Source organism: Scyliorhinus torazame, chromosome 5, assembly GCF_047496885.1.
Source record: "Scyliorhinus torazame isolate Kashiwa2021f chromosome 5, sScyTor2.1, whole genome shotgun sequence".
Classification (NCBI taxonomy): Eukaryota; Metazoa; Chordata; class Chondrichthyes; order Carcharhiniformes; family Scyliorhinidae; genus Scyliorhinus; species Scyliorhinus torazame.
In genome coordinates this window covers 160,669,383-160,800,119 of record NC_092711.1, presented here as the reverse complement: position 1 = coordinate 160,800,119, position 130,737 = coordinate 160,669,383, and the positions used below count along the sequence as shown (strand labels likewise).

General features: G+C 46.8%; 4 protein-coding genes, 2 long non-coding RNA genes and 1 pseudogene across 10 annotated transcripts; 4 read left to right on the top strand and 3 right to left on the bottom strand.

The window, feature by feature from the left end:
* Positions 1 to 14,785: 14,785 nt before the first annotated feature.
* On the bottom strand, positions 14,786 to 32,856 carry LOC140420320 (uncharacterized). Of its 2 annotated transcripts, none has more exons than XM_072504342.1 (2): positions 32,576 to 32,856; positions 14,786 to 16,333 (listed from the first exon to the last, which is right to left on the bottom strand). In XM_072504342.1, the coding sequence occupies exon 2, from the start codon at positions 15,973 to 15,975 to the stop codon at positions 15,025 to 15,027; it is 951 nt and encodes a 316-aa protein (XP_072360443.1). In that variant the 5' UTR covers positions 15,976 to 16,333; positions 32,576 to 32,856; the 3' UTR covers positions 14,786 to 15,024. The 2 variants fall into 2 exon arrangements, with proteins under 2 accessions (XP_072360443.1, XP_072360442.1); XM_072504341.1 differs by lacking the exon at positions 32,576 to 32,856 and adding an exon at positions 22,192 to 22,289.
* Positions 32,688 to 35,400, top strand: LOC140420321 (uncharacterized). Of its 2 annotated transcripts, none has more exons than XM_072504343.1 (2): positions 32,688 to 32,792; positions 33,390 to 35,400. In XM_072504343.1, exon 2 carries the CDS (start codon positions 33,745 to 33,747, stop codon positions 34,660 to 34,662), a length of 918 nt encoding a protein of 305 aa, XP_072360444.1. In that variant the 5' UTR covers positions 32,688 to 32,792; positions 33,390 to 33,744; the 3' UTR covers positions 34,663 to 35,400. The 2 variants fall into 2 exon arrangements, with proteins under 2 accessions (XP_072360444.1, XP_072360446.1); XM_072504345.1 differs by lacking the exon at positions 32,688 to 32,792 and adding an exon at positions 32,932 to 33,239.
* An 8,434-nt stretch (positions 35,401 to 43,834) lies between these two features.
* On the bottom strand, positions 43,835 to 103,606 carry LOC140418010 (uncharacterized). The gene is given in 4 exon segments (XM_072501441.1): positions 43,835 to 44,782; positions 55,430 to 56,319; positions 101,893 to 103,193; positions 103,537 to 103,606. Coding segments are annotated over 3 exon segments (2,562 nt in total). The 5' UTR covers positions 102,707 to 103,193; positions 103,537 to 103,606; the 3' UTR covers positions 43,835 to 43,924.
* LOC140420333 (uncharacterized) lies at positions 70,236 to 76,149 on the top strand. Its single transcript, XR_011946299.1, has 2 exons — positions 70,236 to 70,356; positions 70,903 to 76,149. It is a non-coding gene; the product is annotated as an uncharacterized lncRNA (long non-coding RNA).
* Positions 81,247 to 96,679, bottom strand: LOC140420317 (putative nuclease HARBI1). 3 transcript variants are annotated; one of them, XM_072504337.1, is made up of 2 exons: positions 96,459 to 96,679; positions 81,247 to 82,832 (listed from the first exon to the last, which is right to left on the bottom strand). In XM_072504337.1, exon 2 carries the CDS (start codon positions 82,824 to 82,826, stop codon positions 81,372 to 81,374), a length of 1,455 nt encoding a protein of 484 aa, XP_072360438.1. In that variant the 5' UTR covers positions 82,827 to 82,832; positions 96,459 to 96,679; the 3' UTR covers positions 81,247 to 81,371. The 3 variants fall into 3 exon arrangements, with proteins under 3 accessions (XP_072360438.1, XP_072360439.1, XP_072360437.1); XM_072504338.1 differs by having other exon boundaries at positions 96,539 to 96,679; XM_072504336.1 differs by lacking the exon at positions 96,459 to 96,679 and adding an exon at positions 84,155 to 84,414.
* LOC140420327 (josephin-2 pseudogene) lies at positions 84,532 to 91,039 on the top strand (annotated as a pseudogene).
* Positions 103,607 to 103,704: 98 nt separating the features above from the next.
* Positions 103,705 to 109,545, top strand: LOC140420329 (uncharacterized). Its single transcript, XR_011946295.1, has 2 exons — positions 103,705 to 104,521; positions 106,791 to 109,545. It is a non-coding gene; the product is annotated as an uncharacterized lncRNA (long non-coding RNA).
* Positions 109,546 to 130,737: the final 21,192 nt, after the last annotated feature.

Sequence of the window (130,737 nt, the reverse complement as noted above, 5' to 3'; positions counted from 1 at the left end):
GGTCCTCTATTTCTCTACTCTGCTCCCCTGGATGCACCACAAACAACTCACTTTTCCCCATGTTCAATTTATACCCTGAAAAATCCCCAAACTCCCCAAGTATCCGCATTATTTCTGGCATCCCCTCCGCCGGGTCCGCCACGTATAGTAGCAAATCGTCCGCATACAAAGATACCCGGTGCTCTTCTCCTCCCCTAAGTACTCCCCTCCACTTCTTGGAACCCCTCAACGCTATCGCCAGGGGCTCAATCGCCAGTGCAAACAATAATGGGGACAGAGGGCATCCCTGCCTTGTCCCTCTATGGAGCCGAAAATATGCAGATCCCCGTCCATTCGTGACCACGCTCGCCACTGGGGCCCTATACAACAGCTGCACCCATCTAACATACCCCTCTCCAAAACCAAATCTCCTCAACACCTCCCACAAATAATCCCACTCCACTTTATCAAATGCTTTCTCGGCATCCATCGCCACTACTATCTCCGTTTCTCCCTCTGGTGGGGCTATCATCATTACCCCTAACAACCTCCGTATATTCGTGTTCAGCTGTCTCCCCTTCACAAACCCAGTTTGGTCCTCGTGGACCACCCCCAGGACACATTCCTCTATTCTCATTGCCATTACCTTGGCCAGGACCTTGGCATCTACATTTAGGAGGGAAATAGGTCTATAGGACCCGCATTGTAGCGGGTCCTTTTCCTTCTTTAAGAGAAGCGATATCGTTGCTTCAGACATAGTCGGGGGCAGTTGTCCCCTTTCCTTTGCCTCATTAAAGGTCCTTGTCAGTACCGGGGCGAGCAAGTCCACATATTTTCTATAGAATTCGACTGGGAATCCATCCGGTCCCGGGGCCTTTCCCGCCTGCATGCTCCTAATTCATTTCACCACTTCTTCTACCTCGATCTGTGCTCCCAGTCCCACCCTTTCCTGCTCTTCCACCTTGGGAAATTCCAGCCGATCCAAGAAGCCCATCATTCTCTCCCTCCCATCCGGGGGTTGAGCTTCATATAATTTTTTATAAAATGTCTTGAACACTCCATTCACTCTCTCCGCTCCCCGCTCCATCTCTCCTTCCTCATCCCTCACTCCCCCTATTTCCCTCGCTGCTCCCCTTTTCCTCAATTGGTGTGCCAGCAACCTGCTCGCCTTCTCCCCATATTCGTACTGTACACCCTGTGCCTTCCTCCATTGTGCCTCTGCAGTGCCTGTAGTCAGCAAGTCAAATTCTACATGTAGCCTTTGCCTTTCCCTGTACCGTCCCTCCTCCGGTGCTTCCGCATATTGTCTGTCCACCCTCAAAAGTTCTTGCAGCAACCGCTCCCGTTCCTTACTCTCCTGCTTCCCTTTATGTGCCCTTATTGATATCAGCTCCCCTCTAACCACCGCCTTCAACGCCTCCCAGACCACTCCCACCTGGACCTCCCATTATCATTGAGTTCCAAGTACTTTTCAATGCACCCCCTCACCCTTAGACACACCCCCTCATCTGCCATTAGTCCCATGTCCATTCTCCAGGGTGGGCGCCCTCCTGTTTCCTCCCCTATCTCCAAGTCCACCCAGTGTGGAGCGTGATCCGAAATGGCTATAGCCGTATACTCCGTTCCCTTCACCTTCGGGATCAATGCCCTACCTAGCACAAAAAAGTCTATTCGCGAGTAGACTTTATGGACATAGGAGAAAAACGAGAACTCCTTACTCCTAGGTCTGCTAAATCTCCACGGGTCTACACCTCCCATCTGCTCCATAAAATCTTTAAGTACCTTGGCTGCTGCCGGCCTCCTTCCAGTCCTGGACTTTGACCTATCCAGCCCTGGTTCCAACACCGTATTAAAATCTCCCCCCATTATCAGCTTTCCCATCTCTAGGTCCGGAATGCGTCCTAGCATCCGCCTCATAAAATTGGCATCATCCCAGTTCGGGGCATATACGTTTACCAAAACCACCGTCTCCCCCTGTAGTTTGCCACTCACCATCACGTATCTGCCCCCGTTATCCGCCACTATAGTCTTTGCCTCGAACATTACCCGCTTCCCCACTAATATAGCCACCCCCCTGTTTTTCGCATCTAGCCCCGAATGGAACACCTGCCCCACCCATCCTTTGCGTAGCCTAACCTGGTCTATCAGTTTCAGGTGCGTTTCCTGTAACATAACCACATCTGCCTTAAGTTTCTTAAGGTGTGCGAGTACCCGTGCCCTCTTTATCGGCCCGTTCAGCCCTCTCACGTTCCACGTGATCAGCCGAGTTGGGGGGCTTCCTTCCCCCCCCCCCTCCCTTGTCGATTAGCCATCACCTTTTTCCAGCTCCTCACCCGGTTCCCACGCAGCTGTATCTCCCCCAGGCGGTGCCCCCCCGCCCATCCTCTCCCATACCAGCTCCCCCCTCTCCCCAGCAGCAGCAACCCAGTAATTCCCCCCTCCCACCCCCCCCCCCCCCCGCTAGATCCCCCGCTAGCGTAATTACTCCCCCCATGTTGCTCCCAGAAGTCAGCAAACTCTGGCTGACCTCGGCTTCCCCCCGTGACCTCGGCTCGCAACGTGCGACGCCCCCTCCTTCCTGCTTCTCTATTCCCGCCATGATTATCATAGCGCGGGAACCAATCCCGCGCTTCTCCCTTGGCCCCGCCCCCAATGGCCAACACCCCATCTCCTCCACCTCCCCTCCTCCCCCCATCACCGCCTGTGGGAGAGAGAAAAGTTACCACATCGCAGGATTAGTACATAAAACCCCTCTTTGCCCCCCACATTCGCCCCACCACTTTGTTCGAACGTTCTTTTTAATAACCCGCTCATTCCAGTTTTTCTTCCACAATAAAAGTCCACGCTTCATCCGCCGTCTCAAAGTAGTGGTGCCTCCCTCGATATGTGACCCACAGTCTTGCCGGTTGCAGCATTCCAAATTTTATCTTCTTTTTATGAAGCACCGCCTTGGCCCGATTAAAGCTCGCCCTCCTTCTCACCACCTCCGCACTCCAGTCTTGATAAACGCGGATCACCGCGTTCTCCCATTTACTGCTCCGAGTTTTCTTCGCCCATCTAAGGACCATTTCTCTATCCTTAAAACGGAGGAATCTCACCACTATGGCTCTGGGAATTTCCCCTGCTCTCGGTCCTCGCGCCATCACTCAGTATGCTCCCTCCACCTCCAACAGACCCGCCGGGGCCTCCGCTCCCATTAACGAGTGCAGCATCGTGCTCAACAAACAAAGAACAAAGAACAAAGAAATGTACAGCACAGGAACAGGCCCTTCGGCCCTCCAAGCCCGTGCCGACCATACTGCCCGACTAAACTACAATCTTCTACACTTCCTGGGTCCGTATCCTTCTATTCCCATCCTATTCATATATTTGTCAAGATGCCCCTTAAATGTCCCTATCGTCCCTGCTTCCACTACCTCCTCCGGTAGCGAGTTCCAGGTACCCACTACCCTCTGCGTAAAAAACTTGCCTCGTACATCTACTCTAAACCACATATGCCCCGACGTCCGCTCCCTCTATACCTTCAGGAAGACCAAGAATCCTCAGGTTGTTCCTCCTTGCGTTGTTTTCCAGTGCCTCCAACCTTTCCACACATCGTTTCTGATGTGCCTCCTGCGTCTCCGTCTTCACCACCAGGCCCTGTATGTCGTCCTCATTCTCGGCTGCCTTTGCCTTCACGACCCGAAGCTCCCGCTCCTGGGTCTTTTGTTCCTCCTTTAGCCCTTCGATCGCCTGTAGTATCGGGGCCAACAGCTCTTTCTTCATTTCCTTTTTGATCTCTTCCACACAGCATTTCAAGAACTCTTGTTGTTCAGGGCCCCATGTTAAACTGCCACCTTCCGACGCCATCTTGGTTTTTGCTTGCCTTCCTTGCCGCTGTTCTAAAGGATCCACTGCAATCTGGCCACTTTCTCCTCCTTTTTCCATCCGTATCCAGGGGGGATTCCCTTCTGGTTTACCGCACAGTGTTTTTAGCCGTCAAAATTGCCGTTGGGGCTCCTATCAAGAGCCCAAAAATCCGTTTCACAGGGAGCTGCCGAAACGTGCGACTCAGCTGGTCATCGCCGCACCCGGAAGTCTCACCCAAGACAATTACAACAACACTTCTCTACTTTTATACAACAGTCCTTTTGTAGTAAATGCTAAAATTCCATTTGCCTGTTTAATTGCATGCTGTACCTATATACTGATTTTCTGCGATTCATGAACAAAGACACACAGATCTCTCTGCCCAGAAGCATTTTGAATCTGCTTTCCATTTAGGTAATAAATTGTCATTCTATTTTTTTCGGCCAAAATGGATAACCTCACATTTATCTATATTAAACCCCATCTGCCAATATTTGGCCCAATCTCCTAGCCTATCCATATCCGTCTGTAACATTGTTATCTCCTCTTCACTGCCTGCTTTCCCACCTGCTTTAGTATCATCCACAAATGTTGCAATGTTGCACTCTGTCCCTGCTTGCAGATCATTTATATAGATTGTAAACAGTTGAGGACTGACCCCTGCGGCACCCCACCAGTTACAGTTCTCCGGTCAGAGGAGGACCCATTTATCCCAACCCTCTGCTTTCTGTCAGTCAGTCAATCCTCAATCCAATCTAGTTTTCTACCCCCAACCCCCTGCGATCTAACTTTCTGGATCAATCTTTTATGCAGCACCTTTTCTAACACCTTCTGGAAGTCTAGATATAATAATAATCTTTATTAGTGTCACAAGTAGGCTTACATTAACACTGCAATGAAGTTACTGTGAAAATCCCCGAGTCGTCACACTCCACGCATGTTCGGGTACACTGAGGGAGAATTCAGAATGTCCAATTTACCTAACAAGCACGTCTTCCGGGACTTGTGGGAGGAAACCGGAGCACCCGGGGTAAACTCACTCAGACTCCTCACAGACAGTGACCCAAGCCAGGAATCGAACCCCGGTCCCTGGCGCCGTGACGCGACAGTGCTAACCACTGTGCTACCATGCCAGCCATAACATACCACATCCCCATCATCCACCTCGCTGGTTACGTCCTCAAAGAACTCATGCAAGTTTGTCAGCCATGACTTCCCTTCATAAAACCATGCCGACAATTGAGCTTTGTCTTTCCAAATGTTCAGTCATCTATCCTTAATGATTGATTCCAGCAACTTCCCCACCACAGAGGTCAAGCTAATTGGTAATAGTTTCCTACTTTTTGCCTCTCTCCCTTTTTGAGTTGGGGAGTTACATTAGCGTATTTCCAATCTACAGGACTCTTCCAGCATCCAGGGAATTCTTTAATATCATAACCAATGCATCCATGATCTCTTTAATTCCCTAGGATGCAGCCATCAGGTCCCAGAGACTTATCTGCCTTTAATTCCATCAGTTTATTCAATACCGTCTCCCGAGTGATGTTTATTACACCAAGTTCCCCTGCATTTACTGTAGTTTTTGGAAAATGTTTATTATCTTCTACTGTGAAGACAGAGGCAAAATATTGGTTCACTGCCTCTGCCATCTGTGTTCCCCATTATTACCTCACCAGTTTCATCCTCCAAAGGGCCAATATTTACTTTACCTAGTCTCCTCCTCTTTATATCCCCGCCTACCATCACCGGAAGTCCAATCTCTGATAACACTTAACCTCATGCCCAACTTTCACTCCAACAGTCACCTTACAATTTGATTTTTCATGTTTCCTTTCCCCGCCATCGTCGTCAGACTGGTCCTGTATGCTCATCTTATTAACCTCTATCCTCTCCTCACATGCAGACCTGCTTTGGTTATACTTCTTGTAGTTTTAACCTTCCATCCCCCCCCCCCCCCCCCCATTACATATAGTTTCTTAAATGTAAGGTGTCAGTTCTCATTAAGCAACACTTTACGTGAACATGCAGCTCTCTTTCCCCTGACACAAACAGGCAAAGGCAATACTTCCATTTAACAAAGCAATTTTTCTTCTGTTGGGGATATTCGTTCATAACCGTTTTCGAAAGCCTGCCTCGGTGGCAACTTTCATGACCTCTCTTGGTCAATTTCCAAAGCCTTCTTGTATGTAACTATTCAGAACCGCATTCTTTCTCTCTCTCTCTCTAACCGCTGCCAAGCTCCTTATGCAGAAGAACAGAGCTATGATATTGATGTGCAACTGACCTCTCATTGACGGACAGAGGCCATCAGACTGTGTCGTGGGTGAACAGTTGGTTTGACAGGAATGTCCCAAAGAACAATGAACCTGGGGAATCCTGTGTATTTCCACGAATGAGTTTAAGTCTTACAACACCAGGTTAAAGTCCAACAGGTTTGTTTCAAACACTAGCTTTCGGAGCACTGCTCCTTCTTCAGGTGAATGTTCATTGGGGGAGGGTCAGGCAGAACAAAAGAGAAAGTCAGGGACTGGTTCGAGGGTGGCTGAGATTAAATGACAAAAATGTCCTGGAACAAAAGATAAAGGGAGAGGTAATGGTTGTCGTAAAGAATCAAAGCATTGGTCCAGAGTAAATGTTAATGGCAGAATAAAGGACAGCTCCTTCCGGAAGTGATGCAGACTGGCACCCGGTAAAAAAAACAAATCAAAATGGAGGAGCGAGTTCCGGTCTGAAGTTGTTGAACTCAATGTTGAGTCCAGAAGGCTGTAAAGTGCCTCATCAGAAGATGAGGAGCTGTTCGTCCAGCTTGTGTTGGGCTTCTCCAGAACATTGCAGCAGGCCGAGGACAGAAATGTGAGCCTGAGAGCAAGGTGGCGAATTCTAATGGCAGCAAGCGGAAGGTCAGGGTCATGCTTGTGGACTGAGCGGAGGTGTTCCACAAAGAGGGCAGGGAACAAGCTCCAGATGAATTAAAGAGAAACTATTTGGGTCCAGAATATTGTGAATATCTTTTACTCTGGTTGTCTTTTAACCATGTTTTGTTTCATGAATAAACTTTTATCAGTAAAAATATTAGATTTTTCTGGATTTTTCATTATTAGTTTGATGCGCACTTTAGGGAAAGTGGGTGAGGGGTTGACAGGCTCTTTAACAGAAAGTGAGTCTCTCTGAGGTAATTGGCAAAGGAGCCAGAGGGGAGATGAGATTTTATTTTATTTTTTGACACAGTGAGTTGTTCTGATCTGTCTGAAATCAGATTCAATTGTATATTTCCAAAGAGTAAATACTTGAAAGGGAAGAATTTACAGGGATGTGGGGAAAGGGCAGAGCAGTTGAATAAATCAGAGAGTCCTTTCAAAGAGATAGCAGGAACACAATGGGCTGAATGGACTCCTCCTGCAGTCTGTGAATCTGAGCCTCCTGCTTTTGTGCAGGTTAAAAGGGACAGATTTCATTGCAGCCTCTTCCCTGTATATGTATTTAAAGGGACGGGTTTCTCTTTAGCTCTGAGTGATCAATATAACAAATGTTTAGAGGCCCATTTCCCAGTCAGTCCTCCATTAGTGCGACATCCTTGGCAGTTTCTCAACTGGGGTGCAGGTCTCGTTATTCTCAGCTAAATTCAGTCCTCAGCTCCTGCCTGTCATTGACACGAGCAATAGAGACAGAAAGGTGCCCGAGGCTCAAATGAGAAGTTAAAACTTGTGTCTCTAAATCAACACTTCAACATTTGTCAGTCAAATATGTTATTTATCCTGGGGTTTTTATTATTATATTTGGGCACTGGAGGCAAAGGGTGGGGGTTTAAAGGGTAACTTTCCCTTTCTTACTTTGAATTGTCGATAGTGTCAGCCATGGCTCAGTGGGCAGCTCTAAGTCTGGGTCAGAAGGTTGTGGGATCAAATCCCAGTCCAGGCACCTGAAGACAAAAATCACATCCAACATTTCTCACCCCAGCACTGAGGGAGTGCTGCACTGTCAGAACAGCCTTCTTTCAAATAAGATGTTAAACTGAGACCCGGTCTGCCCCTCTCAGGTGGGTGTAAAAGTTCTCACAGCCACTATTTTGAAGAAGAGCAGGGGAGTTATCCCCGGTGTCCTGGTCAATATTTATCCCTCAGTCAATATCACTAAAAACACATCATCTGCTCATTATCACATTGCTGTGTGTGGGATCTTGCTGTGTGTAAATTGGCTGCTGCTTTTCCTACATTACAGCAGTGACACTTCAAAAATATTTAATTGGCTGGAAAGCATGTTGGGACGTCCTGTGGCTGTGAAAGGCGCTATAGAAATGCAAGTTTTTAAATTGAAGTTTTCTGTTATCTGATCTTGTTATCTGGAAATTAATTGTTTTCAGCCACACCCAACTTACCATTTAATAAATTAACCAATTAAGACAAAGGCAGAATTCGCTGGATAGTAAATTTAAAAATAGGTTTATTAAATAAATAAGGTTTACTGAACAAAAGACATTGACTTTTACAACTTCATGCGGGTGATCAGTCTGTAGAAGCGTAACCCTCTCTGGCTCCTTCTTTGACAGGAATTCTTGTGGAATTCAGCCTCGGGAGTCTGGCTCCTTCTTTGACAGTAATTTCCTTGGAACTCAGCCTCGGGAATCTTCAGTACTTGGCCAGCACGGAAGACCTTCAGAACCTCCACTTTTATCCCCAAAGTGACCATTACCTCATGTTAGAGTTGGGCCTGTTGTAACAGGACAATTGGTCAATTTGGTCACTGGATAAATTTAATTGGTTCCTAATTACTGACTCCACATTCTCTCATTATCTTAGACAGGAATACAATAGAACTGTTTCATACTATCCCTTTATCTGATTCTATACAATCCCTTATTCATACAGTTTCAAATGTTGCGGCTAATCACAACTTGAAGGTCTCTCTTGCCAGTACATTTATCCTCATTGCACATTCTTTACATACACAGCAATTAAGCTTTTACATTTTTACAGCAAATGAGAATCAGGGCACGATCTCATGGCCACGATGCGCATGGCGCGAATCCAAGTGCGCCAGTTAGATCACAGGAGAGTCCGAGTCCCCATCGGTCACATGGACGCCGATTAGTATTGGCCCACACAGACATGGGCCAGGCGTCACGGTACCCGAGGGGTTCCCGGGCCATTGGAGGCCCCCGAGTGGTCAGGGATAGGGCAGGGTGGCTCCCCAGCCCAGCCCCTGGAACGTGTGCACCTTGGCACCGCAAACCTGGGTATTTCACACTCTGCCCATTCATGAAGATCACTCATAAAGACTGAGTCTTTATTTTGTGTAATAACCATGTCTTTCTCTCCATTTCAAATCCCCTGTGAAAATCCAAACAGCATATTGTAAAATTATTTGATTTAAAACAGAACGAGTTGTTGGGATTCACTGCCTGACAAAGGTGCAGGAAGTAAATTCAACTGTAACTTTAACAAGGGAACTGGACAGATTCTGTAGAAAAAGAAACTCGCCGGGCGATGGGACTAATTAGATAACTCATTCAAAGAGCTAGCATGGGAACAATGGACAGAATGGCCTCTTTCTGTGCTCTCTGAGACTCATTTGCATTTGAAGAAAGTGGGAAATACCTGGAAGCCACTTCCTACAATGCGGGTATAAGTAGAGATGTTGGAATGTTTCCAAAGGGAAATTGGATGGGCTTTTGAGGGAAATAAACTGACAGGGATACGGGGATAGAACGAGGCAATGGTTTGATCTACAGAGATCTACAAGTTGTAAATCTTTGGAATTCTCCACCCCAGAGGGCTGTGGGAGCTCAGTCATTGAGTGTGTTTAAAGCAGAGACTGACAGATTTCTAAATACCAATAACACAAATGGATATGGGGACAGTGTGGGGAAAAGACATTGAAGTGGATGATCAGCTATGATCGTATTGAATGATGGAACAGGCTCGACGGGCTGAATGGCCAACTCCTGCTCCTATGTTCCAATGATACAAAGATAGGTTGGAGAGTAAATTGTGAAGAGGACATAAGGAGGTTAAAAAGGTAGATGTTAAATGAGTGGAATAAGATCTGCCAAATGGAGAATAATGTGGGAAAATGTGTGATTGTCCATGTTGGCCAGAAGAATATAAAAGCTTATTATCTAAATGGTGAGAGATTGCAGAGCTCTGAGACTCAGAGGGATCTGGGAGCATGAATCACAAAAGGCGAGTATACAGGTACAGCAAGTAATTAGGAAAGCTAATAGAATGTTATTGTTTATTGTGAGGGGAATTGAATACAAAAGTAGGGAGGTTATGCTTCAGTTATCCAGGACATCAGTGAGACCACATCTGGAGCACTGTGTACAGTATTGCTCTCATTTAAGGAATGATGTAAATGTGTTGGAAGCAGTTCAGAGAAGGTTTACTGGATTCATACCTGTAATTGGAGGCTGGTCTTATGAGGAATGATTGGACAGGCTGGGCTTGAGTCCGATGGAGTTTCGGTGACTTGATTGAACCGTTTAAGATCCTGAGGGGCCTCAACAGGGTGGATGTGGAAAGGATGTTTCCTCTTGTGGGAGAACAAGAAAGTGGAGTCGCTTTAAAAGTAATAACTTGCCCATTTAAGGCAGAGGAGAACTTTTTTCTCTCAGAGGATTGTGAATCTTTAGAACTCTCTTCCTCAAAGGGCAGTGGAAACAGAGTCTGTGAATATTTTTAAGGCAAAGCTGGATAGATTCTTGAAAAGCAAGGGGGTGAAAATTTATCAGGGGTAGGTGGGAATAAGACCACACTAAGACCATAAGGAATAGGAGTAGGCCATTCGGCCCTTCCAGCCTGCTGCACATTTCAATCGGATCATGGCTGAAACCAACATTCCTCACGTTCACTTTCCTGCCCTTTCCCCATAATCCTCGGTTCCCTGACTGATCAAGAATCTTTCTCAGCTGGGCAACACGGTGACACAGTGTTTAGCACTGCTGCCTCACGCCACCGAGGTCCCAGGTTCGATCCCGGCTCTGGGTCACTGTCCGTGTGGAGTTTGCACATTCTCCCCGTGTTTGCGTGGGTTTCGCCCCCACAACCCAAAAGATGTGCAGGGTAGGTGGATTGGCCACGCTAAATTGCCCCTTAATTGGAAAAAATGAATTGGGAACTCTAAATATACATAAAAAAATATATATCTCAGCCTAAATATCTTCAGATTTTCTGAATGTGCTGCTATTACTTCCTCATTCATTCCAACATTTTTTTCAATAATAAATGTTAGGCTAAAAAAAACCCAAATAAATAATAAATGTTCGGCTAATCGTCCTATAGTGTCTCATTTTTTGCTTCCCTCCCATTCTGAATCAGGGGGTTGTCACATTGGCAGTTTTCCAATCCTCTGGTACTTCTCCAGAATCCAAGGATTTTTGGAAAATTACAATCAATGCATCCACTATCTCTGCAGCCATTTCTTTTAGGATCCTAGGATGCAGCCATCCAGGGGACTTATCTTATCCCCATCGGTTTGTCCAATACGACTTCTCCAGTGATGGTATTTAATTGCTCCCTCCGTATTCTTTAGTATTAATGGGATATTCGAAGTATCTTGATGCATAATATCTGTTTAACGCCTCTGCTATTTCCTTGTTCCCCACAACTGACACAGCGGCATGGAGGCACATGGTGGTTAGCACTGTTGCTTCACAGCTCCAGGGACCCGGGTTCAATTCCCGGCTTGGGTCACTGTCTGTGCGGAGTCTGCACATTCTCCCCAAAACTGCGTGGATTTCCTCCCACAAGTCCCAAAAGACGTGCTTGTTAGGTGAATTGGACATTCTGAATTCGCCCTCTGTGTACCCAAACAGGTGCCGGAGTGTGGCGACTAGCGGATTTTCACAGTAACTTCATTGCAGTGATATTGTAAGCTTACTTGTGACAATAATGAAGATTATAATAATAAAGAATATTATTACTATCTCCTCAGATGTATTTTCTTTTTTTTTTTAAATATGTTTTATTGAAATTTTTTTCCCAAACAACAATTTTTCCCCTCTTACAAAGCAAACGCAACAATAACAATACAGAAATTTTTAACAATACACAAGTAACAAAACCCCTTTATCTTTGACCTAAACTAAACTAACCCCCCCCCCCTCCCCCCTGGGTTGCTGCTGCTGGTCATCTGTCTTCCCTCTAACGTTCCCCTAGGTAGTCGAGAAATGGCTGCCACCGCCTGGTGAACCCTTGAGCCGATCCTCTCAGGGCAAACTTTATCTGCTCCAGTTTAATGAACCCCGCCATATCATTTACCCAGGCCTCCAGTCCGGGGGGTTTCGCCTCCTTCCACATGAGTAGGATCCTGCGCCGAGCTACTAGGGACGCAAAGGCCACGACATCGGCCTCTTTCGCCTCATGCACTCCCGGCTCTTCCGCAACTCCAAATAGAGCTAACCCCCAGCCTGGTTTGACCCGGGCCTTCACCACCCGCAAAATCACTCCCGTCACTCCCTTCCAATACCCTTCCAGTGCCGGGCACGCCCAAAACATATGTGCGTGGTTTGCCGGGCTCCCGCCACACCTCCCACATTTGTCCTCCGCTCCAAAGAACCTGCTCAATCTTGCTCCCGTTATGTGTGCTCTATGTAGCACCTTAAATTGAATCAGGCTAAGCCTGGCACATGAGGAAGAGGAATTTACCCTGCTTAGGGCATCAGCCCACATACCCTCCTCTATCTCCTCCCCTAGTTCGTCTTCCCACTTTCCTTTTAGTTCGCCCACTGACTCCTCCCCTTCTTCCCTCATCTCTCGGTAAATCTCTGACACCTTGCCCTCTCCGACCCACACCCCTGAAAGCACTCTGTCCTGTATCCCCTGTGTCGGAAGCAACGGAAATTCCCTCACCTGTTGTCTAGTAAACGCCCTCACCTGCATATATCTCAAGAAATTTCCCCGGGGCAACTTATACTTTTCCTCCAATGCTCCCAAGCTCGCAAAAGTCCCATCTATAAATAAATCTCCCCCCCTCCTAATTCCCAACTGGTACCAGCTCTGAAATCCATCTCAGATGTATTTTCTAAGGGGCCTCTGTGGAGTTGAGGTTACAATCAGATCAGCCAGGAACTTATTGAATGGTGGAGCAGGCTCGAGGGGCCGAGTGGCCTACTCCTGCTCCTAATTTGTATCTTATCACATCCTTTATAATAGATTGTAGTATTTTCCCTCCTACTGATGTCAGGCTAATGGGTCTGTGGTTCCCCATTTTCTCTCTATCTCCTTAAATAGTGGGGTTACATTTACCACCTTCCAATCTGCAGGAACCATTCCAGAATCTACAGAATTTTGAAAGATGATCACCAATGTATCCACTATCTCTACAGTCACCTCTTTCAACACTCTGGGATGGAGAGCATCAGTTTTTGGGGATTTATTAACTTTCAACCACATTAATTTCTCCAGTACTACTTTTTCACTAATACTAATCTCGTTCAGTTCCTCCTGCTCTCTAGTCCCTTGGTTCTCTAGTATTTTTGGGATTATTTTTGTCTCTTCCTAGGTGAAGACAGACACACATTGTTTAGTTTCTCTGCCATTTCCTTATTCCCCATTATAAACTCTCCTGTCTATGCCTGGAATGGGCCCTCATTGGTCTTTGCTAATCTTTTCCTTTTCACATTCCTATAGGAGCTTTTCCAGTTATCCCCAGTTTGCTCTCATATTCTATTTTCTCTTCATCAGTTTCTTGGTCCTTTGCTGAATTCTAAAACAAGTTCCCAATCCTCAGGCTCACTACAAAACTGTCTCCTCCATTGATCTAATGGAATCTTTAACATTTCTTGTTAGCCACGAAAGCTTCGTTTTTGCTGTTTAATTTTTGCTTCTTAAAGGAATCTATATTTTATGTAAATAAAATGCTTGCGGTTCCCTGTCTATTGTCTATCGGCATTCAAAGAACAACAAAGAATAAAGGACAGTACAGCACAGGAACAGGCCCTTCGGCCCACCAAGCCTGCTCGGATCATGATGTCTGACTAAACTAAAACCTTCTGTGCTTCCAGGGTCCGTATCCGTCTATTCCCATCCTATTCATGTATTCGTCAAGATGCCTCTTAAACGTCACTATCGTACCTGCTTCCGCCACCTCCTCCGGCAGTGAGTTCCAGGCACTCACCACCTTCTGTGTCAAAAACGTCCCTCACACGTCTCCTCTAAACTTTGCCCCTCGCACCTTAAACCTATGTCACCAGGTAATTGACTTTGACAAACTGGGAAAAAGCTTCTGACTATCCACTCTGTCCGTGCCACTCAAAGTTTTGTAAACTTTTATCAGGTCGTCCCTCAACTCCGTCGCTCTAGTGAAAACAATCTGACTTTATCGAACCTCTCCTCACAGTTAATACCCTCCAGGCAAGGCAACATCCTGGTAAACCTCCTCTGTACTCTCTCCAAAGTCTCCACATCCTTTTGGTAATGTGGTGACCAGAATTGTAGGCAATATTCCACGTGTGGCCTAACTAAGGTTCTGTACAGCTGCAGCATGACTTGCCAATTTTTATACTCAATGCCCCGACCAATGAAGACAAGCATGCCGTCTGCCTTCTTAGCTCCTTATCCACCTGCGTTGCCACTTTCAGTGATATGTTTATTGTAATTTCCCAATCTACCACAGACAACTTGTCCCTCATACCGTGACAGTTTCCTTCTGCTAGAAACACCCAGATAAATTAGACAAAAGGACTTTGTAACCACCATAGCCCATCTTCATGGCAACATGGCTGCTTTGGGAACTAAATATCTTCCAACGTGCAAACACCTTTTCATTCTGTGCCCCTCGTCAAACTTGGAACCAGGTAATCGCAACTGGCCTCAAAAATGGTCAGCCCACCGGAGGCAGAGGTGTTAGACCGGCCAGTCCAGCAGAAAGAAACCCTCCAATCATCACCATTCACCAGATGTCAGAATGAACAAAATGCAGTCCTGGATGTCAGTGAGAGCAGATACAATAACAACGGAGCCAACATCTGTAATTTATTGTGAACTTGTTGGAGTCACAACAGGTGTGATGAATCACAAAACCCCTCCCCACATTGAGAGCAGATGAATGGTCTCTCCCCAGAATTAACTCGCTAGTGTCGCCGTACTCAGGACGGATCATTGAATGTCTCCCCTGCTCAGAGCAGGTGAATGGCTTCTTCCAGGTGTGAACTCGCTCGTGTTCCTGCAGGGTGTATGGATATCTGAATCCCTTCTGTCACTAAGAGCAGGTTAACACCTTCTCCCCTGTGTGAACTCGCTGGTGCCTCTGCAGGTTGAATAACCGAGTGAATCCCTTCTCACACTGAGAGCAGGTGAATGGCCTCACCCCAGTGTGCACTCGCTGGTGTGTCAGCAGGTTCGATGAAGTAGTGAATCCCTTCTCACACTGAGAGCAGGTGAACGGCCTCTCTCTAGTGTGAACTCGCTGGTGTCTCTGCAGGTGGGATAACTGAGTGAATCCCTTCTCACACTGAGAGCAGGTGAACGGCCTCTCCCTAGTGTGCACTCGCTGGTGTGTCAGCAGGTTGGATGAAGTAGTGAATCCCTTCTCACACTGAGAGCAGGTGAACGGCCTCTCCCCAGTGTGCACTCGCTGGTGTGTCAGCAGGTTCAATGAAGTAGTGAATCCCTTCTCACACTGAGAGCAGGTGAACGGCCTCTCTCTAGTGTGAACTCGCTGGTGTCTCTGCAGGTAGGATAACTGAGTGAATCCCTTCTCACACTGAGAGCAGGTGAACGGCCTCTCCCTAGTGTGCACTCGCTGGTGTGTCAGCAGGTTGGATGAAGTAGTGAATCCCTTCTCACACTGAGAGCAGGTGAACGGCCTCTCCCCAGTGTGAATTCGCTGGTGTATATGCAGGTGGGATAACTGACCGAATCCCTTCCCACACTGAGAGCAGATGAACGGCCTCTCCCTAGTGTGAACTCGCTGATGTTTCCGCAGGTTCGATGAAGTAGTGAATCCCTTCCCACATTGAGAGCAGGTGAACGGCTTCTCCCCGGTGTGAACTCGCTGGTGTGACTTCAGGGCAGATAACTGAGTGAATCCCTTCTCACACACAAAGCAGGTGAACGGCCTCTCCCCAGTGTGACTGTGTCGATGAGCTTCCAGCTGAGATGGAGCACTAAATCCCTTCCCACAGTCCCCACATTTCCACGGTTTCCCCATGTTTTGGGTGTCCTTGTGTCGCTCCAGGTTTGACAATCAGTTGAAGCCTCGTCCACACAAAGAACACGTGTACAGTCTCTCCCCACTGTGAATGGTGTGATGTCTTTTCAGGCTGTGTAACTGGTTAAAGCTCTTTCCACAGTCAGTGCTCTGGAACACTCTCACCCGGGTGTGTGTGTCTCGGTGCTTTTCCAGTCACAATGATGGTTAAAATCTTTTGAAGCCGACAGATTGGGCAAACATTTCTCCTTCTCGATTCAAAGTCCGGTGATATCCAGTTCCAAGGAATTGAGAGACTCAGCCAGATTGAGACGTGACGTTTGAGATTTCTGTCTGTAATTCCTCCTCTTCTAATATCCTGTTAAAAACAATTTACAAAAGACATCACTGTCAGTACAGGATAGAAATTCAGAACAGACAATTCTAGTTCCTAGAGAACATTCTTTCCTCGCTCATTCCCCAAAAGCTGTAAACCTCCATCCCACACACTCTCCCTCCATTCTCACTCTGCTGTATCTAATATTCACCCTCCCAATTCTCCTGAAGGTGCTGATTCAGACTGATTGACAGATCCCTGCTCACTGCTTCCTGTCCTGGGCACAGAGATCATAACAAATAGGAGCTGCAGTTGGCCACTCGGCCCATCGAACCTGCTCATTTATTCTGTGGGATCATTGGTCGATCTATGTCAGCAACATTCTCCGTGTTATTGACCAGAGGCTGTAGCCACCTAAAATGGCTGATTCCAGATTAATTTGGCCAAAACCCGATGTAAAATGGCTAACCGAAAAGGCTGATGGGAAAAGCAGCCAACAGGGCACAAACGGACAGCTGCAGACAGAACAGTGTATTCGGCTCTGGGGAAGTCGGCCCAGATCGATACCTGCAACCATTAACAGCACATCAACCCAGCCATCTGCAGTTTAATCGTCCATCCCCGGGAATAATTGCAACAAATTAGCAATTGAAAGCCGATCTAGACCTCTCGGCGCCAGCAGTGGCCGAGACAAAGAAAGGTGAACGACCACCCCCCGATCAAGGAATCGCCCCATTATTGGAGCATATCGAACCCAGTGATTGGGACCAAGTCCAATCACTTGGGACCAGGGTCAAGGTCCGCCCCGAGAGGCGGGAGGCCCCTGGGAACTATAAAGATAGGGGCCAAGTTCAGATCGACCCTTCTCTCCCTTCTTCTCCTGCTCGCAACCTTCGCAAGAACCATCGACCAGAAACCGTAAGTTTGACTCCAGCGATCGCTACCCGATAGAGACTCCTAGCCATCGACCTGTATCAGCCTTTGAATCCCGCAGGCCAGACCCAATTCGATAAGCCATTCGTTTCCCTGACCTGGTGGGCCATTCCCAAAGTTAAGTATTGGCCAGTAGTGGTAGGTAGTAGTCTAGACAGTAGGATTATTGTGTCAGTATTTATTGCTGTATATAATAAATGACCGTTGATTTTACTCTTACTAAGCGGTGTGCTGGCTTATTAATCATAACTAGAGCTTGAACCACGTGGTGGTATCAGAAAGATACCTGGCGACTCGTGAGCAAAGGTGACAGAATTAGAGCTAATAAAACTAAGGCTAATAAGAGCAACAAGGCTGGGTGTACTGACTCAATATCTGTGAGCTCAGGAGGCCGAGCTGAACAACACCATGAAGAGGCTCGATGATCCGGAGGAGAGAATCCTGAACGTTGAGCGAGATGCCTCCTCGGCGGAGGCAAGAATTAAATCCTTGAGAACCAGCTGAGTGGCGTGGGAGAAGCCTGGAGAACTTGGAGAACCGAGGGTCAGAGAAAGAACATCAGAGTCATTGGCCTGCCAGAAGGTGTGGAGGGTGAGGCTCTCGTCAGGTCCTTCGAGGACCAGCTGCCACGTTTTCTCAAGCTGGATGTGAAGCCTGGGCGTTTCAAATTAGAAAGGGCATCGGATCCTGTCTTTGAGGCCAAGGGATAGTTTTCATCCCAGGCCTGTGATCATTCACTTCCACAACTTGAAAGACAGCAGTAGGTCCTGGAGACGGGTAAGGTGAGGTGGGGCCTGGCTCCATAAGGAATGAGGATTTTCCTTCTTCCAGGATTTTTCAACAGCTATGCAAACGAAGCATCAAGGCTTCGATGAAGTTCGAAGGGAACTGAAGGCTGCGGTAGTGAATTCTGTCGCTTTACCCAGCAACTCTGAAAATTGTATCCGACAACTCCGTCAAGACTTTCGATAATCCGACTACTGCCTTGGCCTTCATTAAATCCATGAAGTGCAAGGATTTGGAGGGATGGTTTGCAGCTCGGACTAACTCAGGCTCTAATCTGGACTCTTTCCCTATCATGGTGTTGTCTGAATTTGTTATCTTTTATCCTGTTGAAGGGAGTTGTTATTCTGTGAGCGCTGATTGAATGTCTTCTTCTCCTCCTCGAGTGTTCCAGGGACTCAGATTATCTCATCCCAGTTATGGTAGATGTGTTGTGTGCTTATTATCCGTTGTCTTCTATTATCCGAGCGTTAATCATGGCAGAACCGAGTGGTGCCATTGCCGAAGGGTGGTTGGTGGTGGATGCAGGTCTTAACGGGTGGGTCTAAAATGCGGGAGGGACATTCGATCCCCATTCCCTTGTTGGCCCTTCTTTTCTTCTCCTCATTTTGGAGAAGGTATCCTGAAGATAACGACAGTCTGGCCGTGGGGTTAATCCTCCGGGTCCTCAGTCTTATTGAGGAATGTCCCCTTGGTTCTATTGTGGTCGTGATTCTTTTGTATTTTTGTTATTATGGGAGGGTTTATGTGTTGTTGACTTTATCCAACTCTGGTACAGACGGGGCTTTTAACCGTGAAAGGAGCAGTTTGGGGAAACCTTGGTGCCTCTGGTGTAAAGTGAGTTGGAGGAGGGGGTAATGATGCACGCCCGATTGTGGTGTGAAAATCTGTTCCTGTCTCTCTGTCGCCTAACTAATGGCGGCAGTTAATCTGCAAATTTTCTCAGGGAATGTACGGGGCATCTATCACCCAATCAGAAGGAAAAAGATCCTCTCCTTTCTTAAGGAGAAAGTCGACATAGGTTTAGTACAGGAAACTCATCTGGATTATGAGGAACACTTTAAATTGAGGTGGGATTGGGTGGGGCAGGTTTTTTCAACTCCTTCATCAAGTAGCAGGGGTGTGGCAATCCTTATTAATAAAAATATCCCTTTTAAGGTTGAAACCTGCACCAAGGAAAAAGGAGGTAGATATGTGATCATTAGAGGTTTGGTGCATGGAGATGTTGTTTCAATAATGAATGTTTATGGATCCCCGAATTACTCCCCGGGGTTCATTGCAAAGGCTTTTGTATATTTTGCAAAGTTAGCTTCGACTAACTCTTTTGTGGTTGGCGACTTTAACGGCCACTTCTATCCTCTGGCTGATCAGCTACCGGTTACCAGAACCCCCCAACACTGCAAGCGAGGGCTTGGCATCGGCTTGTGAGGGGGTGGGTTATGTGGATGTTTGAAAGAACTTTGCATCCAAGGGGCGGAGATTTTACCTTCTTTCCAGACCTACATCAACGTCACACCAGAATCAACGACTTTCTTGTGCCGGGAGCATCGTACTCGCAGAGCTCCCCCCCGCTTGTCTGCACTTTTTGCTCGAGGGCTCACCCCAGGTCGAGAATGTGGAGGTTTGATGCTTCCCGGATAAGAGACGCTTCATTCACTGCGCATTTTGAGTTCTTCCTTTTGGTTAACTCGACCCCCGAATTCCCCCCTCCATTTTGTGGGAGACGTGTAAAGTTTATGCTCGGGGCTAATCATTTCTCACACTGCTAATAAAAGGTGCAGAATGCTGGAGAACCAGCGGCTTCTGGAGGTTTGTTTGGCGAAGGTGGAAGAGAATCATATGGAGGGCCTGAGTAAGCTATTGCTGAAGGAGGTTAACATGGCAAGAGGAGCTTTGGACTCCCTGTTGACTCAGCAGGTCGAGTAAAGTTAAGAGTTTGTGAGGCAGAAGTTGTACGAGTTTGGGAAAAGCCGAGCAAATACTTAGCCCGTTTGAAAAAGAAAATGGCCGACTTTCGGGCGATTCCCAAAGAGATCTCAGCCCATCCTGGTGATGAATGGAGGTGTAGAGAGCTCTTCACTTCTTTCTCAAAAAGAGGCCTTAACAATTCCCATCCATCACCACTCTTCTCCGCCAGGCTGAACTTGTTTTATCTCTCAATAACTTCTCCTTCAACTCATCCCACTTTCTCCAAATCAAAAGTGTTGCAATGGGTCCTAGCTACGCTTGCCTTTTTATGGGGTATGTGGACATTCATTGTTCCAGGCCAACCCAGGTCCCCTCCCACAACTCTTTTATTGGTACATCGATGACTATTTTGGTGCCATTTCATGCTCTCGTCTGGACCTGGAAAAATTCATCAACTTCGCTTCCAGTTTCCACCCCTCTTATCACTTTCACCCCATCCATCTTAGACACTTCACTTCCCTTGACCTTTCTGTCTCCATTTCCGGCAATAGACTAACATCCATTACAAGCCCACTGACTCCCATAGCTACCTGGACTACAGCTCTTCACACTCCATCCCTTTCTCTCAACTCCTTCGCCTCCGTCGCATTTGTTCCGACGATGCCACTTTCCAAAGTGGTGCTTCGAAAATGTGTTCCTTCTTCCTCAACCGTGATTTCCCACCTACAGTTTTTGACAGGGACCTCAACAGTGTGCGGCCCATCTTACGTGCCACTTCCCTCGCCCCCTGCCCTCTCTCCCAGAACAAGGATAGAGTTACCTCATTTACACATTTCACCCCACCAGCCTCCGTATGTAAAGCATAATCCTCTGCCATTTTCGCCAACTCCAGCACGATGCCACCACTAAACATATCTTTCCTTCACTCCCGCTGTCAGCATTCTGTAGAGACCGTTCCCTTCGGGATAATCTAGTCCACTCCCCCACCATACCCACCACCTCTCCCATCACCCACAGCAATTGCAGAAGATGTGACATCTGCCCCTTTACCTCTTCCATTCTTAACATCCCAGGCATAAAGCACTCATTCCAGGTTAAGCAGTGTTTCACTTGCACCTCTTTCAATTTGGTCGATTGCATTTACAGTTCCCAATGTGGTCTCCTCTATATCGGAGAGACCAAACGTAGACTGGGTGATCGCTTTGCTGAGCACCTTTGATCTGTGTGCATTCAGGACCCTGACCTTCCCGTAGCTTGCCATTTTAACACAAGACCCTGCTCCCATGCCCACATTTCTGTCCTTGGCCTGCTGCAATGTTCCAGAGAAGCTCATCACATCCTGGAGGAACAGAGTCTCATCTTCCGGTAAGGGATGCTACAGCCTTCCAGTCTCAACATCAAATTCAGCAACTTCAGATGATTAGCTCTACTATGTTTTCATTACATTTCATTTTACCTGTCTTTTAATTTTTCTTTCTTTCTTGATATATATTTTCCTCCCCAACCTTATCCCCACTTTCCTTACCATTTCTCCCCTTTGCTTCCCCCTTCCCCTCATTTTACCTATTTACCACCCATGATCCCCTTCTCCCCACATCTGTATCTGTCCCTCAGATTTTAGTTTCTCTGCTGTTTGACCTTTCACAGCTTTTATTCTCCCTGGGGACTGCTATTTGCACTCTTTTTCCTTTGTTTCTGTGGCTATGACTCATCTTTCATTCCCTCACCCTACAGTATAAATATTTCCCACTTTCTATGCCCTTTATCATTGACAAAGGGTCATCTGGACTCGAAATGTCAGCTCTTTTCTCTCCTTACAGATGCTGCCAGACCTGAGATTTTCCAGCATTTCTCTTCTGGAAATATACAACGTAGCTACAGTCCTATATTACACAACTAGAAATAATAATAAATGTGCTTTATTACAGAACCATTAACAATACATCTAATCTGCACCATATACAGACATATCTCTATCCTACATTCATTTACTGTCCCCTTAAATGTCAACCATCTCCTGGGGAAACCAGCCCTTTAATTGTGAACATTGGGAAAGAGACCATCCTTTTAGCCAGACGAATAAATGTATCAAGCTGAGGGAGCAAAGGATGTCAATGTCTTTAAGAGAGAGAGAGAGAGAGACCTGGGCCAAGCTTTCCAGAGTCTGCACCCTCCCTGGATTCACTTCCTTTCCCTTCAGTTGCTGCAAGTGACCAATTGAAGCAGAGAATGAGAAAAAAAATGGAAAGGGGAAGAAAAGAAAGTGTTTTACTCACAGATGTTGGGCACACTGTCTGAAGCTCAAATTTCATTCACACAAAGCGGGAGGACCAGAGTCCTTCCGGTCCTCCAATCTTTCCATTGGTTGCTGGCCGCCTGAAGACAATGGGCAACGGATGGCACGTGTCATGGATGCCCGTTTGACCTCAATGGGAAGAACCGTTACTGCGCACGCGCATCTTCTCTCCTTTGAACATGCGCAGTCCCTGGCCGCCACCGGAGCGGTGTCTCCGGCGAGGGGGCCTATGGGAGATTCAGCCGCCATCAACCATCTCCAAAGCAGTCTCCAAACCCCTGGGACTGGGATGAAAAGTGGGGGTGGAGTAGCAGTGCCCCCATTCCGGACACAAAGTACATGTGTGTAGTCACTGGATTTTATTGTGACGCCCCTTAGCACATTTTTTTGTTAACTTCAGGAGTAAAGATTTAGACATATTGGGGAGAGCAATAGATGAGTGTGAAACTGAACCCGAGAGTCAGCACCTTCAGGGGAGGAGAATTGGGGGAAAAGCAGGAGGAAGATATTGAGATGAATTCGTGTTGCAATCAATAGGGAGGGAGTGTGTGGAGACAGAGAGAAGTAGCATTTTCTGTCACATGATCATGAGCTTGGACAATTTTTTTCAAATCATTTGTGAAACTTGGATTTACAACGTCCCTGTGAAACACCTTGGAAAATTGAATTACATTAAATGTGCTGTATAAATGCAAATTACTGTGTTGTTGAAGACTGACACTTGAGCTCCTCCACGATCCTGAACACCTGCTAGACGGTCATGAACAGTCTATTTAACCATCTTATTTACACAGATCAGCCCAGCCCACCCATTCTCAGTGAATCTGCTGTTCTCAGGCTCCCTTGCAACTCTATCCCCGCTCTCACTGCACTGAGCTCAAGTGCGAACAAAGCATTTTTGTCTTCAGATTTTTAGTGTGAGAGGTTAAACCTATCAGGAGACGATGAATAGGCTGGGTCACTCCTCTCTTCAAAATACAAGGCTGAGGGACTAATGGAGGCCTGTAAATTGTGAAAGATTTTGATACACAGGGAGAATGTTTTCACTTGTAAGGGTAAGAGCAAAATGAGAGGCTATCAATGTGAGACAATCTAATCAGGAATTCAGGAGAAATTTCTTCCCCAGTGAGTGGTGGGATTGTGGAACTCGCTACCACAGGGATTGGTGGAGGTAAATATCATCGATATATTTATGGGTTGCTGGATGAACATGAGGGAGAAATGAAACAGATGGATATATTGATAGAGTCAGATGGGAAAGCATGAGAGGAAGCTCAAATGAAGTATAAACACTGGCATGGATTGGTTGGGCTGTTTCTATGTTGTATATACAATGTAAATTAGCCTGGTATTGCCTTTAACTCTCACATAGTCGATTCCGGGTTAACAAGAAACAGAGAGTCTCCCAGAAAAACATGTCAGCTTATTATTTCCAGCTATTGTCCAATCAGTGCCTCTTGTCAGTCAGGTGTCCGTGTGAAGAGTCAAGGATTCAATTCAACTACAAAGATCTCCTGTAATTTGTACCAATATATCTTTGAAGAGCAGGTTTTTTTTTCAAATGGGCTGAATCAGTTAAATTTAATATGTTACAATCAATTCTTAAAAGTGCTTAATTATCAGTCTTACTCAAATCGGAGAGTTTGTTTTATACAAGACAAAGCAAACACTGGGATCAGCACCCCATTCGCCATCTACAAGTGGCACGGTTGCACAGTGGTTAGCACCATTGCTTCACAGTGCCAGGGACCCGGGTTTGATTCCCGGCTTGGGTCACTGTCTGTGAGGCGTCTGCACGTTCTCCCAGTGTCTGCGTGGGTTTCCTCCGGGTGCGCTGGTTTCCTCCCACGGTTCCTGAAAGATGTGCTGTTAGGTGAATTGGACATTCTGGATTCTCCCTCAGTATACCCGAACAAGTGCCGGAGTGTGGCGACTAGGGGATTTTCGCTGTAACTTAATTGAAGTGTTAATGTGAGCCTCCTTGTGACATTAATAAAGATTATTATTATAAAGAAGCTCTGCATCGACTTATCAAGCATCCTTTGACGGCAGCATCCAAACAGGGTTACACCCATTTTCCAACGTTAGAGGTCGCTGTGGCTGTTAGACAGATTCACTGTGGGAGCTTTAGTGAACTCGTCTACCCAGGGTCTATTTCTAAAACCTCATCACAACATATTGTCTAGTTAGCCACTAACTGACAGAATTATTGTTACATTTCAGGATGCTCTCGTCCTTCTGGGTGGGTCAGTTTTCGGGGAGGACCTGCCTCCTGCAGAGTTCACGTGTGTTCTCATCTGGCTGTGGTTCCCCTCCCCCAGTCTCACCTCACCAGCTTCTGCCCCTCATCACCCCAACCCTGTGCAAAGAGCAGCAAAGACAGGAGCACGGAGTCGAGGTGTAGATCAGCCAGGAACTGACTGAGTGGAGATTCCCTAACTAATCTTCCCGTTTATTTGTGTTTAATGGGGACTGGGACCCGTTCTCATGTTTGTCTCTCTCTCTCTCAAAGATTTTAACGTGTTTACATAAAGCTTCATCATCTCAGCTATACACCAAACCCATTGAATGTCCCCATTTTATTGACCTGATCCAGGTTCGACTTCTTTATTAACTAAACACCGTATTATCTTCCAGGTCTTAATAATAAACAGCGGATGTGCCAGATTAAACTGGATTTCCTTTGGTTCCTCCCACCTTTCCCAGATATCAAAACGAAATTGGATGGGGACTTGAAGGCAATAAACATACAGGGGTACGGGGATAGAAGGCGCGAATGGGACTGAATGGATGATCTACACAGGGTTAGCATGGGTAGAATGACCTCCTCCACTGCCCTAATGACTCTGTCTCTTGTTACCATCTCTGTAGAGATTGATAACTTATTAAATGAAAGGAATCTCCACTGGAAAGAAAACCAATGGACAAAATTTCACATTTTCAAACTTTCACTGTAACAAACCAACTAAAATCGACACAAACTTTAATTAACAGGGACTGGATATTTCACAGAACAAGAGAAATTTTACTTTACTAGTCAGTACAACAAAGATCCATCTCACGTTGTTCTGAGCTCTCACATTACTTCCTGTCGAAATGTTGTACCATGGACAATCTCACACTCTTCCCAATCTCCCTCTGCAATGTCGGATCCCTCACTTCCCGTCCAATGGACTTGGCCTTCGAGTCACTTCCACCAACAGCCGAATTCTATCCAAGATCCATGAATAGGATGAACATCAACAAAGTGCACGCTTGCAAATACTCTCTCTTTCGGGTTGTGAGGCTCCGATGTCTCCAGAGACTCCATTTTATGACCTCTTTAAACAGTATGGTTGGATTTTGCATAACTGAAATAGAAGCAAGTGGTGTCTTCCGATCCACAACCCCCTGCTCTCCAAGACTTCAGCTAGCTGTCCTTTCCAACTGTGTAACACACGATGTAACACAGTCCCTGCTGTATTCTCAGTGAACTGCTTCAACACCCGGACTTGTTGGAAGCTCCATGCTCTGTTTTGAACTGCAGGTTATCTTCTTAACTCTTCTTACCCCCCAGCAACTGAACCTGCTTTAGTAGGATGGAACGTGTAACTGAATATACAATTATCTGTCTATTTACGCTTAGCTTCTCCAGCTTTTCATTCCCAGAACAACCTCAGGTCACATGGTCATTTCTTGGAACTGATGACCTCAGAACCAGGAAATCAATTCATTTCCTCCAGAAGAATCTCCAGTTTCACTTTGGGTCTTAAAGGGGTCATTGCACAAATGTTCCCAAAGTACCTGGGTCATCACATGCCTGCCCATCCCCAAGGAATAAAGCTTCTGAAGTAAGCATGTTTTCAGAATCCTTTCATGCTACAACACATTTGAACATTATAAACACTGTAACAACGACCTTATTACACATTGTACAGATAATGGTTTCTCTTTTTCCCATTTTACAATGAAACATATCACCTTGGCAAAACTATAAGCTTAAACCTGAACAAAACTAACCCAATGTGACAATGAGGTTTTAAAGTTCAGCTTGCTCGAGAGTCCCAGTGCTCTTGTCAACAAGAGTCCATTTTACTATTGGTTGAACCTTCCCAAGAGATCTTCTTTCCCAAGTCACAGAGTCTATCCAGTTTTCCCATGTCCGTGTCCTTGGTTAAGGGACAGTAAATTAATATAGGATGTCCCGTGTTGTTATATGGTACAGATTAGATATATTATTTATGGCTCTGTAATAAAGTACATTTATTATTAGCTCCAGTGTAATATGTGATGTGTTGGGTATATAGCCTGCACCCGCTCCGCATCGTGGGGGCCTTGCCGTGCCATCTCTGCCGCCTTGATATGGGAGTACTGGTTGTTAGCGTGCTCGTGGAGGACGCAGGTTTTGATGGCGATGGTAAGGGTGAACTGCTTAACTTTAAGGAGCTGCTGGCGAAGGGGATCGGAGTGGACCCCGAAAACGATCTGGTCGCGGACCATGGAGTCGGTAGTGGAGCCGTAGTTGCAGGACTGCGCGAGGATACAGAGGTGGGTTAAGAAGGACTGGAAAGGTTCCTCCTTACCCTGCAGCCTCTGCTGGAACACATAGCGTTCAAAGCTCTCGTTGACTTCGATGTCACAGTGGCTGTCGAACTTCAGCAGGACTGTTTTAAACTTTGTCATGTCCTCGCCTTCAGCAAAGGTGAGGGAGTTGAAGATGTGGATAGTGTGGTCCGCGGCTGTAGAGAGGAAGAGATTGATCTTCCTGGCATCTGATGCGGTTTCCAAGTCGGTGGCGTCAAGATACAGCTGGAACTTCTGCTTGAGAATCTTCCAGTTAGCACTGAGGTTGCCGCCGATGCAGAGCTGCAGGGGAGGGCGGACGCGGTCCATGTTACCGGATGGCTGATCACTGGTCAAAGGATGACTATCTCAAGGTAGGTCCGTCAAACTCGAGCATGACTCACTGGTATCATGATGTGTTGGGTATGCTGGGTCTGCGACCACTGCGTTTGCTGCAGCAGTGAGAGAGAGACAGGCTTCCAACACTTGAAGAAATGCAACTTGATTTTATTGAACTCTTAACTATCATACATACTTTAACTGTGGGTTGACACTATGCTGACTTGACTGGAGACCTGAGGCTAACCTGACCAGACTATCTTACTACCACATGGTGTATGTTCTAGTTGCTGCTCATGGGCTCTGACTGTCTCAGAGACTGGATCCCAAAAGAGTGGGAAAACTAGTGCCTTATAGTGGTCGTGTCCTGTCTGGTGATTGGCTGCTGTGTTCTGTGTGTTCACTGGTCATCCTGTGTGTCAATCACTGCCTGTCTGTGCACAATCATATACTGACTGTGTTATATAGTTCCAGTCATTATGGCACAGAACGAGTGCGGTCAGCAACTGGAGCCCATGCCGACTCTCTGTGGACAATCCAGTCAGTTCCATTCCCCCTTGATATCCCCAATCCACTGCAAGTTTATTTCCTTAAAGGGCAGCACAGTGGTGCAGTTGTTAGAACTGGTGCCTCACGGCACCGAGGTTCCAGGTTCGATCCCAGCTCTGGGTCACTGTCCATGTGGAGTTTGCACATTATCATCATGCTTGCGTGGGGTTCACCCCCACAACTCAAAGATGTACAGGTTAGGTGGATTGGCTATGCTAAATTGCCCCTTAAATGGAAAAAATTAATTGGGTACTCTAAATTTGGAGAAGACCTGAATGCTGAGTGATTCTTTCGGAATCATTCCCGGTAACAGTAGATTTTCAGGTTTGAAAAGAAAGGGATAAGCAGTGATCTGTCAATCAGTCTGAATCAGCACCTTCAGGAGAATTGGGAGGGTGAATATTAGATACAGCAGAGTGAGAATGGAGGGAGAGTGTGTGGGATGGAGATTTACAGCTTTTGGGGAATGAGAGAGGAAAGAATGTTCCATTGTATCTAAAATTGACTGTTCTGAATTTCTATCCTGTACTGACAGTGATGACTTTTGTAAACTCATTTTACAGGATATTAGAAGAGGAGGAATTACAGACAGGAATCTCAAACGGCATGCCTTGAACTCACTTGATTTCTTGGGACCTGAATATTATCGGCCTTTGAATTTAGAAGGAGAAATGTTTGCCCGATCTGTCTGCTTCAAAATATTTTAAATAACTGTGTGACTGGAAAAGGACCGAGACACACATCTGAGTGAGAGTGTTCAAGACACTGTCTGTGGAAAGAGCTTTAACCAGTTTAACAGCCTGATAAAACATTGCACCATTCACAGCGGGGAGAGACCGTACACGTGTTCGGAGTGTCAACGAGTCTTCAACTCATCATCGATCTTCGATGGTAACAAGTACACCTGCACCATGAAGAAACCATGGAAATGTGGTGAATGTGGGCAAGGGTTCCAGTCCCCATCTGCACTTGAAACCCATTGACACAATCATACTGGGGAGAGGCGTTCACCTGCTCTGAGTGTCGGAAGAGATTCAGTGATTCATCCAACCTGCTGTTGCACCAGCGAGTTCACACCAGGGAAAGGCTATTCAACTGCTCTGTGTGGGAAGGCATTCACTCGTTCATTCTCTCTGCTGTAACAACAGCAAGTTCACACTGGGGAGAGGCCGTTCACCTGTTCTCACTGTGGGAAAGAATTTACTCAGTTATCCAGCCTGCAAACACAGCAGCGAGTTCACACTGGGGAGAGGCCATTGATCGGCTCTGTGTGTAGCCAGGAATTGAGTCAGTTATCCCACCTTGTGACACACCAGCGAGTTCACACTGATGAAAGGCCATTCACTTGCTCTGAGTGTGGGGAACGGATTCAGTCGGTTATCCCAACTGCAGGCACACCAGCGAGTTCACTCAATGGAGAGACCATTCATCTGCTCCGAATGTGAGAAGGGATTCAGTGACTCATCCGCACTGCAGAAGCACCGGCGAGTTCACACTGGGGCGAGACCGTTCACCTGCTCTGAGTGTGGGAGGGGATTCACTCAGGTGTCCAACCTGCTGAGGCACCAGTGTGTTCACGAGTGATTAAAGGGGTTGAATTCTGTTGTTATTGCTGCTGTTAATCACATCCATGATTGAATTGTAACATAGAATCTCTGCAGTGCAGAAGGAGGCCATTCGGCCCATCAAGTCTGCACCGACCCTTGGAAAGAGTATCCCACTTAGGCCCACTCCCTGACCCCTATCCCTGTAACCCAGTAACCTCACTTAACTCTCTTGGACACTTGGGGACAATTTTGCACGGCCAATCGACCTAACCTGCACATCTTTGGAGTGTGGGAGGAAACCGGAGCACCCGGAGGAAACCCATGCAGATATGGGGAGAAAGTGCAAACTCCACACAGACAGTCACTGTGAACGGAATTGAACCCCGGTCCCTGGTGCTGTGAGGCAGGAGTGCGAACCACTGTGCCGCCGTGCCGTCCCTGTGCCATAGTGCCACTCCAAACATAAAGGATTAACAGCTGGAATGCGCTAATGTATGACACTGATGATGATGTACCAGTGGCATCAGCCAGTCGTGTATGAGACTCCGAGAAATTGGAATCCTGTCTCTGAGCAGCATGCCTGTTCTGTAACTGTTCCAATATAGTACTAATAATCTATTTTTAAGCAGATATCAGAATACGTCTGCAGTTTGTCTCAGAGCCGAGGCCCTTGCCTATAGTCCAATATAGAAGGACACATCAAAGAACAGGGTGGCAGCACTGATGATGTTGATGTAAAAAAACATTTTGGCCATATCGAAGGAGGAGGTTCACTGGAGGGAGAGGTAATGATGGCCCTCCCTGCTGAGCAGTCCCTGTCCTTGTCCTGGAGGAGGAGGTTCACTGGAGGGAGAGGTAATGATGGCCCTCCCTGCTGGGCAGTCCCTGTCCTTGTCCTGGAGGAGGAGGTTCACTGGAGGGAGAGGTAATGATGCCCCTCCCTGCTGAGCAGTCCCTGTCCTTGTCCTGAAGGAGGAGGTTCACTGGAGGGAGAGGTAATGATGACCCTCCCTGCTGAGCAGTCCCTGCCCTTGCCCCACCCACAGAGAGGCCAGCAGTGCAAGTTGTGGAAATACCATTTTCTCTGGTACCGGCTGCATCAGGTCTTCATGAAATGAAGCAAAAGCTTCGTCAGCACCTTTCTTGTCTGTTACTGGACCGACTGCAGCAACGTTCTCAAAGGGAGGTGTGCAGGCGGCACTGCAGACTTTGTGTAGCTTCTCAAAACTGTTGACATGTATTTTAGACGGCTACAGAACCCCTGGATAGTATATTTGGGAGTGGGGAGGGGGGTGGGAAGAGATGTAGTGTAACAGGTTAAGAGATGGCACATGCTACTGTAAGACGTGGATGCTGATTTATTAACATGTGTTAGACTCACGGAGGGTTGAAATCGCGCCGAGGAGTAACATGCCTACTCTGTAACTTGTTTAGATGTAGAACTAATAAACAAGTGTTAAGCAGACACCGGAGTAAGTCCATAGCCTAAGAACCAAGTCCCAAGTCTAGAGTCCAATCTAAAAGGACACATCTCAGAATAGGGATGTTTGGTTTGTGTTTCCTGTCTGCAAAAACCTCTCTACTCATCACCTGGGAAAGGAGATTACAAAGGTTGGGCTGGATTCTCCGATTCTCAGGCTATGTCCTGTTGCCAGCGTGGTAACGGTGTTCTTTTCCAACCGAATATTTGGGGCAAAACGGCACACCAGAATGACAGGGTGTGGGATAGCTTGATCTTGGTTTCGGACAATGTTCGGTACAACATCGAGGGCCGAAGGGCCTGTTCTGTGCTGTACTGTTCTATGTTCTAATAGTGCCCCCAGCCCCTGACAAAGTCCCCCCTGCCCGCGGATCGGCCCTCCGCCGACTGTGGCGACGCTGGACTGAGTCCGCAGCCGCCACGCCGAGTTCCCGACAGGTAAGACCATGAGAGACCCACGCCGTCGGGAACTTGGCCGGTCGAGGCTGGAGCATTGGGGCTGGCCTCCGGCAACATCCGGAGGGTGTCGATATGGTGAGTGCCGAACTCCTAGAGTACGCTGCTTTGGAGGGGGCAGCGCATCGCGAAAGCAGCGCCGCCTCCGATTTCATTGGAAACAGGGACTGTCCGACCAGTTTCGGCGACCGGTGAATCTCGCCCATTGTTCATTCCCACTCTGATTACAGTTGTCTATCAACGAGGCTGGATGATTAGTGGAAGCCTCAGACTGACAACTGAAGCCTTTACCGCAGACACAACAGACAAAACATTTCACTGTCCACAAAAGCCAATAATATTGAGTGACTCCTTTGAATCGTGACTTGATGTTTGGTTTGTGGTTTCTGTCTGTATTAAATCACCAAGTATAGGATAGAAACCTAAAGCTGTCAGTTCAAGTTGTCATAAAACATTCATCTCCCTCAAACAATAAATCTCTGCCCCCCCCCCCCCAACACACTCTAATTGTAACACTAATTCATCCCAATATCCACCAATTCTCCTCCCCTGAAGGTGCTGACTCTCGGGTTCAGTTTCACTCTCACCTATTGCCCTCCCCAATGTGCCACCCAGGTGTCTAAATCTTTACACCTGAAGTTAACAAACTGTTTTGCTGAGGGGGACGTCACAATCCAATCCAGTGACCACCTAGATGTGCTTTGTACCAGGCTGATGTCCGCCCTCCCCACTTTCCATCCCAGTCCCAAGAGTTTGGTGACAGCTCCAGATGTGTAATGGCAGCCGCGGTTCCCACAGTCCCCCGCGCTGGGCAAACCTCTCGATCCGCAGCGCGGTAGGCCCGGAATTGCGCATGTCCAAGGAAGAGGGGAAGCTGCGCATGTGCGAGAAGAGTCAACAACCTGACCTTCCTGCTGAGGTGCTGACCAATGGGAAGAATTGGAGGACCGGAAGGACCCGTCCCTCAGCCAATCAGCACGCGGGCTTTGTGTGAATGAAGATTGAGCTTCACACAGACTGAAACCTCGTCCTCGCTCCAACATCTGGGAATAAAAAACTTTCTTTTCTCCCCCTTTCCATTTCATTTATCATTCTGACCTTCAATTGGTGACTTGCAGCAACTGAAGGGAAAGGAAGTGAATCCCGGGAGGGTGCAGACTCTGGAAAGCTTGGCCCAGGTCTCTCTCTTAAAGACATTGACATCCTTTGCTCCCTCAGCTTGACACATTTATTTGTCTGGCTAAAGGATGGTCTCTTTCCCAATGTTCAAAATTAAAGGACTGGTTTCCCAGTTGATAGCTGACATTTAAGGCGACAATAAAGGAATATCGGACAGAGATATGTATCGTGTTGTTATATGGTACAGATTATATATTATTATTGGTTCTGTAATAAAGTGCATTTATTATGAGAAAAGAAATGGAAAGGGGGAGAAAATGCATTTTACTCACAGATGTTGGAGACAGGAAGAAGCTTCAGTCTGTGTGAAGCCCAGTTTTCGTTCTCACAAAATCCGCGAAGATTGGCTGGAGGACGAGAGTCCATCCGGTCGCCCAGGCGTTCCATTGGCCAACGCGTCATCCTGACAGTCAGGAGGTGGGAGCTACCCCGCACATGCTCAGCTTCACCTCTCCCTTGGACATGCGCAGTCCCGGACGAGGCGAGAGGGTAAGGTCACCGAGCGGCTTCTCGCTCTGGCCGGAGCCGTCAGATGGTTGCCCGGTAACCTTGTCTCGAGGAGGTGCCAGCGGAGGGAGAACAATGGGTGGAGGCGGGCACCCGTGACCCCGTGACGCCCCTGCGCACTGGAACCCTATGACGTCACCGTGGAACAGACTGATTCCTATTGGTTGATGTAGGCTGGGCTATATTGTGGCGTCACAGCCCGGAAGTTGGACATTGAGCTTCCTCTTCTGTGCGAGGAAATCAATGTTTCCTTCTTTCCTCATTCGGGGGCGGGGACGACATTGGCGACTTGCAACAACTGAAGGGAAAGGAACTGAATCCAATCTGTATATTACACATTTTTTGTGTAGTAACTCATGAAGATTTTCAGTCTGTATCCAGGACAGGAAGCAGTGAGCATGGATCAGCACCTTCAGGAGAATTGGGAGGGTGAATATTAGATACAGCAGAGTGAGAATGGAGGGAGAGTGTGTGGGATGGAGATTTACAGTTTTTGCAGAATGAGAGAACAAGAATGTTCCAGAGAAACTAGATTTCTATTCTGTACTGACAGATAATTCTTGTAAATTGTTTTTACAGGATGTTAGAAGAGGAGGAATTACAGACAGAAATTTCAAACGACACATCTCGATCTGAGAGATTTAGATCTGACAGTCTAAATCTATACAAAATTTAGACTCCTTAAGAAACAAAAATCCAACAAAATTTTACTCAATTCCTTGGGACCTGAATATCATCAGCCTTTGAATCTAGAAGGAGAAAGGTTTCTCTCATCTCTCAGCTTCAAAAGATTTTAAACATCAGTTGGAAAAGCACCGAGACACACATACACACCTGAGTGAGAGTGTGTCAGAGCACTGACTGTGGAGAGAGCTTTAACCAGTTACACAGCCTGAAAAAACATCACACCATTCACAGCGGGGAGAGACCGTACATGTGTTCTGTGTGTGGTCAAGGCTTCAATTGTGCATTCTGTAGAGATACAAGGAGACCAAAAACATGGAGAAGCCTTGGCAATGTTTGGACTGTGGGAAGGGATACAGAGCCCCATGTTTGCTGGAAGCTCATCGACGCATTCACACAGGGGAGAAGCCATTCACCTGCTCTCAGTGTGAGAAGGGATTCACTCAGTTACCCCATCTGCAGAGACACCAGCAAATTCACACTGGGGAGAAGTCATTCACCTGCTCTCAGTGTGAGAAAAGATTCACTCAGTTATTCCATCTACAGAGACACCAGCGTGTTCACACTGGGGAGAGGCCGTTCACCTGCTCTCAGTGTGGGAAGGAATTCATTCAATTATGCAACCTGCAGTTACATCAGCGAGTTCACACTGGGGAGAGGCCATTCACCTGTTCTCAGTGTGAGAAGGGATTCACTCAGTTATCCAACCTGCAGAAACATCAGCGAGTTCACACTGGGAAGAGGCCATTCACCTGCTCTCAGTGTGGGAAGGGATTCACTGAGTTATTCAGCCTGCAGAAACATCAGCAAATTTGCATTGGGGAGAGGCCATTCATCTGCTCTCAGTGTGGGAAGGGATTCACTCGGTTATACAATCTACTGTCACACCAGCGAGTTCACACAGGGGAGAAGCCATTCACCTGCTCTCAATGTGAGAAGGGATTCAGACATTCATCCACCCTGCGGAAACACCAGCGGATTCACACTGGGGAGAAGCCGTTCACCTGCTCTCAGTGTGGGGAGGGATTCAGACATTCATCCACCCTGCAGAGACACCAGCGGATTCACACTGGGACGAAGCCGTTCACCTGCTCTCAATGTGAGAAGTGAATCACTCTATTATCCATCAGAGACACCAGCTGATCCGATTGTAACCAACTTCACATAGGTCATACAGCACAGTAAAGGCCTTTCGGCCCCTCGAGGCTGCGCCAGTCCAAAACAACCACTTGCCTATTCTAATCCCATTTTCCAGTGCTTGGCCCATAGCCTGGACTTCACAAGTGCCTATCTAAATACTTCTTAAATGTCATGAGGGTCTCTGCCTCCACCACCCTTTCAGACAGCGTGTTCCAAACTCCCACCACCTTCTGGGTGAGAAAGGTTTTCCTCACATCCCCTCTAAACCTCCTGCCTCTTACCTTAAATCTATGCCCCCTGGTCACTGATCCCTATACCAAAGGGAGAAGTTTTTTCCTGTCTACTCTATCTATGCCCCTCATAATTTTGCTCATCATGTCCCCCTCAGTCTCCGCTGCTCCAAGGAAAACAATCCAAGTCTATCTCTTCGTAACTAAAACTCTCCAACCAGGAAACATCCTGGTAAATCTCCTCTGCACCCTTTCCAGTGCTATCCCATCCTTTCTATAATGTGGATTCCTGGCTTTGGTTACTTTCTGTACAGAATCTGCACGTTCTCCCCGTGACTGCGTGGGTTTCCTTCGGGTGCTCCGGTATCCACCCACAAGTCCCAAAAGACGTGCTGTTCGGTAATTTGGACATTCTGAATTCTCCCTCCGTGTACCCAAACAAGCCAGAATGTGGCGACTAGGGGCTTTTCACAGTAACTTTATTGCAGTGTTAATGTAAGCCTACTTGTGACAATAAAGATTATTATTATTATAAACTAGAATTGTGTGTTTGAATTTCTATCCTTGACTGACAGTGATGACTTTTGTCATCTCCTTTTACAGGACATTAGATTGGATGTTGAGTCAAGATCTGCCAGTCATCGTTGCATCAGGACCTGAATATCATTGGCCTTTGAATCGAGAAAATGTTTGTGCATTCTAAGCGTTTCAAAATATTTGAAACATCAGTATAACTGGAAAAACACCAAGATGCACATACCCGACATGAGAGTGTCCCAGTGCACTGACTGTAGAACGAGATTTTACCAGTTACACCGCCAGAAAAAACAGCATCCCAATCACAGCAGGGACAGACCGTACACGTGTTCTGTGTGCATGAGGCTTGGTTGTCCAACCTGGAGAGACACAGTCAGAGCCACACCATGGAGAAACCGTGGAAATGTGGTGACTATGGAAAGGGATTCAGATCCCCTTCTGTGCTGGAAATTCATCAAAGCAGTCACACTGGGGAGAGACCGTTCACCTGCTCCGAGTGTGAGAAGGGTTTCATTAATTCATTCAGCTTCCTGAAGCACTTGCAGCTTCACACTAGGATAAGGCCGTTCACCTGTCCTGAGTGTGGGAAGGGATTCAGGCATTCATCAAATTTACTGATACACCAACATGTTCACACTGGGGAGAGGCCAGTCACCTGTCCTGAGTGTGATAAGGGATCCATTAATACATCCGGCTTGCTGACACACCGAAGAGTTCACACTGGGGAGAGGCCGTTCACTTGTTCTGAGTGTGGGAAGGGATTCAGTCATTCATCAAATTTACTGATACACCGACGGGTTCACACTGGGGAGAGGCTGTTCACCTGCACTGAGTGTGGGAAAGCATTCATTAATTCATCTCACCTGCGGAAGCACCAGCGAGTACACACTGCGGAGAGGCCATTCATCTGCTCGGAGTGTGGGAAGGGATTCACTCAGTAAGAAGCCTCAGCCCCTCTTCATATGGCAGGAACGGGCCCGTCCCAACACCACATTCAGGTCTGGAAACGTCTGAGTTGAGACTATCCTGACTGAGCTGAGAAAATTCAGAAAAGACATTAGTGACACCCTTGGGACAATGAAAAATTCAGTCTCAGAACTGGAACAAGCTGTCAGCGGTTTGGGAAAGAGGATAGTGGAGCCTGAGAACAGAATTAGTATGGTTTACGATAGTAACATTCACAGATACAGGCTCCTTTCTTATTTACACCAGAGAGACAGACGGTTAGAGGACAGATGTCAGAACCTCGAACATTTCATGAGATGGAACAACCTGTGAATTTATGAGGTGCCAGAAAACTCAGTAGGTGGGACATTATCCGCTGGGTCGAAAGCTTTCTCAAGAACCTGCTTAAACTCCCGATCGATTTCCCACTGCAACAAGAGTGGGCTCACAGATCACTGCAACAAAAGCCGTCAGATGCTAATTCACCCCAAGATTATTTGTGGTGAAATTTCTCAGCTCCAGATGAAAATGTTAAATTAATTGCATACTCTAAATTTTTTTTTTTTTTAATGTGAAAGGGTGACATAAACCCATTGAGAGAAAAAAGATGCTCTGTCAGTTGAAACATCTGAGCTGCAAAACTGCATTTTTACAAGAAACACATTTGTCAGACATAGACCACAGTAAGCTGGGCAGATCCTGGGCAAACCAGGGATTCTTATCCTCTCGTGCATCAGGCTAAATTGCACCTTAATTGGAAAAAATAATTATGTCCTCTAAATTTATATTTTAAAAAGCAAGCCCTGGCCTTGGTGGCGACATAAACAAATTTTATAAGACCGTTAAAGACATGCATCCACCTTTACTTCAGCAGGCCTATCGTCACTCATTAGAAACTGGATCATTGGCTCCTTCATGGAGAGATGCAATTATAACGGTCATTCATAAGGAGGGGAGAGACCCAACAGAGTGTGGGTCACATCGCCCCATATCATAACTTAATTGTATCCTGAAGGTTCTAACATCAATACTGGCCCATAGAGTAAACAGGATAATAACTGAGGTGTTAACGCCCAGACCAAACTGGGTGTTACACTGGAGACAATCTCCACAGGCTCCTTAACATCATGACTCATGTCCAAGGGAATGGAGTTGAGGCCATGATCTTATCTTTAGATGCTGAAAAGGCATTTGATCGAATATCATGGGTGTACCTATTTCAGACTTTACACCAGCCTGGAGTTTGGACTCAAGATCCTCTATTCAAATCCACGGGCTTCTGTTCGTGTGAACAGTCATATTGCTGAAGTCTTTGGGCTAGAGAGGGGAACAAGACCGGGTTGGTATCTGTCCCCCTCTTCTGTTCACTTATGTATAGAACCCTTAGCCCAAATGGTGAGAGACAAGACAGACAGAAAGGGGTTCTAGCTGGAGAGGAAAAGCACAAGTTGTCATTCTATGCTGATAACGTCCTGCTTTACTTATCAGATCCTGCAACATCCATATTTTCTATGAAAGAGAGTATTTAAAAGGTAGGCTGTGACTCGGGTTATAAAGTTAATGTTAAAAAGATTGAAGCAATGGTGGACAAATCCCAACCATATGGAGAAACAACGTGCCTTTAAATGGCACAGTCGGACACTAAATACCTCAGTATTCTTGTCCCACCAACAATCGATAGAATATATGGAGCAAATTACACTCGCATCGTTAACTGTATGAAGAGTGGGCTGGATGAGTGGCTGAGCTGACCACTCTCTCTGTCAGGACAGATTGAAGGTATTTGGATGAATGTCCTCCCCAGATTGTTGTCCCTGTTCCAGATGTTACCTGTTCAGATTCCTGAATCTGCATTCAATTTGTTACATTGTCTGATCTCCTGTTTTTGGGCAGCTCAACTATAATCTGTGACAGCTTGGTTAACAGACAGCGTAGACACACGGTGGCTGAACCTGGAGAAACCTGCGTCCCAACTTCCATTAACAGCACTGCCATTTCTGGGTAACAGCTTAAGGGATTGCAGAAGGAGTGAATGCCAGATTGACTAACAATATTTGGAAAGAAATTCAGAAATCATTCCATTTAACTGGTTCAATCTCGGCTCTGACCACCATTGGGTCTATAAAACATTTAATACTCTCCACGCACGATAAGGACTTTTTAAGAAATGGTCTGAATATTGCCTCACCTTCACCAGATATTTCAGCAGATACTCCAAAATCTTTTGAGCAGATCAGAGGGGAATTTGGCCGTCCAAATACTAACATTATTAGCATACGTACTGATACAACATTTTCTTTGCAAACATGAAGGGGGCAATTTCATGGATTTCATTTTGGGCATGTTTAACAGGATGGCTTCCAGCGCTTGCAGCGGTTGAACTGCAACAGGAGATAGCAGTGGAAGACTGGGATCAAACTTGTCCTGAGACCAATCTAGTCACCGACCCAAATATCCGGAGGGAATATAAATGGAAGCTCATTCCGTGCTACTTCAGAAGACCACATATTACTGTAAGAATTGGTTCCTCCTCTACAAGTAGTTACTGAAAAGACTGCAGGAAATCATTACTTCCACACATTCTGATTGTGGCCAAATTTGAGAGAGATTGGGATAAGATATTCAAAACATTGGCTGAGGTATTGCACATGGACATCCCACAGACCCTCCTCCAGCTGCTCTGTGAGGTACAATTCCAGAAGAGATGGAACGAAGAAAACAACACAATCTTTTACAGGTTTTGCTGTCATGAAGGGTGTTGTCCTCAAATAGCTGAAACCCATTCTACCAACCTGTGAAACTTGGTGATCCGAAGTCAGAGAGCGATTTGAGATGGACAGAATCCCACATGCATTCCACTCCCAGAGCCAAACATTATTTCAAAGGTGGCTGCCAGTAACGGGAATATTATTCACATGAACTAAACCACAGAGAGCACTCCCGCAACCAACCAAGCCCCACTCATTATATACATTTTATTTGCCTTTTTTTAAAACCGTGTTTTCCCATATATTTCCGTGGTCATTTTTCACTGGTGCTCTATGTAAGGAAACAACTTTTATACGGACCAGTTATTATCATCAAACTCTTGTTTATCTGCTGTATCAACACCTGTCTGTACGTGTAACTTGATTCTCAAAACTAAAAGTGTCTTTGTTATACTGTGTCTTTTATATTTCTGTCAACAATGCCAATGATTGATGTGGACAATTCAAACCATTTTAACCTTTTGTTTCTGTGTGCCGTGAGAAAATAAAAATAAAAGAGTTTTTCAAAAAGCACTCCATTGGTTGCAAAGGGCTTTGGGACGTCCTGTGGTTGTAGAAGGTGCTATAGAAATGAAAGTTTTTAAATTGAAGACTTCTGTCATCTGATCTTGTTATCTGGAACTTAATTGATTTCAGCCACCCCCAACTTACCATTTAATAAATTCACTTTGGGTCAGACAAGACTTTAACCAATTAAGGCAAAGGCAGAATTCTCTGGATGGTAAATTTTAAAAGAAGTTTATTAAATGAAAAAGGTTTACTGAACAACTTTAAGACATTGACTTTTACAACTTCATGTGGGTGATCAGTCTGTAGAAGCGTAACCCTCTCTGGCTCCATCTTTGACAGTAATTCTTGTGGAATTCAGCCTCCGGAGTCTGGCTCTTTCTATGACAGTAATTTCCTTGGAACTCGGCCTCGGGAATCTTCAGTACTTGGCCTGCAAGGAAGACCTTCGTAACCTCTACTTTTATCCCCAAAGTGACCATCTCCTCACGTCAGAGTTGGGCCTGTTGTAACATGACAATTAGTCAATTTGGTCACTGGATAGCCAAAGCATGAGAGGGGGAGATAGAACGGGAGGGGGGGCAACACATTCTAAGAGGAAGGAAAGGCAAACCATGGGGGGGGGGGGGGAAGAGAGAGATAGGGAATAGAGGAGAGCCAGGGAGGTGGAGGTGGGGGGGGGGAGGCTGGGAAACATTAACCAACTTGACATCCACAGGAACAGAGAAAAAGGAGAACACAGGTGGAGGACGGGAGGGCCGGCTGAAGCAGCAGCGTGCACATGAAGACAACGGCGGCAAAATCCGACCGGGAGAGGCAACACCGGCACCAGACCCACTCGAGGATTGCCCTCCGGAAGTGCCTCGCCGGCACCAACGGGTGCCTACTTACATATATATAGATATATCATATCCTGTGTACGTAACGGCAAAATATACTCTGTTCAAAAATACAATAAAAAACATTTTAAAAATAATAATAATTTGGTAACTGGATTATTTTAATTGGATCCCCAATTACAGACACCACCTTCTCTCATTATCTCAGACAAGAATACAATAGAACTGTTTCTTATTATCCCTTTATCTGATTCTATACAATCCCTTATTCAGACAGTTTCAAATGTTGACACTAATCAGAGCTTGGAGGTCTCTCTTGCCCAAACATTTATCCTCATTGCACATCCTTTTTTATAATAAATTTAGAATATCCAATTCATTTTTTCCAATGAAGAGACAATTTAGCGTGGCAAATCCTCCTACCCTGCACATCTTTTGGGTTGTGGGGGTGAGACCCATGCAGACAGTGACCCGGAGCGGGGATTGAACCCGGGTCCTCGGCACCGTGAGGCAGTAGTGCTAACCACTGCACCACCATGCCACTCACTTCATTGCACATTCTTTACATACACAGCACATACACAGCAAATAAGGTTTTCTTTGTTTACAGCAAATAAAACTCAGTCTTTTACTATAATTACTGATTCATTAATTGTAGCTCAATTAAGGTCAGTACTTAATCATCAGTTACTGACAGGTAGCTAATTAGCTAATTAGTACAGTAATCTTTAATTAATACATTTGGTTACTACAAGATCCACTGATTCAAAAAGACAAGTTTGGACGGCAATAGCTTTCTTTCTTACTCATCGTGATCGGATTGAAGTATCAGCCTTATACTTTTACTTGATGCCAGATTGGACAAAACATAATATTGTGTAGCTGATCAAAATGATAAAATAAATTCTTAGTTTAAACAATTTCTGTTGCTATGCAGCTTATTCAAGCATTTAGGTTGATACAGTGTTACCTTTTGAAATAAAGTTCCTGTCACATAGTCGAGTTTAAAATGGCTTCCTTGACCTTGTTATGTATAATGTTCAGAGTCAGCATAGGCATAAGGGGTGGATTGGGCTCCTTCTGTGCTTTCTGAGCCGCATTTGCACTTCAAGAAAAGTGGTAAATACCAGGAATCCACTTCCTACGAGTGGATTTGAAGCAGAGACATTGGAATGTTTCCCAAAGGATGTTGGAGGGGCACCTGAGGGATACAAATGAAAAGGGACAGATCTATAGAGAGAAATTTCATCTGCTCCAGTCTCTCCAATTAACTGACGTTGCTCATCCCAGGTGCCATTCTCGTAAATCTCCTCTGCACCCTCTCTGAGAACTTCACATCTGTCCTAAAGTGTGGGGCCCCAAAATAAGATTCAATTTTTGAGGGTTAGAATTGTTCAATACGTTAAACTTGTTTAGAACCAGGGTTAGATTACACAGGCAGTAAACATTTGTGATCGCCATTTAGAAAAAGGAAATCGAGCCCTTTGAGAAGGTGCAACAAAGATTCACAAAAATACTACGATCAGATGAAATGGGGCAGCAGTAGGCCATTCGAGGGGCCGGGTGGCCTACTGCTGCTCATAATTCGTGTCTTATCACATCCTTTAGAATAGATTGTAGCATTTTCCCTCCTACTGATGTCAGGCTAATGGGTCTGTGGTTCCCCGTTTTCTCTCTCCCTCCTTTAATATTGGGGTTACATTTACCACCTTCCAATCTGCAGGAACCATTCCAGAATCTATAGAATTTTGAATGAATGAAATGAAAAGAAAATCACTTATTGTCACAAGTAGGCTTCAAATGAAGTTACTGTGAAAAGCTCCTAGTCGCCACATTCCGGCACCTGTTCAGGGAGGCTGGTACGGGAATTGAACCGTGCTGCTGACCTGCCTTGGTCTGCTTTAAAAGCCAGCTCTTTAGCCCTGTGCTAAATCAGCCCCATTTGTGATGATCACCAATGTATCCACGGTCTCTCCAGCGACCTCTTTCAACACTCTGGGATGTAGAGCAGCAGCTTTTGGGGATTTATTAACTTTCAGCCACATTAATGTCTCCATTACTATTTTTTCACCAATTCTAACCTCTTTCAGTCCCTTGTGCTCACTAGTCCCTTGGTTCCCTAGTGTTTTTGGGACAATTAATGTGTCTTCCTCCATGACGGCAGACACATTGTTTAGTTTCTCTGCCATTTCCTTATTCCCCATTATAAACTCTCCTCTCTCTGTCTGGAATGAACCCACATTGCTCTTTCCTAATCTTTTTCTTTTCACAGTCCTAGAGGAGCTTTTCCAGTCGGTTTTTATGTTTATCACCAGTTTGCTCTCATATTCTATTTTCTCTTTATCAGTTTCTTGGTCCTCCTTTGCTGAATTCTAAACAAGTTCCGAAATCTCAGACTTTTTATTTTTAAAGTTAGAGTCCCCAATTCACTTTTCCAATTAAGGGGCAATTTAGCTTGGCCAATCCTCCTACCCTGCACATCTTTGGGTTGTGGGGACGAATCCCACGGAAACACGGGAGAATGTGCAAACTCCACACAGATAGTGACCCAGAGCCGGTATCGAACCTGGGACCTCGGCGCCGTGAGGCAGCAGTGCTAACCACTGTGCCGCCGTGCTGCCCCTGAAACTTCAGACTTACTACTATTTTGTCCAGTTTATGGGTCCCTTCCTTTGATCAAAAGGAATCTTTAACTTTCTTGTAGCCACGTTTGCATCACTTTTCCTGTTTGATATTTGTTTCTGAAAGGAATCTATATTTGATCTAAATATTTGAATTTAAAGTCGCTAAAATTCCCAAAAGATCATCGGCTGCTCTCCCCTTTGAGAGAGAGAGATGACTGGTGGTGATTTAAACTGAGGGTCACCACACCTCAGTTGAGGGGCAATGTTGACAAGGCTGGGCCTTCATGGATAACCGAAGCCGCTAGGGGTGGTTGAAGCCACGCTGTTGGCATTGTGCTGCATCACGAACCGGCCGTCCAGCTAGCTGTGCTTACTGACCCCTTGGTAAATATGTAATAATTCCTTAAATATTAGCTACTGCCTATCTCTGAATGTACCATTTAATGTAGTTTCTCAGTGCACCTCAGACAACATGCCTCTCATACCGATAGTTTCCTTCTGTGAGAAACACCCAGATAAATTAGACAAAAGAACCCTGTAAACACCAAAGCCATCTTCATGGCAACATGGCATGCTTTGGGGGTTTCCAAACAGAAATGAGAAATAATTATCTTCGAACTTCCAGACCCCTTTCACTCTGTGATCCATGTGCAATTTGAAGCCAAAATCGCAACAAGGCCCAAAAAGCATCAGCCCACTGGAGGCAAATTAGTCAGACCGGTTAGTCCAGCAAAAAGAAAAGTTCCGACCATCCCCATTGTCCAACTGTTAGATGAACGAAATGCAGTCCTGGATGTAAATGAGAGCAGAAACAAAATCAGCAGAATCCAACCCCTGTAATCACTTGTGAACTTGTTGGTGTCTCCGCAGGTGCGATGAATCACAAAATCCCCTCCCACACTGAGAGCAGGTGAATGGTTTCTCCCCAGTGTGAACTCGTTGGTGTTTCTGCAGGTGGGATAACTGAGTAAATCCCTTCCCACACTGAGAGCAGGTGAATGGCTTTTCCCCAGTGTGAACTCGCTGGTGTCTCTGCAGAGTGGATGAATCACTGAACCCCTTCCCACACTGAGAGCAGGTGAACGGCTTTTCCCCAGTGTGAATTCGCTGATGTCTGTGCAGGTGGGATTGCAGAGTGAATCCGGTCCCACACTGAGAGCAGGTTAATGGATTCTCCCCAGCGTGAACCCGTTGGTGTGTCCACAGGCTGGATAACTGAGCAAATCTCTTCCTACATTGAGAGCAGGTGAATGGCTTCTCCCCAGTGTGAACTCGCTGGTGTTTCTGCAGATGGGATAACTGAGTGAATCGCTTCCCACACTGGGAGCAGGTGAATGGCTTTTCCCCAGTGTGAACTCGCTGGTGTCTCTGCAGAGTGGATGAATCACTGAACCCCTTCCCACACTGAGAGCAGGTGAACGGCTTTTCCCCAGTGTGAATTCGCTGATGTCTGTGCAGGTGGGATTGCAGAATGAATCCCGTCCCACATTGAAAGCAGGTGAATGGCCTCTCCCCGGTGTGACTGCGTCGATGAGCTTCCAGCACTGATGGTGCATTGTATCTCTTCTCACAATCCCCACATTTCCACGGTTTCTCCATGGTGCGCTTGCCCGAGTGTCTCTCCAGATTGGACAAGCAGTTGAAGCCTTTACCACTCACATGTGGATGATTTCTCCCCGCTGTGAATGGTACGATGACTATTCAGGCTGTGAAACCGGTTAAAGCTCTTTCCACACTCTCACTCAGCTGCCTGTGTGTCGCAGTGCTTTCCAGTCACACTGATGTCTGAAATATTTTGAAGCGGACAAACATTTCTCCTTCCAGATTATGAGGCTGTTGATCGTCACAAACCTAATAATCGAGTGACTCGAGTGAGATCTGGACTTTTGGTTTGAGATGTCTGTCTGTAATCCCTCCTTTTCTAATATCCTGCAAGTAGAATTCACAACAGACATCACATTTAGTACAGGGCAGAAATTCAGAACAGACAATTTAATTTCTATGAAACATTCTTTCCTCTCTCATTCCCCAAAAGCTGTAAATCTCCATCCCACACACTCTCCCTCCATTCTCATTCTGCTGTATCTAATATTTACCCTCCCAATTCTTCTTAAGGTGCTGATTCAGGCTGATCAATACATCCACGCTGACCACTTCATCTCTCGGACTGAGAGGTTCATAAGAAATAGGAGCTGCAGCAGGTGAGGGCTTTTGTGAGGTGACAGGTGAAGGAATTCCCATTGCTCCCGGCACAAGAAGTTCAAGATAGGGTGATCTCGGGTGTATGGGTCGGGGAGGGCAAGGTGTCGGAAATACACCAGGAGTTGAAAGAAGAGGGGGAAGCGCTGGCAGAAGAGTTGAAGGGTAAATGGGAGGAGGAGCTCGGGGAGGAGATCGAGGAAGGTCTGTGGGCTGATGCCCTAGGTAGGGTTAATTCCTCCTCCTCATGTGCCAGGCTCAGCCTGATACAATTTAAGGTGGTCCACAGAGCGCACTTGATGGGGGTGAGGTTGAGTAGATTCTTTGGGGTAGAGGACAGATGTGGAAGGTGCTCAGGGAGCCCGGCGAACCATGTCCATATGTTTTGGTCATGCCCGGCACTGGAGGGGTTCTGGAGAGGAGTGGCGGGAGCAATATCTCAGGTGGTGAAAGTCCAGGTCAAGCCAAGCTGGGGGCTAGCAATATTTGGAGTAGTGGACGAACCGGGAGTGCAGGAGGCGAAAGAGGCCGGCATTCTGGCCTTTGCGTCCCTAGTAGCCCGGCGAAGGATCTTGCTAATGTGGAAGGAGGCGAAGCCCCCCCAGCCCGGAGGCCCGGATAAATGATATGGCTGGGTTCATAAAGTTGGAGAGGATTAAGTTTGCCTTGAGAGGGTCTGCGCAGGGATTCTACAGGCGGTGGCAACCGTTCCTAGACTATCTCGCGGAGCGTTAGAGGAAGGTCGGTCAGCAGCAGCAGCAACCTTGGGGTGGGGGGGTGGAGGGGGGGAGGAGGGGAGGGGACGTCTTGGGAGGGGGGTGGGGGGGGGGGGAGAAGGGGGACTGCCAGGGTGGGTGGATGAGCAAGAGATAACATGAAGGGTTGGGGAAACTGGCACGTACGAATGAGGGCCAGTGTACAAAGCTGTGTAAATATATCATCTTGCCATGTATATATCTTGCTCTGCGCGATTTCTCGGGGTTTTTTTGTTACAAGGGAGGGGGGGGGTTTGTTTGTAAGGGAGAAAAATTGTGTTAAAAAACTTTAATAAATATATTTAAAAAAAAAAAAGAAATAGGAGCTGCAATCGGCTATTCATCCCTTCAGACCAGCTCAGCCATTCAATGAGATCATTGGCTGATCTACATAAACACCATTTCCCCACAATGCCCTATATCCCTTGATATCTGTAATATCTAGAAACCCATCAATCTCTATCTTGCAAATCCTTAATGACTGAGGTTCCACACTCTTCTGGGGGAGAGAATTCTTAATTTTCCTGCCTATTCCCCAAAACCCTTGACTCCCTTGTCAATCAGAAATTGGTAGAACTCATCCTTGAAAATATTCAATTCCACTGATCCCAGTGGAAGAGAAATCCAGAGACAAACAACCCTCCGAGGAAAGAGATGACTGGAAATATATAATGTAGCTACAGTACAATATATGTATTTTAAAAAAATTAAATTCAGAGTACCCGATTAATTTTTTTCCAATCAAGGGCTAATTTAGCATGGTCAATTCACCTATCCTGCACATCTTTCTGGGTTTATGGGGGTGAGACCCACGCAGATGCGGGAGAATGTGCAAACTCCACATGGAAAGTGACCCGGGGCTGGGACCGAACCAGGGTCCCCAATGCTAACCACTGCACCACCATGCTGCCCTCTACAGTACAATATTACACAACTAGAAATAATATTAAATGTACTTTATTACAGAACCATCAATATATCGAATCTGTATTATATAACACTAGACATATCTCTGTCCGATATTAATTTACTGACCCTTTAAATGTCAGCCATCTCCTGGGGAAACCAGCCCTTTAATTGTGAACATTGGGAAAGAGACCATCCTTTTAACCAGACAAATAAATGTATCAAGCTGAGGGAGCAAAGGATGTCAATGTCTTTAAGAGAGAGAGAGAGAGAGAGAGACCTGGGCCAAGCTTTCCAGAGTCTGCACCCTCCCTGGATTCACTTCCTTTCCCTTCAGTTGCTGCAAGTTACCAAGTAAAGGTCAGAATGAGAAAAGAAATGAAAAGGGAGAGAAAATAAAGTGTGTTACTCACAGATGTTTGGAGACAGGAGACAGTTTCCGTCTGTGAAGCTCAATTTTCATTCATACAAATCCGGCGCACTGATTGACTGGAGAACCAGAGTCCTTCCGGTCCTCCAATTTTTCCCATTGGTCAACACCTCAGCAGGAAGATCAGGGTGTTGACTCTTCTCCGCACATGCGCAGCTGCCCCTCACTCTTGCACATGCGCAGTCCCGGGCCGTCTACCCACGCGGCGGATAGAGCCTTTCTCCAGTACGGGGAATTGTGGGAGCCGCGGCCGCAATTACTCATGTGGAGCCCAGTCTCCAAACTCTTGGGACTGGGTTCAAGAGTGGGGCAGCGGGAGGGAGCAGTGACCCAACCCTGACACACAGTCACTGGATTTGTTTGTGACGTCTCCCTTTGCAGAACAGTTTGTTAACTTCAGATGTAAAGATTTAGTCACCTGGGTGACATATTGGGGAGGGAATAGGTGTGAATGAAACTGAACCCGAGAGTCAGCACCTTCAGGGGAGGAGAATTGGGGGAAAAGCAGGAGGAGGATAGTGGGATGAAGTAGTGTTACAACCAGTAGGGAGGAGGTAGAGATTGGGGACACAGATTTATTGTTTGAGACAAAGAGTGATTCTGCTGTTGTTGCTGTACCAAATCTTATTGATGCTGAAGGTTGGGGCTTATTTTTGCTGATGTTAGAGACGCCTGTAACTGAGATGGAGTTTAAAATTCTGGATTTAGGACAAATGAACCAAATTTGAATTGCACACCCTGTGTCATGTCCTTCCTGTAGTTCAGTTGGGTCTGCTGATTGCTGGGTGATCAGTGTCTTTTTAAGAACTGCTGTTTGTGATCTCTCCACATTCATTCAGGGACTCTCAGCTGAAATTATTTTACAATAAAACAGTTCACTTTCAGCATCGCCCCCAAACAAATCCATTGGTGTGAAATCAACAATTCCAATCTGATTGAAATGACATAGAATGGACATCAAATAAACATGCCATAAGGTCCACCTGGTCTGTGATGGTTTTGATGCTCCACATATGTTTCCTCCCAGTCTTCTTCACCTTCACCGTCAGTCAGGGCTCAGCGGATAACACTCCTGCCTCTCAGTTCCAAAGGTTCTGGGTTCATTTCTCAATCAGGACTGGAGAACAAAACCACGGCTGTCCTCTAGTGCAGTGCTGAGGGAGTGCTGCTCTTTTGGAGGTGCCATCTTTCAAATGATGTGTGAAACTGTGGTCCCATTTTCCTCCTTTGGTGAATATAAAATATCCCACATCATTCTTTTTGAAGAAGAGCAGGGGAGTTATCCCAGGTGTCCTGGTCAATATATATCCCTCAATAAACATCACTAAAACAGATCATTATTATCCTATTGCTGTTTGTTAACTGTCAATAGGTTGTAGGGAGACTACAAACAGATACAAACAGGTTAAGTGAGTGGGCAACAATTTGCAGGATGGAATATAATGTGGGGAAGCTTGACTGTGTTCACTTTGGCAAGAAGAATAGAGAAACACAATTCTATTTAAATGGAGAGCGATTTCAATACTCAGTGTTACAGAGGGATCTGGGTGTCCTGGTACAGGAATCACAAAATGTTAACATGAAGGTACATTAAGTGATTAGGAAAACAACTGGAATATTAATGTTTCCCACAAGGGGAATGAAAGTTACAGCTGTGCAGGGCCTTGGTGAGACCACATCTGGAATATTGTGCACTAATTCTTCACTTTGTTTGAAACACAAAGATATAATTGTGTTCGCAGCAGTTCAGAGAAGGCTCACTCGACTCATTCTCAGGATGAAGGGCTTCTCTTATGCAGAAAGGTGGAACATGTTAGGTCCTTAGTCACTTATAGAAACTTTTACAATCCTGAGGTGATTTAATAGGGTGGAAATTAGGAAGATGTTTCCAAATATGAGAGAGACTAGAACTAGGGGATACAGTTTATCAATATGAGATCCACCATTCAGATGGAGATTGAGGAAAATGTTTTTCTCACAGAGGGTGTTTAGTCTGGAATTCTCTTCATCAGAGAGCAGTGGGGCTGGGTCATTGAATATAGTCAAGGCAGAGTTTGACAGATTATTGACAGAGGAGACAAGGGTTATGGGGGTGAGACAGGAAAGTCTCAGCCAGAGTAGCAATAATCTTATAGAATTGGGCAGCAGGTTCAAAGAGCTGAAGGGCATTCTCCTGTTCCTGTGTTCTTATCTTGTTTTGCCTAAATTTGCTGCCACGTTTCCTACACAACAGTGACTACACCTCAGAAAGTACATCATTAGCTGGAAAGTGCATTGAGAAATCCAGTGGCCCTGAAAGCTGTTATACAAGTCTAAAGCTACATTAGAGTATCTGACACTTAAAGGGAGATGCTATTGAATATATTTAATCACTGAGCGTATGTACAGTACAAATTATTAATTACAAAAATGTGTTATAATGAGGTGAAGTCTAACAGCCAATTATGATAAAGTGGCTGACTCCAACTATTCTCCATGGAATCACCACTCTTTTTAGTGACTACAATGTACTGACATCACCAAACCTAAACACGTAGAGCTTCCAGACTCATCGACCCCCAAACAGGCTGAATGTGCCCTGGTGCCAAAAGTGGGGAGTCACAGGAACAGCTAACAGAGGAGCCAGAGAGAACCCATTTGGGGAGCCAAAGAGAAACCATTTGGGTCCAGAACATTGTAAATATCCTTTTACTCTGGCTGTCTTTGAGCCTCAACTCATTTTCTGCTTTTTATAACCATGTTCAGTTTCATTAATAAACTTTTATCAGAAAACATATTTGATTTTTGTTGACTTTTCTTGATTAGACTGATGCACATTAAGGATAGCGGGTAAGAGGGAGTGACAGACTCTTTAACAGAAAGTGAGCCACTCTAAGGCAGTGTTTTTCAAACGTTTTTACTGAGTACCCATTTTTGCCAACCGGTCGACCTTCGCGACCCACGTCAGCCAATCTTTGCGAGCCACATCGGCTGACCTATGTGACCCTCACTGGCCAACCTTCGTGACCCACCATTTTCACTGACCTTTAATGTGACAGGTGAGTCTGCTTGCTCCTCACAATCTCACTTGCTTTGTTATTCAATGTTACGTTCCTGACAATGACTTCAGCTGATGATTTAAGATCTCACTGCATCCATTGAAAAAAATAAAGACATTTATCCTCAAACTCGCCATGTTTCGTCGTCAAATGTCTTTGAAGTTTTGAGGGTTTTAAACTTTCATTTCCCAGTGCTTCCCTGCATTTTACACACTTTGAATCCTGATTTCCAGTGGTACAATGAATAACGCATCCCCCAAGTAATCGTCTTTATGCTGCTTTGTTCCTGTTCACAGCTTCTTCTTCATGGGTTGTTCACCAGAGGCCCTGGAACTCAAAATGGAGGAATCACTCTCGCGTGCCCAGAGCACGTGATGTCAGTGTGGCCTGCTGTCTGCCACTACTCCAGGCAGAAGACTCCAGCTATTTTTTTAAAATTCTGCCCCTGGGTCAGCGCACTGACATCAGGAGGCCGTGTTCTACCCCGCTGGGCTCCAGGCCTGCACACTGCTTAGGGGCACGCATGCAGGGAAGAGCCGGCATTCTAAAAGCGGTTGCGCCGTTTAGCACCAATTTCCGTGATCTGGGACGCCCGCGGCACGACCTTCCCAATACCCGCCCAGGACCCACCCTCAAGTCGTGCCGCTCGATTTGAAAGTGACTGCTCCAAGGTAATTGACAAAGGAGCCAGTGGGTAGATGAGATTTTATTTTTTGACACAGCGAGCTGTTCTGATCTGCCTGAACGCTGATTCAGTAGTATCTTTCCAAAGGCTAAATACTTGAAAGATAAGAATTTGCAGGGCTGTGGGGAAAGAGCAGAGCAGTTGGATGAATCAGTCAGTCCTTCCAAAGAGATAGCAGGGGCATGATGGGCCAAATGGTCTCCTCCTGCAGCCTGTGAATCTGAGCCTCCTGCTTTTGTGCAGGTTAAAAGGGACAGATTTCATTGCATCCTCTTCCCCGTATATGTATTTAAAGAGATGGGTTTATCTTTAGCTCCGAGTGACCGATATACCAATTGGTTGGAGGCCCATTTCCCAGTCAGTCCTCCAGCACCTTCCTGTCTCTCTATTAGTGCGACGTCCATGGCAGTTTCCCAACTGGGGCACAGGCCCTGTTATTCTCAGCTAAATTCAGCCCCCAGCTCTGTCTCCTGCCTGTCATTGACACGAGCAATAGACACAGAAAGGTGCCCGAGGCTCAAATGGGAAGTCAAAATTTGTGGCTCTGAACCAAGACTTCAACATTTGTCAATCAAATCCCTGTTATTTATACTGGGGTTTCTATTATTACCGTGCCACCCCTTTTCATGTCACATTGATGTACTTTAGGGAAAGTGGGTGAGAGGGGAGACAAAGGGTGGGAGTTTTAACAGGTAACTTTCCCTTTCTAACTTTGCAATGTCGATAATGTCAGCCGTGGCTCAGTGGGCAGCTCTCTCACCTCTGAGTCAGAAGGTTGTTGGTTCAAATCCCAGTCCAGGGACCCGAGGGCAAGAATCACATCCAACATTCCTGGTCCCAGCACTGAAGGAGTCTGCACAGCCTTCTTTCAAATAAGATGTTAAACTGAGGCCCTGTCTGCCCCTCTCAGGTGGGTGTAAAAGTTCCCACAGCCACTATTTGGAAGAAGAGCAGGGGAGTTATCCCCGGTGTCTTGGTCAATATTTATCCCTCAATCAACATCACTAAAAACAGATAATCTGCTCATTATCACATTGCTGTGTGTGGGATCTTGCTGTGTGTAAATTGGCTGCTGTGTTTCCTACATTGCAACAGTGACTTCACTTCAAAGGTACTTCATTGGCTGGAAAGCACTTTGTCCTGTGGTTGTGAAAGATGCTATAGAAATGCAAGTTGTTAAATTTAAGATTTCTGTTGTCTGATCTTGTTATTTGGAACTTTATTGATTTCAGTCACACCCAACCTACCATTTAATAAATTCACTTTGGTTCAGACAAGGCAATTAAGACAAAGATAGAAATTGCTTGATATTAAATTTAAAAGTTTATTCAAAGAAACTTTAAGACATTGACTTTTACAACTCAATGTGGGTGATCGGTCTGTAGAAGCGTAACGCTCTCTAGCTCCTTCTTTGACAGTAATTCTTGTGGAATTCAGCCTCGGGAGTCTGGCTCCTTCTTTGACAGTAATTTCTTTGGAACTCGGCCTTGGAAATCTTCAGTACTTGGCCAGCAAGGAAGACCTTCAGAATCTCTACTTTTATCCCCAAAGTGACCATTACCTCTTGTCAGAGTTGGGCCTGTTGTAACATGGCCATTGGTCAATTTGGTCACTGGATTAATTTAATTGGATCCCCAATTACTGACTCCACCTTCTCTCATTATCTCAGACAGGAATACAATAGAACTGTTTCATACTGTCGCTTTATCTGATTCGATACAATCCCTTATTCAGACAGTTTCAAATGTTGAAGCTAATCAGAGTTTGAAGGTCTCTCTTGCCCGAACATTTATCATGATTGCACATATCTTACATACACAGCAATTAAGCTTTTGCATTTTTACAGCAAATAAACCTCAGTCTCTTACTGTAACTACTGATTCATTTTTGATTATTTAATTGTCACTCAATTAAGGCTCATTACTTAATCAGTCATCTGATACTAACTGGTAGCTAATTAATACAGTAATCGTTAATTAATACATTTGGTTAATACAATATCCAGTGGTTGAAAAAGACTGTTTTATGGAAGACAATCACTTTCTTTCTTACTAACTTTGATTGGATTGAACAATGAGTCTTAGACTTGAGCCAAACTTTGGCAGGATATGATACCCTGTAGCTTTACAAAATTCTGGAACAATTTGTTGTTTTAAACAATTTTGCCTCATTCATCAGTTTCGAGAAACAGTTTGGTTTATATAGAATGAATTTTTAAAATAAAGGTCCAGTCACGTTTCAGAGTTTAACATGGCTTCCTTAACCTTGTTACTTATAACAGTGAAGTTGGACGAGTGATTGATTTTTAAAAAGAAATATTATTAATGAGGCATACGCAGAATTACCGACATTACAACAGTGGGTGCACTTCAAAAGTATTTCAAAGGCTGTAAAAAGTTTTAGGAGATTGTGTGGTCACGAAAGATGTTATAGAAATAGATATAGAATCCCTTGCGTGCAGAAGGAGGTCGTTCAGCCCATCGAGTCGGCACCAACCCTTCAACTCACCCCATATCCACTCACCCATAACCTAAGCTGCATACCCCTGGACACTGGGGGGGGGGGGGGGGGGGCAATTTATCAGGGCCAATCCCCCTAACCCATATATCTTAGGACTGTGGGAGGAAACCCCCACAGACACGGGGAGAATGTACAATCCACACGCAGACAGTGACCAAGGTCAGAATGGAACATGGGCCCCTGGTGGCGTGAGGCAACAGTGCTAACTACTATGCCATTGTGCCACTATAATAAATGTAATTTATTTTTAGAACTAGTTCCCAAACTTGGATATATCACACTCGGTCCACTCATGAAGATCACTCATAAAGACTGAGACTTGATTTTATGTAACAACCATGTCTTTCACTTCATTTCAAATACCCTGTGAAAATCCAAACACAGTATCTCATGAAGGTATTTGATTTAAAACAGAATGACTTGTTGTGATTTGAGATTCACTGCCTGACAATGAAATTAAAATGAAATAAAAATCGCTTATTGTCACAAGTAGGCTTCAAATAAAGTTACTGTGAAAAGCCCCAAGTCGCCACATTCCGGCGCCTTTTCAGGGAGGCTGGTACAGGAATTGAACCGTGCTGCTGGCCTGCCTTGGTCTGCTTTAAAAGCCAACTATTTAACCCAGTGTGCTAAACCAGCCCCATTATGGTGCAGGAAGTAAATTCTCCTGTAACTTTCAAAAGAGAACTGGATAGATTGTGCAGGGTGCAGGAAAATAAACTTGCAGGGTGATGGGACCAATTAGATTGTTCATTCAAAGAGCTAGCATGGGAATGGTGGGCCTAATGGCCTCCTTCTTATCCCTTTGATTCTCGTTTACATTTGAAGAAAATCTTAGCATTGAACCAGAGTTTGGCAGTATTTGGGAAATATCTGAAATCCACTTCCTACGAGGGGGGAAGAAGCGGAGATGATGGAATATTTCCAAAGGAAATTGGTTGGGCTTTTGAGGGAAATAAACCGACAGGGGTACGTACGGGAATAGAACGGGGTAATCATTTGATCAATAGAAATCTACAAGTTGTGAATCTTTGGAATTCTCTACCCCAGAGGGCTGTTGGAGCTCAGTCATTGAGTGTGTTTAAAGCAGAGACTGACAGATTTCTAAACACCAATAACACAAAGGGATATGGGGATAGTGTGGGGAAAAAGCCATTGAAGTGGATGATCAGCCATGATCGTATTGAATGGTGGAGCAGGCTCAACGGGCTGAATGGCCAACTCCTGCTCCTATGTTCCAATGGTACAAAGATGCGAGAAACACCCAGATAAATTAGACAAAAGAACCCTGTAACCACCATAGCCCATCTTCATGGCAACATGGCTGCTTTGGGAACTAAATATCTTCCAACGTGCAAACACCTTTTCATTCTGTGCCCCTCGTCAAACTTGGAACCAGGTAATCGCAACGAGGCTCAAAAACGGTCAGCCCACCGGAGGCAGAGGTGTTAGACCGGCCAGTCCAGCAGAAAGAAACCCTCCAATCATCACCATTCACCAGATGTCAGAATGAACAAAATGCAGTCCTGGATGTCAGTGAGAGCAGAAACAATAACAACGGAGCCAACATCTGTAATTTGTGAACTTGTTGGAGTAACAACAGGTGTGATGAATCACAAAACCCCTCCCCACATTGAGAGCAGATGAATGGTCTCTCCCCAGAATTAACTCGCTAGTGTCTCCGTAGTTGGGACGGATCACTGAATGTCTCTTCTGCTCAGAGCAGGTGAATGGCCTCTTCCAGGTGTGAACTCGCTAGTGTTCCCGCAGGGTGTATGGATATCTGAATCCCTTCTCTCACTAAGAGCAGGTTAACGGCCTCTCCCCAGTGTGAACTCGCTGGTGTGTCTGCAGGTGGGATAATTGAGTGAATCCCTTCCCACACTGAAAGCAGGTGAACGGCCTCTCCCCAGTGTGAACTCGCTGGTGTCTCTGCAGGTTGAATAACTGAGTGAATCCCTTCTCACACTGAGAGCAGATGAACGGCCTCTCCCCAGTGTGAACTCGCTGGTGTGTCCGCAGGCTCGATGAAGTAGTGAATCCTTTCTCACATTGAGAGCAGGTGAATGGCTTCTCCGCACTGTGAACTCGCTGGTGTTTCAACAGATCAGATGATTCTATGAATCCCTTCTCACACTGAGAGCAGATGAACGGCCTCTCCCCAGTATGAAGTTGCTGGTGTCTCCGCAGTCTCCTTAAAGTAGGGAATCCCTTCTCACACTCGGAGCAGATGAACGGCCTCTCCCCAGTGTGAACTTTCTGGTGTGTCCGCAGGTCAGATGATTGAATGAATCCCTTCCCACACTGAGAGCAGATGAACGGTCTCTCCCCAGTGTGAACTCGCTGGTGTGTCCGCAGCTCGGATGATTGAATGAATCCCTTCCCACACTGAGAGCAGATGAACGGCCTCTCCCCAGTGTGAACTCGCTGATGTGTCCGCAGGTTGGATGATTGAGTGAATCCCTTCTCACACTGAGAGCAGGTGAACGGCCTCTCTCCAGTGTGAACTCGCTGATGTCTCTGCAGGGCGGATAACTGAATGAATCCCTTTCCACACACAGAGCAGGTGAACGGCCTCTCCCCAGTGTGACTGCGTCGATGGGCTTCCAGCTGAGATGGAGCCCAAAATCCCTTCCCACAGTCCCCACATTTCCACCGTTTCTCCAGGGTGGGGGTGTCCTCGTGTCTCTCCCGGTCGGACAATCAATTGAAGCCTCGTCCACAGAACACGTGTACGGTCTTTCCCCGCTGTGAATGGTGTGATTTCGTTTCAGTCAGTGTAACTGGTTCAAACTCTTTCCACAGTCAGTGCTTTGGAACACTCTCACTCGGGTATGTGTGTGTGTCTCGGGGCTTTTCCAGTCACACTGATCTTTTGAAGCAGACAGAAAAGACAAACATTTCTCCTTCTAGATTCAACGTCCGGTGATATTCAGTTACAAGGAATTGAGAGACTCAGTCAGATTGAGACGTGACGTTTGAGATTTCGGTCTGCAATTCCTCCTCTTCTAATATCCTGTAAAAACAATTTACAAAAGTTACTTTTCTTCTCCTCATTTTGGAGAAGGTATCCTGAGGGTAACGACAGTCTGGCCGTGGGGTTAATCCTTCGGGTCCTCAGTCTTATTGAGGAATGTCCCCTTGGATCTATTGTGGTCGTGATTCTTTTGTATTTTTGTTATTATGGGAGGGTTTATGTGTTGTTGACTTTATCCTACTCTGGTACCGACGGGGCTTTTATCTGTGAAAGGAGCAGTTTGGGGAAACTTTGGTGCCTCTGGTGTAAAGTGAGTTGGAGGAGGGGGTAATGACGCACGCCCGATTGTGGCGTGAAAATCTGTTCCTGTCTCTCTGTCGCCTAACTAATGGCGGCAGTTAATCATCAAATTTTCTCAGGGAATGTATGGGCCATCCATCGCCCTATCAGAAGGCAAATGATTGTCTCCTTTCTTAAGGAGAAAGTCGACATAGCTTTATTTCAGGAAACTCATCTAGATTAAACTCAATTGGGGTTGACACGGTGGCACGGTAGTTAGCACTGGTGCATCACAGCTCCAGGGTCTCAGGTTCAATTCCGGCCTCGGGTGACTGACTGTGTGGAGTTTGCACATTCTCCCAGTGTCTTTGTGGGTTTCCTCCGGGATCTCAGGTTTCCTCCCACAGTCCAAAGATGTGCAAATTAGGTGGATTGGCTATGCTACATTGCCCCTTAGTGTTCAAAAAAGTTGGGTAGGGTTACTGGGTGACTCGGATAGACTGGAGGCATGGGCTTAAGTAAAGTGCTCTTTCAAAGGCAGGTGCAGACTTGATGGGCCGAGTGGCCTCCTTCTGCACTGTAGGGATTCTGTGATGAGGAATACTTTAAATTGAGGCGGGATTGGGTGATGCAGGTTTTTTTGCCCCTTTTTCATCAAGTAGCAGGGGTGTGGCAATCTTTATGAATAAAAATATCCCTTTCAAAGTTGAAACCTGAACAAAGGACAAAGCAGATAGATATGTGGTCATTAGAGGTTTGGTGCATGGAGATGTTGTTTCAATAATGAATGCTTATGGATCCCCAAATTACTCCCGGAGTTAATTACGAAGGCTTTTGTGGATTTCGCAAAGTTAGCTTCAACTAACATTTTTGTGGACGGTGACTTCAACTGCCACTTATATCCTCTGGTAGATAAGCTCCCAATTACCAAGAACCCCCCCCCCCCCCCCCCGTTTCAAGCTAGGGCGTAGCCTCGGCTTGTGAGGAGGTGGGTTATGTGGATGTTTGGAAAACTTTGAACCTGAGGGGCGGAGCTTTTACGTTCTTTCCAGCCCCACATCAATGTCATACTAGAATCAACGGCTTTTCTGTGCCGAAGACAATCCGACACCTGGTGTCCTCCTGCAACACAGGAAACATTATAATTTTGGACCAATCCACCTCACCCGCCCGCGCGCCCCCCCCCCCCCCCCCCCATTTTCCAGGAGCTTCTGCTCGAGGGCTCACCCCCAAGTCAAGAACGTGAAGGTTTGATGCCTTCCTGATAAGAGGTACTTTATTTACTGCACATTTTAAGGAAGAGTTTGAGTTCTTCCTTTTCTTTAACTCGGCCCCTGGTATTTCCCCCTTCAGCCGTGTGAAGTTCATGCCGGGTGGGGGAGGGTGGATAATTTCTTACCCTGCTAATAAAAGGTGCAAGTGTTGGAGAACCAGCGGCGTCTGGAGGTTTGTTTGGCGAACGCCGAGGAGGATTATAAGGAGGCCCAAGTAAGCTATTGCTGAAGGAGGTTAACGCAGCAAGACTCCCTATTTACTCAGCAGGTTGAGAAAAGTTGAAAGTTTGCGAGGCAGAAGTTGTACGAGTTTGGGAGCAACCTGAGCAAATACAAACGCCGACTTTGGAGCGATTTTCTCTGTGCGGCTTGGCAGAGGGAAAAGGGTCATGAAGACGGAGGAAATAAACCAAAATTTCGGGAATTCTATGCAGGATTATACAGGTCTGAGCAGTCTGGTGATGTGTTGGCGGTGTGGAGCATTATTTCTCTTCCTTGAATCTCCCGGAGGCCTCAGAAAGCCAGCATGAGGCTCTTAACGCTACTCTTTCTAGGGAAGCGATGTCAAAGACCATGAAGGAGCTTCAGCCAGGTAAAGCGCTGGGACCACATGGCTGTGGGTGTGGGTTTTATAGGGGATTTGAGGTTTACTGTTGGATCTATTTGTGGGTATGTATTATCACTTTAACTCAAGTATGCTGCCATCGACTCTCTGTGAGGTTTATGTGTTTGATTCTGAAGCGGACAAGGATCACGGGAGTGTGTCTCTTATCAGCCAATCTTTCTTTCGGAATGTTGACTTGAAACTGCTACCTAAAGTTTTTGCAAGAAATCTTGAGGGCATCCTTCCAACAATCATTTTTTTATTTTAATTTAGAGTACCCAATTCATTTTTTCTAATTTAGGGACAATTTAGCTTGGCCAATCCACCTCCCCTGCACATCTTTGGGTTGTGGGGGTGAAACCCACACAAACACGGGGAGAATGTGCAAACTCCACACGGACAGTGACCCAGAGCCGGGATCAAACCTGGGACCTCGGCGCCATGAGGCAGCAGTGCTAACCACTGCACTACCGTGCTGCCCTCCTTTCAACAATCATGAGGGAGGACCAGTCTGACCTTGTTCTGCATCACTAACCAGCTGAGCTAAATTGGCTCCTAATTACATTACAAGCTGGGCAGCGGCAGGGTTCATGAATGTCGTATTTGGGCTTCTGAGAAGATCTCGACAAATAAATGTGTCAAGCTGAGGGAGCAAAGGATGTCAATGTCTTTAAGCGAGAGAGAGAGAGAGACCTGGGCCAAGCTTTGCAGAGTCTGCACCCTCCCTGGATTCACTTCCTTTCCCTTCAGTTGCTGCAAGTGACCAATTGAAGGTGAGAATGAGAAAAGAAATGGAAAGGGGGAGAAAAGAAAATGTTTTACTCACAGATGTTGGAGACGGGAGGAAGTTTGCGTTCTTGTGACGTTCAATCGAGCAGTCACACAAAGCCCGAGCTGATTAGCTGGAGGACCAGAAAGGAGGACAATTCTTGCCATTGGTCAATACCTCAGGTAAAAGGTCAGGAGGCGGGCTACCCTTTGCACATGCGCAGCCTCCCCTCTCCCTTGGACATGCGCAGTCATGGGCACGGGGAGATCACCGATTGGCTTCTCGCTCTGGCCGTCAGCCGGTTGCCTGGAATCCTTCTCTCGAGGTGGTTCTGTTGTCGGTTTCTTTTCCCCCTTGTTCAAGGGGCGGGCGAAACAACGGGTGGGGGGCGGGGAGCGCCGGGCTGCGCACTGGAACCCGGTGACGACAGCGCGGAATAGAGTAATTCCTATTGGCTGATTCGGGCAGTGCCCATTGTGATGTCACAGCGGAAGTGAAGGAAACATCCTCCTGTCTCCAACATCTGTGAGTGAAACACTTTCATTTCTCCCCCCTTTCCATTTCTTTTCTCATTCTCACCTTCAATTGGTCACTTGCAGCAACTGAAGTGAAAGGAAGTGAATCCAGGGAGGGTGCAGACTCTGCAAAGCTTGGCCCAGGTCTCTCTCTCTCTCTCTTAAAGACATTGCCATCCTTTGCTCCCTCAGCTTGACACATTTATTTGTCTGGCTAAAAGGATGGTCTCTCGCCACCGGTGGTAGCAGCGCGGTTGGGTGACTTGCACGACTTCCTGCGGTTAGAGAAGAGAAAGTCTGAGTTAAGGGTGCAGCAGGGGGGTTTGAGAAAAGGTGGGGGATGTTTGTGACCATGTTTGAGGAGCTGTTCGTCGCGGGGGGGATCTGTACAAACCATATAGTTGATTGTTGGGAAGAATGTTTCCCGGGGTGTTTATTTGCTGTAACCTACTTTGATACAAGTTTGAATTAAATGCATTTTTTAAAAAAAATAATAAATTAAAGGATGGTCCCTTTCCTGATGTTCACAATTAAAGGAAGAGAAAATGCTGGAAAATCTCAGCAGGTCTGGCAGCATCTGTAGGGAGAGAAAAAGCTGTTGTTTCGAGTCCGATGACTCTTTGACAAAGAGTCATCAAACTCGAAACGTCAGCTCTTTTCTCCCCCTACAGATGCTGCCAGACCTGCTGAGATTTTCCAGCATTTTCTCTTTCATTTCAGATTCCAGCACCCACAGTAATTTTCTTTTATCACAATTGAAGGGCTGGTTTCTCCAGGAGATGGCTGACATTTAATGGGACAGTAAATTAATATCGGCTAGAGATATGTCTAGTGGTTTTAAATTAGATATATTATTTATGGTCTGTAATAAAGTACATTTACTATTATTTCTGGTTGTGTAATATTGTACTGTCGCTATTTATATATTTCCAGTCATCTCTTCCCTCATAAGGCTATTAGTCTATGGAATTCTCTTCCACAGGGATCAGTGGAGTCTGTGGGTCACTGAATATATTCAAGGATGAGTTGGACAGATTTTTAATATTTCTTTTATGTTTTTTACCATTTTTTAAATAATGAATGCAACAGAATAACAGAAATATTGATGGAAAATGGGTACAGTGTAGAACAACTGATACTGCCGCATAAATACAAGCAACACATTGCAGAATTAATTCAGAGCAGGATATTTGAGCGACCAGAGCCTCTAGATGAAATGCCAGATCAGTTAACAGGTTAACATAGTGAACGGGGAAAGAGGGTAAGATTATATAAAAACAGAAGAATAACAATGCAAGGCGCATACCCCAAAATATTACAAAACACACTAACAGCATAGTCGAATTAAAATAACATAGATGACATAGAATCTCGATAGTGCAGAAGGAGGCCATTTGCTTCTTCAAGTCTGCACTGACCCTCAGAAAAAGCACTCACAGAGGCAGACTCCCCATCCTAGTCCCATAATCCGGTCCATTGATCATGGTCAACCCACCTCACCTAACATTGTTTGTGCGGAGGGGCACGAATTCAAAAATCCCTAAAACAGTACTACAATGGAGAAGAAACATGGGAGGCTTGGCCCTCCCGAACTTGCAATACTATCACTGGGCAGCCACGGCCGAAAGAGTGAGGAGATGGGTAAAGGGCCCAGACATGAAATGGTTGATGATGGACGAGTCCTCATGTACAGGAATGACCCTCCGGGCCCTCGCCACGGCAACACTCCCATCCCCGCCAGCAAAACACTCAAGTCCAGTGGTGGCAGCTACCCTGAAAACCTGGAACCAGATGTGGCAGCATTTCAGTCTGACCGATGTGTCCATCATGGCCCCCATCTGCGGCAACCATAGGTTTGCACCAGCCATTCTCAACACCACCTTCAAGAGATGGAAACAGGACGGGGAACACTGATGGTTAGGGACTTTTACACGGGAAATAGACTAGCGACCTTAGAGGTGCTGACGGACAGACTGGACCTACCAAACAGGGATGAGCTCCAGGTCAAAAACTTTCTCCGCAAGGAGACAGCAGCATACCCAGGAACCCTGAGAAGCACAATGCAAGAGGAGTTACTGGACGCAGACAGTCTGGGGAAGGGAAACTGTGGACCTGTACGGACAACTTTTAATAAGGATGCGCTCCTTACTTGACGAAACCCAGGAAAAATGGGAGGAAGAGCGAGGGACGGAAATAGGGTGGGGACTCTGGAGCGAAGCACTGAACGGGACCAACTCCACCTTCTACGCAAGGCTAAGCTTCATGCAGCTGAATGTTGTGCACAGAGCACACCTGACAAGAACCCGAATGAGCAGGTTCTTCCCGGAGATGGAGGACAAATGTGAATGGTGCCAGCAGGTCCTGGCAAACCATGCCCACATGTTCTGGGTATGCCCCAGACATGTCAAATTCTGGGCAGCCTATTTAGAGGCAATGTCCATGGTTATGAGGGTGGGGCCGTGCCAACAAATGGCAGTCTTCGGGGTATCGGACCAGCCAGAACTATTCATGGGGAAGAGGGTGGACGCCCTTGCCTGTGCTTCTCTAATCGGTCGCTGGAGAATCCTGCTCGGCTGGTGATCAGCAGCGCACCACCCACTGCTGCAGACTGGCTGGCAGACCTATCGGAATTTCTCCACCTGGAGAAGATCAAGTTCACCATCCGAGGGTCAGAGGATGGTTCCCACAAAGTGTGGAGGCCATTCACCAACTTGTTCCAGGACCTGTTTGAAGCCAGCGGCCGATGGAACACTGGGGAGGGAGGTGGGTGTACGGGAGCCAACGGGATCACAGGGAGCAGGCAGGAAAGGGGGGGGGGCTACTGGGACAAGGAGGGAGAACCAGAAACCAACTGACACAGAGACCAGAGAGCCTAGAACAAAAACACAAGAAGAGGAACCCCCATTGGAAGGTTTAAAACAGGACAGGGAGTGCGCGGGGTGGAAGGGAGGAGGCTCATCAATGGGGGGAAGGGAGGGCACCGTCCACTTGTAAATAACAGATAACTCCCATTGTACAGTGAAGGGCCCAGGAAAGGACCCAGAAACGAGGAGGGAAAGGGACGGGAGATGGAGGGACCGGCACTAAGGAAATTGACATGCACATTGTAATCGGCAGAGTTACCCTGACTGCTTGGATAGTGTATAATAAGCATTGCCACAACCCTGCGACTCAATGAAAAAGAGGTGAAAAAAACTGCCCCATCCAATCCCGCCTCAATTTAAAGTGTTCCTCATAATCCAGATGGGTTTCCTGTAATAAAGCTATGTCGACTTTCTCCTTAAGAAAGGAGAGGATCTTTTTCCTTCTGATAGGGTGATGGATGCCCCGCACATTCCCTGAGAAAATCTGCACATTAACTGCCGCCATTAGTTAGGCGACAGAGAGAACAGGAACACTGTCCTACATTGCCTCAGTCATCAAGTATTTTCAGGACCAACATTGATACATTTCTAGATATTGAAGATATCGCGGGATATGGGGATTAGTTTTGGAAAATGGTGCTGAGGTAGATCGGCCAATGAGATTGAATGGTTGAGCAGGTTTGATGGGCTGAATGGTTGACTGCAGCTCCTATTTGTTATGATCTCTGTGCCCAGGACAGAAAGCACTGAGCATGGATCTGTCAATTAGCCTGAATCGGCATCTTCAGGAGAATTGGGAGGGTGAATATTAGATACAGCAGAGTGAGAATGGAGGGAGAGTGTGTGGGATGGAGATTTACAGTGTTTGGGGAATGAGAGAGGAAAGAATGTTCTCTAGAATTGTCTGTTCTGAATTTCTAGCCTGTGCTGACAGTGATGTCTTTTGTAAATTATTTTTACAGGATATTAGAAGAGGAGGAATTACAGCCAGAAATTTCAATGATCACATCCCAATCTCACAGAGTCACTCGATTAATCCGGGCCTGAATATCATCGGCCTTTGAGTCTATTTTAAAAGATTTTAAACATCAGTGTGACTGGAAAAGCACCGAGACACACACACCCGAGTGAGAGTGTTCCAGAGCACTGACTGTGGAAAGAACTTTAACCAGTTACACAACCTGAAAAAACATTGCAGCATTCACAGCAGGGAGAGACCGTACACGTGTTCTGTGTGTGGTCAAGGCTTCAACTGATTGTCCAACCTGGAAAGACACGAGGTCACCCAAAACATGGAGAAACCATGCAAATGTGGGGAGTGTGGGAAGGGATACAAAGCCCCATCTAAGCTGGAAATTCATCGACGCATTCACTCTGGGGAGAGACCGTTCACCTGCCCTCAGTGTGAGAAGGGATTCACTCAATTATCCGACCTGAAGGGATACCAGCGAGTTCACACTGGGGAGAGGATGTTCACCTGCTCTCAATGTGGGAAGGGATTCACTACTTCATCGAACCTGCTGACACACCAGCGAGTGCACACTAGGGAGAGGCCGTTCACCTGCTCTCAGTGTGAGAAGGGATTCACTCGGTTATCTTGACTCAACATCCAATCTAATGTCCTGTAAAAGGAGATGACAAAAGTCATCACTGTCAGTCAAGGATAGAAATTCAAACACCCAAAACACGGAGAAACCATGGAAATATGGGGACTGTGGGAAGGGATACAAAGCCCCATCTAAGCTGGAAATTCATCGACGCATTCACACTGGGGAGAGGACATTCACCTGCTCTCAGTGTGGGAAGGGATTCATTCAGGTATTCAACCTGAAGAGACACCAGCGCCTTCACACTGGGGAGAGGCCATTCACCTGCTCTCAGTGTGGGAAGCACTTCACTCAGTTATCAAACCTGCAGACACACAAGCACGTTCACACTCGGGAGAGACCGTTCGTCTGCTCTCCGTGTGGGAAGGAATTCAGTAAATTATTCCAGCTGCAGAAACATCAGCGAGTTCACACTGGGGAGAGACCATTCACCTGCTCTCAGTGTGGGAAGGGATTCGCTCAGTTATCCCACCTGCGGAGACATCAACAAGTTCACAAGTGGTTACAGGGATTGGATTCTGCTGTTATTGCTGCTGTTAATCACATCCAGGACTGAACCATGTTCATTTTCACACTTGGTGAAGTGGGAGGGTTTGAGGGTTTTTCTCTGCAGGACTGGCTGGTTTCCAGTGGGCTGATGCTCTTTGTACCTAGGAGAGCACATTTCCACTGAAATGTACCACAAAAGCTGGTGAAGGACATTTATTTTATCCTGGATGGCAAATGGTGGTTTTACTGCTACTACAGGTAGATCGAAAGTAAAAACAGGAAGAACTAGAAAAAGGTATATTTCTTGATGGAAATATAAAATAAATAAATCCAGAGCTTCCTGGATGGTGAGGGAGATAGAGGTGAAGATCAGAAAAATGAATTGCGCAGATGAACGATCTCAGGTAGAAATACAATGGAGAATCAGGCTGGGTATTGAAGGACCAAAGGAGAACTTGCAGGTGGAGGCAAGAGAAATAGTGAAGGTTTTAAATGAGTACTTTGCATCTGTCTTTAAAAAGGAAGAAGATTCTACCCAGACCGAGGTAAGAGAGGAGGTAACTGGTGCACTTGAAGAATTAATAAATGAGAAAGAGGAGGCTTAGCTGTAGGAGACCGAGGGTGATGACAGGCGGCTGCTTTAGTAACAGGAAGCCAGTGTCCAGTGGTGTACCACAGGGATCAGTCCCGGGTCCCCTATTGTTCATCATTTTGCGTTTGATAAGGTTCCCCACGGTAGGCTATTGCAGAAAATACGGAGGCTGGCGATTGAGGGTGATTTAGAGATGTGGATCAGAAATTGGCTAGCTGAAAGAAGACAGAGGGTGGTGGTTGATGGGAAATGTTCAGAATGGAGTACAGTCACAAGTGGAGTACCACAAGGATCTGTTCTGGGGCCGTTGCTGTTTGTCATTTTTATCAATGACCTAGAGGAAGGCGCAGAAGGGTGGGTGAGTAAATTTGCAGACGATACTAAAGTCGGTGGTGTTGTCGATAGTGTGGAAGGATGTAGCAGGTTACAGAGGGATATAGATAAGCTGCAGAGCTGGGCTGAGAGGTGGCAAATTGAGTTTAATGTAGAGAAGTGTGAGGTGATTCACTTTGGAAGGAATAACAGGAATGCGGAATATTTGGCTAATGGTAAAGTTCTTGAAAGTGTGGATGAGCAGAGGGATCTAGGTGTCCATGTACATAGATCCCTGAAAGTTGCCACCCAGGTTGATAGGGTTGTGAAGAAGGCCTATGGAGTGTTGGCCTTTATTGGTAGAGGGATTGAGTTCCGGAGTTGGGAGGTCATGTTGCAGCTGTACAGAACTCTGGTACGGCCGCATTTGGAGTATTGCGTACAGTTCTGGTCACCGCATTATAGGAAGGACGTGGAGGCTTTGGAGCGGGTGCAGAGGAGATTTACCAGGATGTTGCCTGGTATGGAGGGAAAATCTTATGAGGAAAGGCTGATGGACTTGAGGTTGTTTTCGTTGGAGAGAAGAAGGTTAAGAGGAGACTTAATAGAGGCATACAAAATGATCAGGGGGTTGGATAGGGTGGACAGTGAGAGCCTTCTCCCGCGGATGGAAATGGCTGGCATGAGGGGACATAACTTTAAACTGAGGGGTAATAGATATAGGACAGAGGTCAGAGGTAGGTTCTTTACACAAAGAGTAGTGAGGCCGTGGAATGCCCTACCTGTTACAGTAGCGAACTCGCCAACATTGAGGGCATTTAAAAGTTTATTGGATCAACATATGGATGATAATGGCATAGTGTAGGTTAGATGGCTTTTGTTTTGGTGCAACATCGTGGGCCGAAGGGCCTGTACTGCGCTGTATTGTTCTATGTTCTATTTATATAAATGACAGATGACTATGTGGGGGGCAGGAACAGTAAGTTTGCGGGTGACACAAAGATTGGCCGGATGGTTAACAGTGAGGTTGAGAGTCTTGGGTTACAGGAAGATATAGTCGGGATGGTTAAATGGGTGGAAAAGTGGCAGATGGAATTTAACCCTGAAAAGTGTGAGGTGATTGGAAGGAGTAATTTGACAAAGGAGTATTCAATGAATGGCACCACACTGGGACGTTCCAATGATTCACCAGGATGATGCCTGGGATGGAACATTTAAGTTATGAAGAGAGATTGGACAGGCTTGGTTTGTTTTCGCTGGAGCAGCGAAGACTGAGAAGCGACCCGATAGATGTATGTAGGTTATGAGGGGCATGGACAGGGTGGATAGGCAGCAGATGTTCCCTTTCGTTGAAGGGTCAGTTATGAGAGGACACAAGTTCAAGGTGAGGGAAAGGGGGTTTAGAGGGGATTTGAAGAAAAACCTTTTTACCCAGAGGTTGGTGACGGTCTGGAATGCACTGTCTGGGAGGGTGGTAGAGGTCGGCTGCATCACATCCTTTAAAAAGTACCTGGATTGGCACATGGCATGTCTTAACATTCAAGGCTACAGACCAAGTGCTGGCAAATGGGATTAGGTCGGCAGGTCAGGTGTTTTTCATGTGTTGGTGCAGACACGATGGGCTGAAGGGCCTCGTCTGCTCTGTATTAATCTGTAATTCTGAGGTGGTAGAAACACCATCTTTACTGACAGTAGATGAGGCTCCAGCACCAGATGCATCCAGAGATACTGAGGGAAGTGAGTGGAAATTGCAGAGACACTAGTGATAATTTTCCAGTCTTCCTTAGACACAGGGATGGTGCCAGAGGACTGGAGAATTATGAATGTTACACCCTTGTTCAAAAAGGGATGCGAGGATAAAGCCGGCAACTACAGACTAGTCAGTCTGACTTCAGTGGTAGGGAAATTTCTGGAAAATATAGTTTGGGGCTGAATCAATAGTCACTTAGACAAGTGCAGGAAAATTAAGGAAAACCAGCCTGGATTCATTAGGAGAAAATTATGTTTAAATAACTTGCTGGAGTGTTTTGAGGAGGGCGCAGAGAAGGTTGATAAGTGCAGCACTGTTGATGTGGTGTATACGGATTCTCAAAAGACATTTGACACAGAATCACACAACAGACTTGTGAGGAAAAATCTAATTCATGGAATAATAGGGAAAGTCGGCACTTGGATAAGAAATTGTTGAGTGACAGGAACAGAGAGTAGTGATAAATGGTTGTTTTTCAGACTGGAGGAAGGTTTGCAGTGGAATTTCCCCAGGGGTCAGTGTTGGGACCCTTGCTCTTCCTGATATATATTCATGACCCAGACTGGCGCTCAGGGTTTGATTGGAAACATTGTCAACTGTGATGAGGATAGTCTCGAACATCAAAGGGATATTGACAGGTTGGCGGATTGGGCAGACAAGTGGCAGATGAAGTTCAGTTCACAGAAGTGTGAGAGGTGATTTATTACGGCAGGAAGACTATGGAGAGACAATATAAAATAAAGGGAAAAACTCTAAAGGAGGTTCAGGAACAGAGGAACCTTGGTGTATATGTACATAAGTCATTAAAGGTGGGAGGGCATGTTGAGAGAGCAGTTAATAAAGCAGATAGTATCTTTGACTTTATTAATTGGAGAGGCGGTGACAAAGTGGTATTGTCACTGGACGAGTAATCCAGAGACCCAGGGTGATGATCTGGGGACCCGGGTTCGAATTCTACTATGACAGGTGCTGGATTTAAACTCAATAAAATATCTGGAATTAAAAGTCTAATGATGACGATGATACCATTGCAGATTGTCATTAAAAGCCATCTGGTTCACTAAGGTTAGCACTGTTGCTTCAGAGCGCCAGGGTACCTCCAGGTTCGATTCCCAGCTTGGGTCACTGTCTGTGCGGAGTCTGCACGTTCTCCCTGTGTCTGCGTGGGTTTCCTTCAGGTGCTTCAGTTTCCTCCCACAAGTCACGAAAGACGTGCTGTTCGGTAAATTGGACATTCTGAATTCTCACTCTGTGTACCCGAACAGGCGCCGGAATGTGGCGACGAGGGACTTTTCACAGTTACTTCATTGCAGTGCTAATGTTAGCCTACTTGTGTCAATAAAGATTATTATTATAAGGTTGATTTCTCCCTTCATACGGTGGAATAAAGCTTTGAAACCTGATCCTGAGTCTCTCCTGGTGGGGACTGGGTTGTCCCACAACAGTCACCATCATCATTCTCAACCTCAGAAGATTATGTTTGATGGGTTATTTGAAAAACGCGATTCTTTCGTTGGGAACAATTCATTACATAATGATACTGAGAATCAATGTTGAAAACACCGATTAATCACCCCTGTGTATTTCCCGGGTTCAACCGCCTACGGTTACCATCCAAGACCCATATTATCATACTTACCTTTGTTCTGGTATCTGCCACTAATATTTTGTCTATTTGAAACTCGGCCACAATGACTCCTTTGTCTCACTGTGAGTTGTCTATTTGATATGAAAGTACCTGAAATGAGTGTTTTCCACAACATTGAAATCATCTTCGACCGAGTCTGAAAATACTCATAACCTTGCATTTTGCTGTTAGTGATAAAGCCATACCTAGCTTCTTTCAGGGTAAGGAAGTAACCTGTGTCCACATCAGCTTCACTGTTCCATTGCTGATATTGTTCTCCCTACGAGAAAATTGATGGAGAATCAAAGCCTGAGATTTTGCAATGTTCTCTGCCATTCTGTACCTAAAATTGTCAGCAGCAACGTGCATCTCAGAGAGAGAGAGAATAAAACTTCTTACACAAGGAACCAAAGTTTAGTGCTGATTCTCTGCTACCATGTTAATTCTAAATTATGTCTGCAGAGGAAGCATTGGTCTCAAGCTGAACTGTACCTTGAACACATTTATTTCCAAATACAGCAAAGGAAACGCAGTCTCCCAGTTTCTCGCCCTACCCCCGACCCCATCCCACCCCTCAACGCCCAATTCTCCTTCCCTGAAGGTGTTGCTCTCGGGTTCAGTTTCACTCTCACCTATTGCCCTCCCCAATATGTCACCCAGGTGTCTAAATCTTTATACCTGAAGTTAACAAACTGTTTTGCTAAGGGGGGGGTCACAATCCAGTGACTACACACATGTACTTTGTGTCAGGCTGACGTCACGCCCCCCTCCCCTTTCCATCCCAGTGCCAGGATTTTGGAGACTGGGCTCCGGATGGGTAATGGCGGCCGCAGTTCCCACAATTCCGTGCGCGCAAGAGAAACCGCTCTATCCGCTGCGCGGGTACGTGGCCGCGGACCGCGCATGTCCGAGGGACAAGGGAGTCTGCGCATGTGCGAGATAGAGCCCGCCCGACCTTCCGAATGCAGTATGAACCAATGAGAAGGTTGGAGGACCGGAAGGACTCTGGTCCACCAACCAATCAGAGTGGGGCTTTGTGCGAATGAAGACTTAAGCTTCCTCCAGCCTCCACCATCATGAGTAAAACACTTTCTTTTCTCATTCTCTCTTGTGTTGTTATATGGTACAGATTTGATATATTATTGGTGGTTCTGTAATAAATACATTTTTATTATTTCTAGTCTTGTAATATAGTACCGTAGCTACATTATATATTTCCAGTTATAGAGCCTTTATGGCACAAAAGGAGTCCATTTGATCACTCGACTCCATGCCGACTCTGTAAAACAATCCATCAGCCTCATCTTTCATTCTCACTCCACAGTATAAATATTCCCCACTTCTCTGTCCGTTAGCTTTGACAAAGAGTCATTGGACTCGAAACATTAGCTCTTTTTCTCCCTACAGATGCTGCCAGACCTGCTGAGATTTTCCAGCATTTTCTCTTTAGTCTTATTCCCCCTCTATATTAGATACAGCAGAGTAAGAATGGAGGGAGAGTGTGTGGGATGGAGATTTCCAGGCTTTGGGGAAGGAGAGAAAAATAATGTCCGTAGGAAATTAGAATTGCGTGTTCTGAATTTTTATTCTGTACTGACAGTTGAGTTTTGTTAACTCCTTTTACAGGATTTAGAAGAGGAGAATTTACAGACAGGAATCTCAAACCAAACCTCACGTCAAGATCTGACAGAGTCACTTCATTCATCATGACCTGAATATTGTTGGTCTTTGAAGCTAGAATAAGAACTACTCGTCTGCTTTAAAAAAAAAATTTTTTTTAGAGTACCCAATTATAGTTTTCCAATTAAGGGGCAATTTGGTGTGGCCAATCCACCTAACCTGCGCATCTTTGGGTTGTGGGGTGAAACCCATACAGACATCGGGAGAATCTCCAAATTCCACAGACAGTGACCCGGGGCCAGGATCGAACCCGGGTCCTCAGTTTCGTGGGCCGCACTGCTAACCTGTGCCACCATGCAGCCCACTTTAAAAATCAGTATCACTGGAAAAGTTTCAACACCTACACACCCAAGTGAGAGTGTCCCAGTACAGTGACTGTCGAAGGATCTTTATCCAGCTACACTTCCAAAAGGTGTCACATCATTCATAGCGAGGAGAAACCGTACACGTGTTCTTCAACTGATTGTGAAATCTGGAGAGACACAAGGACACGGGGCAACATGGAGAAACCATGGAAATGTGGGGACTGTGGGAAGGGATTCAGACGCCCATCTCAGCTGGAAATTCATCGACACAGTCACACTGGGGATAGGCCGTTCATCTGCTCGGAGTGTGAGAAGGGATTCAGGAATTCATCCAACTTAGCATCACACAAGTTAGTTCACTCCGGAAAGAAACCATTCAGCTGCTCTGGGTGTGAGAAGGGATTCAGATCCTCATCGAAACTGGTGATTCACCAACGTATTCACACTGGGGAGAAGCCGTTCACCTGCGCTGAATGCAAGAAGAGATTCACTCAGTTATCAAACCTGCAGACACACCAGCGAGTTCACACCGGGGCGAGGCCATTCAACTGCTGTGTGTGTGGAAAGGGGTTTCGTGAGTCATCTGCTCTGCGGAAACACCAGCGAGTTCACACCGGGGAGAGGCCATTCACCTGCTCGACGTGTGGGAAGAGATTCAGTGATTCATCTGCCCTGTTGACACACCAGCGAGTTCACACCGGGAAGAGACCGTTCACCTGCTCTGTGTGTGGGAAGGGATTCACACAGTCATCTAACCTGCTGAGACACCAACGAGTTCATAAGTGATGACAGGGGTTGGATTCTGTTGTTATTGCTGCTGTTAATCACATCCAGGACTGAATCATGTTCATTCTGACACTTGGTGACGTGGGAGGGTCGGAGGGTTTCTTTCTGCTGGACTGGCTGTTCTCACGACTTTGCTTCCAGTGGGCTTGTGCTCTTTGAACCTGAGCGAGCACATTTCCACTGAAACGATCCACAAAAGCTGACGAAGGACATTTCTTTGATCCTGGATAGTAAAGTGTATTTCCCCCCCCCACTACAGGTAGATCTAAAATAAATACATTTGTCTCTGTTCCATTGAGTCTACAGCACAGGGCCAGGCCAGTCGGCTCAATTGGTCTCTGTCAGTATTGATGCTCCACATGAGCTTCCACCCACCCCTCTTCATCTCCCCCATCAGCATATCCTTCTATTCCTTTCTCCCTCATGTCTGTATCTAGCTTCCCCTTCAATGTATTCATGTTGTTCACCTCAACCGCTCGCTGTGGTAGTGAGTTCCACATCCTCACCACTTGCTGGCTAAAGCAGTTTTTCGTCATATCTCTATTGGATTATTAAACCCCTTCATAATCTTAAAGACTTCCATCAGGTCACCCTTAATTCTAGGGCGGCACAGTGGTGTAGTGGTTTGCACTGCTGCTTCACGGTGCCGAGGACCCGGGTTCGATTCCGGCTCCAGGTCACTGTCCGTGTGGTGTTTGCACATTCTTCCCATGTCTGCGTGGGTCTCACAGCCCACAACACAAAATGATGTGCAGGGTAGGTGAATTTGCCACGCTAAATTGCCCTTTAATTGGAAAAAAAATTGGATACTCTAAACCTAAGAAAAAAAATTATATTTTAAAAATAAATTTTAAAAACAGGTCACCCTTCAGTCTTCTCTTTTCTAGAGAAAAGCAGCCCCAACCTTTCCTGAAGGTGAAATGCTCTCAGTTCTGGTATTATTCTTGTGAATCTTTGTTGTACCTTCTCCAGTGCCTCTATTTCCTTTTCCTAAATGGAGATCACAAATGTTGACGGTGCTCCCAGTATAGCCTAACCCTGGTTCTAAACAAGTTGAACATAACCTCTCCGCTTTTCAATTCTATCCCTCTAGAATGGAACCCGAGATATGGACCCCACACTTTAGGAAAGATGTGAAGTTCTCAGAGAGGGTGCAGAGGAGATTTACCAGAATGGCACCAGGGATGAGGGAGTCGTGAGTTGGGGAGACTGGAGCAGCTGATCATAGTCGTTACGGCAGGCAAGGAGGCCAATCAGCTCATTGAATCAATGAGTAAAACTTTTAATATGTTCCCCCTTTCATTCGTGTACCATCAGCTAATGGCAACAGCTTTTCTTTAACCATCATATCTAAACCTGTCATACTCACATCCACCTCTATCAAACCTCCCCTCAACCTCCTTTGCTCCAATGTGAACAACCCCAGCTTCTCCAGCCAAACCTAGTGGTTAAAATCCCTCATCCCTGGAACCATTCTGGTAAATCTGCTCTCCACCCTCTCGAGGAGCCTCACATCCTTCCTAAAGTGTGGTGACCCAGAACTGGACTCAATATTCTAGTTGTGGCCGAACCAGAGCTTTAGAAAGGTTCAACATAACTGACCTGCTTTTGTTCTCAATCCCTCTATTTCTGAAGTCCAAGATCCCATTTTCTCCAAACAGGAATCTCAGAACCTTTTCTGCTTGCACATAAAAAGCATTTGAATGACATTCTTAAAGTGGCTGAAGAAGATTTTGACCAATGGATGAGCGAGTTATTGACACAAAAAGAAGCCATTTTGAACTTGCTGTCTCCAGAAGAGAATCCAAAATGTTGGAGTCTGGGAAATGAACTGAAAAATGAAGCTCCGCCTAGAACTGAGCCAGAAGAAGAGAGTTTAAATGTGGGATTGACCGGGACTTTCCCTTTGGATTGAAACAATGGGGAAACTACACACATGGAAGAAAATAAAGTTCAAAAGGTGAACTCTGAACAGACTGTTTTCAAAACTGAACTTGAAAACTCACATCTGAGCAGCAACGAGGACTCACCTCTCGCAGAAGGAACTTCGGACGATAATTATTGGAAGAAGAAAACTTTCAGAAAACACAGCAAGAAGTAATGTTTCCATCTTCAGTGGACTGATTCCTGGACATGGAATTCAGCAGTGTGCTGATAGCAAGATAGACTGGTGAATGTGAAGGGGACAATGGAGGGATTATTCTGTCTATTGCAGGTTATCAGATATTTAAACACAGGAAAATTTACAGAGTTTAAATTGGGAGCAGGAGTCGGCCATTTGGCCCTTTGAGCCGGCTCCACCATTCAATAAGATCATGGCTGTTGTGAATATATACAGCACGTTGTAAGGTGGAATATTCAAATAGAATATTACGAGGGTGATACATTTTCATTTTTGCTGGGAAAATGTTGCAAATGCCTTGTTTCATAATTCATGTTTCAGAAATATAACTTTTAGCTTGGGAATTAGATTTTTTTTAAAAGGAAGATAAATGGAAAATCTGGGTTGAGAATCTTACAGAAACACTCTCGGGGAATTCACAATCACAAAGTGTGGCCGATGTTGACTTGAAGTCAAAGCTGGAAGGGTAAGATCTGTAAAAGGGCAGCTGGGCTCTTTTAGCTGGAGACATCGGGTCTGACAATTACTGTCCTGTCTTTGTTCCAGAGGTGAATCCTTCATGCAGACCTCCGGGTCAGAAGGTTTGGTTTTGAAGCTGAAAGTCCATTAATTTCAGCATCTGTTGGACATAGAATCATAGAATTTAGAGTGCAGAAGGAGGCCATTCGGCCCATCGAGTCTGCACTGGCTCTTGGAACGAGCACCCTATCCAAGCCCACACCTCCACCCTATCCCAGTAACCCCACTAAGGGAAACTTTGGACACTAAGGGCAATTTATCATGGCCAATCCACCTAACCTGCACATCCTTGAACTGTGGGAGGAAACCGGAGCACCCGGAGGAAACCCACGCACACACTGGGAGAACGTGCAGACTCCACACAGACAGCGACCCAAGCCGGGAATCAAACCTGGGACCCTGAAGCTGTGAAGCAATTGTGCTAACCACTATGCTACCGTGCTGTGTTACCATGGAGATAAGTGATTCAGGGTGGGGCCTTGGTTGGAATTCTGGGTGTTTCTCAGAGTCTGCAGTTAACTTGGAAGCAGTCAGCTGTGGGAGCAGGAGCTGTGACCCAGCTGTGGGAGCAGGAGCTGTGAACCAGCTGTGGGAGCAGGAGCTGTGGGAGCAGGAGCTGTGAACCAGCTGTGGGAGCAGGAGCTTTGAACCAGCTGTGGGACGAGAAGCCGAGAGGGCCATGAGGAACCAGGGGTGTTTCTAATGTTTAAATCCCTCAGCAAGAAGGCAGTGAAGCTCACGCTTGGACTGAGGAGTCCACAGTTTTGAGGTCTTGAAGGAAAGTTGGAGGGTTGTTCAGCCGAAAGCTAATGGAAGGATCCCCATCAAATCGTGGAGCTTGGGGAATAGCTGGAATACTGAGGAGAATTAAAGGGAATTCTGTGAAACTGAGGTTACAGCAGGAGTCTTTATAAACTACAGTGTGAAGGTCACAGTGCTGGTTTTTAATTTTGTTGTTTTGTATATGCTTTGAAGTTTATTTTTGTTTAAAAATATGAAACCCGCGATGTAATTCTATGACTGGGAATTTGAAATTCTTGGAGATGCTACTGATTTTTACAGAGATCTTAACAGTTATTTAGGACACAGGTTTCAGCTTCCTATTTCAGCCCTGTTTTTCTGTCTCTCTGTTGCTCGTGTCAGTGACAGCCAGGCGACGGAGCTGGGGGCCTGTGCCCCAGTTGGGAAACTGCCATGTGCGTCCCACTAGAGACAGGAAGGTGCTGGAGGAGCGAATGGGAAATGAGCCGCCAACCAATCGGGGCCCAGGAGGGGAGACACCGGCGCTGATGGTGACATGACCCCCGGGGCTCTGTTTCCCTGTGTCCAAAGCGGGGAGGCACGGGAGCAGGGTGCAGAGGAGCAGCAGAGAAACCATTTGTGTCCAGAATATTTACTCTGGTTGTCTTTGATTATCAAGTTATTTTCTGTTTTTTTAAAACCATGTTGTTTCATCAATAACATTTTCTCAGTAAAATTATTAGATTTTTCTGGACTTTTCAAGACTGATTAAAATTATTTTTTTTTTTTTTTAAAGAGTACCCAATTCTTTTTCCAATTAAGGGGCAATTTAGCGTGGCCAATTCACCTACTCTGTACATCTTTGGGTTGTGGGGGTGAGATCCATGCAGACATGGGGAGAATGTGCAAACTCCACACGGACGGTGACCCAGGGCCGTGATTGAACCCGGGCCCTCAGTGCCGTAGTCCCAGTGCTAACCACTGTGCCACCTTTTCATGTTACATTGATGTACTTTAGGGAAAGTGGGGGAGGGGTGTTGACAGGCTCTTTAACAGAAAGTGAGTCCCTCTAAAGTAATTGGCAAAGGAGCCAGAGGGGGAGATGAGATTTTATTTTATTTGGCACAGCGAATTGTTCTGATCGGCCTGAAAGCAGATTCAATCGTATCTTTCCAAAGGAGAAATACTTGAATGGGAAGAATTTGCAGAGTTCTGGGGAAAGATCAGAGCAGTTGGATGAATGGGAGAGTCCTCTCAAAGAGATAGCAGGGACACAATGGGCCAAATGGTCTCCTCCTGCAGCCTGTGAATCTGAGCCTCCTGCTTTTGTGCAGGTTAAAAGGGACAGATTTCATTGCAGCCTCTTCCCTGTATATGTATTTAAAGAGGCAGTTCCTCTTTAGCTCTGCGTGAGCGATTAAACAATTGGTTGGAGGCCCAATTCCCAGTCAGCCCTCCAGCACCTTTCTGTCTCTCTATTAGTGCGACGCCCATCTGGTGCACAGGCCCCGTTATTCTCAGCTAAATTCAACCTCAGCTCCGTCTGGCTGTCATTGACCCGAGCAATAGAGACAGGATAGTGCCCGAGGCTAAAATGGGAAGTCAAAACTTTTGGCTCTAAACCAACACTTTAACATTTGTAAGTCAAATCCATGTTATTTAGACTGGGAGTTTCTATTATTAGATTTAGGCACTGGAGGTTTAACGGGTAACTTTCCTTTTCTAACTGTAGGATCTCTGTATTTATTTGTATAACTGTAATGCCGTTCCATATACCAAATACCAGAAATTCAAGATTGGGCTTCTTGGGTTAAAAGCAATTTGCAACTTTTATTTTTGTCGGCTAGTAGTGTCTACTGTCAAGCTTCAATTTTCACACAAGTACAAATTTAGGAAGGTCCGACTAGCCCTGCAGTAAGCTAGTCAGATGTATTGATTGTTTGTACTTAGCAAATACAGATAAGTTGAATTGAATTTAAAATACAAAAATGACTGGGTGATTTAAAACAAGAGAAAATGGTGGTTTGCAAAGCTAGCAAATAGAATAGAAAATAGTTTGAAGTGATTCGAGAATAGAAAAAGGTAAGCGGTCTCATCACGAGAACTGAACTCGTAAGGAAATTACTATCTTTAAAGTTCTGTCCCCTTTACAGGTTTAAATAATTTATAATTCATCTAATTCGACCAAGATGTCTGTCTATTAATTAAGAGATAAAGGTGACTGTGAAAGGTTTTCTTCAAATGGAAAAATACAATGTGCTGACTGATCATTACCATTGAAACAAAACTAGGATTTCATCCAAGTTCTTTGTGAGACAAAGGGTCTTTTTGCAGCATGATCTTCGCAGACTCTAAACAACTTGCAAACATTTGCTTATCAGATCAATTCACAAACACAGCATTTCTTAGTCTCATGATTAATATATTGGTTTTAAATTTTAGTTAATTACGATTAAATGATCTTTGATATAAGCCTTTATCTATTCTCTACAGCTAACTGAAAAAGTAGATTTCTATCACTAACTTTGTATTGTCGAAAGTGTCAGCCGTGGCTCAGTGGGCAGCTCTCTCACCTCTGAGTCAGAAGGTTGTGGATTCAAATCCCAGTCCAAGGACCTGAGGACAAAAATCACATCCAACATTCCTCGTCTCAGCACTGAGGGAGTCTGCACTGTCAGAACAGCCTTCTTTCAAATAAGATGGTAAACTGAGGCCCTGTCTGCCCCTCTCAGGTGGATGTAAAAGTTCGCACAGCCACTATTTTGAAGAAGAGCAGGGGAGTTATCCCCATTGTCCTGGTCAATATTTATCCCAGTCAACATCATTTAAAACAGATCATCTGCTCATTATCACATTGCTGTGTGTGGGATCTTGTTGTGTGTAAATTAGCTGCTGCTTTTCCTACATTACAACAGGGTCTACACTTCAAAAGTACTTTATTGGCTGTAAAGCACTTTGGGACGTCCTGTGGTTGTGAAAGGCGCTATAGAAATGCAAGTTTTAAAATTGAAGATTTCGGTTTTCTGATCTTGTTATCTGGAACTTTATTGATTTCAACCACCCCCAACTTACCATTTAGTAAATTCACTTTGGTTCAGACAAGGCAATTAAGACAGAATTCTTTGTTATTAAATTTACAAAGTTTATTCAACGAAACTTTAAGACATTAACTTTTACAACTTCATGTGGGTGATCAGTCTGTATAAGCGTAACCCACTCTGGCTCCTTCTTTGACAGTAATTCTTGTGGAATTCAGCCTCGGGAGTCTGGCTCCTTCTTTGACAGTAATTTCCTTGGAACCCGGCCTCGGGAATCTTCCGTACTTGGTCAACAAGGAAGACCTTAAGAACCTCTACTTTTATCCGCTAAGTGACCATTACCTCATGTTAGAGTTGGGCCTGTTGTAACATGACAATTGGTCAATTTGGTCAGTGGATTAATTTAATTGGATCCTAATTACTGACACCACCGTCTCATTATCTCAGACGGGAATACAATAGAACTGTTTCACACTATCCCTTTATCTGATTCTCTACAATCCCTTATTCAGACAGTTTCAAATGTTGAGGCTAATCAGAGGTTGAAGGTCTCCCTTACCAGTACATTTATCCTCATTGCACATATTTTACATACAGCAATTAAGCTTTTACATTTTTACAGCAAATAAAACTCAGTCTCTTCCTGTAACTACTGATTCATTATTGATTATTTAATTGTCGCTCATTACTGAATCAGTCATCTGTTACGGACTGGCAGCTAATTAATACAGTAATCTTTAATTAATACGTTTGGTTAATACAATATCCAGTGGTTGAAAAAGACTGTTTTATGGAAGACAATCACTTCCTTTCTGACTAACTTTGATTGGATTGAACAATGAGTCTTAGACTTGAGCCAGACTTTGGCAGAATATGATACCCTGTAGCTTCACAAAATTCTGGAACAATTTGTCACTTTAAACAATTTTGCCTCATTCAGCAGTTTCTAGAAACAGTTTGGTTTATCCAGAACGAATTTTCAAAATAAAGATCCAGTCAGGATTCAGAGTTTAACATGGCTTCCTTGACCTTGTTACTTATAACAGTCAAGATGGACAAGTGATTGATTTTTAAAACTAAATATTATTAATGAGGCATACCCAGAACTTCTGACTACACTTCAAAAGTACTTCAAAGGCTGTAAAAAGCTTTAGGAGATCGAGTGTTCACGAAAGGGGTTATAAAAATAGATACAGAATCCCTTGAGTGCAGAAGGAGGCCATTTAGCAAATAGAGTCGGCACCGCCTCTTCCAAAGAGCACTCTACCCATATACACTCACCCGTAACCGCATAACCTAATCTGCACATCCCTGGACACTGGGGGGCAATTTATCAGGGCTAATCCACCTAACCCATACATCTTAGGACTGTGGGAAGAAACCAGAGCACTCGGACGAAACCCACACAGACACAGGAGGGCGTACAAACTCCACACAGACAGTGACCATGGCCAGAATCGAACATGGGCCCCTGGTGCTGTGAGGCAACAGGGCCAACTACTGTGCCACTCAAATAAATGTAATTTATTTTTAGAACTAGTCCCCCAACCTTGGATATATCACACTTGGTCCACTCGCAAAGATCAATAAAGACTGAGTCTTGATTTTGTGCAACAACTATGTCTTTCTTTCCATTGCAAATCCCCTGTGAAAATCCAAACACAATGGGCGCGATTCTCCGCTCCCGCGACTAAGTGCCCACGCCGCCGTGAACGCCGTCGAGGTTCACGACGGCACGAAACGGCCCCGATCCCGACCGATTCAGGGCCTGAAAATGGGCTAGGATCGGGGCCGCGAGAAACTCGGGGGGCATGTCGCGAAAGCCGCGTCACCGCGCGACGCCCAAATGAATGGCGCGATCCGCGCACAGAGGACCTGGAGGAGAAGAGATGGCTGAGCCCCGACGAGTCGCACCGAGGTTCCGGGCACGGACCTGGACACCCTGCTGGATGCGGTCGAGCAGAGAAGGGACACCCTCTGCCCAAGACGTGGGCATTGCCAGCCATCCAGCGCGGTGAGGTGCGGTTGGCGTGAGGTTGGCACCGCTGTGGGGCAGACCCCCCGGACGGGGGAGCAGTGTCGGAAGAAACTGCACGACCTCACTCGGGCTGCGAGGGTAAGTGCCATGAGGGTGTCCCCAGGGCCCCCCTCCCCCCCCGGCATGAGGGGGGGGAAGTGGGGTGGTGGGTGGTCAGGGGGGGTTGGAGCATCAGGTGCAGTGGTGGGGGGTCAGGGGGGCGTTGGAGCATCAGGTGCAGTGGTGGGGGGGGTCGGGGGGATTGGGGCATCGGGGGGGGTTTGGGCAGGTTCAAGGTGCCCAACGCTTTACTCGACCCACATGAGCCCCAAGACCCCCCCCGGAGCGATGCCATGGCGTGCTGTCTCCTGAACCAGCAAAAATGTAGTTTATATCTGCACGCCCTGATGATACCCGCCTAATTGTGATGCTTTATCCAACCCCCCCCCACCCCAGGACAAGACAGCTCACAACCAGCGAGAGTGTTTGAGAACCGGAGGGGGGTCCCCTGTGCTGCACCCCCTAAACGTTCACGAGCAGAGGGCCCTGGACCTCGCTGGGGGATCCGCCACCCGGGAGGTCGCGACACCCAGCTCGGAGGTGCAGAAGTGAGACAACCCTGCATGTCCTCACCCCCCCCCCCCGCCCCCCCAACCCGTCATAGTCTCCCTCACACATTGCCCACTGCAGCCTCGATCCCCTCCCCCCACACACTCATGCCACTGCACCCTTGCTCCCCTCCCCCCCTCACACTGGGCACCCACAACCACCATACACCCCCCACCGTGTCTAACGAACCCCAAATCTTTATGTTCCCCAGGGCCAGTGCCGGGGGGGGGTTGCTGTGTGGTGCCCGTGTGCAGGAGTGACGGTGCAAGTGGCAGTGTTCAGCGAATCCCACCCCCACAGTGCGTGAACCGTGTGGCCACCAACACGTCGCGTGCCCGCTGTCCGCGGCGGTGCTGTCGTGCAGCCTCCTGGACGTAACCAGCACGCGAACAGTGTCTGTGTCCTGCGCCCCTCCCCTCATCCTGATGCGCGCCATCATCCTCCTCCTCCACATCCTCCTCTTCCCCACCCCCCTCGTTTGCGTTACCTCCGGTGCCGTCGGGTCCTCCTCCCTCCGACTCCTCCACCAGGTCATCTCCCCTCTGCATGGCAATGTTGTGCAGCGCACAGCAGACCACAACCATGCGACCGACCCTGTCGGGCCGGTACTGCAGGGCCCCTCCGAAGCGGTCCAGGCATCTGAATCGCATCTTCAGCAGGCCGAAGCACCGCTCCACCACGCCCCAGGTTGCTGCATGTGCCTCATTGTATAGGCTCTCCGCGTTGGTCTGAGGCCTCCGTATTGGCGTCATCAGCCATGACCTCAACGGATAGCGCTTGTCGCCGAGCAACCAGCCCCTCAGCCGGGGGGGACATCCATCGAACATTGCGGGGATGAATGACTGTGCCAGAATGTAGGCGTCATGCACACTCCCGGGGTACTTTGCACACACGTGCATGATCTTCATGTGGGGGTCGCACACCACCTGAATGTTCATGGAGTACGCGCCCTTTCTGTTCATGAACACTTCCCTGTTGTCTGCAGGTGGGTGCATGGGGACGTGCACACCATCGATGACACCCTGGACCATCGGTATCCCGGCCACCTTGGCGAATCCACGTGCCCGTGCTTCCTGCTGTGCTCGGTCCTCGGGGAATTTTATGTACTTGTCCGCGATGGAGTACAAAGCGTCGGTGACGGCCCTGATGCACCTGTGGACCGATGCCTGTGATATTCCGGAGAGGTGCCCGCTCGGCGCCTGGAAGGAACCGGTCGCATAAAAGTTTAGGGCCACCGTCACCTTGACGGAGACTGGTAACGCATGTCCTCCACCAGTTCCAAGTGGTGCGAGGTGCGCCAAGAGGTGGCATATATGTGCGACCGTCTCCCTGCTGAACCGTAGTCTCCTCCTGCATGTGATGTCCGGTAGGGCCTCGAACGACATTCTGACACGGTACACCCTCGGCCTTGCTGGACGCCTGTGGCGCCCTGGCACCACCATCAGTGGATCCTCCTGTTCCTCCTCCTCCTCCTCCTCCCCAAGCACTTCCTCTGCATTCCTCGCCGTCAGGGGGTCAATGTTCCCCTCGGCATCCCCCTGTACATTCGGGTCGTGAGCGCCTGCGGCCTGCGCGGCGACGATGGGCCACTCCACGGCCATCCCCTCTGCTGCAGCAGCAACCGCTGCATCTGTAGCCACTGTGGGCCGTTTGACTCTACGCTGCCGGATGGCAAACTCCAGAGCTGCGGCTCCAACCACGGCAGTGAACATCGCTGTCTGGTTGGCATACATGGTGACCTGCAGGAGGGTGGAGGGGGCAGAGAAACAACATGTTACATGGAGGTTCTTCCACACCTCGCCAGCCGGGTTGCATGGGATACCTGTGTGCCCCGGTGGGATGGTCGCGCTGCAGATACGCACCCAGCCTAACATCTGGTCACTGTCTGCGTCCAACGGTCAGTTCACACCATACTCCTCACCAGTGTGCCAGTCGCCTGTGCCCATCAGCCACACGGCAACCTGCGGCCGTGTCCCCGTCACCGTCCTGCCATATCAGGGCGGCTGACATCCGCGGATGGACGATACCATCCACACTCTCCCTCATCCCCCCCTCCCACTTGCACACGCTCCCTCATCCCCCCTCCCACCTGCACACTCGCCCTCATCCCCCCTCCCACCTGCACACTCTCCCTCATCCCCCCCTCCCACCTGCACACTCTCCCTCATCCCCCCTCCCACCTGCACACTCTCCCTCATCCCCCCTCCCACCTGCACACTCTCCCTCATCCCCCCTCCCACCTGCACACTCTCCCTCATTCCCCCTCCCACCTGCACACTCTCCCTCATCCCCCTTCCCAACTGCACACACTCCCTCATCCCCCCTCCCACCTGCACACTCTCCCTCATCCCCCCTCCCACCTACACACTCTCCCTCATCCCCCCGTTGGCCGCAGCCTTCTCGGGGAAGCCGACCCGATCTCCAGGAGCTGCGGAACAGTCCGCTCACCTCCTCACTGGTCGGCGTCAGCCAGCACGACTGGCTGACGACTTTAAATAGCAGGTGTGAACGGCGATGGCGTGAACTGGAGTCACGCCATCGGCCCATCCGGCCTGAGAATAGCGGGGGTGGCGGAGAATCGCCATTTTGGGTGTCTCGGGCGATTCTCCGGCCTGCGCCGTGCGGAACTCGACGGGGACGTTCTTGCCGCTTGGGTGAATCGCGGGAGGGTGTCGGACCGGCGTCGCGGGGAAATCTGGTGACCCAACCGGCGCGGGAGCAGAGAATCGCGCCCAAGGTATATAGTCAACATTTCCCCCTAAGGAAGAGGAGGGAACTAGAGGACATAGGTTTAAGGTGAGAGGAGAGAGATACAAAAGAGACCAGAGGAGAAGTTCACACAGAGGGTGGTGAACATCTGGAACGGCTGCCAGAGGCAGTGGTAAGACGGGTACAAATTTGTCCTTTAAAAAGCAGTTAGACAGTTACATGGGCAGGGTGGGTACAGAGGGATATGGGCCAAATGCTGGCAAGTGGGACTAGCTTAGTGATAGAAACGGGGATTGAAGGTGAAAATGAGAAAATAAATGGAAAGGGGCAGAAAAGAAAGTGTTTTACTCACAGATGTTGGAGACAGGAAGAAGTTTTCAGTCTGTGTGAGGCCCCAGGTTTCCTCAGTGTCCAGCTTCCACGTTCGAACAACGGGGGAGCTGATTGGATGGTGGAAGAGAGTCCTTCCGGTTCACCAACTCTACCCATTGGTCAACAACCTTCCTCCGCCTCACTCATTGTCCCCCCTCCTCGAGACAAGGTTTCCAGGCAACCGGCTGACAGCTTCTGCCAGAACAAGAAGCCTCTCGGTGATTTCCCCGGCCCGGGACTGAGCATGTCCGAGGGAGAAGAAAGACTGCGCATGTGCGAGGGAAAGCTCACCGCTGACCTTTCTGCTGAGGCGATGACCAATGGGAAGGGTTGGATGACCGGAAGGCTCTGGTCCTCCAGGCAATCAGCGCGGGCTTTGTGTGAATGGAGCTTGAACATCATGCAGACTGAAACGTCTTCCTGTCCGCAACATCTGTGAGTAAAACACTTTCTTTTTTTCCCCTTTTCCATTTCTTTTCTCATTCTGACCTTCAGTTGGTCACTTGCAGCAACTGAAGGGAAAGGAAGTGAATCCAGGGAGGGTGCAGACTCTGCAAAGCTTGGCCCAGGTCTCTCTCTCTCTCTTAAATACATTGACATCCTTTGCTCCCTCAGCTTCACACATTTATTTGTCGAGACTCTCTGAAGCTCAAATACGACAACTATAAACCATCCATGAGCTCTGCCCCTGACCAGCCTGTAATATAACAGGGGCCGGTTTAGCTCAAGTTGTTTGGACAGCTGGTTTGTGATGCGGAGGGAGGCTTCAATTCCCGGCTGAGGTTATTCATGAAGGCACCAGCTTCTCAACCTTGTATCGTGCCTGAGGTGTGTTGATCCTCAGGTTAAATCACCACCAGTCAGATATACCTCTCAATGGGGAAAGCAGCCTATGGTCATCTGGGACCTTGGTGACTTTACCTTTAATCTAACAATTGAATCCATGCGACATAATCCTCACCCAATCCGAAGCCTCGAACTGTACGCACCAGATAATTCGACTCGAGCAAAAACTTTCTCTGCATCGAAGGAGATCACCAGCCCATTCACTGTGTATTTCTGAAAAGCCTGAATCACATTCAGCAACCTTCCAACATTGTTACTGGAATGTCTTCCCCCATATAAACCCAGACTGGTCCCCCCGACCCGCACGATTGTTTGAAGGATGTCCTCCAGCCTTCTCGCCAAACTTTAGATCGTAATTTGAAGTCAAGGTTCAAAAGAGATATTGGCCAATAAGAGGCACACTCCTCTGGGTCCTTCAGAATCAAAGAGATAGTAGCCTCCCGAACAGTCGATGGCAGCATCCCTGAGTCAAAAGAGTGACAATACATACCCATCAAAGGGTCCAACAACAAATCCTCAAGCTCCCGATAAAACTCACACCCACAGCCATTCCGGTCCCGGTGCTTTACCCGGCTGCAGCTCCTTCATGGCCTTTGAAACCTCTTCCCCTGAAAGGGGAGCATTAAGAGGCTCACACTGGCTTTCTGAGGCCTCAGGGAAGAGAATAAATGCTACATATCCAGCAACACTTCACCAGACTTCAGAGACTTTATAATCTTGCATAGAATTCCCCAAATCCCTGTTTATCTCCTCTTTCCTCACAACCCTTTTCCCTCCCCCAAGCCGCACAGAGGGAATTGTTCCAATGTCGGCCTTTTTCTTTGTCAAACAGGTCATGTATTTGTTCGGTTTATTCCCAAAGTCGTACATCTGCCTCGCAAACCTTTCTCGACCTGCTGCATCAATAGGGAATCCAAAACCACTCTTGTCTCAGGAAGCTCCTTCAGCAATAGCTTATTTGAGATCTCTTTATAATTCTGCTCGCCCTTCGTGAAACAAACCCCCAGACATTGCTGGTTCTTCAGCATTCGAGCATAAACTTTACATGTCTCCCATAAAATGGAGGGGGGAATACCAGGGGTCGAGTTAACCCAAAGGAAGAACTCAAACTCGTTCTTAAAATGCTTAGTAAATGAAGTATCTCTTATCAGAGAGGCAGCAAACCTCCACATTCTCGACCTGTGGTGAACTCTCGAGTAGAATTCCAGAGAAACAGGGGGATGGTCCACAATCGATGGTCACGACTGTGCAAGAGGACACTAGGTGTAGGATCGTCCTTGACATAAAAATGTTGTTGATTCTAGTATGACATTGATTAGGGCTATAAGAAGGTAAAATCTCCGCCCCTCAGGTGCAACGTTGTCCAAACATCCACAGAACCCACCTTCTCACAAGTAAAGGCCGATGCCCTAGCTTGCGGCGGGGGTGGGGGGGGGGGGGGCTGTTCCTGGTAACCGGGAGTTTATCTACCAGAGGATTTAAGTGGCAGTTGAAGTCGCCAACCATAAAAGACTTAGTTGAAGCTAACTCTGCAAAATGCACAAAGGCCTTAGTAATGAACTCCGGGGAGTAATTCAGGGATCCATAAACATTCATTATTGAAGCAACATCACCATGCACTGAACCTCTAATGATCACATATCTATCTCCTTTGTCCTTGGTGCAGGTTTCAACCTTAAAAGGGATATTTTTATTAATAAGGATTGCCACATCCCTGCTACTTGATGAAAAGGAGATGAAAAAACCTGCCCCGCCCAATCCCGCCTCAATTTAAAGTGTTCCTCATCATCCAGATGAGTTTCCTGCAAAAAAGCTATGTCGACTTTTTCCTTAAGAAAGGAGAGGACAACCATAGATTTGAGCCAGGGAAGTGGGATTGGAAATTTTCGGAGATGGGATTGGAAAGGAATGAGGACACGAAAAGATTTATTTCTTGGGGGTCGTTTTGCGGGCTTAAAGGAGCTGGGAGCGAAGTATGGGCTGGAGCAAGGGGAAATATTTAGATACTTGCAGATTCGAGACTGCCAGAAAGGAGATGCAGAGTTTCCCAGTAGAGCCAGCTTCCACATTGCTGGAGGAGGTGCTGACGACAGGGGGACTGGGGAAGGGGTAGTATTGGCGGTTTACGGGGCTATTTTGGAGGAGGAGAAGGCGCCGTGTGTATTTATGTTTGCCCTATGTATTGTTCTCATGTATGGAATGATCTATCTGAACTGTACACAGAACAATACTTTTCACTGTATCTCGGTACACGTGACAATTAACAAATCCAATCCTCACCATTGAGGTGATAGTATTTCTAATCAGTAAGGCTACTCCACCCCCTCTGCCATATTCTCCGTCCCTCCTGTAAACTTTATAACCGGTATATTTGTCCAGTCCAGACCATCCTGCTACTTGTTTTTGGAACTGTATTGAGTTCCCCTGAGGCCGTCCCCTCCCCCTCCATTTATTAGTTTAAAGTCCTTCTGACCTCCCTATTTATCCTTTCCACGAGGACACTGGTCCCAGATCGGTTCAGGTGGCGACTGTCCCAACGGTACAGATCCCTCCTGTCCCAATACTGATGCCAGTGCCCCATGAAATGGAACCCCTCGTTCCCGCACCACTCCTTTAGACAAGTGTTTACTTCTGTAATTTTCTCATCCCTGTGCCAAATTTGTACGTGACTCGAGTAATAATCCAGAGATTATAACCCTTGAGAACCTGTTCTTTAATTTTGTGCCTCATTCCTGATATTCCCAAACAGGTCCTCTTTCCTAGTCTTGCCAATGTTGTTTGTCCCAATGTGGACCACAGCAACTGGATCCTCCCCCCTCCCTCTCCAATATCCTTTCAAGCCAGTTAGAGATGCCCCTCACCCTGGCACCGGGCAGGCAACATACCATGTGGGACTCTCGGTCCTGCTTCCAAAGGATGTTATCAGTTCCCCTAATTATAGAATCCCCGACAACTACCACTTCCTCCCCCCGCTTGAATGGCCTCCTGTACCAGGGTGCAGTGGTCAGCCAGCTCATCCTTCCTACAGTCACTGCTCCGATACCCTGCCCCTCCGAGTCCGCTCCCTGGAGACTCGGCTGTGAATCCCCGAGATAAGGTTTCTGTACTCACAGCTCCGACACTCCATCCCTCTGAGTCCACTCCCTGGAGACTAGGTATGGGGAATAGGTATTGGGGAATGAGAGGAAGGAATGTTCCATAGAAACAAGAATTCTCTGTTCTGAATTTCTATCCTGTACTGAGTGTTGACTTTTGTAAACTCCTTTTACAGATATTACAAGAGGAGGAATTACAGACAGAAATCTCAATTGTCACGTCTCGGTCTTACAGAGTCACTCGATACCTTGGGTTCTGAGTATCATCGGACTTTGAACCTCGAAGGAGAAACGTTTGCCCGATCTGACGGCATCAAAAGATTTTAAACATCAGTGTGACTGGAAAAGCACCGAGACACACGCACCCGAGTGAGAGTGTTCCAGGGGACTGACTGTGGAAAGAGTCCAAGTCTCTGTCCTCGAGGAGCTCCCGCTGTTGGCCACTGTCTATGCCGATTTCGGGGGTTTCCCCGTTTTTTTGCTCCCCCCCACCTCCGATTTCTGGCAGCCTTTGGGGCTGTCCCGGGCGTCCAGCCGGGCCGGTTTTATAACCGGCGAGGAACCCCACGCGAGTGTCTGGCGGCCGGAGCTGAGGTGTCGGGCCCGGACGCACGCATTTGGAGCAACGGGGGCGGAGCCAAACTGAGGATGAGGCGGCAGGCCCGAAGCCAGGGCGCAATGTAGTGGAGATGTTCCACACCGGGTGGCTCCCGCCTAGAGTGTGTTTTTTTAAGAAGTCGGAAATCCGGTCCCGGGGGACGTTTTGAGGAATATTTTTTAAAAATATTTTTGAAGACTTTTTTTTTAGATTGAAGGAAGAAAAAGAAAAACAATAAGTCGTTAAAAGATAAAAAAGGGCTCTCCGTCCGGGCCTGGTCGGGAATGGCTCATCCTCGGGGTTGGCAGTGACTCACCTGGCGGCCTGTCCTCACTCTCCGGGTGTGGGGATGTCGGAGCCCCTCCCGGGTGTGGGGATGTCGGAGCCCCCCTCGGGTGTGGGGATGTCGGAGCCCTTCCCGGGTGTGGGGATGTCGGAGCCCCCCCCTCCGCTGTACCACGAGCGGCAGCGCCTGGAGCTCTGCGCCCTCCATGCCCTCAACAACCTCCTGCAGCAGCCGCTCTTCACCCAGCAGCAGCTGGACGGGCTGAGCGGCCAGCTGGCTCCCGACTCACTGGTGAATCCACATCGCAGTTTGTTAGGAACTGGGAACTATGATGTCAACGTCCTCATGGCCGCCTTGCTAACTCAAGGTCTCGCTGCGATTTGGTGGGATAAACGCAAGTCGCTCAGCAGCTTGGTGCTGAGCCGGGTCCATGGCTTCATCCTCAACATTCCCTCCAACATGACGCTGGGCTTTGTCTCGCTCCCCATCCAGCGCAAGCACTGGGTGGCAGTCAGGCAAATCAACGGGGCCTACTACAACCTGGACTCCAAACTAAAGGCCCCAGTTCCAATCGGGAATGAGGAGGAACTGAGGAAGTTCCTGCAGGACCAGATCGCCCAGGATCCCTGTGAGCTGCTGCTGGTGGTGCCGAGGGTGGTGGAGGAGGACGGAAGCTGGCTGCTCACTCCCTGAACGCGAGACGCGGGAGATCGGACAGCGGGTGCGGTGAGGGGGGGGAAAAGTCTCGCCGCCGATGGCGGGCTGACTCAGACCTCCAGCTGAGATGGATTAAGCAAGCGCGCTGGGGAGGTGGAAAAAATAATTGGAAACTCTAAATTTATTTTAAAAAAGAATTTGAAATGTTTAAAGAGACAATATCAGCAGGACTGTTATTGAATCATTGCCTCTATCATTTCCTATATTGCTCCATCGTCACATAGTTTAAGTTCATTGACCAGACTGAAACAAACAGGAATGGGGTTTTAATACATAATATTATGCAATGTTGCTTGATGGTACAGTTAGAACTCAGCTCAATTCCTCGAGGTCACTCTCTCATTGGGAATATCACATCATTAAATAAAAGAATGACACCAATCACTGGGGGGAAAAAAAGATGCAAAAAGCAGCGGCGAAGAAGGAAACGTGGGTTCGCCATCGAATGAGAGGACCAACAAAAGCACTGACAAGATGGCAGATGCCGGACCGCAAGGTGGGGCCGCATTGCTTACGGTGGAACAGATGACCGAGGTGATGGCTGTGGAGCTGGAGAAGCAGTTTGCGAGGCACATGGAGGCTTTGAGGAAGGAGATGGCGGTCGCACTGAGATCATTGGTGGAGGAGGCAATTGCCCCGGTGAGGGTAGCTGTGGCAAAAAGACATCGGCCGAGGTGAGCGAGCAGGGCAAGAAGATGAAGGAAGTGGAGGAGGCCGTGTCGCAGCACAGCGACCAGCTCACCTCGATGTGGGACGAGATGCGGAGGGTGGTGGAGGCTAACAGAGGACTCCGAGCAAATCTGAGAATTGTGGGCTTGCCCGAAGGGACAGAGGGCTCAAGGCCAACAGAGTACTTTGCTAAGGTGCTGGCGGAGTTGATGGGGGAGAGTGAGAACCCCTCCCGGTTTGAGCTGGACCGAGCTCATCGGTCGTTAAGGCCAAAGCCCAAAGTAAATGAACCGCCAGGAGCAGTAATTATCTGCTTCCATGAATACCACATGAAGGAGAAGGTGTTAAGCTGGGCGAAGCAGAAGCGCGAGGTGCAGTGGGATGGTGTGGAGTTTGGGTTTACCAGGACTTGACGGTGGAGTTGGCAAAGAGACGAGCACCATTCGGCCGAGTAAAGGCAACATTTACAACAAGGGGGTGCGACTTGGTGTGGTGTACCCGGCAAAGCTGAGGGTGACGTATAACAGTGGAGGCGGTTGAGGCGTTCGTGCAGGCAGAAGGCTTGGGACAGACGTGAGGAGCGGAGCTGGAAGAGAGACTGTGGACTGTGGACGGGGAGCTGGAAAATGTATAAATGCTATAACTTTCTTTTCATTGTCGTGTATTGTAATTTTCTTTACTTCACATTGTTACAGAGTTTTTATTGTTTGGGTTCATTGGCATTCTGTGTTGCGATGGTTATATGTTATTTCAATGAATTGTATGGGATGGATTGTTGTTTTTCTCTGGGGCTGGGTGGGAGGTGACAGTATACCTTGGGGGGAGGAACCTGTGCAAGCTAACTAAAGTTGGCTAGTGAACGGAGGTGAGGTGAGAGGAGGGCTGCGGACATTGGAGCCTGGTTGGCAGGTTTTGATGGGCCTACGAGCCGAGCAAGGGGGGGATCGATACAGGGAGACTTTTTTTTGAGAGGAAGTGCAGGGGGGGAATTCTGCGAGGGGTGGGAAGGGGTTCGATGTTAACAATGCTTAGGGGTGGGTAAGGCTCATGGGGCAGGGCCCGGTGGTATGATGATGGTGGTTAAGAAGGGTGGGGGGGGGAGTGAGAGACCCTCAGTTAGGATAGTCATGTGGAACGTGAGGGGGTTGGGAGGTCCAGTCAAGAGGTCAAGGGTGCTTGCGCATCTTAAAGGTTTGAAAGCTGATGTAGCAATGCGGCAGAAGACTCACTTGAGGGTGAAGGACCAGGTGAGACTTAAAAAGGGGTTGGTTAGTCAGATGTTTCACTCTGGATTTGACGGAAGGGCTCGAGGGATAGCGGTAATGGTCAGCAAAAGAGTACGCTTCCAGATGGAGAAGGTGGTGGCAGATCAGGGAGGTAGGTATGTGATTGTGACAGGGGCACTGGAGGGGAGGTTAGTGGCGCTAGTAAGTGTATACGGTCCCAATTGGGACGATGTGGCATTCGCAAAGAAGGTGTTTGGGGCTGTCCCTGACTTGGACACACACAAACTGAGTGGGGTTGGAACTTGGTGTAGGAGCCAAGGTTAGACAGGTCACGGCTGCGCTCTCTGGTCCCATCAGGGGGGGGTGAAGGCGTTGGCTGGGCTAATGGTGGAAATGGGAGGGGTGGCCCCGTGGAGGTTTCTGTGAGAATTTACGTTCCTTTTGCACTCAGTCTGGTCTCAGTAATAGTAAAGTACAACTGGAACAGTCGGTCATATAACGGCCTGCCCAGGGCTGGGGCTTGTAATAAGGCCTGTTTTAAGAGACGGAAGGCTTTGAGGGCCTCGGTGGCGAGAGTAAAAGTCCCTTCCTTGCTGGCGTAAGGCGTCAGCAGCTTAGTATAGACAGCGATGTTTGGTATCCACTGCCTACAATAATTTACCATGCCCAGCCAGTGACAGACCTCCTTGGCTGTGGTAGGGGCGGGGAGTTGGCACATAGGTTCAATTCAACTGGTTTCGAGACTTCTTTCTGTGGCTGTGAGTAGGACTCCCAGGAACTTGACTTTTGTCTGGGCCACCAGTACCTGGGATTGTGAAACAACATAGCCCAGTGAGGATAGGTGATTTAATAATTGTATCACATCTTCCCTGTTACTGGGCTCATCGGGGCTGACTATCAACAGGTCATCTACGTACTGTACGAGAGTGGAACCATGTTTCAAATTCAGAGTCTGGAGTTAAGTCTGCAGACATCTGGAGAAGAGAGTGGGTGAGTTAACAAATCCCTGTGGAAGTCGGGTCCAGGTATACTGCTGTCCATTGTAGGTGAAGGCAAACAAATACTGGCTTTCAAGCGCGAGTGGGAGAGCAAAGAAAGCGTGTTGGAGGTTGACTATGGCGAAGACCCGGGCTCAGGCTGGGATTTGAGCCAGTATGTGGGCGGGATTAGGGACGAGGGCATGTAATGGCTGCGTGATGGCATTAATTGAACGCAAGTCCTGTACTAGCCGGTACTGGTCCGGTTTGCCTGGTTTGGACACCGCAAAGTATGGGTGTGTTACATTCAGATTGGCACGGGACCAGGATCCCCTGTTGCAACAGTCCTTGGATTAATCTGGCTACAGATGGGATGGCTTGGAGTTTTAGGGGCTTTGTCGAATGGAGGGCGGAGTCACATGGTCCTTAATGGGTGTAACCTCTGCCTGTCCCACCTGTGACGGGTGATCCGCCCAAACCTGAGGGTTAACATATTCCAAAACGTCGCGCCCCAGATGATGCTGGAGTTGGGTGTTAACCGTCTCGGGCCTCGGAGTACCGTATGGAAGTGCCGTCTGGCAGTACCTGGAGTGCATATTCTGTCAGATCCGATTGGTCCACCGCCCTCCTTACCATAAGCCCCAGATCCTTGGCATGGTATGGGTTGTGGACCTGGCGTGTAATATGGGGGGCCACGGAGGCGGATTGTTGCCATAAATGTGGTGGTATTGTAACAAAGTCGGCTGTACCTTCTTGTCCCGTGACTGTGGCTGTAATCGTGATTGGCCATCCGGTCCCAACTAACAACCGATATTTGTCCTCTAATTCCCGGCTCTGTCCGGTTCTGTCATAAGCCAGGGTAATGTGGGACAGCGAATGTTCTATGTCCAACGTCCACCACTGGGGTGTAGTAGAGACATAACACTGTTGTCTCGGCCTCCATGATTGAACCATTACCCCCTTGTCCCCGCATTCCAGCCGCAGCTGGAAGATACACAGTAGATCTCGGGCCAGCAAATTGCAGTCCAATCCGGTGGTGACGACAAATTGATGATCTGTCGACTCATTCTCATAAGTTGCCTTCACCGATTCTGAAATGGGATACTGACGCACCTGGCCTTGGAACCCCAACAAATGCTGGGTGTGGTTGGATAGTGGTAGCTGGAGTTCCGATTGCACTGAAGACATGGCTGCTCCGGTGTCGATCATAGATGGGTAATGTTGATCTATCTGCAGAGAAATGATGGGTTCTCTGTCCGAATGGAGAGTCCGTATGACTAAATTGGCTCGCCAGTCTTGTGGGAAGGGGTTTGCTTGGGGGACGTCGGTGTGCCTCGTCTGCCCTCCCCTTGGTGGGTACCCCCTCCTTTGCGTTGGGTATCCTCCTCCTGCCACCTGTCTTCTAAATGGACATTCCTGCTGCCAGTGATCTGCGTGGCCACAGTTGAAACATGAATTATTCCCTCTATATCCCGGCCTTCTTCAGGTGGACCAATGGCCCCGCAGAGGGAGTGGCAGTTGCAAGGTTGCTGGTGCATACGGCGGGCCATGGAGAGGGGCTGAAGATCCATTTGGGTGGGTTTGATATCCTCCCCCGTGTTGATCCACCCACCCGAGGTCACAATATTGGGGTTCCAGCTGGTAAGCCACCGTACCTGCGCTCAGTTGGGGTCTCGGATCGTCCTTTTTTGTGACATACTCGGTCTTAATTTGTAACTGGGCCTCCTTCTTGGCCTCCGCCCTCCTTCCAGTAAAATCTAACTGCCTGGGCTATCTGGGAAGGGTCGTTCTCTGTCCAACTCATGTTATTACACTTCACAGCGGTGGCCACGGAAGGTGGTAGGCAATGCATTAACATAGCACAATATTGAGGGGAATTCTGACCATTTTGATATGGTAAGTCACCTGATTGCCCACGATAGATTTCATTAAAGCGTTCCAGAAATTCCTCTGGCTCCTCAGTCTTTTTGGGTTTGATATCTAGGATGGCAGAGATGTTTATGGGCTTTTGAAACGTGGCACTTAGTGCATTCAGGATTTGTGCCGGTCTATCATCGTCCAGGGCATGGGCCTGTTGAAGTGCCGCGTGGTCGGCATAATTCAAATGGTTGAAATGACTGCGGTATTCGGCTGGGGTTAAGACCTGTTGGACTAGGGCCCAGAGGTCCCTAGAGTCTGCTTGATAAACTGAGATGGTGGTTCTCAGATAGTCCACAAAAGCATCATGGAATTTCTTCCTGTCTGTGATTGCAGGTAGAATAGCCACCATCTCACTGGGTCTCCACGGAAAGTAAACATCGATCGTGGGCTGAGCTGCCGCTGTAGCGACATCAGGGTTGGGCATTTTCCTGATCGGTAACTGTCTCGGAGTCTCGCTAGGGGGTGTCAAAGATGGTGTAGGTAGGGGAGATTCCTCTTCAGAAGCATCTGAGTCCTCCCCTTCCGATATGGGGGGCTCCGGTTCTTCAGAACCGTCCCGGTCCTCGTCACGTGGTAACAGAATTTTCTGTCCTGTCATCTTGGCCTTAAAGGATCTAGGTCGTAGGCGTAATTGTTTCCGGATGGTCTCAAGATGCCTTTTTCATAGTCCGAGATCGGGTCCTCCACCCAACTGGGCTTGTATAACGGGGTTTCCCTTTTCTAACGGGTGTCGGGGGTGAGGAAGTAGGACCTGAGCTATCAATTAAAGGAGCTGGCAGCGGTGCCTCCGGAGCTACTAGACGATCGGCCAGAGGGGGAGGGATAATCGTCTGGGCCTGTGAGACTGAGTCTAAAGGGACTGGAGTGGCCAACATGAATTGAATCTGGGGAACAGCGACTGGATATAAATTATGATACCCTGGTGGCGCTGGAGGTGGTGAAGGCAATGCCTCTAGTGCCGTCGGGATCCTACCGGACATGGTCCAATTCTCTAGGTCGTCATCTACCTCTGTCAATGCAAGGCCAGCCATTGAACTACGTAGTCCACTCTTCTCACTCGAGTCTGCCCTTTTAGGTATCTCCCTTTCCTTCTGTGATGGGGCTGGTTTAGCACACTGGGCTAAATCGCTGGCTTTTAAAACAGACCAAGGCAGGTCAGCAGCACGGTTCAATTCCCATACCAGCCTCCCCGAACAGGCACCAGAATGTGGCGACTATGGGCCTTTCACAATAACTTCATTTGAAGCCTACTTGTGACAATAAGCGATTTTCATTTCATTTTCTGTGCGCGTTTTTTGAATGCATACTCCTTTTTCAGGATTTCCAGAGTCTTCTGGTTCCCCCTTCACTAATTGATATTGCCATTTTAGGGGCATTTTCTTGCCAATTTGATAACAGGGTTTTATCTTTCTCCTCTTGGCAATATTGCCTCCATAATCCATTTAACTCTTTGGCCTTCATTCCCTATTCATTTTCCAGATTTTCTCCTGAATTTTCTTAACGATTTCCAAATCTTTGGTTCCCCCTAGTGGCCATTCATCTCCCAATTTCTTATTTAGAGCTGCGGAAAAGTGCCTAAATTCCCTTCCTTGGTCTGGGTATTTACCACATGATGCTTGTAACGGACTACCTGGGTGTTATCTAAACAATTCCCCCTAATCTCGAACTATTCCTCAGACTGCGTTGTTCGCCACTACAGTTCAAGAATGCAATTTAACTTAATCAATTCTAGTTTTCAACACACACGGAATTGAATTATCCCTGATATTCCCTCAGTTCTCTAATCGGCTTTTAACTGAACTATCACTAGGATATTCCCTCAGTTTCTAACTGAATTATCGCTAGGATATTCCCTCAGTTCTCATCGACCCTCAGTCGGACCTACATCGACTGAAATTTAATTTTTCTAATCCGCCAGACTGACCTTTGATCTCATCGAGACGATCTTACCTGACCATGGGCGAGTGATCAAACTTTTATCAGACTACGAGACAGAGGAAAACCGACATGGTCATTTTCCAAACACTCACATCGTGGGCCCATTTCCTCTCCGTCCAAGACTAGTTTAGTTCTGATTTCGCAGATGACCGGTGATCATCTGTTGAGATCCCACTTCTGACACCAAATGAGAATTTTTGCCCTCAGTCTGGTCTCAGTAAATATACCGAGTCGGATTGTAGGTAAAACAATTTACTTTATTTGTGCAGCTTGCAAGCTGACTCACTCTGCCAGAGTCTTGTCGAATCCCCAGAGTGAGTGAGGTATAGAACAAAGACTTTGTCTCATATACATTGGTATAAAAAAATGAGGTTACACACACGACCAAATAAGGTAACTTGGCAATTGTAGGGTTTCCCATAGGTTCTCTAACATTCCTTAACCTAGCCATATAAGGTAATCTTAGCAATTACTGGTCCCAATAGGCTACCTTCACATTCCTTTTGCCTGAGGCCCCTGTGATCACCCATCCCCCTCACCATAATACTCCTGACTTGGCCTAGCTACCCACCATGCTTCAGTGCCATCCCCTTTTGTTCATTTCCTCATTTGTTCTTTGTTTGGTGCATACATAATGGGCCGAATGGCCTCCTTCTGCGCTGTATGGTTCTAACTCAGTAATTCAATTAACAGGGACTCCACGTTGCTGCCTGTGCCACTGATGATAGGCCTGGCTCAGCAGCTCATTGTCTGTGTCTCTGATTAATGTGCTCAAGACAGCAAAACCCATCATGCCCCTTACTTTAGTTTGTGATGCTCCATCTAGTTAACATAATACATATTTTCACACACAATATCCATATATTGTAGGTATCTCTGCATTAACACACTCTAACAGATCAGAGACAAATGTATTTATTTTAGATCTACCTGTCGTGGGGGAAGAACACGATTTACTATCAAGGATAAAATAAATGTCCTTCATCGGCTTTTGTGAATCATTTCAGTGGAAATGTGCTCTCCCAGGGTCAATGAGCATCAGCCCACTGGAAGCAAAGTCGTGAGACCGGCCAGAATAGACCCACTGTACAGAACCTTGGTTAGACCACAGTTGGAGTACTGTGTGCAGTTTTACTCCCCTTACCTTCGGAAAGATATTATTTCCACAGAGCGAGGGCAATGAAGGTTCACCAGACTTGTTCCAGGGATGGCAGGACTGTCCTATGAAGAGAGTTTGGGGAAACTGGGCCTGTATTTTCTAGTTTCGTAGAATGAGAGGTGACCATAAGACATAGGAGCAGAATTAGGCCACTCAGCCCATCTAATCTGCTCCGCCATTCAATCATAGCTGAGGTGATCTCATAGAAACTTATAAAATACTGAAAGGAATAGACAGGGTGGGTGCAGGTGAGATGCTTCCCCTGGTTGGGGAGTCTGGAACCAGGGGACACAATTGAGTCTGGAACCAGGGGACACAATTTCAAAATAAGGGGGAAGCCACTTAGGACCGGTCTCGGAGGAGACATTTCTTTACTCAGAGGGTTGTGAATCTTTGGAATCCTCTACCCCAGAGGGCTGTGGGAGCTCAGTCACTGAGTGTGTTTAAAGCAGAGACTGACAGATTTCTAAACACCAATAACACAAAGGGATATGGGGATAGTGTGGGGAAAAAGACATTGAAGTGGATGATCAGCCATGAACACCCTGAAGGGTGTCATGAAGCATGCTAATGTTATCTGTTGGGTATCCCAACTTGGAACACCGGTTCATGGCGGTGTATAGATTTATTTTGTTTTGGTGTGAGGAGACAAATGAGACCCCAGTGAGAATAAATAACCCAGTCATCGTGTAACAATTATTAAAGACTATTTATTAAAGTAAAGAAAGACAAATACACACAGACAGGATGACGTCACTCTCACACAATTCAGATGTGCGAATTACTAAACACCGCAATTTGTAGAGAACGTACTCCTGGTTACACAATATATCTACAATCCTGAACTCTGTAAGGGCAGCACGGTGGCACAGTGGGTTAGCCCTGTTGCCTCACGCCGCCGAGGTCCCAGGTTCGATCCTGGCTCTGGGTCACTGTCCATGTGGAGTTTGCACATTCTCCCCGTGTTTGCGTGGGTTTCGCCCCACAACCCAAAGATGTGCAGGGTAGGTGGATTGGCCACGCTAAATTGCCCCTTAATTGGGCAAACGTCTTTCTCTGGTCCAGGGAAGATATTACAGAGGACTGTGGGAGCTCAGTCATTGAGTGTGTTTAAAGCAGAGACTGACAGATTTCTAAATACCAATAACACAAAGGGATATGAGGACAGTGTGGGGGGAAAAAGCATTGAAGTGGATGATCAGCCATGATCGTACTGAATGGTGGAGCAGGCTCGGCGGGCTGAATGGCCAACTCCTGCTCCAATGTTGCAATGATACAAAGATAGGGAGGAAAGTAAACTGTGAAGAGGACATAAGGAGGTTACAAAGGGATATGGATAGGTTACGTGAGTGGGAAACGATCTGCCAAATGGAGTATTATGTGGGAAAACGTGATATTATCCATTTTGGCAGGAAGAATAAAAAAGCTTATTATCTAAATGGTGAGATACTGCAGAGCTCTGAGATTCAGAGGGATCTGGGTGTCCAAGAGCATGAATCACAAAAGGCGAGTATTCAGGTACAGCAAGTAATTAGGAAAGCTAATAGAATGTTATTGTTTATTGTGGGGGAATTGAATACAAAAGTAGGGAGGTTATGCTTCAGTTATATAGAATATTGCTGCATCCTTTGAAAAAAATCAAGAGGTTTGTCCTTAAACCCGCTGTGGTTAGTATTCAAATGCCTTTGTTGTTTTGAGGGTTTTAAACTTTCATTCGCCAGTATTTCACTTTGCATCCTGAATTGCATTGGCACAATTAACCACAGCCGGTTTGAGACCTTCTGGGTGAAAACTTTCTTCCTCATTTCCATGTCCTCTTGTTATTGACACTTCAACTAATGAGAGCAGCTGCTTTCTATCCACCGTCACTGAGCCTCAATTTTATACACGTCAATCAGGTCCCTCTCAGCCTTCTGTGCTCTAGAAAACAACCCGAGCTTATCCAGACTCTCTGCATAGGTAAAATATTCCATCCCAGGCAACAGCCTTTAATAATCTTTATTAGTGTCACAAGTAGGTTTACATTATCACTGCAAATAAGTTACTGTGAAAATCCCCCAGTCACACACTCCGGTGCCTGTTCGGGTACACTGAGGGAGAATTCAGAATGGCCAATTCACCCAACACCACGTCTTTCAGGACTTGTGGGGGGAAACCGGAGCACCCGGAGGAAACCCACGCAGATACAGGGAGAACGTGCAGACTCCGCACAGACAAAGACCCAAGCCAGGAATCGAACCCGGGTTCCTGGAGCTGTGAAGCAACAGTGCTAACCACTGTGCTGCCTGGTGAATTTCCACTGCACCTCTCCAGTGCAATTACATCCTTCCTATTGTGCGGTGACCAGAACTGCACACAGTATTCCAGCTATTACTTAACCAAAGTCCGGTACATCGCCAACATAATCTCCCTGCTCATATAACCTATGCCACGTCTGATAAAGGCAAGTGGGCCGTATGTCTTCTGAACTACCCCATTAACCTATCCTGCTGCCTTCAGGGATTTGTGGACATGCACCCCAAGATCCCTCTGTTCCTCCGAGCTTCCTCGTCTCCTGCTATTCATTGACAGCTCCCTTGTTGTGTTACTCCCTCCAAAGTGCATCACCTCGCACTTGTCAGGGTTAAATTCCATCTGCCATTGATCTGCCCAATGTGTCTTTATCCTCCTGCAACCTGACCTCCTTCTTCATTGTCAACCACGCGACCAATCTTCATGACATCTACAAACTTATTTGTCATCACCGCACATTTTCTTCTGTATTGTATATAGAGCACAAACAATAAGGGTCCCAGCACTGATCGCTGTGGTACGCCACTAGACACAGGCCTCCAGTCACACAGCCTTCTACCTCCACCGTCTGTCTCCTATCACAAAGACAATTTTGGATTCAATTTGCCACATTACCCTGTATCCCATGTGCTTTTACTGTCTTTATCAGCCTACCATGCGGGACCTTGTCAAAGCTTTGCTGGAATTCATATGAACTACATCAACTGCACTTCCCTCATCTGCACACCTGGTCACCTCCTCAGAAAATTCAATCAAATTTGTTATCCATGACCTCCCTGTGACAAAGCCATGCTGACTATCCTGATCAAACTTTGCCTCTCCAAGTGGAGATAGATTCCGTTCTTCAGAATTTTACCCAATAGTTTCCCTACTTCACTGGTCTGTAATACTGGAAGTCTGCAGAGGGATTTGGAAAGGTTAAGTGAATGGGCCAGGGCCTGGCAGATGGAATACAATCGTGCTAGTGGCCAGATGATGCCATCGTAAAACTCACCGGCATTTACGACGGTGTCAACACTTAGCCCCATTATCGGAGAATCCCGCCCCCCCCCCCCCCCCCCCATTATCGGAGAATCCCGCCCCCCATGTCAAACTGCTCAAGAACCTCACACTCCCTCTGACTGAATTCTTCACCCACATCTTCCTTCTCCAAAGGGATGACAGATCTGAAGTACTCACTTTACAACCTACCATTGTCATCTGGCTCGATGCACAGATTACACCCTCGGTCCCCAATAGGTCCTGTCCCCTCCCTGGTTATCCACTTCCCCTTGATATAATTATGGAATATTTTGTAAAATGTGAAATGAAAGTTGCCAAAGTCTCGGAGGACCATATTCTGGGAGCGAGCTGACTGGTGGTGATTTAATTTGAGGGTCACCACACCTCAGATGAGGGGCAATGTTGAGAAGGCGGGGCCTTCCTGAATAACCTCAGCCGGTACAGGAGTTGAAGCCGTGCTGCTGGCGTCGCTCTGCATCATGAACCAGCCATCTAGCCAACTGAGCTAACTGACCCCTGGTATAGATTTAATAATTCCTGAAATATTAGCTATTCCCTGTCTCCCATGTAGTTTCCCAGTCCACCTCAGACAACTTGCCCCTCATACCCTGTTAGTTTTCTTCTTGATAAAGAAAAGAAAAGAACCATGTAACCACCATGGCCCACCTGCATAGCAACGTGGCTGCTTTGGAGGGGGAAGGTTCCAAACAGAAATGCAAACTAAATATTTTCTTACTTTAAATGCACTTTCACTCTGTGATCTTTGTGAAATTTGAAACCAGGTAATCGCAACAAGGCTCAAAGAACATCAGCCCACTGGAAGCAAAGTTGTGAGACCGGCCAGTATAGCAGAAAGAAACATTCCAACCCTCCCCATTGACCACTGTCAGAATGAACAAAATGCAGCCCCGAATGTAACCGAGAACAGAAACAATAACAGAATCCAACCCCTGTGATCAATTGTGAACTTGGTGTCTCAGCACAATGAATTACAAAATCCCTTTCGACTTTGAGCTCTTGTGAATGGCCTCTGCCCAGTATGAACGTGCTGGTGTCCCTGCAGCTGGGATGGATCACCGAATGCCGTCCCCTATTCAGAGCAAGAGAATGGCTTCTCCCCGGTGCGGGCTCGCTGGTGCACCCGTAGGTTGGACAAGCGACTGAATCCCTTCCCACACTGAGAGCAGCTGAATGGCCTCTCCCCAGTGTGAACTCGCTGGTGTGTCTGTAGGTTGGATAACTGAGTGAATCCCTTCCCACACTGAGAGCAGATGAATGGCCTCTCTCCAGTGTGAACTCGCCGGTGTGTCCGCAGGGTAGATGGATCACTGAATCCCTTCCCACACTGAACGCAGGTAAATGGCCTCTCCCCAGTGTGAACTCGCTGGTGTGTCTGTAGGCTGCTTGACTGAGCGAATCCCATCCCACACTGAGAGCAAGTAAATGGCTTCTCCCCAGTGTGAACCCTCTGATGTCTCTGCAGGCTTGATAATTGAGTGAATCCCTTCCTACACTGAGAGCAGGTGAATGGCTTCTCCCCAGTGTGAACTCGCTGGTGTGTTTGCAGGGTGGATAACTGAGTAAAGTCCTTCCCACATTGAGAGCAGGCGAATGGCCTCTCCCCAGTGTGAACTCGCTGATGTCTCTGTAGGCTGGATGGCTGAATAAATCCCTTCCCACATTGAGAGCAGGCGAATGGCCTCTCCCCAGTGTGAACTCGCTGATGTGTCTGCAGGGTGGTTGAATCACTGAATCCTTTACCACACTGAGAGCAGGTGAACCGCCTTTCCCCTGTATGAACGCGCATGTGTGACTACAAGTGGGACAAGCAAGTGAACCCCTTCTCACAGCGAGAGCAAGTGAATGGTCTATCCCCAGTGTGACTGCGTCGATGAGCTTCCAGCACAGATGGGGCTCTGTATCCCTTCCCACAGTCCACATTTCCATGGTTTCTTCATGGTGACAATGTCCCATCGAGCCTGCTCAACCATTCAATAAGCTCATTTACCGATCTACCTCAGCACCATTTTCCCACACTATCCCCCATATCCCTCGATATCTTCAATATCGAGAAACGGATCAATCTTGATCTTGATCTTGAAAATACTTGATGACTGAGGCTCCACAGTCCTCTGAGGTAGAGAATTCCATCCTCAAGTGAAGAACTCCCTCCTCATCGCAGCTTTCTCTCTATTTTCCTGCCGGTTCCCCATAACCCTCGACTCCCTGGTCAATCAGAAATCGGTCCAACTCAGCGGTGAATATATTCAGTGACCCCCAGACTCTACTGGTCCCTGTGGAAGAGAAATCCAAAGACTAACAAACCTCTGAGGGAAGAGATGACTGGAAATATATAACACATCTACAGCACAATATTACACAACTACAAATAATAATAAATGTACTTTGTTACAGAACCATCAATAATATATCTACTCTGTACCAAATAACAGCACTGGACATTTCTCTGATATTAATTGACTGTCCCCTTAAATGTCAGCCATCTCCTGGGGAAAGCAGCCCTTTAATTGTGAACATTTGGAAAGAGGCCATCCTTTTAGCCAGACAAATAAATGTGTCAAACTGAGGTAGCAAAGGATGTCAATGTTTTTAAGGGAGAGAGAGACCTGAGCCGACCTTTCCAGAGTCTGCAGCCTCCCTGCATTCACTTCCTTTCCCTTCAGTTGCTGCGCATGTGCGGGGCAGAGAGACTGCGTATGTGAGCCGGAAGAGGCGTGGTACGCATGTGCTGATTTTCGTCTGAGGAGTGCGCATGTGCGGGAGTGAGGCGGGGACCGGAACAAAGCGGCGCACTGATCATTGTGTGTCCGGGTCTTCCAGCCTTTCCCATTGGACACCAGCTCAGCGCGGCTGGAGGGAAAAGTCTCTCCCACACCCACGTGGTGTTCCGCCCCTCATCGTCTGTCAGAAGGGATTGACCAATGGGAAACCGGGGCGACCGGAAGGACTCTTCTCCAGCCAATTTGTGAGTGAAGATTGAGGTTCACACAGACGGAAACTTCCTCCTGTCTCCAACATCTATGAGTAAAACACTTTATTTTCTCCCCCTTTCCATTTCTTTACCCATTCTGGTCTTGAATTGGTGACTTGCAACAACTGAAGGGAAAGGAAATGAATCCAGGAAGAGAGGGTGGAGACTCTGGAAATGTTGGCCCAGGATTTTTCTCCTGAATTTCTATCCGTACAGACAGTGATGAATTTTGCAAACTCCTTTTACAGGATATTAGGTGAGGAGGATTCACAGCCAGAAATCTGAAACCTGATGTCACGAGAAGATCTGACAGATGGCCGCCTGAAAATCATTGAACAGTAGGACTGTACCATTTGGAGGAGGCTTCAATAGATTATCCAACCTGGAGAAACATGAGGATACCCGCATCATAGAAAATACGTGGAAATGTGGGGACTGTGGGAAGGGGTTCAAAGGTTCATCTCAGCTGGAAATACATCAATGTGGTCAAACTGGGGAGAGACCATTCACCTGCTCCGTGCGCAGAAGGGATTCACAGTCAGTGTTTTTCAAACTTTTTTGCCCGGTACCCATTTTTACCAACCGACCATCCTTCACGACCCAGCTTTTCGCTTACCTCTAATGTGACAGGTGTGCCTGCTTGGTCCTCTGCTTTTCACACGCATACTTTCCCATACATGTGTTGGACACCCTTCACCTATGTGGGGCGACTGCTCGGGGGAGGGGGGGGGGGGGTGGGAGTGCACTGGCTTGAATGCTCCAGGTTTTGTTTTTTTATTGGTTATTCATTCGTTTCTGTTTTGGATTGAATATTCATTCGTTTCTGTTTTGGATTGATTATTTATTAGTTTCTGCTTTGGGTTGATTATTCATTCGTTTCTGTTTTGGATTGATTATTCATTTGTTTCTGTTTTGGATTGATTATTGATTAGTTTCTATTTTGCAATGATTATTCATTGGTTTCTGTTTTGGATTGATTATTCACTAGTTTCTGTTTTGGATTGATTATTCATTAGTTTCTGTTTTGGATTGATTATTCATTAGTTTCTGTTTTGGATTGATTATTCATTAGTTTCTGTTTTGGATTGATTATTCATTAGTTTCTGTTTTGGTTTGATTATTTATTAGTTTCCGTTTTGGATTGATTATTCATTCGTTTCTGTTTTGGATTGATTATTCATTGGTTTCTGTTTTGGATTGATTATTCATTGGTTTCTGTTTTGGATTGATTATTCATTCGTTTCTGTTTTGGATTGATTATTCATTCGTTTCTGTTTTGCGTGTATTCTGGGTGTATTTTTAGTGTATTGCTGATTGTTCTGCATTCAGCTTTGTCCTTTTGCATTGTGGAATTGTTCAGAAAAAAAAGATGTAAAACTTTATCCTCTGTGCAACATCTGGGAGGAAATCAATGATTCCCCCTTTCCATTTGTTTTCTCATTCTGGCTTTGAGTTGGTGACTTGCAGCAACTGAAATGAAAGGAAGTGAATTCAGGGAGGGTGCAGACTCTGGAAAGGTTGGCCCAGGTCTCTCTCTCTCTCTCTTTTAGTGGCAGCATGGTAGCACAGTGGTTAGCACAGTTGCTTCACAGCTCCAGGGTCCCAGGTTCCATTCCAGCTTGGGTCACTGTCTGTGTGGAGTGTGCACGTTCTCCCTGTGTCTGCGTGGGTTTCCTCCGGGTGCTCCGGTTTCCTCCCACAGTTCAAAGATGTGCAGGTAAGGTGGATTGGCCATGCTCAATTACCCTTAATGTCCAAAAAAAAAAAAAAGGTTAGGTGGGGTTGCTGAGATAGGGTGGAGGTGTGGGCTTAGATAGTGTTCTCTTTCCAAGGGCCGGTGCAGATTTGATGGTCCGAATGGCCTCCTTCTGCACTGTAAATTCTATGATTCTGAAAGACATTGACATCCTTTGCTCCCTCAGCTTGACACATTTATTTGTCTGGCTAAAAGGATGGTCTCTTTCCTAATGTTCACAATTAAAGGGCTGGTTTCCCCAGGAGATGGCTGACATTTAAGGGGACAGTCAATTAATATCAGACCAGAGAAATATCCAGTATTGTTATATTATGCAGATTAGATATATTATTTATGGTTCAGTAATAAAGTACATTTATTATTTCCAGTTGTGTAATATTGAGCTGTAGCTACGTTATATATTTCGAGTCATCCCTTCTCTGAGGGTTGTTAGTCTCTGGATTTCTCTTCCACAGGGACCAGTGGAGTCTGGGGGGGTCATTGAATATATTCATGGGTGAGTTGGACAGATTTATATTTGACGAGGGAGTCAAGGGTTATGGGGAATAGATCATAAAATTAAGGGAAAGGCAAGATGAAGAGGGATTTCTTCACTCTAGGATGTGGTGAAGCTTTGGAATTCTCTACCCCAGAGGCCGTGGAGCCTCAGTCATCAAGTATTTTCAAGACAGAGATTGATACACCTCCACCTATCTCAGTAACTCCACCTAACCTTTTGTTTTAGACACTAAGGGTAATTTAGCAAGGTAATTTAGGATTCTCGATATTAAAGATATTGAGGGATATGGGGAATGGTGTGAGAAAATGATGTTGAGGTAGATCGGCCAATGGTCTAACCGAATGGTTGAGCAGGTTCAATGGGCCGAATGGCCAACTGCAGCTCCCATTTGTTATGGTCTCTGTGTCCAGGACAGGAAGCAGTGAGCAGGGATCTGTCAATCAGCCTGAATCAGCACCTTCAGGAGAATTGGGAGGGTGAATATTAGATACAACAGAGAGAGAATGGTGGGAGAGTGTGTGGGACGGAGATTTACACCTTTTGGGAAATGAGAGAGGAAAGAATGTTCCAGAGAAACTAAATTTGTCTGATCTGAATTCCAATCCCGTACTGACAGTGATGTTGTTTCTAAATTGTTTTTACAGGATATTAGAAGAAGAGGAATTACAGACAGCAACCTCAAACGTCACATCCCGACCTGACTGAGCAACTAGGTTCATCAGGCCCCGACTATCATCAGCGTTTAAATCTAGGGGGCAAAATGTTTGCCCGCTCTGTCTATTTAAGAAGATTTGAAACATCAGTGTGACTGGAAAAGCACCGAGACACACGCACCCGAGTGAGAGTGTTCCAGAGCACTGACTGTGGAAAGAGCTTTAACCAGTGACACAGCCTGAAAAAACATCACACCATTCACAGCGGGGAGAGACCGTACACGTGTTCTGTGTGTGGACGAGGCTTCAACTGATTATCCAACCGAGAGACACATGAGGAGACCCAGAACATGGAAAAAACGTGGAAATGTAGTGACTGTGGGAAGGGATTCAGAGCCCCATCTCTGCTGGAAGCTCATCGACGAATTCACACTGGAGAGAGGCCGTTCACCTGCTCTCAGTGTGGAAAGGAATTCACTTGCCTATCCAACCTGCAAACACACCAGCGAGTTCGCACTGGGAAAAGGCCGTTCACCTGCTCTCAGTGTGAGAAGCGATTCACTGAGTTATGCAGCCTGAAGTCATACCAGCGAGTTCACTCTCGGGAGAAGCTATTCATCTGCTCTCAGTGTGGGAAGGGATTCAGACATACATCCACGCTACAGAGACACCAGCGGGTTCACACTGGGGAGAAACCATTCATCTGCTCTCAGTGTGGGAAGGGATTCACTTGGCTATCCGACTTGCAGAGACACCAGTGAGTTCACACTGGGGAGAGGCCGTTCACCTGCTCTCAGTGTGGGAAGGGATTCAGTCGGTTATCCAGCCTGAAGTCACACCAGGAAGTTCACACTGGGGAACAGCCATTCACCTGCTCTTGGTGTGGGAAGGAATTCAGACATTCATCCAGCCTGCAAAAACATCAACATGTTCACACTGGGGAGAGGCCATTCCTCTGCTCTGAATGTGGGAAGGGATTTTGTAATTCATCGCACCTGCTGAGACACCAACAAGTTCACAATTAATAATGTGGGTTGGATACTGTTATTGTTTCTGCTCTCAATTTCATCCAGGACTGCATTCCCGTAACAGCCTCCCCGAACAGGTGCCGGAATGTGGCGACTAGGGGCTTTTCACAGTAACTTCATTTGAAGCCTACTTGTGACAATAAGCGATTTTCATTTCATTTCAAATTTGCCATCCTTACACGGTCTGGCCCACATGTGACTCCAGACCCACACAGATGTGGTTGACTCTTAACTGTCCCCCACTGTAATGACCTAGCAAGCCACTCAGTTCAAGGGCAATTATGAATGGGCAACAAATGCTGACCCAGCCAGTGATGCCTACATCCCAAGAAAAGGTTTTATCATACTACTACAGGTAGATCTAAAATAAATACATTTGTCTTGGTTCCATTGAGTCTACAGCACAGGGCCCGGCCAGTCGGCTCAATTGGTCTCTGTCAGTATTTATGCTCCACATGAGCCTCCACTCAGCCCTCTTCATCTCCCCCCACAGCATATCCTTCTATTCCTTTCTCTCAAGATACAGGCGTATTCATGCTGTTCACCTCAACCACTCGCTGTGGTAGCGAGTTCCACATTCTCACCACCCACTGGATGAAGAGGTTTCACTTGAAATCCCTATTGGATTATTGAAAATGGATTGAAAATGCACACAGCATTTGACAGAGATTGGATGAATTGTCAGCGCAGCTGGGGCAGCACGGTGGTGCAGTGGTTAGCAGTGCTGCCTCACGACGCTGAGGTCCCAGGTTCAATCCTGGCTCTGGGTCACTGTCCGTGTGGAGTTTGCACATTCTCCCCGTGTTTGCGTGGGTTTCACCCCCACAATTGAAAGATGTGCAGGCTAGGTGGATTGGCCATGCTAAATTGCCCCTTAATTGGAAAAAATGAATTGGGTACTCGAAATTAAAAAAAAAAATTGTCAGCACGGATAGAGATAAATGTGTGTCCTGATAGACATTACAGAGACTTGTTTGAAAGGTGACCAAGGCTGGAATCTAAATGTTGAAGGGTATTTGACATATTGGAATGCATGAAGCTCGGAAAAGATGATGGGATTGCTCCTGTTCATTAAGGATTACATTAGGTCAGTACTGAGAGATCAACTTAGCCTGAAAGTTCAGGGTGTGGAATCAGCTTTGCTCGAGATAAGAAATAATAAGTTACAAGGTCTCTTGTGTGAGTAGTTAATGGGCCTCCTAACAGTAGTTACGTTGTAGGTAGAGTGTACAGGAAGTATTAAATAAGGCTTGTAATTAATGTACCACAATAATCATGGGTGACTTTAGGCATCAGTTAGGACGATGAGCCTGACGAATATTAATCATGAGGAAGTGACACCACAATGAGAAACTGACATCACACATCAGCAAGGTGACCGATATCCTTCAGAGACCAATCAGACATTGATCGTGCCCCATTTAACCAATCAGGGACTGATCATGGGCTGCTTGGGCCAATCAGAACCACAGGATACTACCAGCCATGCGTAGAGGTAGGTACTAGAAAGGGTTAGTGAGCTACAATTCTCTGGAGCTCGGTGCACAACACAACATGAAGAAAGAGGATAGACTTCAGTCAACAGAACAAGAGACAGCTCCACAGTCACCTGGAAGCTGAGAGCTGATGATCCAGAGTGAACGGACTGATCCACTGCCTTTGTTAATTATTATGATTTTGTACTTATTACAATTAACTTAATAAATTCTGTGACAATATTCTTGTACCTTGAATGGTCTGTAACTAGTCAGGAGCTGCAGGTAACTTTCACAACACATTCTGACGTGTAATTAATTTGAGTGTTACAATTGAGATTGGAGCCAAACCCAGATCTTACAATAGGATCAAATTTCACATTCCATTTGGGTATCCTGCACTAACAGTGATGGCTTTTGTAAAGTCCTTTTACAGGATATTAGAAGGGGAGGAGTTACAGACAGAAATTTCACACCAAACATCATATCAAAATGTGACAGAGTCACTCGATCCATGGGAGCTGAATATCATCGAACTTTGAATTTAAAATGAGAAATGTTTGTCTATTCTTCTGCTGAAGAGATTCTTAAACATCACTCAGTGTACAGGCACTGAGACAGGCTCATCCGAGTGAGGCATCCCTAAAAAAAATCCGTTTTATATTTTGTAGCTCACCCAAAGATGGAAATTTCAGCACATATTTCTCCATCTTGTATTTTTTAATATTTTGTTTGCCCGTTAAATATCCTTGACCTCTGGACGTTTCATTACAGAACTCAGCTCGAAGACATCAAAACCTGTATCCAGCCTTGCCTGTGTGCCCCATTCGTCAATTCAACTTTGCAGCAGCTCAGTCCCAGCTTTGGAAACATCTTCATCTTTCTGTGAGGCCCCGGCCCCATTGAATGTGACAGGGTTCATACTGTCTCCATGAGATTGTTGATGTAAAGTCACGTCAGACCCACACTGCCCGATTTCCAATCCAATTTATTTAAAGGTCCCAGAAGCCTGGCTCCAACCTTAAATGTTGTTCTGATCCTGTCAGTAACATTATTTTGGAACTCACTAGTACCACCACATAGGCAGCCATCAACATGCATCATAAAGATGCCCGAGAGTTTCCTGCCTTGGTACCAATAAAGCACGGCAGCTTCTGCCTTCAGGTAGAGACAACCCGACTTGGACAAAACTGATCTAACTGAGAAGTGCCGTACACTCTGAAACATTGTTCAAAACATAGACAAACTTATTGAACTTCCAAAGTCTTCCATCTACATCTGGCACCTTAGGAGGTTGTAGAAACACTGCCCTCTGGAGGTGACCCCCAGCGCAAATGCAGCTTTTATGTTTCTTGACCGAAAGTTCTGAGAAAATGTCACGAAAATGGCCAAAGAAATGTCAAAATTACTTTTCCCGCTGTGGGTGAGTCCACTCTGACCTCTTTATCTCCCAAAGCTTCTTCAAATCCCTGCACCACTAACCTCACCTTGGGCCTTATAAGTTCCATCTGGTTGGACCTTTTCTGTGCAGATCCATCGATGTGATGATGCTGGCTGACCCCTATCTGGGACCTCTGAACACACGCCAAACTCTGTCCAACTGCCTAACTCTTTCTGTTTCACCTCCCATACGGCTTTATCCCTTCATTTTTCGACAGCTACAAAACCCTCTCGGTCACGGGGAATTCAGCATCGCCCCCAAACATATCCTTGGTATAAAACCGACAATTCCCTGCCTGAAATGTTCCAGTTATTGAAATTATATTGAATGGATGTCAAAGAAACAGACCAGAAACTGATCCCTGAGATTCTGAGGAGTCCCCAGTGGTCAGTCAGACTGAACTATACACGGGTGGTATAAAACAAACAATACTCACCCCGGTATCTGCTGTCCACTCACCCCGGTATCTGCTGTCCACGGGGACTTTCCTTTAATCAGAGCCGTCAGTGGATCCTGTTCCTGACACCAGGTTGTTGTGGGACAAATGTCACTCGGAGTCCAGAGTTGGTTAAAGTTTGGGAATCTTTATTACAATTTAATAATTTAAATTTATTTAAATTATTTAAATAATATTTAAATATTATTTAAATTTATTTAAATATGTAGACATCGGGTGAAGCATACGGAGTGTAGTGCTACTCAGTAGAGAAGATGTGTGGAGAGATCAGTTCAGTCCATAAGAGGGTCATTCAGGAGTCTGGTAACAGCGGGGAAGAAGCTGTTTAGAATCTGTTATTGCGAGTTCTCAGACTTTTGTATCTCCTGCCCAATGGAAGAGATTGGAAAAGAGAATAACCTCGGTGGGAGGGTCTTTGATTTTGCTGCCGGCTTTCCCAAAGCAGCGGGAGGTGTGGACAGAGTCAATGGATGGGAGGCGGGTTTGTGTGAGGGATTGGGCTGTGTTCACAACTCTCTGTAGTTTTTTACAGTCTTGGGCTGAACAGTTGCCATACCGAGTGTCCCTTTAAGAAATGTTTTTGTCTTACCACATGGCTTCAGTGATGTCATAGTGTGGGTGGAGCTGGGCTGTGCCTCTGTGTGTTGGTTTTACTTTCGCTTTGGTTTGGGGCTGTTTTGTGGCTGAGTTTTTTGCTTTCGTTTTCACATTTTTGGCTGCTGTGCTCAGAAAGAGGAGTATTTTGGCCTGTCTCTCGATCTTCATTTTAAAAGCAGTTTCCAGACTGCTTGATAACTTGAAAAGAAATAATTGCTTTCTGGAAGGAATTCAAACCTGCTGTTTTGGAAAGGAAACAAGAGCATCCATACCAGGTATTGAGTGCTGTGTGCTGGGCCACACCTTTGAAAAGGAGGTACTGGTTTATGGGATCTTGTTATTAAATTGGAACAGTTAAAGAGGGGAATTTATTCAGGGTTATACATAGATCACTGTAGTTGTGTGGGGTATTTATGTTTGTAATTTATAAAAATGCTTACTGTGTGTGTTTGTAAAAATGTTAACTAAATTCGTAGAACAAAGCTTGTTTTGATGAAAAGTGGTTAAGGCCTCTGCTGAATAACACCTGAAAGGCAGCCCTTGTGCTCATCGGAACCAAAATCATTAAACAATTGTAGGTCAGGTGAACTCCATGATATACTTTGGAGTTTTCTAAACCCTGGCCCATAACACAAGCTGTGATGCAGCCAGATAAGATGTTTTCTGTGGTGCACCTGTAAACATTGGTAAAAGTCAATGATAATAATCTTTATATTTGTCACAACTAGACTTACATTAACACTGCAATGAAGTTACTGTGAAAATCCACTAGTCGCCACACTCTGGCACCTGTCCGAAGTTTTGGAGTTTTGATATGAGCTTGGCTGGGATTATGGGGTTGAAGGCGGAGCTGTAGTTAATGAATAGGAGTCTGACGTAGGAGTCCTTGTTGTCGAGATGCTTCAGGGCAAGTATAGGGCCAGGGAGATAGCATCTTATGTGGACCGGTTGTGGCGGTATGCGAATTACAGTGGATCAAGGAATGCTGCGAGTATGGAGTTGATGTGTCCAAATCTCGAAGCAATTCATAATGATCGATGTCAAGGCCACCGGATGATAGTCATTGAGGCACGTTGCCTGGTTCTTCTTTGGCACCGGTATGATGCTGGTCTTCTTGAAGCAGATGGGAACCTTGGAACGGAGGAGGGAGAGGTTGAGGATGTCCGGAAACAAACCTGCCAATTGGTCTGCGCAGGATCTGGGTGCACGACCTGGCACAACCAATGAGAGTCCCTGTCGTTAGTCTGTGACTCTAAATTAGTTTGGTATCGTCACTTGGGAGTCCCTGTTAGCTTTGACTCTCCCGATTAAACCATAGATTCTGGTTGGGTAAAGTACAGACTACCTTCTTTTGCACGCAATCTTCTACACATTTACTGATGAAGTCTGTGACGGTGCTGGCATACTCGTTTAGGCTGGCTGCTGAGTTAACATAGAACACACAGTGCAGAAGGAGGCCATTCGGCCCATCGGGTCTACACAGACCCACTTAAGCCCTCACTTCTACCCTATCCTGTAACCCAATAACCCCTCCTAACCTTTTTTGGTCACGGAGGGCAATTTATCATGGCCAATCCACCTAACCTGCAAGTCTTTGGACTGTGGGAGGAAACAGGAGCACCCGAAGGAAACGCACGCAGAAACAGGGAGAACGTGTACACTCCGCACAGACAGTGACCCAGCAGGGAATCGAACCTGGGAACCTGGCGCTGTGAAGCCGCAGTGCTATCCACTTGTGCTACCATGCTGCCCTTGTTCTTGAATATGGACCAGCCCACTGACACTAAGCAGTCGCGTTGGAGCTCTTCCGTTGCATCGACCTTCTTAACCGGATTCTCCCGTTAAGATTCTGCTTGTATGCGGGGAGAAGGAGCACCGTATTGTGGTCCGATTTTCCGAAGTGCAGTCAGGATGGATCATCAGGCGCCCTTGATGTTTGTGTAGCAGTGGTCAAGGATGTTGGGCCCCCTGTCGGGACAGGAGATGTGTTGGTGGAATTTTGGCAGTACTCACTTGAGGTTGGCCTGGTTAAAGTCCCCGGCCACTATGAACAAGGCTGCAAGGTATTCTGCTTCATTGTTATTTATAGCGGTTACAATCCATCAAGTGCCTTCTTCACTTCCGCCTGGGGTGGGATGTAGATCGCCGTGATGATGGCAGAAGTGAATTCCGTGGAAGGTAGTATGGACGGTACTTCACAGTCGGGTATTCCAGGTCCGGGGAGCAATAGTTAACCAGGGTCACCACGTCCGAGCACCAGGAGGAGTTGACGAGGAGGCAAATCCCTCCACCCACTCCAGGTTCAGTCCTGGATGTGATTAACAGCAGGAAAAACAGCAGAATCCAACCCAACCCTTGTGAACCCTTTGGTGTCTCAGCATGTTGGACGACTGAGTGAATCCCTTCCCACAGTGAGAGCAGGTGAATGGCTTCTTTCCAGTGTGAACTCGCTGGTGTCTCCGCAATGTGGATGATGTTTGAAACCTCTTTGTGCAATGAGAGCATCTGAACAGTTTCTCCTCCGTGTGAATGCGCTGGTGGGACATCAGTACCCGAGAGTTTTTAAACCCACTCCCAGAGTCGGAGCATTTAAAGGGTCTCTCATTGGTGTGAGTGACATTGTGGTTCAGCAAGTGATGACCGAGTGAATCTTTTCCCAGTCGGAGAGGTGAACGGGCTCTCCCCAGTGTGACCTCGCTCGTGTTTCATCAGGTTGGATGGGGATCTAAACCTCTTTGTGCAGTGAGAGCAGCTGAACGGTCTCTCCTCAGAGTGAACGCGCTGGTGGGACATCAGTAGCTGAGAGCTTTTGAAACCCATCCTGCAGTCAGAGCATTTAAAGGGCCTGCTCTTGGTGTGAGTGACATTGTGTTTCTGCAGGCTGGATAATTGAGCAAATCCCTTATCACACACAGTGCAGATGAACGGCTTCTCCCCGGTGTGAACACTCTGGTTGTCTCTGCAGGCTGGATAACCGAGTGAATCCCTTCCCACAGTCAGAGCAGATGAATGGTCTCTCTCCAGTGTGAACTCGTTCATGTCTCCGCAGGGTGCTAATGTCAGTGAATCCCTTTTCACACTGAGAGCAGGTGAAAGGCCTCTCTCCAGTGTGAACTCGTTCATGTATCCGCAGGCTGCCAATGTCAATGAATCCCTTTTTACACTGAGAGCAGATGAACGGTCTCTCCCCAGTGTGAACTCGTTCGTGTTTCCGCAAGTTGCCAATGTCAGTGAATCCCGTTTCACAATGAGAGCAGGTGAATGGTCTCTCTCGTGTGAACTCGTTCGTGTCTCCGCAGGCTGCCAATGTCAGTGAATCCCTTTTCACACTGAGAGCAGGTGAAAGGCCTCTCTCCAGTGTGAACTCGTTCGTGCCTCCGCAGGCTGCCAATGTCAGTGAATCCCTTATCACACTGAGAGCAGGTGAAAGGCCTCTCTCCAGTGTGAACTCGTTCGTGCCTCCGCAGGCTGCCAATGTCAGTGAATCCCTTTTCACACTGAGAGCAGGTGAAAGGCCTCTCTCCAGTGTGACTGCTTTGATGCCTTTCCAGCCTGTACGGGCCTTTGAATCCCTTCCCACAATCCTCACATTTCCATGGTTTCTCCATGGTGCGGGTGATCTTGCGTCTCACCACGTTGGACGATCAGTTGAAGCCTCGTCTACACACAGAACACGTATACAGTCCCTCCCTGCTGTGAATGATGCAGTATTTTTTCAGGCTGTGTCACTGCTTAAAGCTCTTTCCACAGTCAGTACTCTGTAACAGCCTCACACGGGTATGTGTGTCTGTCTCAGTGCTTTTCCAGACACACTGATGTTTAAAATGAAAAATGAAACTCGCTTATTGTCACAAGTAGGCTTCAATGAAGTTACTGTGAAAAGCCCCTAGTCGCCACATTCCAGCGCCTATTCGGGGAGGCTGTTACGGGAATCTCTTGAAGCAGACAGAATAGACAAACATTTCTCCTGCTAGATTCAAAGGCAGATGATCCCAAGAATTGAGTGACTCAGTCAGTTCTTGACGTTATATTTAGTTTGAGATATCAGCCTCGAACTCCTCTTCGAACTTCCTGTAACCAGATTTTACAATAGTAATCATCGTCTGTGCAGGATAGAAATTCAGAACAGACAATTTTAGTTTCTATCGAACATTCATTCCCCTCTCTCTCTTTTCCTGAAATGGTCTAAATCTCAATCCCACACACTCTCCCTCCATTCTCACTCTGCTGTATCTAATGTTCACCCTCCCAATGCCCCTGAAGGTGCTGATTCAGGCTGATTGACAAATCTAAGTCACTGCTTCCTGTCCTGGACACAGAAACCTGAAAATCTTCATGCAGGCTGCCAGACAGATATATGTCTATATTACTGGATGAAAAATGTGTGTAATATACAGACTGTATTCACTTACTTTCCCTCCCAAGTTTCCTGAAGGTGCTGATCAACAAATCTAAACTCACTAAAACCTGTACAAGAGTAGAGAATCTCCATATAAGTACATTTACTGATTAGAGATAGGGAAATGACTGGAAATATATAATGTAGGTACAGTACTATATCACAAAACTAGAAATAATGATAGATGTATTTTATTACAGAACCATCAACAATATCTACAATACATACCATATAACAACACTAGACATATCTCTGTGCAATATTAAATATTAAAATATTAATTTACGGGATGTGGACAATGCTGGTCAGGCCAGCATTTATTGCCCATCCCCAGTTGCCCTTCCGAAGTAGTGGTGAGCTGCCTTCTTGAACTGCTGCAGTCCTTGAGGTGTAGGTACATCCCCTGTGCTGTTTTTTTTTTTTTTTAATTGTTTTTTATAAATTTAAAGTACCCAATTCATTTTTTCCAATTAAGGGGCAATTTAGCATGGCGAATCCACCTACCCTGCACATCTTTGGGTTGTGGGGGCGAAACGCACGCAAACACAAGGAGAGTGTGCAAACTACACACGGACAGTGACCCAGAGCCGGGATCGAATGTGGGACCTTGGCGACGTGAGGCAGCAGCGCTAACCACTGCTCCACCATGCTGTCCTAACATGCTGTGCTGTTAGGGAGGGAATTCCAGAATGTTGCCCCAGGGACAGTGAAGGAACAGCAATATATTTCCAAGTCAGGGTGGTGTGTAACTTGGAAATGAACCTCCAGGTGGTGAGGTTCCCAGGTATCTGCTGCTCTTGTCCTTCTAGATGATAGTGGTTGTGGGTTTGGAAGGTGCTGTCTGAGGAACCTTTATGAGTTACTGCAGTGTATCTTGGACATGGTACACACAGCTGCTACTGTTTGTCGGTGGTGGAAGGTTTGAATGTTTGTGGAAGGCGATGCAATCAATCAGGCTGCTTTGGCCTGGATAGTGTCGAGCATCTTGAGCGTTGTTGGAGCTGCACTCATCCAGCAAAGTGGAGCGTATTCCATTACACTCCTGACTTGTGCTTGTAGATGTCTGGTAGACAAGCTTTGGGGCATCAGGTGGTGTGTTATTCACTGTAGGATTCCCAGCTTTTGACCTGCCCTGGGAGCTACATATTAATATGGCTCGTCCAGTTCAGTTTTGATCAATGGTAACCCCCAGGATGTTGGTTGTGGGGGATTCAGCAATGAAAATGCCTCTGAATGTCAAGGGGTGGTGGTTAGATCCTCTCTTGTAGGAGATGGTCATTGCCTGGCACTTGTGTAGCACAAATGTAACTTGCCACTTATTAGGCCAAGCCTGGATATTGTCCAGGTCTTACTGAATTTGGACATGGACTGCTTCATTATCTGAGGAGTTGAGAATGGTGCTGAACATTGTGCAGTCATCCACAAACATCACCACTTCTCACCTTATGATGGAAGGGAGATCATTGATGAAGCAGCTGAAGATGGTTGGGCTGAGGAAACTGTCCTGAGGAACTCCAACAATGATGTCCTGGAGCTGAGATGATTGACCTCCAATCACGACAACCATCTTCCTTTGTGCCAGGTATGACTCAAACCAGTGGAGATTCCCATTGACTCCAGTTTAGCTAGGGCTCCTTGATACTATACACGGTCAAATGCTGCATTGATGTCAAGGGCAGTTACTCTCACCTCACTTCTGGCATTCAACTCTTTCGTCCAAGTTTCAACTAAGGCTATAATGAGGTCAGGAGCTGAGTGGCCCTGGCGGAACCCAAACTGAGCGTCCAAGAACAGGTTATTGCAGAATAATTGCCACTTAATGGCAACTTTGATGACTCCTTCCATCATTTTGTTGATGATGGACAGTAGACCTCCAGAAGTAATTGGCTGTGTTGGATTGGCCTTGAAATGTCCATCATCTCCTGGGGAAACCAGACCTTTAATTGTGAACATTAGGAAAGAGACCATCCTTTTAGCCAGATAAATAAATGTGTCAAGCTGAGGGAGCAAAGGATGTGAATGTCTTTGAGAGAGAGAGAGAGAGACCTGGACCAAGCTTTCCAGAGTCTGCACCCTCCCTGGATTCACTTCCTTTCCCTTCAGTTGCTGCAAATCACCAATTGAAGACAATAAACGGAAAGAGGGAGAAAAGAAAGTGCTTTACTCACAGATGTTTGAGACAGGAGGAAGGTTTAGTCTGTGTGCAGCTCAAGCTCATTTCGGGTCGGAGGAACAACAGTTTTGCTCGGCAGAAACCTCCATGTCCAACTTCCGCATTGAGACAATGGGGGAGCTCTGATTGGCGGAGGAGCAGAGTCCTTCCGGTCCTCCAGTCTTCCTATTGGTTACCTCAGCATAAGGTCACCGGAAGTGAGCTCCCCTGTACATGCGCAGCTTCCCCTTCCCTTAGACATGCGCAATCCCGTATTAGTGGTGGGGAAGGGACACACTGACGGGCGGAACTGTCAGCCTGTTGCCTGGAAACTTTGTCTCGAGGATGTGTGGGGGAAGGAAAACAATGAGTGCGGGCGGGGCTCCCGCATCTGCGCGCTGGGCAGTGACGTCACGGCGGAGCGGGCTTATTCCTATTGGTTGATTAAGAGGACGAGCTCCTTTGTGATGTCACAATGTGGAGGTTGGACAATGAGTTTCAGACTAAAACATTCTCCTCTGGGCAACATCTGGGAGCAAATCAATGTCTCCCCCTTTCATAAGGTCATAAGATATAGGAGCAGAATTAGCCATTTGGCCCATCGAGAAGAACCCTTCAACCCGATTAAAAATCTGTCTTACTCCTCCCTAAATTTACTCACTGTCCCAGGTCCACCGCACTCTGGGGTAGTGAATTCCACAGATTCACAGCCCTTTGGGAGAAGCAGTTTCTCTTCAGCTCTGTTTTGAATTTGCGACCTCTTTTTTTCAATAATCTTTATTGTCACATGTAGGCTTACATTAACACTGCAATGAAGTTACTCTGAAAAGCCCCTACGCTCCACATTTTGGCGCCTGCTCTGTGTGGGAAGGGATTTATTTCCTCATCCAACCGGCAGAGACACCAGCGAGTTTACACAGGGGAGAGGCCGGTTACCTGCTCCCAGCGTGAGAAGGAATACACTCAGTTGATCAGCCTGCAGATACACCAGTGAACTCACACTGGGGGGGGGGGGAGGTTGTTCACCTGCTCTCAGTGTGGGAAAGGATTCACTAGGTTCGATAACCTGCAGCCACACCAGCGAGTTCACTCTGGGGAGAGACCGTTCACCTGCTCCCAGTGTGGGAAGGGATTCACTCGCTTATCCCACCTGCAGACACACCAGTGCGTTCACACTGGTGAGAAGCCATTCACCTGCTCTCAGTGTGGGAAGACATTCACTTTGTTATCCAACCTGCGGGCACACCGTCGCGTTCACACTGGGGAGAAGCCATTCGCCTGCTCTCATTGTAGGAAGGGATTCACTCGGTTATCCAACCTACAGAGACACCAGCGAGTTCACACTGGGGAGAGGCCGTTCACCTGCTCTGAATGTGGGAAGGGATTCCGTGATTCATCGCAACTGCTGAGACACAAACAAGTTAACAAGTGATTACAGGGGTTGGATTCTGCTGTTAGTGTTGCTACTCTCAATTACATCCAGGACTGCATTTTGTTCATTCTGACAGTTGGTCAATGGGAATGGTTGGCGTGTTTCCTCTGCTGGACTGGCTGGTCTCACGACTTTGACTCCAGTGGGCTGACGCTCTTTGAGCCTTGTTGCGGATACCTGGTTTCAAATTTCACAAGGATCACAGATTGAAAGTTGGTTTGGAAGTTGGAAGCTGTTTCCTTCCCATTTCTGTTTGGATCCCCTTAAAACATGCCACCTTGCCATGGTGATGGGCAATGGAGGGTACATGGATCTTTTGTTTAATTTATCTCTGTGTTTCTCGCAGAAGAAAATTATCAAGGTATGGGGCAGGTTGTCTGACATGGACTGAGAAACAACATTAAATGGTGTGATGGGAGACAGGCAATAACTAATATTTCAGGGGATTAGTTAGCTCAGTTGGCTGGATGGCTGGTTTGTGATACTGAGCGACACCAACAGCGTGGGTTCTACTCCGTACCGGCTGAGGTCATCCATGAAGGCCCTGCCTCCTCAGCATTGCTCCTCATCTGAGGTGTGGTGACCCTCAGATTAAATCACCACCAGTCAGCTCACTCTCTCTCTCACAAAGGGGGATGCTCTTATGGAATTCTGACAATGGTACCAGCCAGTAACAAGGTTAAGATAAGGGAGTTATTTATACTCAAGACCCAAGGACGGTCGATGAGGGGGTCTGGAAGGCATCATGAGTTCATGAGTAACCCCCTAGCTGTCCATGAGCTGATCACGCAGTTCCCTGCTGCCTAGTAACCACTTTCATTGGATCTACCAGTCAATGTGTGCAATCTATAATCATTGTGATTGGATCGTGTCCGGCTGAGTTGGGCTGACTAACTATTTGAAATTGTATAAATGATGATGATTCCCTTTGTTCAGTGGAGAGGTATCTGCCTTTGCCCAGAGGCTTACTCCCCGCCGGTGTTACAACAAGAAACTGTTTGATGTTTGAAGCAGACCTGAATGTCGAGGGATTCTTTTGGATTCATTCATGCGAACAGAAGCATAACCTACTTTTGTATTCAATTCCCCCACAATAAACAATAACATTCTATTAGCTTTCCCCTAATTACTTGCTGTACCTGTATACTCTCCTTTTGTGATTCATGCTTTTGGACATCCAGATCCCTCTGAATCTCAGAGCTCTGCAATCTCTCACCATTTCGATAAAAAGCTTTTTTATTGTTTCTGCCAACATGGAAAATTTCACATTTTCCCACGTTGTTCTTCATTTCCCAGATCTTTTCCCACTCACGTAACCTATCTATATCCCTTCGTAATCTCCTTATGTCCCCTTCACAATTTACTTACCTACCTACCTTTGCAACATTGGAACATGGGAGCAGGACTTGGCCATTCAGCCCATCGAGCCTGCTCCACCATTCAATACGATCATGGCTGATCAACCACTTCAATGCCTTTCCCCCCACACTATCCCCATATCCCTTTGTGTTATTGGTATTTAGATATCTGTCAGTCTCTGCTTTAAACACACTCAGTGACTGAGCTTGCACAGCCCTCTGGGGTACAGAATTCCAAAGATTCACAACCCTCTGAGTAAAGAAATGTCTCCTCCGAGACCAGTCCTAAGTGGCTTCCCCCTTATTTTGAAATTGTGTCCCCTGGTTCCAGACTCTCCAACCAGGGGAAACATCTCACCTGTACCCACCCTGTCTATTCCTTTATGGATTTTGTAGGTTTCATTGAGGTCACTTCTCATTTTTTGAAACTCTAGAGAACACAGGCCAGGTTTCCCCAATCTCTCCTCAAAGGGCAGTCCTGCCACCCCCGGAACAAGTCTGGTGAACCTTTGTTGCCCTTTCTCTCTGGCGACAAGCGCAGTAAAACTGCACACAGTCCTCCAGCTGCGGTCTGACCAAGGTTCTACACAACAGGTACATTCTGGACAGTCTCACGACTTTGCATTTATTTTATCCAGGATAGTATGGGGGAGCCAGTGGCCTAGTGGTATTGCCGCTGGACTAGTAATCCAGAGACCCAGGTATTATTCTGGGGTTCAAATCCCACCAGGACAGATGGTGAAATTTGAATTCAATCAAAAATTGGAATTAAAAGTCTAATGAAGACCATGAAATCGTTGTTGATTGTTGTAAAAACCCATTTGTTTTACTAATGTCCTTTAGTGAAGGAAATCTGCCATCCTTACCCTGTCTGGCCCACACGTGACTCCAGAGCCACACAGATGTGGTTGACTCTTAACTGTCCCCCACTGTAATGACCGAGCAAGCCACTCAGTTCAAGGGCAATTATGAATGGGTAACAAATGCTGACCCAGCCAGTGATGCCTACATCCCAAGAAAATGTTTTATCAGGTGGATCTAAAATAAATACATTTGTCTCTGTTCCATTGAGTCTACAGCACAGGGCCAGGCCAGTCGGCTCAATTGGTCTCTGTCAGTATTTATGTTCCGCATGAGCCTCCACCCAGCCCTCTTCATCTCCCCCATCAACATATCCTTCTATTGCTTTTTCTCGTCAAGATACAGCTGTTCAGGCAGTATTCATGCTGTTCACCTCAACCATTCACTGTGGTAGCGAGTTCCAGATTCTCACCACCCACTGGATGAAGAGGTTTCACTTGAAATCCCTATTGGATGAAGCTCGGAAAAGATGATGGGATTGCTCCTGTTCATTAAGGATTACATTAGTTCAGTACTGAGAGATCAACTTAGCCTTAAAGTTCAGGGTGTGGAATCAGCTTTGCTCAAGATAAGAACTAATAAGTTACAAGGTCTCTTGTGTGAGTAGTTAATGGGCCTCCTAACAGTAGTTACATTGTAGGTAGCGTATACAGGAAGTATTAAATAAGGCTTGTAATTAATGTACCACAATAATCATGGGTGACTTTAGGCATCAGTTAGGACGATGAGCCTGACGAATATTAATCATGAGGAAGTGACACCACATGAGAAACTGACATCACATCAGCAAGGTGACCGATATCCTTCAGAGACCAATCAGACATTGATTGTGCCCCATTTAACCAATCAGGGACTGATCATGGGCTGCTTGGGCCAATCAGAACCACAGGAAACGACCAGCCATGCGTAGAGGTAGGTACTAGAAAGGGTTAATGAGCTACAATTCTCTGGAGCTCGGTGCACAACACAACATGAAGAAAGAGGATAGACTTCAGTCAACAGAACAAGAGACAGCTCCACAGTCACCTGGAAGCTGAGAGTTGGTGATCCAGAGTGAACGGACTGATCCACTGCCTTTGTTAATTATTGTGATTTTGTACTTATTACAATTAACTTAATAAATTCTGTGACAATATTCTTGTACCTGGAATGGTCTGTAATTAGTCAGGAGCTGCAGGTAACTTTCACAACATAGTCTGAGTGTTACAATTCAAATTGGAGCCAAACCCAGACCTTACAATAGGATCGAATTTCACATTCTGTTTGGGTATCCTGCACTAACAGTGATGGCTTTTGTAAACTCCTTTTACAAGATATTAGAAGGGGAGGAGTTACAGACAGAAATTTCACACCAAACATCACATCAAGATGTGACAGAGTCACTCGATTCATGGGAGCTGAATATCATCGACCTTTGAATTTAGAATGAGAAATGTTTGTCTGTTCTTCTGCTGAAAGAGATTCTTACACATCACTCAGTGTACAGACACTGAGACAGCCTCATCCGAGTGAGGCATCACTAAAAAAATCCATTTTATATTTTGCAGCTCACCCAAAGATGGAAATTTCAGCACACATTTCTCCATCTTGTATTTTTTAATGTTTTGTTTGCCCGTTAAATATTCTCGACCTCTGGACGTTTCATTACAGAACTCAGCTCGAAGACATCAAAACTTGTATCCGGCCTTGCCTGTGTGCCCCATTTGTCAATTCAACTTTGCAGCAGCTCAGTCCCAGCTTTGGAAACATCCTCATCTTTCTGTGAGGCCCCGGCCCCACTGACTGTGACAGGGTTCATACTGTCTCCCTGAGATTGTTGCTGTAAAGTCACATCAGACCCACACTGCCTGATTTCCAATCCAATTTATTTAAAGGTCCGAGAAGCCTGGCTTTAACCTTAAATGTTGTTCTGATCCTGTCAGTAACATTATTTTGGAACTCACTAGTACCACCACATAGGCAGTCATCAACATGCATCATAAAGATGCCCAAGAGTTTCCTGCCTTGTTACCAATAAAGCATGGCAGCTTCTGCCTTCAGGTAGGAACAACCCGACCTGGACAAAACTGATCTGAGAAGTACCATACACTCTGAAACATGGCTCGAAACATAGACAAACTTATTGAACTTCCAAAGTCTTCCATCTACATCTGGCACCGTAGGAGGTTGCAGAAACACTGCCGTCTGGAGGTGATCCCCCAGCGCAAATGCAGCTTTTATGTTTCTTGACTTTAAGTTCCGAGAAAATGTCACGAAAAGGGCCAAAGAAATTTCAAAATTACCTTTCCCGCTGTGGGTGAGTCCACTCTGACCTCTTTCTCTCCTAAGACTTCTTCAAATACCCACATCACTGACCTCACCTTGGCCTTATAAGTTCCATCTGGTTGGACCTTTTCTGTGCAGATCCATCGATGTGATGATGCTGGCTGACCCCTATCTGGGACCTCTGAACACACGCCAAACTCTGTCCAACTACCTAACTCTTTCTGTTTCACCTCCCGTACGGCTTTATCCCCTCATATTTTGGCAGCTACAAAACCCTCTCGGTCACGGGGACTTCAACATCGCCCCCAAACATATCCTTGGTGTAAAACCGACAATTCCCTGCCTGAAATGTTCCAGTTATTGAAATTACATTGAATGGATGTCAAAGAAACAGATCAGAAACAGCTCCCTGAGGTTCTGAGGAGTCCCCAGTGGTCAGTCAGACTGAACTAAACACGGGTGGTATAAAACAAACAATACTCACCCCGGTATCTGCTGTCCACGGGGACTTTCCTTTAATCAGAGCCGTCAGTGGATCCTGTTCCTGACACCAGGTTGTTGTGGGACAAATGTCACTCGGAGTCTAGAGTTGGTTAAAGTTTAGGAAACTTTATTACAAACATGCAGGGAATGCTTCAGCGAACCGAAGCATCTCTGGGAGTAGTTACAATAACACACGTTTATACACAGTACAGGTGCTGCTGTTTTGTCTGTAAGTTAGTGGGAAAGTACAGGACGTAAAAGAAACAACTCGAAAACAGCTCACGTATTGGCTATAGTGACTTCATCTCTCACAAAACACATCTTGGAAAACAATAGCCAGACGAGTAATCCAGAGACCCAGGGTCATGCAAAAGGGATCCAGGTTCGGCAGATGGTGAAATTTAAATTAATTAAAAATCTGGAATTAAAAGTCATTGATGACCATGAAAGCATTGTCGATAGGTGTAAATACCCAGTTGGTTTCTTTTACATCCACCTGCAGTGGGGGAATAACACTATTTACTCTCCAGGATAAAATAAATGTACTTCAGCCTTTGTGGATCATTCCAGTGGAAACGTGCTCTCCCCCAGGCTCAAAGAGCATCAGCCCACTGGAAGCAAAGTTGTGAGACCGGCCAATCCAGCAGAAAGAAACCCTCCGACCCTCCCACTTCACCAAGTGTCAGAATGAAGAAAGTTTGATCTGATTAAATTTATTCATGTGCACCGAGGTACAGTGAAACGTATTGTTCTGCGTACAATATAGACAGATCATTTTATACATGAAAAAACATAGGACATATGATAAATACACAATATAAACACATAGACATCGGGTGAAGCATACGGAGTGTAGTGCTACTCAGTAGAGAAGGTGTGTGGAGAGATCAGTTCAGTCCAAAAAAAGGGTCATTCAGGAGTCTGGTAACAGTGGGGAAGAAGCTGTTTAGAATCTGTTATTGCGAGATCTCAGACTTTGTAACCCCTGCCCAATGGAAGAGATTGGAAAAGAGAATAACCTTGGTGGGAGGGTCTTTGATTATGCTGCCCACTTTCCCAAAGCAGCGGGAGGTGTAGACAGAGTCAATGGATGGGAGGCGGGTTTGTGTGAGGGACTGGGCTGTGTTCACAACTCTCTGTAGTTTCTTAGTCTTGGGCTGAGCAGTTGCCATACCAAGTTTCATGGGAGTGTCCCTTTAAGAAATGTTTTTGTCTTATCACATGGCTTCAGTGATGTCATTGTGTGGGTGGAGCTGGGCTGTGGCTCTGGGAGTTGGATTTACTTTCACTTTGGTTTGGGGCTGTTTTGTGGCTCTGAGATTTTTGCTTCCGCTTTCACATTTTTGGCTGCTGTACGCAGAAACAGGAGTATTTTGGCCTGTTTCGCGATCTTCATTTTAAAAGCTGTTTCCAGACTGCTTGATAACTTGAAAAGAAATAATTGCTTTCTGGAAGGAATTCCAACCTGCTGTTTTGGAAAGGAAACAAGAGTGAGTGCTGTGTGCTGGGACATACCTTTGAAAAGGAGGTACTGGTTTATGGGATCTTGTTATTAAATTGGAACAGTTAAAGGGGGGAATTTATTAAGGGTTATACATAGATTACTGTAGCTGTGTGGGGTATTTATGTTTGTAAGTTATAAAAATGCTTACTGTGTGTGTTTATAAAAATGTTAACTAAATTCGTAGAATAAAGCTTGTTTTGATTAAAAGTGCTTAAGGCCTCTGTTGAATAACACCTGAAAGGCAGGCCTTGTGCTCATCGGAACCAAAATCAATAAACAATTGTAGGTCAGGTGAACTCTATGATACACTTTGGAGTTTTCTGAACCCTGGCCCATAACACAAGCTGTGATGCAGCCAGATAAGATGTTTTCTATGGTGCACCTGTAAAAGTTGGTGCACCTGTAATAATTGGTAAAAGTCAATGATAATCTTCATAATTGTCACAAGTAGGTTTACATTAACGCTGCAATGAAGTTACTGTGAAAATCCCCTAGTCGTCACACTCTAGCGCCTGTTTGGGTTCGCTGAGGGAGAATTCAGAATGTCCAATTCACCAAACAAGCACGTCCTTCGGGACTTGTGGGAGGAAACCGGAGCACCCGGAGGAAACCCACGCAGACACGGGGAGAACATGCATACTCTGCACAGACAATGACCCAAGCGGGAATCAAACCTGGGACGCTGGCGCTGTGAAGCAACAATGCTAACCACAGTGTTACCGTGCCGCCCATGTGGCAATCGGTGTGGACATGCTGAATTTCCTTAGTTTCCTAAGTATATGTTTCTTGGTCGTAGCGTCGATGTGGGTGGACCAGGACAGAATGCTGGTGATGTGCACACCTCGGAATTTGAAGCTGCTAACCATCTCCACCTCAGCCCCATTAATGCAGACAGGGGTGTGTACGATACTTTGCTTCCTGAAGTCAATGACCAGCTCCTTAGTTTTGCTGACATTGAGGAAGAGATTGTTGTCATTACACCATGCCACTAGGTTCTCTATCTCCCTCCTGGACTCTGTCTCATCGTTGTTTGATATCCGACCCATGACGTCGTGTCATCAGCAAACTTGTAGATGGAGCGGGAGCAGATTTTGCCACACAGTCGTGTGTGTATAACGAGTGTAGTAGGGGGCCAAGTACGCAGCCTTGTGGGGCCCCGGTATAGAGGACTATCGTGGAGATGTTCGTGATCCGAACCACTACAGTTGTGTGATCAGCAAACATGTGGATGGATTTGGAGCCAAACTTTGCCATGCAGTCGTGTGTGTGTATAGGCAGTGCAGCCTTGCGGGGCTCCTGAATTGAGAACCATTGTGGAGGAGGTGTTGTTTATCTTTACTGATTGTGGTCTATGGGTCAGAAAGTCGAGGATCCAGTTGCAGAGGGAGGAGCCTAGTCCGAAGTTTTGGAGTTCTTATATGAGCTTGGCTGGGATTATGGTTTTTCATAGAATTTACAGTGCAGAAGGAGGCGATTCGGCCCATCGAGTCTGCACCGGCTCTTGGAATGAGCACCCTACCCAAGGTCAACACCGCCACCCCATTCCCATAACCCAGTAATCACACCCAACACCAAGGGCAATTTATCATGGCCAATCCACCTAACCTGCACATCTTTGGACTGTGGGAGGAAACCGGAGCACCCGGAGGAAACCCACGCACACACGGGGAGGATGTGCAGACTCCGCACAGACAGTGACCCAATCCGGGAATCGAACCTGGGACCCTGGAGCTGTGAAGCAATTGTGTTATCCACAATGCTACCGTGTTGCCCAACTTAATTAATGTATAGAAATGAAGGCTATTGTTTGTCTTTATAAAAAGCAATTGTGCTATCCACAAGGCTACCGTGCTGCCCCTGTTGAAGGCAGAGCTGTAGTCAATGAATAGGAGTCTGACGTAGGAGTCTGACATAGGAGTCCTTGTTGTCGAGATGCTTCGGGGGTGAGTATAGGGCCAGGGAGATGGCATCTGCTGTGGACCGGTTGTGGCGGTATGCGAATTGCAGTGGATCAAGGAATGCTGCGAGTATGGAGTTGATGTGTCCAACATCTCGAAGCAATTCATAATGATCAATGTCAAGGCCACCGGATGATAGCCATTGAGGCACGTTGCCTGGTTCTTCTTCGGAACTGGTATGATGGTGGTCTTCTTGAAGCAGATGGGAACCTTGGAACGGAGGAGGGAGAGATTGAGGATGTCCGCAAACACACCTGCCAGTGGGTCAGCGCAGGATCTGGGTGCACGACCTGGGACAACCAATGAGAGTCCCAGTCGTTAGTCTGCGACTCTAGATTAGTTTGGTATTGTCACTTGGGAGTCCCTGTTGGCTTTGCGGAGGTCATATATAGATTTCTTGAATAGGTCAGGGTTGCCTGCCTTGAACACCTTCAGTCGGGAGTGAATCTCCCAATTAAACCATGGATTCTGGTTGGGTAATGTACAGACTACCTTCTTTTGCACGCAATCTTCTACACATTTACTGATGAAGTCTGTGACGGTGCTGGCATACTCGTCTAGGTTGGCTGCGGAGTTAACATAGAACATACAGTGCAGAAGGAGGCCATTCGGCCCATCGAGTCTACACCAACCCACTTGAGCCCTCACTTCCACCCTATCCCTGTCACCCAATAACCCCTCCTAACCTTTTTTGGTCACAAAGGCAATTTATCATGGCCAATCCACCCAACCTGCAAGTCTTTAGACTGTGCGAGGAAACCGAAGCACCCGAGGAAACCCACGCAGAAACAGGGAGAACGTGCAGACTCTGCACAGACAGCGACCCAGCAGGGAACCAAACCTAGGACCCTGGCGCTGTGAAGTCATAGTGCTATCCACTTCTGCTACCGTGCTTCCCTTGTTCTTGAATATGGTCCAGTCCACTGACTCCAAGCAGTCGCGTAGGAGCTCTTCCGTTGCATCAACCTTCTTAAACGGATTCTCCCGCTTAAATTTCTGCTTGTATGCCGGGAGAAGGAGCACCGTATTGTGGTCCGATTTTCCGAAGTGCAGTCAGGGGATGGATCATCAGACGCCCTCGATGTTTGTGTAGCAGTGGTCAAGGATGTTGGGGTCCCTGTCAGGACAGGAGATGTGTTGGTGGAATTTTGGCAGTACACTTGAGGTTGACCTGCTTAAAGTACCATCCACGATGAACATGGCCGCCAGGTATTCTGCTTTATTGTTATTTATAGCGGTTACAATTCATCAAGCGCCTTCTTCACTTCTGCCTGGGGTGGGATGTAGACCGCCGTGATGATGGCCGAAGTGAACTCCGTGGAAGGTAGTCTGGACGGTACTTCACAGTCGGGTATTCCTGGTCCGGGCAGCAGTAGTTCACCAGGATCACCACGTCCGAGCACCAGGAGGAGTTGGCGAGGAGGCAAATCCCTACACCCATTCCAGGTTCAGTCCTGGATGTGATTAACAGCAGGAATAACAGCAGAATCTAACCTGTTATCATTTGTGAACCCTTTGGTGTCTCAGCCTGTTGAACGACTGAGTGAATCCCTCCTCACAGTGAGAGCAGGTGAATGGCTTCTTTCCAGTGTGAACTTGCTGGTGTCTCCGCAATGTGGATGATGTTTGAAATCTCTTTGTGCAGTGAGAGCAGCTGAACGGTCTCTCCTCAGTGTGAATGCGCTGGTGTTCCATCAGTACCTGAGAGCTTTTAAACCCACTCCCACAGTCGGAGCATTTAAAGGGTCTCTCATTGGTGTGAGTGACATTGTGGCTCAGCAAGTGATGACTGAGTGAAGCTTTTCCCAGTCGGAGAGGTGAACGGGCTCTCCCCAGTGTGACCTCGCTCGTGTTTCATCAGGTTGGATGAGGTTCTAAACCTCTTTGAGCAGTGAGAGCAGCTGAACGGTCTCTCCTCAGAGTGAACGCGCTGGTGGGACATCAGTAGCTGAGAGCTCTTGAAACCCCTCCTGCAGTCAGAGCATTTAAAGGGCCTGCTCTTGGTGTGAGTGACATTGTGTTTCCGCAGGGTGGGTAATTGAGTGAATCCCATATCACACACAGAGCAGATGAACGGCTTCTCCCCTGTGTGAATTTGCTGGTGGTTCTGCAGGTGGGGTAACCGAGTGAATCCCTTATCACACACAGTGCAGATGAATGGCCTCTCCCCGGTGTGAACTCTCTGGTGTCTCTGCAGGCTGGGTAACTGAGTGAATCCCTTCTCACACACAGTGCAGGTGAACGGCCTCTCCCTGGTGTGAACTCGATGGTGTGTCTCCAGGTGGGATAACCGAATGAATCCCTTCCCACAGTCAGAGCAGGTGAAAGGCCTCTCCCCAGTGTGAACTCGTTCGTGTTTCCGCAGGTTGCCAATGTCAGTGAATCCCTTTTCACACTGAGTGCAGGTGAATGGTCTCTCCCCAGTGTGAACTCGTTTGTGTCTCCGCAGGTTGCCAATGTCAGTGAATCCCTTTTCACACTGAGAGCAGGTGAACGGTCTCTCTCCAGTGTGAACTCGTTCGTGTTTC

Coding starts and splice junctions, on each gene's coding strand:
- LOC140420320 (XM_072504342.1), bottom strand. CDS start 15,975: ATGGGGAAACCGTGGAAATGTGGGGACTGTGGGAAGGGATTTAGTGCT.
- LOC140420321 (XM_072504343.1), top strand. CDS start 33,745: ATGTGTTCTGTGTGTGGTCAAGGCTTCAATTGTGCATTCTGTAGAGAT.
- LOC140420317 (XM_072504337.1), bottom strand. CDS start 82,826: ATGTATGCCAACCAGACAGCGATGTTCACTGCCGTGGTTGGAGCCGCA.